The sequence below is a fragment of the Stenella coeruleoalba genome (assembly GCF_951394435.1).
Source record: "Stenella coeruleoalba genome assembly, chromosome: 5".
NCBI lineage: Eukaryota > Metazoa > Chordata > Mammalia > Artiodactyla > Delphinidae > Stenella > Stenella coeruleoalba.
This window is the reverse complement of record NC_137150.1, coordinates 13,477,225-13,591,969: the sequence shown is the minus strand read 5'-3', so window position 1 is coordinate 13,591,969 and position 114,745 is coordinate 13,477,225. Positions and strand designations below refer to the sequence as shown.

General features: G+C 40.0%; 1 long non-coding RNA gene across 6 annotated transcripts; it reads left to right on the top strand.

Moving 5' to 3' along the window:
* The first annotated feature begins 23,885 nt into the window (after positions 1–23,885).
* LOC307186607 lies at positions 23,886–108,618 on the top strand. 6 transcript variants are annotated; one of them, XR_013828425.1, is made up of 8 exons: positions 23,886–24,287; positions 25,431–25,528; positions 54,543–54,647; positions 55,878–55,960; positions 57,206–57,257; positions 69,959–70,036; positions 99,642–99,688; positions 103,678–108,618. It is a non-coding gene; the product is annotated as an uncharacterized lncRNA (long non-coding RNA). The 6 variants fall into 6 exon arrangements; XR_013828427.1 differs by having other exon boundaries at positions 69,959–70,040; XR_013828424.1 differs by lacking the exon at positions 99,642–99,688.
* Positions 108,619–114,745: the final 6,127 nt, after the last annotated feature.

The following is a 114,745-nucleotide window of genomic DNA, read 5'->3' as shown; positions in this document are numbered from 1 at the left end:
CATGTATACCCAAGAGAACTAAAAACAGGTGTTCAAACATACTGTACACAAACGTTTATAGCAGCATTATTTATAATAGTCAAAAAGTAGAAACAACCCAAATGTCCATAAATTGATGAATGAATAAACTAAATGTATAGCCATACAATGTGATGTGTTCAGCCATAAAAAGGAATGAAGTTTTGGAACATGCTAAACATGGCTGAACCTTGAAAATATTATCTTAAATGAAAGAAGCCATATTATATGATTCCATTTTACAAAATGTCCAGAACAGGCAAATCTATAGAGACATAAAGTGGCTCAGTGGTTGCTTGGGGATGAGGGAGATGAGAATGGAGAGTGATTGCTAAGAGCTATGAAGTTTCTTTGGGGAATGATGAAAATATTCTGAAATGAGACAGTGGTGATGGTTGCACAACCTTATGAATATACTACAACCAGTGAATTGCACACTTTGAAAGAATTAATTTTATGGTACTTGAATTATATCTCAATTTTTAAAAGTTCAAATTGGTTCTTGAAACAAAGTTTCAGAGAAGAACCCCCAGACCCTCCAGGTGAAAACGGGGGAGGGAGGCAGAACAGGATTGGGAGAAATGCCAGGCAAAATAGTAACAAAGTTGAAATTTTTGTTTTTAAAAGAAGTGTTTACTGAGCACCTACTATGTACTAGATGCCACTCTAGGCACTTGGGATACATCAATAAAAAAATATCCCTGCCCTCCCAGAGTTACATTCAGAAAGGTGATAAGTGCTTTGAAAAAAGAAAAAGCAGGGCTGACAAAGGTTAATAATTAGGTTGATCTGGGTTTTCCTAGCAGGACTGAAGAACAGCAAGGAGTTAGCATGGCTCCAGCAGGGTGAGGAAGGGGTGAGCTATAAGAGAAGGGGTCAGAGAGGTGAGTAAGGAGGGCTTTATTAGCCATTGTTAGAATGTCGGATTCTTCTCTGAGTGAAACAAGCAGCCAAAGGAAAGTTTTAAAGAGAGAACTAACATAATCTGTTTTAAAGAGAGAACTAACGTTTTTAAAGTATCATTCTGGCTGCTGTGATTGGGAGCAAAGATATAAGCAGGGAGACTTGTTGTAGGCTACTGTACTAATCCAGACAAGGGTGGTATTTGATTACTCATCAGGAAGGGGCACTATTGATGAGGCCAAAGTATGGTGGGCATTTGTGATGGATCTGACTTGACTAATACAGTTTTGATGGGTTGGGTGTGACTTTCCCCTATTATCAACTTTTGTTGACTGAGTTGCTAGGTGGAGAAATTTGTGTTCAAAGTCTAATCAAAGGGTCTGCAAACTGCAGTAGAATGTAATGAGCAAGGTTTATCCAATCTGAGATGTCCAAAATGTGAAATGTATCAAGACTAATGAATAAGAGGCAACAAAGTATTACAGCCTACCTGATCCCCTTCCCTGGGACCCCTTCTTGCATGTCACAGAAAGGGAAGGGTGGCTCAAAGCAGAAGGCAACACTATGATGGTGGAGAAGCAGCCACCTGGGATCATGTCAAGTCGAGGGACCATACCTACGGACACTCAGGCCTCAGCAGAAAAGGGGTTGCTGGAGTCCATTTTTCAGCCTCTACTCATTCCTCCATGTACTTCCGATTTCGCTTCAGCCTGCATTTCACCACTGAAACAACTTATTTTTATGATCACTAAGATCTAAGATCATGTGACTTCTGTGTTGCTAAAGTCATGCAAATTTTCAGTCCTGATCTTACTGATGACCTCTTGGTATCACTTGACACCACTGTTTACTTTATCCTTCTTGAAATCATTTCTCTTGGCTTCTGTGGCATCAGACTCTTCCCACTTTTGACTATGCACTCTTAGTCTTGTGAGTTCATTCTCATCCACCCAAACACTAAATAATGGCTCCTTGATGAAAATATCAGAGCTGAGCTTCCATGATACGGAAAGATGAATTGGAGAGACCTGGTAAGTGAAATCTCTGTCATGTATATTTACAGAGCCCTGAGAGTTCCTCTCATGCGTGCAACCAATACAGTCATTTAGGACTCCATGCTGAGAAGGACCCCATGCTTGTTTTAATGCTCTGCTCTGAGTGTCCTGAAATTCTTAATAACTTTTTTCTTTTGGCCACGTCGCGTGGCATGTGGGACCTTAGCTCCCTGACCAGGGATCAAACCCACACCCCCTGCAGTGGAAGCACGGAGTCTTAACCACTGGACTGCCAGGGAAGTCTGAAATTCTTAATAATCTTTTATCTTTGAACTTGCATTTTGTCAGAGGCTATGGGACAATGGAGCATGCACACGAGCAGAGGTGGTCCAGGGGAGGTGGCGCATTTGAGCTGTAGTGGTCCTCAGGCTCTAGGCACTGCAAACTGCGTCCACAGAGCAGTCAGCCCTGAGTGTATGTCAGGGCCTGGGACAGTCCAGAGCTGCAGGGAGTGAGGGAGTGGAACCAGGCCGGGACCTGGACACAGAATGGCAGTAGGGACAGCAGCAAGCATGCCTGGATGCAACTGCTGGTGGATAAGCAGTGAATTTCAGCAGTAGATTGTCGAATCTTCTATTTTAAAAACTGCGGCAACCTGTACCACAAAATATCCACAGGTTTCAAAATAGAAACTAAATGTAAAGATTGCTACGTTCGATGGCAAATAACACTATTTTCATATGACGCTTTGGATGAACCAGATATTAAGAAGTAGACAATTTTAAAATTATTTTTTCCTTGTAATTGAAGATAAGACGATAGGATGCATAGCAGATGTTTTGAAATACGTACAAATCATAAAGCTACTTTACGTTTCTTGCACAACTTCCATAAGTTACCAAAAATGTCAGAAGAAATGTCAAAATGCCATTGTATAAATTTACATTTAAAATTAAATTCAGACCTACACAAAACTGATTTGTATGGAGAGTTAAATCTTTTTCTAGGAAAATTGTTCCACAAGAATCATCAGCTCTAGAGGTACTAAAATTTATGTTTTGATGGATTTTGATATAAATTTATCAGAAATTTATCCTAATATTGTCACAGCCTGTAAAATACTCTTAACAGCTCTCCAGTAACAGTTACATCAGCAGAAAAATCTTCTTAAAATTAAAACTTATCAAAAATTATTTGCAGTCTTGCATTTGTAAAGAGTGACTAATGTTGCTGTCAATCATATAGAAAATGGAGTTGCTTAAAATGTAAATTCTGAGGACCTAATATATAATTTGCAGAAAAGTGAGCCAGAAAAAAAATCTTATGGTCAATAAGCATATGAAATTATTAAAGTATTATTATATATTGTATTTCATAAAGTTATAACACCCCAAATATTATTTTTTTGCGGTTTGTGTCATTACTCATGTATCACAAATACTCCTTTACATTGAATGTCATCAAATACTTTTAAAGGAAAACACTTTATAGCATATTTAATGCTATATATATATTTTTTTTGAACAGCATTTCTGAATTTTCATCTTGCCTTGGGCCTGCAAACTTTGTCATCAGCCCTGATTCTTTCCCTACGGAAAGGAGGCAATGGGGTAGCAAGAAGGCAGGGCCTTCCACATCTGTTTCTTCCTCACTTCCTTTAACCATAGTGTTTCTCTTTCATCTGCATCGTGTATTAAGGTTGTGGTGCTTAAAAAGTTTAGAAACCTCCCATCTTATGCAACCACACATACAGGAAAAAGCACAAAACTAAAGTACAGAAAAGTGAAGTGACTTTTCTACTTTTCTAACTTTAGGGTCAGCCTCCTGAATCCCAACCTCTAGCCTTTGTGCTGTTTTCCTGGTATTCATGACCCCATCCTGGTGACGTGACATGTCCAGTGATTACATATGAGAGCCCCTTTTCTGGAACCCAGTTTGGAGACCCCTATTACTAGCCTACTTTAAAATGTAAAACAAGTTGAGAAAGAAGGTTGGCAGCGTGATGCCCAAATGTGAGCATCTATTCATCTGTTTCTTACTCCAAGAGATAGTCCCTAAACTTCAAGTCATTGATACCAAGATCCCCTACCTTGCAAAGCAGTTTATAGGATATGCTCCCAGCCTAAACCTTTCTATTTCTCAAATGTTTTAATATAGATACAGACAGAAGTAAAAAAATAAAATGCTGTCAGTATCATTTTTCAATTGAAGTATAGTTGTTACTTAAAATAATAGCTTCAGGTATACAACAGAGTAATTTGATATTTTCATAGATTATACTCCATATAAAGTTATTATAACACATTGACTATATTCCCTGTGCTGTTCATTGCTTCCTTGTAACCAAAATATATAAAGAACTCATACAACTCAATATCAAGAAAAACAAACCACCTGACTAAAAAAATGGGGAAAGGAAGTGAGTAGGCATTTCTCCAGAGAAGATATACAGATGACCAATAGGCACATGAAAAGATGCTCAATGTCATTCTTTTTTTTTTGGTGTGGGGGGGTTCACGGGCCTCTCGCTGTTGTGGCCTCTCCCGCTGCGGAGCACAGGCTCCGGACACGCAGGCTCAGCGGCCACGGCTCATGGACCCAGCCTCTCCGCAGCATGTGGGATACTCCCGGACCGGGGCACGAACCCGCGTCCCCTGCGTCGGCAGGCGGACTCTCAACCACTGCGCCACCAGGGAAGTCCCTCAGTGTCATTCTTAATGTTATGCTCATGTTCCTGGACTCTGTGGCCTCAGCAATCTCCACTAACGCAGAAACAAAAGTGCTATTACTTCAGATTGATGTTTATTGACTGATTTGGATGTTTTTGCCATCCAGATAGCCCTTGTGCTTCAGAGATGCCTTGGCTGTGAGGGAGAATTATCTGCACAGACCTGATAGACTCCAACATTCTTTAAAAAATAAAAAACAAGTTAACGTTGCTAAGTCATAACAAAGGGTTGACTACCAGGGCTGTGCAATCACCGTGACAAGGGTTCAAATCGCTACTCTTCTAATATTTGTGGGACCTGGGGGCAGGCTACTGTCAGAGAAATTCTCCAAACTTAGAAATAAGGCAAAAAAGTGGAGGCAGATTCTTTCAGCATCATAGGGGGACGAAGTCACCCAAGGATTGTCAAAACCTGTACATAGTTCATCTCACTTATACTGTTGATTAACGTTTCCATACTTAAAGAATTTACTTGCTAACTTGTAATTTTTTGTCCAGTAGAGATGCAAATAATTTCCATGCAATGGAACAGATAACCCCAAACATCAAGGACCAGCTGAACATTAAACATTTCTGTGTCTAGCTCAGCAATCTCATCCTAACAAATACACTAGCTTCTTAGAAGCTCTTTGAACTAAACGCATACTTTTCCCTCCTTAATTAATGAATTCAATAAAATATTTGATACATTGTCCTTTTTATATTTGCCCAAGAGTCCTGATTTTATCTTTCTGAAAATTACACTTTAACATGATTAACTATTGGACCCACTTTCTTATCTGTAAAATGGATATAATAAGACCTACATTATAGGGTTGCTGTGAGAACTGAGTGGCAAGGTAAGTAAGGCACTTAGCACAGAACCTGTTGCCAAGCAAATGCACATGAGACCTTGAGCTTTAGAGCTTGGAAGCTGAGTTTCTAAAGAAAGTATTAAAGCAGCTGGAATCAGGGATATGGGCCAGGTTCTCACTGGTTGGCTTCTGCTCCTTTTCTGAAACACTCACATATTACAAACTTGCCTGAAATGACTTTTCTGCTTCTATAATCACATTCTTTAAAACCTTATTTGCTGACCCTCTGCTAATTATATACCTCACACCTCATGGAAATAATGTCCAGTGGGAACTATGTGTAACAGCTGGGTGACCTTCATCACTGAAAGCTTTCCATTCCTTGTTTCCAATAGGGCTCAGGCAGGCGAAAAGTTTGAAAAGCCCATGATATTGTCAATGAAGTACATTTACTTTTTTTTTAATTATTTTTTTTTATTGGAGTACAGTTGCTTTACAATGTTGCTTTACTTTCTGCTATACAGCATAGTGAATCAGCTATACGTATACATACATCCCCTCTTTTTCGGATTTCCTTCCCATTTAGGTCACCGCAGAGCACTGAGTAGAGTTCCTGTGCTATACAGTCGGTTCTTATTCGTCATCTATTTGACATATAGTAGTGTATATATGTGAATCCCAATCTCCCAATCCATCCCACCCCCCTCAATGAAGTACATTTAAACCAAAAGACAAAAAATGTTTTTCTCAGAAACTTTGCATTAGCGTTGCCGTATTCCAAATGGTAATTTTTCAAGACACAAAAGGGGGACATCAAATATGATATTTTCAATGAGGGATATGCTGAGGAAATATATTCAGTTGTAAACATATTCTGTAAACTGATTTCTTTGACACTTTCCCCTCCCTGAGAGCTCTCCACCCCGACCTTTCCCCTTTGGTAAACATAAGTTTGTTCTTGAAGTCTGTGAGTCTGTTTCTGTTCTGTAAATAAGTTCTTTTGAATCATTTTTTTCAGATTCCACATATAAGTGATATCATATGATATTTGTCTTTCTCTGTCCATCTTACTTCACTTAGTATTATAATCTCCAGGTCCATCCACCTTGCTGTGAATAGCATTATTTCATTCTTTTTTATGGCCGAATAATATTCCATTGTATATATGTACCTCATCTTCTCTCTCCATTCCTGTTGATGGACATTTAGGTTGCTTCCATGTCTTGGTTATTGTAAATAGTGTAGCAATGAACACTGGGGTGTGTGCATCTTTTCAAATTATGATTTTCTCCAGATAGATGCCCAGGAGTAAGATTGCTGGGTCATATGGTAGTTCTATTTTTAGTTTTTTAAGGAATCTCCATACTGTTCTCCATAGTGGTTTTACCATTTACATTCCCACCAACAGTGTAGGAGGGTTCCCTTTTCTCCACACCCTCTCCAGCGTTTGTTGTTTGTAGACTTTTTGTTGATGGGCATTCTGACTGGTTTAAAGGGCCTACAAAATCACACAGTACCTCAATTTTTACGTTGAAACACACATCCATTCTGTTCTCCTGGCTGTTACCAGTTTACACCCCCCCAGCAGCTAGAGGGTACACAGGTTCTCTGTATCCCCTTCAGCATTTATTCTTTGTAAACTTTTTGCTGATGATCATTCTGATGGCTGTGAGGTGAACGTTTCTGTAGATTGGATTTGCATGGCTTTATTAAATTCCTGATGTTGAGCATTTTTCCATTCCACTTTTTAAGAAAAAAAGAGAAAAGACAAAATGTGCGTAAAATATGCCTCTTGACACTGTCTTCTTGAAATGTTGGCGTCTTTTGAATTTTCTGGTCGATTTACGACCCAAGGATTTTTTTTGACGGTAGCTGTCATTTACAGGCCTGCAATTATTTTGAATATCTAGTGAACATTAGCGCTGCGTTTAAAGCTGCTGTTGTGGGAAACAGCCAGAAGGCGGCAGCATTTCTCCATTCCCAAATCGGGTTGCTAGGGCAACAGAGCCATAATGGAAGTTGTGTTGTAGGTTGTAAATTAGAATGGAATGTGCCAGGGAAAAGCCCCTTAAGTTTATGTCTCATTACTTCTTGTTAATTTTTTTAATTTTTATTTTTCATCACAGCCAATTTGGTTACAATATTTTGTTTGTTCTACGTGTGCAAGATGTGGTTCTTTTACACGTATACATATATCTATTCTTCTTCAGATCCTTTTCCCATGTAGGTTATGACGCAATGTTGAGTAGTCTCTTGGTATTCCGTAGGTCTTTGGTGATTATATATTTCACGTGTGTTTCTATATCTCTGTTAACCCCAATATCCTAATGTATCCAATCCTCAAACCTTTCCATTTGGTGAACCATAAGTTTGTTTAATGAATCTGTGATTGCCTTTCTCTGTGCAAATATCTTCATTGGTATCAATTTTTAGGTAACACTTATAAGTGATATCATAGGATATGTGTCTTTCGCTTTCTGACTTACTACAAGTTGTGTGATTACTTCTAGACTCATCTATGGTGCTGCAAATGGCATTGTTTCAGTTTTTCCTTGGCTAATATTCCATCTGTAAATGTACCAGTTCTTCTTTGTCCACTCATCTCTTGATGGACTTTTTGGTTGCTTCCATGTCTTGGCTATTGTAATACGGCTGCAGTGCAGATTTGCCTGCCTGTGTCTTTCCAGTTCTGTCTTCTTAGGTAATAGGCCCAGGAGTGGGCCTGCTGGATCACATTGTAGCTCAATGTTTACCTTTTAAAGGCATCTCCATTCTGTTCCCATTAGCGGCTCTTACCAGGTTATGTCCCACTTCAAATTGAAGGTATGCATTTCTCCACAACCCCTTCAGGATTGATCGTTGTGGTTTTTTGCTGATGGATATTCTGAGTGGTGTGAGCTGATACCACTTTGTGGTTGGATTTGCATATGTCTCATAATCCCTTGAAATTGAGCTTTCAGGCATGTCCTTTTATTTTTCAAACTGTGAGTACAGCTTAATTCTTCAAATTGTTTTCTTGAAGTATGTGCCACATTGTGAAATTTTTTGGTCATTACATGTATCAGGACATTTTGAGGGCAGGTTTCATTTAGAGCCCTGCAGTACTTGTGCATATGAAGTGACCATTAGCACAGATTTTAAAGCTGCTGTTGCAGGTAACAGCCAGAGGGTGACAGCATTTCTATCTTCCCTTTTCTGGTACCTAGGGAAATGGACCTTCCTGCCAGTGGTGTTCCACTGTTATAAATTAGACTGCAATGTGCTCTGATAAACCCCCAAAAGCTTATGTCTCCTTACTTATATTTGTTTTTTAAATTTAATTTACATTTTTTAGTGGAGTAATATTCCATTGTGTACATGGACCACTTCTTTGTGCATTCCTCTGTTTATGGACATGTTCGTTGCTTCCAAGTGTTGGCTATGGTACATATTGCTGGAGTGCAGTATTGCCAGCCTGTGACTTTTGATTCTCATTTTCTCAGGTGATAGGCGCAGTAGTGGGTATGCTTCGTTGACTAGTAGCTCAATGTTTACCTTTTCAAAGCACCTCCATTGTGTTTTCATTAGTGGCTCTTACCACGTCCTACTTAGCACCGAGGGTACGCATTTCTCCACAACCCCTTCAACATTTATCGTTTGCAGATTTTTTGCTTATCGCCATTCTGACTGGTGTGAGCTGATAGGTTTTTGTAATTTGGATTTGCATGTCTTTAATAATTCCTAATGTTTAGCATTTTCCCACGCCTTTCTCTTTTCTTTAAAAAAAAAAGGTGAGTACAATATACCTCTTTACATTGTCTTCTTGGAAGGTTGCCCTCTTTTGAATTTTGCGGTCGATTTTCAACCCCAGGATTTTTTTTGAGAGCAGGTGTCATTTACATGCCTGCAATGAGTGTGAATATTTAGTGACCATTACCACTGGGTTTAAAGCTGCTGTTGTGGGAAACGGCCACAAGGTGGCAGCATTTCCCCATTCCCAAAACTGTTTACTAGGGCAGCAGAGCCTTTCTGGAAGTCGTGTCCCTAGGTTGTGAATTAGAATGGAATGTGCCAGGAAAAAGCCCCTGAAGTTTATGTCTCATTACTTCTTGTTCATTATTTTAATTAAATTTTTTAAATTGGGGTAATGATTAGAATATTGTTTTTTCTAGGTGTACACATTCCGTTTCATTTGTACATTATATATATATATATATATTCATGTACAGATCAACTTGATATGTAAATTATTACAGAGTCTTCCATAGACCTCCATTTCTATACGGTTGGTCTTTTTGATATATGATATAAGTTTATGTCTCATTACTCTTGTTCATTGTTTTAATTGTTTTAATCAGGGCGATGATAAGAATATACTTTGTCCTAGGTGTACACAATCTGGTTCATTTTTACATTATATATATCTATTCATGTACAGATCCTTTTCTCATGTAAAGGATTACAGAGTGTTCCGTAGACCTTCCTTGCTATATGCTCAGTCTTTTTGATATATGTACTTAATCTGTATTTGTATATGTATGGTAAACGTAATCTTAATTTATCCATTCCCACCACCTTTCCTTTTAGATACGCATAGTTGGTTTTTTAAGTCTGTGAGTGTCTTTCTCAGTGGAAATATGTTCATTTGTGTCAGTTGTTAGATAACACCAATAAGTGGTATCATGGTATATTTGTCTTTTGCTTTCCGACTTACCTCATGTTCTGTGATTATATCTTGGCTCATCTACGGTGCTGCAAAGAGCAGTGTTTCACTGTTTTCCATGGCCTAGGTTCCATTGTGTACCCCGACCACTTCTTCTTTGTCCGTTCATGTTGATGAACATTTTGGTTGCTTTCTTATCTTGCCTATTGTGAATATGGCTGCAGTGCAGATTTGCCAGCTTGTGTCTTCTCGATTCTGGTCTTCTCAGGTAATAGGCCCAGCTGTGGGCCTGCTGGATCAAATGGTAGCTCAATTTTTACTTTTAAACGCAGCTTCTTTCTTCTCATTATTGGCTGTTACCATTTTACATCTCACCAGCCGCTACAGGGCACACAGTTCTCAAAAAACCCTTCAGCATTTATTGTTTTTAGACATTTTGCTGATGGTCATTCGACTGGTGTGAGTTGAAACCTTTGGTAGATCAGATTTGCATTAGTCTAATAATTCTTAATGTTGAGCTTATATCCATTTTCCTTTTTTTTTTTTTAAAAAGAGTAAAACTTACCCCCTTGTTTTAAAAAAAAAAGTGAGTAAAACTTACCCCTGATCTTCTTGAAAAATTTGCTGTGTGTTGAGTTTTTTGCCCATTCCCTACCTCAGGACATTTTTTGAGGGCAAGTGTCCTTCACAGCCCTGAGTCCTTCTGAATATTATGTGACCATTAGCTGTGGGGTTAAAGCTGCTCTTGCGTTAAACGGCCACAAGGCGGCAGCATTTCTACATTTCCAGCTCTTGGTACTTGGGCAACAGAGCCTTCCTTGAAATCGTGTTAGTAGGCTGAAAATTAGAGTGGAATGTGCCAAGGCAAAACCCAACAGCTTATATCTCCTTACTTCTTGTTTGTTTTCTAAATTTATTTTTTATTAGGGCAAATTTGATAAAAATGTTGTGTTTGTTCTAGGGGTACAAAATCTCGTTCATTATATATATATGTATCTACTGATCTTTGGATCCTTTCCCACTTAGGTTATTACAGAGTATTGAGTAGACCTCTGTTGGTATTCCCTAGGTTTTGGTGATTTATATTATTCATGTGTATTAGTATAGGTCTGTTAACCCACATATCCTAATTTATACATTCCTCACACCTTTCAACTTGGTTAAAAATACTTTTGTTTTCTCCATCCATGAGGGTCCTTCTGTTGGAAATAAGTTCATGTGTACGAATTTTTTTTTTTTTTTTTTCAGTACGTGGGCCTCTCACTGTTGCGGCCTCTCCCGTTGCGGAGCAGGGGCTTCGGACGCGCAGGCTCAGCGGCCATGGCTCAAGGCGCCAGCCGCTCTGCGGCTTGTGGGATCTTCCCGGACGGGGGCACGAACCCATGTCCCCTGCATCGGCAGGCGGACTCTCAACCACTGCGCCACCAGGGAAGCCCCATCTGTATCAATTTTTAGGTAAAACCTATAAGTGATATCATAGGATATCTGTCTTTTGGTTTCGTTGTTACATCAAGTTGTGTGATTATCTCTAGCTCCTTCTATGGTGTTGCAAATGGCACTGTTTCATTCTTTTCCATGGCTAATATTTCATTGTGTACAAGGAACACTTCTTTCTGCATTCATCTGTTGATGGACATTTTGGTTGCTTCCAACTCTTGGCTATGATAAATAATGCTGCAGTGCAGGATTGCCAGCCTCTTTCTTTTTGATTCTGGTCTTCTCAAGTGATAGTCCCAGCAGTGGGCCTTCCAGATCATATGGTAGCTCAATTTTTACCTTTAAACTCAGCTCCATTATGTTCTCACGACTGGCTGTTACCAGTTTACATCCCACCAGCAGGTGGAGGATACACAGTTCTCTAATACCCGTTCAGCATTTATCGTTTGTAGATGTTTTTGTGATGATCATTCTGACTGTTATAAAATGAACGTTTTTGTAGATTGGATTTGCATGTCTTTATTAATTCATGATGTTGAGTATTTTTTATGCCCACTGCTGGGGCTCTCACCTGAGAAGATGAGGATCAAAAAGTCACAGGATGTCAATCCTTCATTCCAGCAATATTTACCATAGTCAACACTTGGAAGCAACGAAAATTCTGTCAACAGAGGAATGCACAAAGAAGAAGTGGTCCATGTACACAATGGAATATTACTGCAATAAAAAATGTAAATTAAATTTAAAAAACAAACATAAGAAAGGAGACATAAGCTTTTGGGGGTTTATCAGGGCACATTCCACTCTGTTTTATAACTGAGGAACACCACTGACAGGAAGGTCTGTTTCCCTAGGTACCAGAGTGGGGAACGCAGAAATGCTGCCACTCTCTGGCCGATACCTGCAACAGCAGCTTTGAAATCTGTGGCAATGGTCACTTCATATGAACAAGTACTGCAGTGCTATAATCACAGTTTGAAAAACAAAAAAAAGGACATGCCTTAAAGCTCAATTTCAACAGATTATTAGATGCATGCAAATCCAACCACAAAGAGGTATCAGCTCACACCAGTCAGAATAACAATCAGCAAGGAAACTACAAACACGGAATGCTGAAGGTGTTGGGGAGAAACGCATACCCCCAACTTTAAGTGGGATGTAACCTGGAAAGAGCCCCTAATGAGAACAGAATGGAGGTGCCTTTAAAAGGTAAACATTGAGCTCCTATATGATCCAGCAGGCCCATTCCTGGACCTATAACCTAAGAAGACAGAATTGGAAAGACACAGGCAGGCAAATCTGCATTGCAGCAGTATTATAATAGCCAAGATAGGGAAACAACCAAAAAGTCCATCAACAGATGGGTGGACAAAGAAGAACTGGTACATGTACACATGGAATATTTGCCAAGGAAAAAAATGACACAATGCCATTTGCAACACCACAGATGACTCTAGAAGTAATCACGCAACTTGTAGTAAGTCGGAAAGTGAAAGACACCTAACCTATGACATCACTTATACGTGTTACCTAAAAATTGATACCAGTGAAGATATTTCCACAGAGAAAGGCCATCACAGATTCATTAAACAAACTTATGGTTCACCAATGGAAAAGTGTGAGGATTGCATACATTAGGATATTGGGCTTAACAGAGATACACAAACACATGTGAAATACGTAATCACCAAAGACCTATGGCACACCAAGAGGAGACTACTCAACATTGGGTCATAACCTACATGGGAAAAGGATCCGAAGAACAATAGGTATATGTATATGTGTAAAAGAACCACATCTTGCACACCTAGGAAAAAAAAGCACTGTAATCAAATTTGCTCTGTTAAAGAATAAAACTTAAATTAAAAAGAACGAACAAGAAGTAATGAGACATAAACTTAAAGGGCTTTTTCCTGACACATTCCATTCTAATTTACAACCTAGGAACACACGACTTCCAGAAACGCTCTGCTGCCCTAGCAACCCGATTTGGGAATGGAGAAATGCTGCCGCCTTGTGGCCGTTTCCCACAACAGCAGCTTTAAACCCAGCGCAAATGCTCACGTACTATTCAAAATAACTGCAGGCCTGTAAATGACACCTGCCGTCCAAAAACACCCTGGCGTCATAAATCGACCAGAAAATTCAAACGACGTCAACATTACAAGAAGACAATTTCAACAGGCATATTTCACGCACACTCTGTCTTTCTTTTCTTTGTTGTTGTTTAAAGAAAGTGAGGCATGGAAAAATGCTCAACATCGGGAATTAATAAAGCCATGCAAATCCAATCTACAGAAACGTTCACCTCACAGCCGTCAGAATGATCATCAGCAAAAAGTTTACAAAGAATAAATGCTGAAGGGGATACAGAGAACCTGTGTACCCTCTAGCCGCTGGACGGGAGGTGTAAACTGGTAACAGCCAGGAGTGAGAACAGAATGGATGTGCGTTTCAACGTAAAAATTGAGGTACTATGTGATCTTATAGGCCCTTTAATGGGCCTATCACCCGAGCGGAGCAGAATCAAAAAGACACAGGATGGCAATCCTGCACTGCAGGAACATTTACCATAGCCAAGGTTTGGGAGAAACCGAAATGTCCATCAACAGAACAACGCACAAAGAAGAAGAGGTCCATGTATACAGTGGACTATTAGCCATGGAAAAGAATGAGACAGTACCGTTTGCACCACCATAGGACCTAAAGATCATCACCCAGCTTGAAGTAAGAAAGAAACCAAAAGACAGATATCCTATGACATCACTTCTAGTTGTTACCTAAAAATTGATACCCAATAACTTATTTCCAAGAGAAGGACACGCATGGATTAACAAAACAAAATTATGTTTAACCAAATGGAAAGGTGTAAGGCATGGAAGAATGAGGATATGGGGGTTAACAGACATGTACCAATACATATGAAATATATAATCACAAAATCCCTATGAAATACCAGGAGAGGCCTACTCAACACTCTGTATTAACCTACATGGGAAAAGATCCAAAGATGAAGAGCTAGATCCATAGACATGATAAACCGGATTCTGTACACCTAGAACACGTACAACATTTTAATCTAATTTGCTCTGATAATAAATAAAAATTAAATTGGAAAAAAAAACAAGAAGTAAGGAGATATAAGCTCTTGGGGATTTGCCCTGGCACATTCTACTCTAATTTGCAGCTCACTAATACGATTTCCAGGAAGGCTCTGTTGCCCCAAAACGCAGAGTTCGAAATGCAGAAATGCTGCCGACTTGTGGCCATTTCCCGCAAGAGGGGCTTTAAGCCCACAGCTAATGGTCACTTAACATTCACAAGGACTCAGGGCGGTAAAGGACACCTGCCCTCAAAAAATGTCCTGAGCTAGGGAATGGCCAAAAAAATGCAAAACAGGCAAAAGTTTCAAGAAGATAGTATGAAGAGGTAAGTTTTACTCACTCTTTTTTTTTAAAAAAGGAAAATGGATAAAAGCTCAACATCAGGAATTATTACACTCATGCAAATCTAATCTACAAAATGGTTTCAACTCACACCAGTCGACTGACCATCAGCAAAAAGTCTAGAAACAATAAATGAATGCTGAAGGGGTTTTTGAGAACTGTGTACCCTCTAGCTGCTGGTGAGATGTAACGTGATAAGAGCCAATAATGAGAACAGAAAGGAGCTGCAGGGAAAAGTAAAATTTGAGATACCAGTCGATCCAGCAGGCCCACCGCTGGGCCTCTCACCTGAGAAGACCAGAATCGAGAAGACACAGCCTGCAACAGCTGCACTGCAGCCATATTCACGATAGAGAAGACATGGAAGCAACCAAAATGTCCATCAACAGATGAATGGATAAAGAAGAAGTGGTCCACGTACACAATGGAATGTTAGCCATGGAGACCAGTGAAACACTGCTCTTTCAGGCACCATAGATGAGCCTAGAGATAACCACGGAACATGAGGTTAGTCGGAAAGCAAAAGACATATATCCTAGGCTATCACTTATAGGTGTTATCTGACAACTGACACAAATGAACATATTTCCACAGAGAAAGACACTCACAGACTTAGAAAACAAACTATGCTGTCTAAAAGGAAAGGTGGTGGGAATGGATAAATTAAGATTAGGGTTACCATACGTATACAAATACATATAACAAAAAACTGACCATATAGTGACGGAGGTCTCCAGAACACTCTGTAATAATTTACATGGGAAGAGGATCTGTACATGAATATATATATATATATATATGTAAAATGTGCAAGTGAACCAGAGCGTGTACACCTTGGACAAACAACATTCTAATCATTACCCCGATTTAAAAAATTAAAACAATGAACAAGGAGTAATGAGACATAAACCTGCAGGGGTTTTTTCCTGACACATTCCATTCTAATTTACAACCTAGGAAAACAACTTCCAGAAAGGCTCTGCTGCCCTAGTAACCAGATTTGGTAATGGAGAAATGCTGCTGCCTTGTGGCTGTTTTCCACAACAGCAGCTTAAACCCAGTGCTAATGGTCATTAATTATTAACAATCATTGCAGGCATGTAAATGACACCGCCCTCCAAAAAAATCCTGGGGTCGAAAATCCACCAGAAATCTCTCAAGGCGGGCAACCTTTCAACAAGACACTTCCAAGAGGTATATTGTACTCACACCGTTTTCTTTCTTTTTTTTCTTTTTTAAACAGAAAAGAAAAAGGCCTGGAAAAATGATAAATTTTAGGAATTTTTAAAGACAGGAAAACCCAAATTACAAAAACCTATCAGCTCACACCAGTCAGAATGGCCATCATCAAAAATGCTGCAAACAATAAATGCTGAAGGGATCGTGGAGAAATCGTACCCTCAGTTCTAAGGGGGACGTGGTAAGAACCACTAATGAAAACACAATGGAGGTGCTTTGAAAAGGTAAACATTGAGCTACCAGTGAATCAAGCTTAGCCACTGCCAGACCTATCACCTGAGAAAATGAGAATTAAAATATCATAGGCTGGCAAACCTGCACTCCAGCAATATTTACCATAGTGAACATTTGGAAGCAACGAAAATGTCCATTCAACAGAGGAATGCACAAAGAAGAATTGGTACATGTACACAATGAAATATTAGCCATGGAAAACAATGAAACACTGGTATTTGAATCACCACAGTTGAGCTTGGAGATAATCACAGAACATGAGGTAAGTCAGAAAGCAAAAGACCTATATCCTATGATATCAGTTATAGGCATTGTCTAATAACTGACACAAATGAACATATTTCCACAGAGAAAGACATTCACAGTCTTAGAAAAAGGTACGCTTATCTAAAAGGAAAGGTGGTGGGAATTGAAAAATTAATAGTAGCGTTATCATAAGTATACAAAACCATATTTTTTATATATATACATATATATATATATATATATATATATAAAGACTGACCATATAGCAAAGGAGGTCTACGGAACACTCTGTAATATTTTACACGGGAAGAGGATCTGTACATGAATAGACATACATAATGTACATATTAACCCGATTGTATACACCTAGGATAAACAATATTCTAATCATTACCCCGATTAAAAATTTTTTTTAAACCAAGCAGAAGTAATGAGACAGAAACTTATGGGCGTTTCTCCTGGCACATTCCATTCTAATTTACAACCTAGGAAAACGACTTTCAAAAAGGCTGTGCTGTCCTAGTGCCCAGATTTGGGAATGGAGAAATGCTGCCCCCTTGTGGCCGTTACCCACAACAGCAGCTTTAAACCCAGTGCTAATGGTCACTATTCACCAAACTTTCAGGCCTGTAAACGACACCTGCCCTCCAAAAAAATCCTGGGGTCGCAAATCGACCAAAAATTCAAAAGTGGGCAACCTTCCAAGAAGCCAATTTCAAGAGGTATATTTTACTCACATTTTTTTCTTTTTTTTTTTTAACAGAAAAGAAAAAGGCATGGAAAATGTTGAATTTTAGGAATTTTTAAAAACATGCAAACCCAAATTACAAAAACCTACCAGCTCACAGCAGTCAGAATGGCCATTAGCAAAAATGTTGCAAACAATAAATGCTGAAGGGATTGTGGAGAAATGTGTAAATTCGGTTCTGAGGGGGACGTGGTAAGAGCCACTAATGAAAACACAATGGAGGTGCTTTGAAAAGGGAAACATTGAGCTAGTAGTCAATCAGTTTCACCCGCTGCTGGGTCTATTACCTGAGAAAATGAGAATCAAAAAGTCACAGGCTGGCAATCTTGCACTCCAGTAATATTTAACATAGCCAACAGTTGGAAGCAACGAAAATGTCCATCAACAGAGGAATGCACAAAGAAGTGGTCCATGTACACAATGGAATATTACTCTAATAAAAATTATAAATTAAATTTAAAACCAAACAAAAGTAAGGAGACATAAGCTTTTGGGGGTTTATCTGGGCACATTCCACTCTAATTTATAGCAGAGGAACACCACTGTGGGTTGGAAGGTCTATTTCCGTAGTACCAGCGTGTGGAATGAAGAAAGGCTGGAGCACTCTGGCCCTTACCTGCAAAAGCAGCTTTAAAGCCTGTGCTAATGGTCACTTCATGTGAACAAGTACTGCAGGGCTGTAAATGAAACCTGCCCCCAAAATGTCTTGTAGTAGCTAACGGCCAAAATTTTCAAAATGTGACACATACTTTAAGAAAACACTTTGAAGAACTAACCTGTAACCACAGTTTGAAAAATAAAAAGGACATGCAATAAAGCTCAATTTCAACGGATTATGAGTCACATGCAAATTCAACCACAAAGAGGTATCAGCTCACACCAGTCAGAATATCCATCAGCAAGAAAACTACAGACCATAAATGCTGAAGGTGTTGTGGAGAAATGCATACCCTCAAGTTTACGTGGGATATAACCTGGAAAGAGCCACTAAGGAGAACAGAATGGAGGTGCCTTTAAAAGGTAAACACTGAGCTACTATATGATACAGGAGGCTCACTCCTGGGCCTATAATATAAGAAGACAGAATTGGAAAGACACAGGCAAGGAAATGTGCATTGCGGCAGTATTACAATACCCAAGACATGGAGGCAACCAAAAAGTCCTTCAAGTGGTGAGTGGACAAAGAAGAACTGGTACATGTACAGATGGACTATTAGCCAAGGAAAAAAAAGAAACAATGCCATTTGCAGCACCATAGATGATTCCAGAGGTAATCAGGCAACTTGTACTAAGTCAGACAGCAAAAGACACATATCCTATAATATCACTTATAGATGTTACCTAAAAATTGATACCAATGAAGATATTTCCACAGAGAAATGCAATCACAGATTCATTAAACAAACTTATGATTCACCAAATGGAAAGCTGTGAGGATCGGATACATTAGGATATTGGAGTTAACATAGATATAGAAACACATGTGAAGTATATAATCACCAAAGGCCTACGGAATACCAAGAGAAGACTACTCAACATTGTGTCATAACCTACATTAGAAAATGATCCGAAGAAATATAGATGCATGTATATGTGTAAAAGAACCACATCTTGCACACCTAGAACAAGCAAAACATTTTAATCAAGTTTGCTCTGATAAAAAATAAAAATTAAATTAACAAAACAAGAAGTAATGAGACATAAAATTAAGGGGCTTTTTGCTAGCACATTGCATTCTAATTTACAACCAGAACACGACTTCCATTAAAGTTCTGTCATCACTAATAAGGCTGCTTTATAAGCAATGTTGAAGGTAGCTTAAAAGAAGTCTCACTAATTACTGATAGTAAGAAAAATACAAACAAAAGTAAAAATCTCACTGCAAAAAGTATACATAGAGTAAGGGTAGTAGACCAAACACTTATCAAACTTTTGTAAAGAATAAAAGACAACAGTACTATGATTTTTTTAAAAAACAGAGGGCTTAGATAAATCAGAAATGAAAGAGATGATGTTACAACAGACACCACAGAAATACAAAATATCCTACGATACACACAGGGTAACTCAGGGCTCAGACGGGACAGAGCCCACTCTCCATTCCCCTGTACATGACTTACAGGAGCCTCAGGAACTGAGGAGGGGGTCCTTGAGGGGAGGCACAAGATAGAAGATGTTAGGCATTAACATGACTGTGTTTATGTTAAACATGCCTGAACTACATTCACATGAGATGGTTTTGTCCTGTATGTACATCAGCACCTTTAGTCTGAACTGCAGATCTTTAGCTTCACCACCTCTGCTGACAGCATTAGCTTCACCTGCTGTGGACCGTCTCCTGTAGGATTTCTAGAACCACAAAGCATTGAAGCTTCACAGGACCCAGAGTCTGTGCCACTCCACTCAGAGTCTCAACTGCTCTCAGAGACTCAGAGTCTCAACAGAGACTCCACTCTTGGAGGGCACACACAAAGTAGTGTGCACATCAGGACCCAGGGGAAGGAGCAGTGATCCCATAGGCCAATGACCAGACTTACCTGCTAGTTTTAGAGGGTGTCCTGCAGAGGCAGAGAGTGGCTGTGGCTCACCACGGGGACAATGACACTGGCAGCAGAAGTTCTGGGAAATACTCCTTGGCGTGAGCCATCCCAGAGTCCGCCATTAGCCCCACCCAAGAGCAAGGTAGGCTCCAGTGCTGGGTCACCTCAGGCCAAACAACCAACAGGGAGGGAACCCAGCCCCATGCATCAGGAGAAAAATGGATTAAACTTTTTATTAAAGTTTTATATTATCCACAGACAAGCAGATTAAAGCTCTGCCCACCAGAGCAACACCCAGCTCTACCCACCACCCGTCCCTCCCATCAGGAAGCTTGCACAAGCCTCTAAGATAGACTCATCCACTGGAGAGAAGAGAGCAGAAGCAAGAAGAACTACAATCTTGCAGGCTGTGAAGGAAAACCACATTCACAGAAAGACAGACAAAATGAAAAGGCAGAGGACTTTATACCAGATCAAGGAAGAAGATAAAACCTCAGAAAAACAACGAAATGAGGTGGGGATAGGCAACCTTCCAGAAAAAGAATTTGGAATAATGATAGTGAAGATTAAATATACTATTAATCATAGTGATATTATAAATCATAGCTGGAGGCTGAGGCAGGCTTATCCATACTCACCTGGAAAAAATTACACCCTCCTCGTCAATTGCCCATATAGGATGAATGACAGCTATTATAAAGTATATTCCAATTATAACAATCCTAAACATATTAATTTATATGATAACAACACTCTCTTCTTATTATTTATGCCCAGATCATGTACTACAAGAGTATCATTATCGCACACATTAGATAAAACACCTCCTATCACAATCCTTTTCCTTACCATTATAGTATCATTAGGACATCGCCCATCACTATCAGGGTTTTTACGCAAATGAATAATTATCCAAGAGATAACAAAAATGACAACATCATTCTACCAACACTAATAGCCATCATAGCATCCTCAGCAAATATTTTTACTTGCAGCTAACATACTCCACATCACTAACTATATTCTCTTCTTTAAAAAACACAAAAACAAAACAATTTGAACATACAAAGAAATAACCTTCCTATCATTACCAATCATAATACCCACACGATTACTACACATAACACCAATTCTGTGGGTGCTGCACTAGGAATTTAGCTTAGTTCAGACCAAGTGCTTTCAAAACCCTAAACAAGTAAAATTTACTTAATTCCTAAAAATAAGGATTGCAAGACTTTATCCTATGTCAACTGAATGTAAAGCAAACATTGTAATTAAAGCCAAATCTTTCCGAGATTGATGAGTTTTAACCCCAGGAAACTTTAGTTAACAGGCAAATCCTCTAGTCAACTGGCTTCAGTCTACTTCTCCTTCATCTGAGCAAGAAAAAATAAACAGGAAAATCACCGGCAGAATTGAAGCTGCTTCTCTGAAGTTACAATTCAATTTGTTGATTCCCCACAGGGTTTCCCAGAAAGGGCTCAATCTCTGTCTTTAGATTTACAGTCGAATGCTAGCTCAGTCTTTTTACCTCTGTCCATACACTGCTGATTACTTTCAACAAACCACAAAGATATCGGCATTTTATATTTACTATTTGGTGCTTGAACGGGAGTAGCAGGCAGCACCTTAAGTATATTAATCCAGGCTGAGCTATGCTAACCTGGAGTGCTACTTGGAGATGTCCAAATCTGTAAGGTAGTCATAACAGTCCCTGCACTTGTAACAATTTTCTTTATAGTTGTACCCATTATGATTGCAGGGTTGGAAAACTGACTTGGACCACTAATAACTCGGACACCTGAGGTAGCATTTCCCCAGATAAATCATGTAAACTTTTGACTACTTCCCCCATCATTCTTACTCCTACTCATATCACCAATAGTAGAAGCTGGTTCTGGTATCAGTGGGACCGTATATTCAGCTCTAGCCTGCAATCTGGCCCACACAGGAGCCTCTGTCGACCTAACCATTTTCTCCTTACATTTAGCAGGTGTCCCTTCAATTCTTGGTGTTATTACTTTTATTACTATAGTCTTTCATACAAAACCAGCAGTCATACCCCAATACCAAACACCATTATTTGTTTAATCTTCCCCAACTATAGCCATATTACTATAATTACCAATGTCAGTCCAAGCAGCCAGAATTGCCATACTGTTAAGAGACAGAAATCTAAACACTACTTTCTTTGACCCTTCAGGAGGAGACCGAATCCTATACCAACACCTGTTTTGATTCTTTGGTCACCCTGAAGACTGTATTCATGGCCTACCAGGGTTTGTTATAAACTCACATATCATTACATACTATTTAGGACAAAAAGTGCCTTTCAGCTATTTGGGAATAGTGAGTCACGTCTACTGGCTTTTTAGGATTTCTCTTGTGGGCCCATCATATGTTTACCATGGGGATAGCTGTCAACTCAGGAGCATACTTTGCATCAGCTACCGTAATTACTTCCATCCCTACAGGAGTCAAAGTATCTAGTTGATTAGCAACTCTTTCTTTAATTTTTCTTTTTCTTTTTTTCTTTTGTCTGTGTTGGGTCTTGGTTGCTGCACGTGGGCTTTCTCTGCTTGCTGTGAGCGGCAGCTACTGTTCGTTGTGGTGCTCGGCCTTTTCATTGCAGTGGCTTCTCTTGTTGCAGAGCGCAGCTTCTAGGCACGTGGGCTTCAGTAGTTGTGGCTTGCGGGCTCTAGAGGGCAGGCTCAGTAGTTGTGGTGCACTGGCTTTTTGCTCCGTGGCATGTGGAATCTTCCCAGATGAGGGCTCGAACCCGTGTCCCCTGCATTTGCAGGCGAATTCTTAACCACTGCTTCATCAGGGAAGTCCCAGAATCGCAGTCTCCCTTTTAATATACCTTAAGCCCAAAGAATCCATTGAAAATTGCTGTAGAAAATAAGACAATAAAATATTGTAAGGACTATAACAGAAGCATATAGTACACAGTTCATGTAGACATATTCCAAGCAGTTACAAAGTATATTAAAAGGGGGGCTGCAATTTCAAAAAATAACATAAATTATACCCACAAACTCCTAATCTTTCCTGAAATGTTGCAATCTGAAACCCTATTGTAGGAAGCAGAAGATTCCAGGAGACATTCTGCAAATGAAGGACTCTAAACCCTGTGGTTGGATAAGGAATTCTGGAAGGAAGGTATCCTCACCCAAGGAGAGAAGGTTCCTATACTTCTCTAACATCACATCCCTGTACAATTCCCACTGATCTTGGTCCAGGCATTCTCACTCCTCTTGAGAGAAATCTATGGCCATATCCTGGAATGTCAGCAGTCCCTGAAATTAAAAGTGCACATGCCATGTGGCCACGGAAAGAGTTCATACTGTGCCCCAAGAAGCAAACAGCAAGAGAACTGGTTTTAATTTAGAAGAGTGTCTTCAATTATCCACTAATATATATGTGTGTGTGTGTGTATATATATATATATATATATATATATATATATATATATATATACTTTACAAAGTAACTTTCTCTACCTTATTTCTAACTCCAGGAAAAGAGTATGGCATGTGATCCACAAAACCGGTATAGAGACTATACTTATCTGGAAAAGAAATGATAAAATGATGGTTTCAACAAAGGCATATGCATTTTTGAGTGTTTTATTTATATCAAACTGGATAAAATGTGTGTATTTCTCAGACAGAAAAGACATGTCGAGGTAGAAATGTACCTTTCAACTATTCATGGGTACACAGGTACACTGGGGAGATTGTAAAAGTGCAGACTGTGATTCAGTAGGTCCGGTGGGCCTGAGTTCTATTTTTTTAACAAGCTTATTTTTAACTAGTGATGCCACAGTCTCTGATTCATTAACGACAATTGTGAATAGCAGAGACATAATTAGAGACGTAAAAATTCATAGTTAACTTTGAACTTAAACTGTTTTATGGATTTTACACCTTTAACAGGATAGTAAGCACAGCAGCAACGATCATTTGTGAATATTTACTATAGACCATGTATCTTCCTAACATTTTTGTGTAGGATTCCAGGAAAAAGGCCTAGGCTGCGGTCACGGTGGGCGGGACCCCCAGGCCGGGCCGCCCCACCAGGAACCCCGACCGGCCCCTGCGGTCCTGGCGGCTCCCTCCCCCGGCACGCCCCTCCCTCCCGGAAGGCCTCGGAGCCACCATTTCCGCAGATCTGGAACTCCCGGCTCGGGGTCTCTTCCCTCCGCCATCACGGAACTGCCCCGGAGCCCGAGGGGAGGGCGGCCTCACTGAGGCTGCCAGCTCTGGAGGGGACCCAGCGGCTCAAGCCGCGACAGTCGGGGGGACGGCGGGCCTGGTAAGTGGGCGCCAATCCTCCGCCTGGTCCGGTGTCCGGGCGGCAGCGCAAGACCAGCTTTTGGGAGGCAGTTGTTTGCTGCCCCCCGCCGCTGCTGTGCAGAATGAGCGGCCCCCAGCGTCTGGTCCGGCGAACTTTGGTCCCTCCTCTCGCCCCTGCCCTCGGCCTGGCTTGCGGGGTCTGGGGAGCGTGGGGGGGGGGGTGTCGGCCTGAGCGTCCTGAGGGGAAACGGAGCAAGGGAGGCGCAGGGTCCGCCAGCAGCGTCAGCGCCCCTCCTCCCGACTGCGGGGAAAGTGGCTGAAAACTCCTTCCTAGGCTCGCAGGCCCCTTATTCAGCCGAGTCCCTCTGCGCTCCTTCCTCCCTGAGCTAAAGTACCGGGGGGAGGGGACAGGGCAGGGGCCTGGCGCAGGTAATGGGGGACACCAGAAGGTGATTGTTAACTAAGGAAAACCAGCTCTCCCAACGTGAGGAATGTAGCGCTTTTCTTTGTATGCGAAGATGCCAGAGTCTGGGCTCATTGAAATCCTCCCTTTCATATGCACCTCAGCTCTCTGGGGCCTGCATTCTGTATTTGCATATCCTGAGTGCCTCAGGGCCCGCGGCTCACACTGGAGGGCTGCAAGTGCTGATGACTGTGACATCCTTTGTTTACTGAGATGGCAAGAAATATTCCATTTCTCACAGGCTTGAGGGGCACAGAGTGAAAAGGTGTCAGAGAATCTCACTCAGCATGTACTTTGGTTTACATATAGATAATATTTATACTTAACTGTGCTGATAGAGGTTCTCAAGTCCAATCAACTTGTACTACTGCCCTCTATGTATTCCTTTCATCAATATCATAAGATACATGCCTATAGAATTGACTTAATCCATTTAAATAGGATAATGATTTTTAAAGGAAACAGAAATATAACTACAAAACCTTTACCACTAAAGGCTGGGTCTGGGACAACCTAAATAAATGTTCCATTCTTAAAATATTGAAAGATGTATTCAATAGAAATAACAACAAAATGACAATAAGGGCAGCAGAATGTTGAAATGTTCTGTCTTTATCATTAAAGTGGCAGAAAATCATTTATTGGTAGGCACTGGGGGCAGAAGATGCCTGATTTTATATCTTTGTCATATTTGTGCAGTTGTTTCAACAAGTAACTTAAAGACAAAATGGAAAAACAAAGAGGTTTGTGCCTGAGATCATGTTGATGTGAAACCAGGGATGGCCACCTTGTGCCAGGTGAGTTAATTTTACCTGGCAGGTGTACTGCAGGGCTCCTGAGAAGCAAGGGTTGGAATTTTTCTGCTGGGTGCCCCTTAGGTTCTGTGACTTGATTGACTGTGAATCATGATTCAGGAAAGACCTGGTCACAGGAAAAGGGTAGGAATAGAGTGATTTGGGGAGCAGCTAACAATATTCATCACAGCTCATGGCCTGAATGAATTTTAAAGAAACAGGAAAACAAATGCTTCTTATGGAATCAGAGAATGTGAGGGCTGGACAATCCCAGAAAATGAGGAACACCCGTCCCATTTTCCAGATGAGAAAACAGAGGCCCAGCAAGGTGAAATCCCTCACCCAAGGTGCACCCGTCTCTCCTCCCCACTACATGGTCCATGAAAGCAGGACTCTTCCTGTTGTGATCACTGCTGAACCCCAAAAAGGGCCAGGCATCTAGCAGCTGCTCCAAAAATTTTGGTTGACTGTAGGAACAAAGTTATTTCTTTCTCACTCTTATTCAGGTTGTGCCAAGAACTCCCCAGGTTGCAATGTAATTCAATAAATGTAAATATTAACTGAGTTTTGTTGTGATGAGGACTTAGGCTTTGAAGGTAACAGACTTGGTTCAGATCTTGGTTCTGCCACTCAATAGCTGTTTGGCTTTGGGAAAATTACTAAACCTCTCTGATATTATTTCCTCCTTTGTAAAGTGGGGATAAATCTATCTGAGCCAGCAGAGCACCTGCATGAGAGATGTGCACTAAATATTGGTCTTTCTCACTCTCCCACGCCATCTCTCTGTTCTTCCCAGAGAAGTTGTACAGAAGGATATAGTACATTTTAAAAAAATTAATTAATTACTTAAGTAATTAATTAATTGTTTGGCTGCATTGGGTCTTCCGTTGCTATGTGCGGGCTTTCTCTAGTTGCAGCGATCGGGAGCTACTCTTTGTTGCGGTGCATGGGCTTCTCATTGCGGTGGCTTCTCTTGCTGCGCTTGTTGTGGAGCACAGGCTCTAGGCGCGCAGCCTTCAGTAGTTGTGGCCTGCAGGCTCAGTAGTTGTGTTGCATGGGCTTAGCTGCTCCACAACGTGTGGGATCTTCCCAGACCAGGGCTCAAACCTGTGTCCCCTGCGTTGGCATGCAGATTTTTAACCACTGCTCCACCAGGGAAGTCAGATATAGTACTTTATAAAGAGGGGTTTTAATTTATTTCAGATAGTGTACATTTTTCTTGTAGAAAAGATTATTCCACTAGAGAAACATTAACAGGCAATACCACTACAAATGCAGTATTCTATGGGTTAGATATTATTAGCAAATTTTTTAAGTAATTGGGCAAATGCCAAAGCACGAGGTACTGGGGAGTAAGAAAATTCAAATCTGGGGTGCCCCCACTTCAATTTCAAGAGCACAGTGTCTTTTTTCAAAACCATGTTTCATCTGTTCTTTTTTTCTCATCCATCCTCTGTGTCTGCCTTTCTCAAGAAGGCTCAGATCCTCCGCTTTCACACCATCCCAGCTGGCTGTGCTCCAGTTCCCACCCTGGACCCTCTGCATGCATGGGTGTGCCTGCTGTCCCTGTGCATCAACAGCTTTGCCAGGGAGCTGCTGTATCGTGCACTGCTCGCTGTACCCCAGAGTGCCTAGACCGTTCTGGTACGTGAAGTACACCCTCATCACCACGTGTGCACGCCCATCCCCTTACCTTATATCCTGCCTCTAAGCCAGGCTTGGGAGTGACTACAGTGTGCATTCAGCTGTTAGGTGCTGGGATCAAAGTGAAGTTCCCAACTTTTGAAGTTGCAGGCTGGAGGGCCACACAGTGATTTAAAGTCGGGTCGCCTGACTTAAAGGGGGGGCTGATTGATTTAAAGCCAAAGCAGCTGACTTAAAGCCTGCGTCCCTCAGCTGCAGGACGAGACCAACTTTGGCGGTGCACAGGTTCGCTCCAAGCCAGCACTGCTGTTCAGGAAGAGCTTCCAGTAGCGCCTTAGTGCAGGGGGACTTGGTGCGTTGTCCTGCCCCTGCCCTCAGAGGGGGGCCACCTGCTCTTCTGGGGGAGAATCAGGGAGGGGGAAGTGCAGAGTCCCACCTGGAGTTGCGGCACCCCTTGTCTGATGGCAGGGAAGGGGGGGCGGGGCTGTGTGGTGTCCTGGGGCTGGACTCACCAGGTCGACTCAGCCTCGTAACTTCCTGCCACACACCCCACAAGAGTTTCCAATAATATGTAATTGCTCCTTAGGTTCTCGGTCTTCAAACTCATACCCGGGCTCCCAGGTCCGTTGATTCAGCCAATTCCTCTGTGCCCTTTCTTCTATTAGATACGGTCCCAGAGGGAGAGGCTGGGGGATGGGACTGGAGGGACCCCAGCAGCAATGGCCTCAGCTGACTAAAGAGAGCCGGGGCCTGCGCTCTCACACATGTGCGAGGACACTTAAGGCGGAATCGAGGGGGCCAGTTAGAGGCAGTCCTTGCTGCCTCAAGTGAGTATGGATCACCGTCCGGTGGGGAGCACGCTGAGCCCTGAGAAGTACTGTTAGGAGGATGTGTTCCTCCCTCGGCTTCAAGGACGTGGGTGGACTTCAGGGCTCCAGTTCCCCTCCAGGCCTCCAGGTCCGACTGCACCCCGGCGGCCTTGCAGACCTGGCTTCCTGTCCCAGAACTTGTCAGGCTCCAGAAAGTATCCAGACTGCAGAGATGGTGCCTGAGCGCTCCAGCTTAAGAAGTGCTGTCCCTGGGGACCCAACAGTGGCGGGAGGAAGGGTGAAGGGAGGAGGGGGATGGGGTAGGGTGGGGTGGCTGCCCCGGGAGCCGTTGAGAGAGAAATATCGCCCCCCCACACCCCCTGCTCCCTGCAACTGACCCATTGATGCCATAGGATCTCAGGGCCGTTTAGTCAGAGATGCCTCTGCTTCTTTACTCCTGTGTTCAAAACTGTGCAAAACCAACTCTTCATCCTCTTACTTCCTTGCCAGGACTTTTAAAGCACTGTTCTTTTGAAGCACTCATTGCCTAAATTGCAGTTTGGAGCTGTCCCAGCTATTTAAAAGCGTTTTCATTAAACTGAGACTAAATCCTACTCTTTTGGAAAAACGACCTTCACTTCAGAGGAGATCGTCTTTTCTGCCCATTCCTTCCTTCTACTGCCCTCTCAAGAACCCCTGTGCTCAAAGAGCTTGGTGGTTTATTTTTTGCTTGATGTCAAAAAGAAACCTTCCCCATGCACCCCAAAAAGCTTTCCTGGAACATAGGTGTTTCACAACCATGACAGCGTTTTTCAGTTCGTATACACTCTTTAGACTGCCTAGCGATCCTTCCAAGAGCCAGAGGTGAGCAACACCTTTACTTATTTGATTGGATGCCCTTCAAGTTTAGGAAGGTCACATTCTTATGTCCCAGCAGATAAGACAGAGCCCTAGATGGCTGTGGCTGTGATTAGATAACTTCTGGTGATTTTATTTCCCTTACTGAGCTGCTGCTTCTAGGTTAAATTCATTTTATAACCTGTCCATTTTCAAAGAAAGACTGACAATGTCACTGTAATAGGTCAGGAGACTGAGCTCAGGGTTGGTCAAAGGTACTCACAGGGAGGAAGGTGGATATAAATAGGTGGGTAAAATAGGAGGATTGGCAAGTACAGCCAGGACAACCGTGTTCACCATGCATACTAATAAAGGCCAGGATCTCCTCATTTATCTCTGGTGTGAAGTTCTGATGGTTTCACAGGATCAAACTCAAATCATACTTAAACTAGGGGATTTCCCTGAGCATAAAAGGAAGTACCATCCCTAGCAGGAGTCGCTGCAGAGGAATAAAGACGCAGATGTAGAGAACAGACTTGAGGACACAGGGAGGGGGAAGGGTAAGCTGGGATGAAGTGAGAGAGTGGCATGGACATATATACACTACCAAAGGTTAAATAGGTAGCTAGTGGGAAGCAGCTGCATATAGTACAGGGAGATCAGCTCAGTGGTTTGGGACCACCTAGAGTGGCGGGATAGGGAATGTTGGAGGGAGATGCAAGAGGGAGGGGATATGGGGTTATATGTATACGAATAGCTGATTCACTGTGTTAAAGAGCAGAAGCTAGCACAACATGGTAAAGCAATTATACTCCAATAAAGATGTTAACAACAACAACAAAACCCCATAAAACTAAATCAATCAAGCCAACGGAGACATTGTATGTGTTTACAGTTCAAGAAATCCACAAGAGAATCCTTTACTCTGTATGCAATGAATGGTCCATTCGAAAAGAAAAAAACTTTCTAAAATGTTGTTTTTCCATTTATTGTTCAGAACATCATTTTTATACCTCTTCATTTCTTACTATTCAAAGCCAAGTCACGTGAGTTAGAGGTAAGCAGCTGATTGATTTAAAGTTGGGTCATGTGATTTAAAAACCAGTGGCAGTTGATTGATTTAAATCTCAGTCTTATGACATGAGGAGGCGGTGCTAAAAATGGCTTTTTCATCTCTGGCTGAGAATATCATATTTACCTTGGTTTTTCTTATGATTTAGAAAACTTGAGCTGTGTCTCCTTGGAATCATCAGGAGAAAAATACAGTATTTCAGGTTCGTTCTTGAAACCAACTTCTCACGGTTAAGGTGTATTGACTAAAAGATCTTCCTTCTTCAAGAGATTCCAAACCCCTGTAGGACACTTCATTGTAATTGGAGAAAAAAGAATGAAATCAGGCCAGCAGCTGCAGGAGGCAAGGCAGCCCCTAGGACTAGGGAAGGAGGAGGAGGCAGGGCTGAGAGTTGCCATTAGAGCAGACAACCTCCAGAGGGCGCTGAAGCACCGGCAGAGCCCACCTGCACTCCCAGTTTGGCACTGCAGGGTCAGATTTGGGTTTGGAGATGGGGTTGCTGTAACTACAAGGAGGTGAGCACAGAGGAGGAGTTGATTACTGGTCTCCTCTGACTCTCTGGCCCAAATTGCCTAGCTTCACAGGGGGGACAGAGTTTTGCTTTCAGCAACTGATGGGGCACTTCCAGGCTGGTGGGGTTGCCCAGTGACCCGACAGCCTGACAGGCTGACTGCGGTGTGACCGCCCTTTGTTTCTCCAGAACCTGTACATCAGGAGGTGCATGGTTGCGGGAGCCCATTCACCGACCCTCCCCCCAAGGGGGATGGCACCTTCCCTGGCTGTACCCTATGATCACCAGGTACTTGAAATGAATGCAAGTTTTTTGACTTCAAGGAAAAGCTCACATAACCGCTTCTGCCTCATAATTTATGGGATTTGCTATAATGGAAGGACATTATAAAGAACAGGTAGAAAACTCACCTGTTGGTCTCCATGTAGGAGTTTATTTTGCATGAATCCCTCCTACATGAGTAGATAGAAGAGGTTTATTTTTGTTCCCGTGTGTGTAGTTGTGGCAGAGGATGTAGGTATGGTGATTCGAAGCCCTCAAAGAAATATTCTCAGAACTCTCAAGACTTCTCTTGATTGGAACCAAAAGAGACCTGGAAAAGAAAAGGAGGAGGGAGAAAGAATGACTGTTTCTCAGTAGATTCACCTTCCTGGTTGATCGTTCTGTCTTCTCCTTCCTTTGAACTTCTATGTATGTCTAATGGAGTAACGTAGAAAGGCTGATTTTCATGCATTAAAAGATTTTACATCACAAAGAAACTAGAAGTGGCTAACAGAACTTATTCAAATCAATTTTACATAGAGACTTTGATATTAAATTTGTATACTGAAATGGGTTAATCTAAATTTTCTCTTTCTTTTTGAGTGAATATTTGTAACATATTTTTGTAGATAATAATTTATACTAGATACACAAAATTGTGAGAATGGGTACCATTTTTCACCACTTAAATGATTTCTTTTAAATGAATAGATCGTACACTTTAAATGCCAATGTTCTGTCTTACATGTTGCTTTTTAATTCCTTGATTTCCAAGAGTTGTGTTTATTTAATTGACTTCTATCTAATAATGTGTCTCCCCTTTATTGTTTCTTACTTTATATTTTATTGATCTATAGTTAATTTACATTATTATATTAGTTTCAGAGGTACTAGTGATTCATAAATGTTTAGGATGTTCTCCATTTATACTTATTATAAAAGAGTGGCTCCATTCCCCATGCTATACAGTACATCACCGTAGATTATTGATTTTATATATAGTGAATTATACCTCAGAATCTCCTACCACTATTTTGCTTCTCCACCCTGTCTCTCCCTGCTGGTAACCACTAGTCTGTTCTTTAATCTGGGGGTCTGTTTTGCTGTTGTTGTTGTTGTATTCAATTTTTTAGATGCCACGTGTAAGTGATAACCTACCAGGCTTGTTTTCTCTGCGGGCTTATTTTACTAAGCATAATACCCTCCAAGTCCATCCATGTTCTTGCAAATGGCAAAATTTCATTTTGCTGAAGTCCTCATAGAAAATCTTTTTTATTCCCTAACCTATTGCTGAACACTTGGTCTGACTCTATATCTTGGCTATGGCAAATAACTCTGTTATGAACATTGGTGTGCACGTTGTTGTTTTGAAATAGTGTTTTTGTTTTCTTCTGATATACCCAAGAGTGAAATTGCTGGATATTATGGTAGTTCTATTTTTAGTTTTCCGTGGAACCTCCATTCTGCTTTCCACAGTAGCTGCACTACACATTCACATCAAGAGTGTACAAGAGTTTCCCTTTCTCCACATCCTCGCTAACCTTTGTTATATGTGACCTTTTTGATGACAGCCATTCTGACAAGACTGAGGTGGTATATCTCATAGTTTTGATTTGCATTTTACTGCCGATCAGCTATGTTTAGCATCTTTGTGACTTCTGGCTGTCTATCTGTATTTTTTTCCTTGGAAAAATGTCTATTTAGGTCTTCTCATTCTTTTTAAAAAGATTTTGGGTGTTTTTTTGATATTGAGTTGTATGTGCTGTTTCTGTAGTTTAGATATGAACCCTTGCTTGATCATCTTTTTGGTGTTAACCTCTTATCATGTGCAAATATTGTGTCTCCTTCAGCAGCTTGTCTTTTCATTTAGTCTTTGGTTTCCTTTGCTGTGCAAAATCTTTTAAGTTTAGTGAAGTCCTATTTGTTTATTTTTGCTTTTGTTTCATTTGCCTTAGTAGACTGAACCTAAAACAGTTGGTATCATTTATGTTGAAGAATGTTCTATATTTTCTTCTAGGGGCTTTATGGTTTCTGGTCCTACATATAGGTCTTTATTCAGTTTTGTGTTTATTTTATATATGGTGCACTAAAATAATCTAATTTTATTTTTTTCTATGTAGCTGACCATTTTCCCAATACCACTTATTGAAGAGACACTTTTTCTCTCCATATTGTCCGCTTTGTCATAAATCAATTAAATATAAGTGTGTGGGCTTATTTCTGGAATCTCTATTCTATTCCAGTGATCATTGTGTCTGTTTTTGCTCCGGTACGATTCTCTTTGATTACTGTCGCTTTTCAGTATAATCTGAAGTCAAGGTGCGTGATGCCTCCAGCTCTGTTCTGTCTCAAGATTGTTTGGCTATTTGGGGTCTTTGTGTTTCTATACAAATTTTAAAATTACTTTTTCAAGTTCTGTGAAAATGCTTTGGTATTCTGAAAGGGATTGCATTGAATCTGTAGATTGTCTTTGGTAGTATGGTTATTTTAACAGTATTAATTCTTCCAGTCCACGCACGTGCTATATTTTCCCATCTTTTTCTGTTGCCTTCAACTTCTTTCACCAAAAGCTGATAGATTTCTGAGTACATGTCTTTTACTTGCGTAGGAGTGTTTGTTCCTAGGTATCTTATTTTTTTGGTGTGATTGCATATAGTATTGTTTTCTTAATTTTTTTCTTTCTCACAGCTTTGAATTTTGTTTTTTCTTCATTTTCTAATTCCTTCAGGTGTAATGTTAGGTTGTTTATTTGATATTTTTCTTGTTTCCTAAGAATAAGCTGTATCACTGTAACTTCCCCCTGTGAACTGTGTTGTTTGTTTCCCATAGATATTGAATCATTGTGTGTTCATTTTCATTTGTCTTGGGTATTTTTAGAATCCCTCTTTAATTTCCTCAGTGTTCCTTTCTTCCCCTTTTACTCCCTTCATCTGTGATGTGAGGACTATCTTTAATATGATGTTTGGATTTCTTTCAGTTTTCTCTGTGTTTGTGTGTGTGTGTGTGTGTGTGTGTGTGTGGTTATTTAAGTTGCTGAGCTCTTAATTTCACATGGACACTAACAACCCTGCATTGTTACTCTGCTCCCCCACAGTTACTGAATTTGACCTTATATTTTACATCTACTTGTTTTGTGTGTCCCTTAACTTCTTATTGTGAATATAGATGATTTTATTACTGTTTCCTTTCATCCTTCCCATTAGCTGTGTACATGGTTGATTTACTGCCTTTGTTGAATATTTGCCTTATCCTTTGAGGTTTTTCCTTTAGTAAGTTTCCTTTCCTAATTTTTATGTTTCAGTCGTGGCCTTTCCTTTTTCACTGAGAAAAGCCCCTTTAAGATTTCTCATAAAGCTGGTTTGGCGATGCTGAGCTCTTTTAGTTTTACTTCTCTGTAAAACTTTAGATCTCACCATCAAATCTGAAGGAGAGCCTTGCTGGGTAGAGTATTTTTGGTTATAGGCTTTTCCCTTTCACGACTTTAAATATACCATGCCACTCCTTTCTGGCATGCAGAGGTTATCCTGGAAAGTCAGCTGATAACTTTATGCAAGTTCCCACGTTTGTAACTTGTTGCTTTTCCTTTGCTCCTTATAATAGTGTCTTTTTATCTTTATTTTTTTGTATTTTAATTACAATGAGTCTTGGTGTGGTCCTCTTTGTGTTGATCCTGTTTTGGCCTTACTGTGTTTACTGGACATGGATGTCTGTGTTCTTTCCCAGGTTATGGAAGTTTTCAGCTCTTATGTCTTCACGTATGATCTACACTGCTTTCTCTTTCCTTTTTGTTTCTGGGACCAGTATAATACAACTATTAGTACACTTGATGTTGTTTCACAAGTCTGTTCAACTTTCCTCATTTCATTTTAATCTATTGTTTTACCATTCATCTTCAGTGATTGCCAATACTCTGTCCTTCAGTTTTCTGATTCATTCCTCTGTATCATTTAGTCTACAGTAGTTTCCTTTTAGTGTATTTTTCATTTCAGTTATTGTATTCCTCATCTCTGTTTTGTTGCTCTTTAATGGTCTAACTCTTTTTTAAAAATTCTAACTTCTTGCTCTGATCACCCATTCTTCTCCTGAGTTCTTTGATCATCTTTATAGTCATTACCTTGAACTGTTTGTTGGGGAGATTGGCTATCTCCACTTCACTTAGATCTTCTTCTGAGTTCTTATCTCGTTCCTTCATTTGGATCGTGTTTCTGTGTCACCTCATTTTTCTTAACTTGCTGTTTTTATTGCTATGTATGTAGTAGGCTCGTTACATTTCCTGACCTTGGAGAAGTGGCCTTTTGTAGGAGAGGTCCTATGTGTCCCAGCAGCCCACTGTCCCCTGGTCACCAGAACTATATGTTCTAGGTGTACCCCCTATGTGGGCTGCTTGGGCTCTTCTGTTGTGGTGGGCTGACCACTGTGGGTGGTCTGGTAGGCTTGGCTGCCCCCAGAGTGCTTGTTTGCTAGACTCTGCCTAGTATGGAGGCTGCCTGTGCTGCTTGGTGAGGCTAAATCTTAAGGCAGCTGGCTGCCCAACTCTGGGGGACACCAAATCTGGTGTTGGTTCACTATGTGTAGAATTGCAGTCCCGGTGATTTCAGGGTTAGTGCCCAGTCACTGGTCCTGGGGCTATGCTGGCTACTGGGAGGAAGACACAGGTCCTGAGCTCTGGATGCAGGACCCAGGAGTCGCAGAGTTGGTGTTGGGTCACCGTTCCTGACACAGCTATCTGCAGGGTCTGCGGTATCCCTAATCTTATGTTGGCATTCTGATGGGCAGGGTCAGGACCCAGCTGAGTCCATGGCTGCCTCTGGCCTGCAAGTGAGTGTTCTGGTCACATAGGCTGCTGGGCTGTGGTATTCCTGGAGTTGGTGTGTGCCTGTTGGTTTATGAAGCTGATCCCACTGCTAGAGCAGGTTTGCTCTGGATAGGTCTAAGCTCCATCCAGTCCCTTTGCAGTAATCACCTGCCGATGGTGAGGCTGATTCCAAGGTCAGAGCAGACTCACTTGCAGAGGAGCCAGGGACTTTGGGGTTGGTGCCTGTCCACTGAGGGGTGGAGGCTGGTCCTGGGGCTTTTGGAGGCTAGGTCCATGTCCAGGGGCAGCTGTGCTTTGAGAGGGTCTGAAGGCAGCCTGTTTGCTGGTGGATGGGGCTATGCCCCTGCTCAGTTAGTTGCTTGGCCTACAGCATCCTAGTATTTGTGTCTATAGTCTGGTGGAAATGGGTAGGGCTAGGTCCTGAGGCTAAAAAATAGAGGGAGGATTCTGAAATTATGCTTGCTGGTACCAGTGGCCATGAGGTAGAAGGAGCTCCCCCAAATGACTGCTGCCAGTGTCTATGTCCCTGAGGCTGTGCTGTAGTTGCCTCTTGTCTCTCTTGGAGTCTCTCAAAGATCAGGAGGTAGGTGTGGCCCAGGATCCTTTCAAATGACTGCTTCTGTTCTGATTCTCGGATCATGTGGGATTTTGTGAGCATCTATTTAGAGTGGGGTCTCTATTTCCCACAACCCTCTGGCTCTCTGGAAAATAAGCACTACTTGTCTTCAAAGCCCAACTTTCTAGGAACTCTTCTTTCCATCACAGGCTCCCTGGGCTTGGGAGCCTGATGTTGGGTTCATACCCCTTGCTACCTGGGAGCACCTCAGAAATTGTAATTATTCTTCCATTTGTGGGCCACCCACCTGGTGGTATGAGTCTTGACTCTATTGAGATTTTGCCCTTCCTTCCTGTCTTGCCGAGGTGCCTTCCTTATATCTTTAGCTGTAAAACATCTTTTATGGTAGGTCCTGGCCTTTTTCATCAATTGCTGTTCAGTAAACAGTTGTGACTTTGGTGTGCCCATGAGAGGCATCAAGCTCTGGGTCTTTGAATGCTGCCATCTTGGACAATCTCTCCACTTCATTCTTAAAAAATATTATTTAATTTTTCTTAGTATCTTATTTGATTAGCGACAGTTTGAAATGTGTTATCACTCATGTTTACTTCGCCTGTTTTTAAAAATTGGATAGTGCATTCATTCATTTTGAAATGAAGGTAGTGACCTGTGAATTTCCATGCCTCAAAAATCAAGTATAGGACAAAAGCCTTTTTTTACCTGTGTTACCCTCAGACTCTGCACCCCACCCCAGCCTGGGGATTAACCTCTTGAACCCATGCTCACCTTCTCTTTTTGGACGGTTAACCATCACTGCATCTATATGTGTGTTGACAAAACAAACTCTAGTCTTTCCAGTTTTTGTGTTTTGTTTTTTGGTTTAGGGAACAGTCTTACTAGGAATGTACATATACTGGTCTGCTGAAGGTCATATATAAGCCTGTCAAGCACATTAGCAGAATTGGAATTGCTTGTATATACACTTTGATAAATTTTAGAGACAGGGCTTCCCTGGTGGCACACTGGTTGAGAGTCCGCCTGCCGATGCAGGGGACACAGATTCATGCCCTGGTCCGAGAAGATCCCACATGTCACGGAGCAGCTGGGCCATCAGCCATGGCTGCTGAGCCTGCACATCCGGAGCCTGTGCTCCTCAACGGGAGTGGCCACAACAGTGAGAGTTTCGCGTACCGCAAAAAAAAAAAAATTTTAGCGACAATGGTAGAACAGAAGTAAATTGTATTTCAAATCCCACAGTTTTCTCACACCATGAAAACCCTTCCCATTTTAATGTATTTGTGTGTAGTTTATCTTTATGCCCATACCATATTTCCCAGAGATGGGTACGTGTTATGTTTCTCGCTAGCACATTTTCCGTATTGTTCAAAGTCAGGCGTTTAGTGGTTTTAGCATGATCATATTTCCATAAGCATGCAAATACAGTATCTTCTCTCACACTGTCTTTTACGCCCTGCTCATATATATTGCCCTCCTAATTCTCACTCCTGGTCTTCCTTTATGTTCTTCATCAACCTGGATAGGTTACACTATTTTCTCCTTTATTCAAGACCAGTATAATAGAATAGAACACCCATAAATAAACCCTGGTATATGGCCAAATGATTTTTGACAAGTTGCCAAGGCTTTTCAAAGTAGCAAGGATAATGTTTTCAACAAATGGTGCTGAGAAGTCTTGTTGTCAACATGCAAAAGAAGGAAGATGGACCCTTACCTAACATCATATGCAAATATTAATGAAAACGTATGAAGAAACTAAATATAAGACCTAATAAAATAAAAAGTCTTAGAAGAAGACACAGGACAAGAGTTTCATGACATTGGATTTGGCAGTTTTTCCTCAATATGAAGCGAAGGAACAACAAAGGTACAGCTAACAAAAAATAAACAATTTGCAGTACATAATTTAAAAAACTGTGTATCAAAGAAAGGTAAACAGAATAAAATGTCAACCCACAAGATGGGAGAAAGTATTTGAAAGCCATCTATCTGACAAGAGATTTCTATTCAGAATATACAGAGAACTCCTACAACTCAACAAAAAGCAAACACCCTGATTCAAAAATGGATCAAAGACTTCAATAGATGTTTATATATTTGTGTGCATGCATACACACACAGGCACACACACATACACAAGCAGAAAACAGGTATTGGTGAGGATGTGAGGGAGCTGGAAGCATTGTGCTATGTCAGTGGGAATGTAGAATGATACAGGTGCTTTGCAAGGGTATGGCAATTTTTCAGATATTGAAAAATAGAATTACTACGTGATCCAGGAATTTTGCTATGAGGTATACCCAAAGGAATTGAAATCAGGGTCCTAAAGAAATATTTGTACTCCAGTGTTCAGAGCAGTAATAATCACAGTAGCTAAAACATGAAAGCAACCTAAGTGTTCATCCACTAGTTCCTGGATAAGCAAAGTGTGGTGTACCTATATAATACAATATTGTTCAGTGTTAAGACAGAAAAGACCTAGGAATATGCTACAAAATGGAGGAATCTTGAGGAAATTTAGCTACCAAAAATGCCTTTTTGTGACTTTTAGTGAGACATAACAATACAACTACTTATTTCAGTTATATGGGGTACTTAGTGTAGTCAAAACCATAGAAATTGGGAGGGTAATGATGCTTTTCAGGTTGTTATCGAACAAAAAGGAAAGTTATGTTTAAAGGATATAGAGTTACAGTTTTAAAACGTAGAAAAGAATTAGAAAGATAAATGGCGATGTTAATCGCCCAATATGAATGTATTTAATATCACTGAACGGTGCACTTTATAATAATTCACATGTTATATTTTATGTTATTTGCTTTTACTAACATACAAAATTGGGAAAGAATGTAATATCAGGAAAGGGAGTGACCCTTGGATAGAGCAGAGAGTAATCAGAAGGGTGAGATATTGTATATGTTGAAGAAGAGCTGGGAGTTTTCGTTGGACAGAAGAGACTTTATTAAAAAAAGAAAAAAATTAATCTTAGGGTGTATTAAATAGATATTTGTGGGTGTACTGCTATCTCCCATGGGTTATCTTAAAGAGTGTTTAATAAAGTCCATAAGGCTTGCTGAGGCTTTTTTAAAAACTGGATTCCCTAGGAGATAATTAGAGGGTGGTACTTAAGTCTATTTCTAGGTTGACAGAGTTTGCAGGGAAGACGAGCCTGAGGACAGTGGAGGTCCTGAGAGTGTAAGTACATGGAAATTAGAAAAGAAATAATAAAGGGAATTAGGAAAACTTTGGACTTCGAAGGTCATGTATTCCTGAGTCAGACTTGAGGTTTCTAAGGAGTTATATACACAGTTGTTCTTTGGATTACTTGTTGATAAAGATAAGTGGAAAAACTAGAGTCATTTCCAAGTGTAGGTAAGATAAAATGAGAGGATGGAGGTGGAAAGTAGGGAGGCCCAGATAAAAGTTGGAAGGTCATATTGGGCCACGATGGTGGTAATATCCCGCAGAACAGATGGTAGGGCAGACTATGGATTCATCTTTCTTATTTCAGTTCCCCACCTCATCCTTAATAATTCTTTGGGAATATTTCATTGCTCTGTGATGCAAGTACAGAATTCGAGTGAGGAGACTACACCCTCAGAGTCCAGCTGTCTGAGTCCCCAGTGTGCTTCAAATGATGGAGAACTATTGCTTCTTTATGAGAAGAGTTAGTACCTCGTAGCTAAGCTTAAGCTGGAGCTTATGCAATATTGATTCCATTTTATATATACTGTTGACATGGAGGTTCCTCCTCCTCTTTTCTTGACCATTATGAAATGAATCTATATTTCTCAATATTTAAGTATATCAGATAAATACATTAAGGAAAGGAATCTTATATATTGCTCCCTGCATAGTTTGCTCTTTCTTGTTTCTCTTTTACCTTTACTAAATTAGCACAGGGAGAGACCTTGAAATGATCTAATCAGGAGAAATTAGAACATCATATTTCTAGAGAGGTTGGTTGGAAAGAGCAGGGGTCCCAGTGAGAATCAAAGCTTCTGTTTCTACTTGGCAGTGTGCCTGTATAAAGTAGAGGGCTCCAGGAATTATCCTAGAATATTGCAATGTCCCTGCAGGAGATCACTAAGAGAGGCAGGATCTGGTACCAGATCAGTGTACTATGAAATGTGTGTCAGTCGTCTGATGTGAGATTCTCAGAGCCAATCCCATATGGTAGGGCTGAGTGCAGATTGATGAAGAACCTGTGAAAGCCGTTGATTGCATGTTAAAGATGAAGCTTGATTTTGGGGAGAATTTTCTTACCTGACTGAATGTCACCCTTCTGTGGGGATGAGATTCTGTGCTTTTCCTCTCTTAATGACCGCTGACTGAAAATCATTAGAGGATCATGTCTAGAAAGCATTCTTTATTTAATTTCTTAAAGAAGAAAACATAGAAAACATTTTTATCCACTTTCAAATTGAGGATCAAGGGGAATGACATCAGTGAAAATGTCAGAGTAGGGAGCTCTGGCTTGTGTCCATCGCCAGAAACACTGACATAGGCGGTAAAACCTGTCAGAATGATCTTATCAACACATGTAAGTTTTCTTTTCTTTTTCACCCTGTACATTTATCTTTCATTGAAACGTAACTTACTACAGGATGTGGAAAATAAACAGGGAAGTAGAAACTGTATTTCCTGATGGGAGAATCATTAAGTCACCTTAGCTGTTCTGAGCTATGTCTTACTCACCATGACTGTAATTAAAACAAACAAAGAAAACACTTTTTTTGGTCAGTTCTCACATTTCCTCGTTAAAGACAAGGTAACAGATACAGACTTAGATCTACCAGAATTGAGCAAAATTTTGATTGTACCTGTGTTGAATAAATGAGCATGACCTGCTACAAATCTTCATTATACTTATTGCCACAACTGATAAATTCCCTTTTTCCACTTCTGATAGGTTGCATGTAAGGAATTCATAGGTCACTAACCCCAGCTAGTCACAGGTAAACTCTGCCACATGGATTACTGCATGTTTTCCTGCTGGAAGACCACACATTCTCGAGTATCATGCCTGCAGAGTATCTGGGCTCTTCTTTTTTCTGGATAAGGGTTAGATAATCACCTAATTTTATGAGAAATATATAAATTGTATTTGCATATTCTTCAGGTTTCTATTTATCCATTCTCTTTCAAGTCCTAAGTGCAAATATTAAAGTGATTTCCAAGAGGGTGGTAAATAAGACAGCTACCTTTATGCTCCAAAATCAGCAATAAAGCATAATACAATTGTAAATGCATTAATGTGTAATTAATATGTGGATACTTATGTAAATGCAATTTTAGTAATGCTTTGTGGAGAGCTTCAGAATCTAGGTATTAAAAAAAGAGAAGAAGGAGTTCTTGAAACTCTCAGGGAATTATAGAGAAGTCTTTGTGTCTATAAATATCAATCTGAAATAATGCATATTCTCTGAAATAAACTAGGCATAAAATTGTAGGAAAAAACTTCATGAGATGAAAGAGCATGTGATGGCCATACGAGAAAAAGAATATTCTCAGAGAATAATGAACAGTGTGGAGTTCAACAGAAGGGTAATACAGATTCAGAGAGTAATACTTTGGAGAGCCTAATTATGAGTTCCTCATATTTCATCTTTGGAGAGACGGTAGTCATTTGAAATATGTTATAAGATGACATTAACATACTTAAATACTTCCATTTAGAAATGACCACTTAGAACCAGAATAAATGAAAGAGAACACAAATTTATGTTTTTGTTGATTTTTAAAGACCTCAGGTGAGTGCTGATAATTTAAAAATACATGATGTCTTTCACTGCAAAGTAAAGGAGCTGTTACAGTGGAGGATTACTGGACTGAATGTCAATATTATGACATAGTATGAGTGTGTTTCGTGTTTGGTAATTGCAATCATTGTTGCTTTTGTTGTGGTCATCCATTTACAATGCTTGGTGTCAGTTGATTTATCTCTTGTAAAATAAAATACAGTCTGTGTGTGTGAAAGAAACATACATGATGTCTTGATAAAGTTGTATGGAATTTGAGATCTGGAAAAAAGCATTTCTTTTCTGTAATGCTAGGATGCTAATTGGACATTTTTCCAAGAAAGAGATTTCAGGATGCAAATCTGGTGTCTCTAAGGTGGGAAGTCAGTTCATGGCGGAACATTCTATTAAACTTGTGTGAGTGCAGAAATATTTCTTTGGAAGGAAGAGGTCACGAATCCTTTTTTTTTTTTTTTTTTTTTTTTGCGGTACGCGGGCCTCACTGTTGTGGCCTCTCCCTTTACGGAGCACAGGCTCCGGACGCGCAGGCTCAGCGGCCATGGCTCACGGGCCCAGCCGCTCCGCGATATGTGGGTTCTTCCCGTACCGGGGCACGAACCCATGTCCCCTGCATCGGCAGGCGGACTCTCCACCACTGCGCCAGCAGGGAAACCCTCATGTATCTTTTTGAATTATAGTTTTGTCTAGATATATGTCCACAAGTGGGAATGCTAGATCATATGGCAACTCTCTTTATAGTTTTTTTAAGGAACCTCCATACTGTTTTCCATAGTGGCTGCACCATCTTACATGGCCACCAACAGTGTAGTAGGGTTCCCTTTTCTCCATACTCCCTCCAGCATTTGTTAATTGTAGATTTTTTAAATGATGGCCATTCTGATCGGTGTGAAGTGTTACCTCATTGTAATTTGGATTTGTATTTCTCTAATAATTAGTGATGAAGAACATCTTTTCATGTGCCTATTGGCTATTTGTATGTCTTCTTTGGAGAAATGTTTATTTAGGTCTTCTACCCATTTTTCCATTGAGTTATTTGTTATTTTGTTATTGAGTTGTATGAGCTGTTTGTATAGTTTGGAAATTAAGCCCTTGTCAGGCTCATCATTTGCTAATATTTTCTCCCAGTCCATAGGTTGTATTTTCATGGGTTTTTTCTTTCTTTCTTTCTTTTTTTTTTTTTTTTTTTTGCGGTACGCAGACCTGTCACTGCTCTGGCCTCTCCCGGTGCGGAGCACAAGCTCCGGACGTGCAGGCTCAGCGGCCATGGCTCACGGGCCCAGCCACCCCGCAGCATGTGGGACCTTCCCGGACCGGAGCGCGAACCCATGTCCCCTGCATCGCCAGGCGGACTCCCAACCACTGCGCCACCAGGGAAGCCCTTTCATTTTGATTATGGTTTCCTTTGCTGTACAACAGCTTATAAGTTTGATTAGTTCCAGTTTCTTTTTTGCTTTTACAATAAGTCCCCTACATATGAAATGTTCTGTTCCAGGAGTGCGTTTGTAAATCCAATTTGTTTGTAAGTCCACAAAGTTAGTCTAGGTACCCAACTTACACATTCAGCTATATGGTATTGTACCATAATAGGTTTATAATACTTTTCACGCAAACAATACAGAAATCACAAACACAAAAGCAAAGAAAACATTTTTAATCTTACAGTACAGTAACTTGAAAAGTACAGTAATACAGTACAACAGCTGGGATACTCGGGCTGGCATCGAGGGAACAGTTGAGAAGAGTTACTGATTGGAGGAGGGAGAGGAGGTGGGAGAAGGTAGAGGTGAAGGATTATCAGCAGTAGGAGACAGAGGGCAAGCTGCCATTTCACTCATACCTGACGTTGATGACACAAGTTCTGGTTCCTTGCTGGATTTAATTCTGTTTACCCTCTTGAAAAAATTATCCATTGATGTCTGGGTCGTAGCTCTTTTTTTCTCATCATAGATGACAAGGTAGCACTGGATTTCGTTCTGAATGGCTGCTGCCACCTTTGGGTACCATTCTAGGTTCGAGTCCTGTGCCTCAAAAACTAACAGTGCTTCCTCAAATAAAGAGGATTCCCTTGCCATTTTCTGTGTCGTGAATCTCTTCATTTCTTCAGTTACTTCTTATTCCTCCTGTCCCTCTTCATCCTTTCTCTGGGCCTCCAATTCCATCAGTAAGCTCCTCATGTTGCACAGCAAGGAGTTCAATGAAACCCTCTTGCAGATCTAGCTCCAGCTTCTCGCTGAGGGTCACTACGTTGCTGAAGACCTCTTTGGACTTCTGATCTATCTTCTCAAGTCCACAAAAATCATGAACAAACTGGGCAAACGTTCTTCCAAACCCCATTCATGGTGACCACCATACCCTCACACTATGCAAAGTCAATGTTTTTATGGTCTTGTAGATGTTATAGTCCTTCCAAAGTTGTCCCTAGGTTGTTCCTGATTTGTCACTTACCTTTACTGCGTGACAAAAAGTGTGACATAAATAATATTTCTTGAAAGTCACTCTAACTCCCTGGTCCATAGGTTGGATGAGCAACGTAGTATTTGGTGACAGGTGCACTACTTTGAAGTTGGGAATGAAAGTCATCCATGAAGGGGGGTGGCCCAGAGAATTGTCAAGCAGCAAAAGAATGTTTTGCTGGAACATCCTTCTCCAAGCAATATTTCTCTATATCTGGGATAAAGTGGTGGCAAAACCTGTCCTGGAACCTGGCCTGTGTAATCCAGGGTTTGGGGTTATGCTTCCATGCAACAGGAAGAGAGCCCTTGGCTATGTTTTTATGGGTTCTTGGGTTCTCTGAATGATAAACTAAGAGAAGCTTCAGCTTCATATCACCAGAAGCATTGCTGCCACACAACAGTTAGCCTATCCTTTGCTGCTTTACAGCCCGGCATCAACTTTTCCTCCTTACTGATGTAACTTCGGTCTGGCATCCTCTTCCAGTACAATTGTGTCTCATCTACATTAAAAACCTGGTTGGGTAAATGCACACCATCATCAATAATTTCTCAAAGTGTTTCCGGAAGTTCCCGGACAGCTACCGTATCTGCACTTGCTGCCTCTCCACTTACTTTTACATTGTGAAGGTTGGCTCTAGCCTTGAAACGATGAAACCAGCCATGGCTGGCATTAAAATATATGCCCTCTGATTCTTTGCCGTGTTTCTTCTTCAAGTCTTCATAAAGCCTTTTAGCTTTATCTTGAATCAGCGTTAAGCTGAGCAGGACTCAGCGCTGATGTTGATCGTGCATCTGCACACTGAGAAGTTTCTCCATCTGCTCCATCACTTTTCCATGCTTCTTCAATATTTTGTCAACATCACCAGCACAGCAGACTTCACATGTTCCATGATCTTGTCCTTGTTCTTTAGATTCGTGCCAATGATTGAATGATTCATGTTATAAGAATGAGCGATATCTAACATCTTTTTGCCTCACTCCACTCTCTCAATTACTTTCACTTTTGTTTCCATCATTATCGCTTGGCGCTTCTTAACAGTACCAGCTACATCACCGCTGCTTTTACGCTTGCTTTCAGACATCTTGGGCTTGAAATAAAGGTACTGTACTACTGTACTCTATACAGTACTGTAAAGTACACAAAAGCACAATCACTTATAGAGGAGGCACGCACGTGACAATGTATGCCAGACACGTGAAATAACTTACATGATTGGACATGCGAATGGACGTTTGCATCTTAGAAAGTTTGCAACGTGAAGGTTCATATGTAGGTGACTTACTGTATTTGTACTGCCTAGGGAGAACTACCTAGGAAAACTGTGTTATGATTTATGTCAGAGAATGTTTTGCTTATGTTCTCTTCTAGGAGTTTTAACGTGTCCTATCTTATAGTTAAGCATATAAGCCGTTTTGAGTTTAGTTTTGTGTATGGTGTGAGGGTATGTTCTGACTTCACTGATCTGCATATGGCTGTACAACTTTCACTTGCTGAAGAGACTATCTTTTCCCCATTGTATATTCTTGCCGCCTTTGTCGAAGGTTAATTGACCATAGGTGTGTGGGTTTATTTCTGGACTATGTATTCCATTCCATTGATCCATGTATCTCTTTGTGTGCCAATACCGTGTGGTTTTGATTGCTGTAACTTTGTAGTATTATCTGAAGTTTAGGGGGGTTATGCCTCCTGCTTTGTTCTTTTTCCTCAGGATTGTGTTGACAGTTCTGACTTTTTATGGTTCCAGATAGATTTTAGGATTATTTGTTCTAATTGTGGGGAAAATGTCATGGGTAATTTGATAGGGATCACATTAAATCTGTAGATTGCTTTGGGTAGTATAGCCATTTTAACGGTATTAACTCTTCCCATCCAAGAGCGTGGGATGTCTTTCCATTTCTTTGAATCATCTTCAGTTTCGTTTACTAATGTTTTGTAGTTCTCAGCATATAAGTCCTTCACCTCCTTGGTGAGGTTTATTCCTAAGTATTTTATTTTTTTGATGCCATTTAAAAAAGGATTGCTTGTTTACATTTCCTTTCTGATATTTCATTGTTAGTGTAAAAAAATGCAACCACGGACTTCCCTGGTGGCCCCGTGGTTGAGAATCCACCTGCCAATACAGGGGACACGGGTTTGAGCCATGGTGCAGGAAGATCTCACATGCCGTGGAGCAGTTAAACCTGTGTGCCACAACTACTTATCCTGCACTCTATAGGCCGTGAGCCACAACTGATGAGCCCGTGCCACAACTACTTAAGCCCACGTGCCTAGAGCCTGTGCTCCACAACAAGAGAAGCCACTGCAATGAGAAGCCTGCACACCACAACGAAGACTAGCCCCCACTGGCCACAACTAGAAAGCCCATGCACAGCAATGAGGACCCAATGCAGCCAAAATAAATTAAAAAAAAAAGAAAAACCAAGAAATGCAACCAATTTATGTATGTTAATCTTGTATCCTGCTACTTTGCTGGGTTTTTTTTTTTTTATCAATTCTAGTAGTTTTTGTGTGCAATTTTTAGGGTTTCCTTTATATATATTATCGTGTCATCTGCATATAATGACAACTTTACCTCTTTCCTTCCAATTTGGTTAGATTTTATTTCTTTTTTTTTTGTCTGATTGTTGTGGCTAGGACTTTCAATACTATGTTGAAGAGAAGAGGTGAGAGTGGGCATGCTTGTCTTGTTCCAGATTTTAGCGGGAAGGCTTTCAGCTTATGAACATTGAGTATTATATTGGCTGTGGGTTTGTTATAAATAGCTTTCATGATGTTGAGATATGTTCCCCTATACCCACTTTGGTAAGTGTTTTTATCATGAATGGATGTTGAAGTTTTTCAAATGCTTTATCAGCATCTATTGAGATGATCATTTGTTTTGTGTTTTCCCTTTGTTGATGTGGTGTATCATGTTGATTGATTTGCATATGTTGAAACAACTTTGTGACACTGGGGTGAATCAAATTTGGTCATGGTGTATGATCCTTTTATGTGTTGTCAGATTCGGTTTTCTAATATTCAGTTGATAATTTTTACATCTATATTTATCAAAGATATTGGCCTGCAGCTTTCTCTTTTGGTAGTGTCTTTCTCTGTGTTCTTTTTAAGTCTTTATTGAATTTGTTCCAATATTGCTTCTGTTTTATGTTTTGGTTTCTTGTTTGTGAGGCATGTGGGATTTTAGCTCCACCACCAGGGATCGAACCCTTGTCACCTGCACTGGCAGGCGAAATCTTAACTGCTGGACCACCAGTAAAGTTCCCATCTGTTTTTGGTTTATTTGTTTGTTTTAGTAAATTTCTTACTTTATTTATTTTTGGATGCATTCAGTATTCATTGCAGTTCACGGGCTCTCTCTAGTTGCAGTGAAAGGGGGCTACTCTTCGTTGTGGTGTGCAGGCTGTTCGTTGTGGTGGCTTCTTTTGTTGCAGAGCATGGGCTCTAGGTGCGTGGGCTTCAGCAGTTCTGGCTATCAGGCTCAGTCGTTGTGGCTCATGGGCCATAGAGCACAGGCTCAGTAGTAGTGGCACAAAGGCTTGGTTGCTCCACAGCATGTGGGATCTTCCAAGACCAGGGCTTGAACCTATGTCCCCTGCATTGGCAGACGGATTCTTAACCACTGTGCCACCAAGGAAGTCCCCCCCGTCTGTTTTTGACATCAGGGTGATGGTGGCTTCATAGAATGTCTTTGGAAGTATTTCTTACTCTTCAATCTTTTCGAAGAGTTTGAGAAGAATCAGTGTAAATTCTGCTTTGTATACTTGGTAGAATTTGCCTGTGAAACCATATGATCCTGGACTTTTGTTGGTAGGGAGTTTTTTTAAATTACAGATTCTATTTTGCTTTTAGTGAACAGTATGTTCAAGTTATCTATTTCTTCTTGATTCAGTTTTGTTCAGCTGTAAAAAAACAACATATATTTTTAGGTTATGTTAGCACCTAAATACTTACCATGTATTAGACCACAAAAGAGTGAAGAAAAGAATTAAAATATTTTTTCAAATAGAAAAAGTATTGAAATATTTTTTAAGAAATTGGGATAATAATACTAATTACAATAATGACAAATTGTTCTGAACTTAAAGACTACTTTATCTAAGATGAATATGCTTATTGTTTTATTGTTTTTAAATATATGGAATGTTTTCTCCTTTCTAATGTAATTCTTTTATTTTACCTGTATATTGTGAAAAAAATTTAGTTGCACATAGTATAAAACATTACACTTTAATAGGAGATATTAATGCATTTACATTTACTATAGTACTGAAAATACTTAGGTTTAGAGTTACCATGTTATTGAGTGCTCTTTTTTATTTATTTATTTTAAAAAAAGATTTAATTTGGGGGGGGCATACATTATTTATTTTTATCACCTTTATTGGACTATAATTGCTTTACAGTTGTGTTTTTCTGTTTTATAACAAAGTGAACAAGCTATACATATACATATATCCCCATATCTCCTCCCTCTTGCGTCTCCTTCCCACCCTCCCTATCCTACCCCTCTAAGTGGTCACAAAGCACTGAGCTGATCTCCCTGTGCTGTGCAGCTGTTTCCTACTAGCTATCTATTTTACATTTGGTAGTATATATAAGTCCATGCAACTCTCTCACTTCGTCCCAGCTTCCCCTTCCCCATCCCCATGTCCTCAAGTCCATTTTCTATGACTGTGTCTTTATTCCTGTCCTGCCCCTAGGTTCTTCCGAACCATTTTTTTCTTTTATTTTAGATTCCATATATATGTGTGAGCATACAATATTTGTTTTCCTCTTTCTGACTTACTTCACTCTGTATGACAGACTCTAGGTCCATCCACTTCACTACAAATAACTCAATTTCATTTCTTTTTATGGCTGAGTAATATTCCATTTTATATTGAAGACATGCAATATCTTCTTTATCCATTCATCAGTTGATGGACACTTAGATTGTTTCCATGTCCTGGCTATTACAGATAGAGCTGCAGTGAACATTGTGGAACATGACTCTTTTTGAATTATGGTTTTCTCCAGGTATATGCCCAGTAGTGGGATTGCTGTGTCATATGGTAGTTCTATTTTTAGGTTTTTAAGGAACATGCATACTGTTCTCAATAATGGCTGTATCAATTTACACTCCCACCAGTGGTGCAAGAGTGTTCCCTTTTCTCCACACCTCCGCAGCATTTATTGTTTGTAGGATTTTTGGATGATGGCCATTCTTAACTGTGTGTGCTGATACCTCATTGTAATTTTGATTTGCATTTCTCGAATGATCAGTGATGTTGAGCATCCTTTCATGTGTTTGTTGGCAATCTGTATATCTTCTTTGGAGAAATGTCTATTTAGGTCTTCTGCCCATTTATGGATTGGGTTGTTTGTTTTTTTGATATTGATCTGCATGGGCTGCTTATAAAGTTTGGAGATGAATCCTTTGTCAGTTGCTTCATTGGCAAATATTTTCTCCCATTCTGAGGCTTGTCTTTTCGTCTTGTTTATGTTTTCCTTTGCTGTGCAAAAACTTTTAAGTCTCATTACATCTCATTTGTTTATTTTTGTTTTTATTTCCATTTCTCTAGCAGGTGGGTCAAAAAGGATCTTGCTGTGATTGATGTCATAGAGTGTTCTGCCTATGTTTTCCTCTAAGAGTTTTATAGTGTCTGGCCTTACATTTAGATCTTTAATCCATTTTGAGTTTATTTTTGTGCATGGTGTTAGGGAGTCTTCTAATTTCATTCTTTTACCTGTAGCTGTCCAGTTCTTCCAGCACCACTTACTGAAGAGGCTGTGATTTCTCCATTGTATATTCTTGTTTACTTTATCAAAAATAAGGTGACCATATGTGTATGCGTTTATCTCTGGATTTTCTCTTCTGTTCCATTGATCTATATTTCTGTTTTTGTGCTAGTGCCATACTGTCTTGACTACTGTAGCTTTGTAGAATTGTCTGAAGTCAGGGAGCCTGATTCCTCCAGCTCTGTTTTTCTTCTGAAGATTGCTTTGGCTGTTCGTGGTCTTTTGTGTTACCAAACAAATTGTGAAATTTTTTGTTCTAGTTCTCTGAAAAATGCCATTGGTAGTTTGATAGCGATTGCATTGAATCTGTAGATTGCTTTGGGTAGTAGAGTCATTTTCGCAATGTTGATTCTTCCAATCCAAGCACATGGTATATCTCTCTATCTGTTTGTGTCATCTTTGATTTCTTTCATCAGTGTCTTATAGTTTGTTGAGTAAACGACTTTTGTCTCCATAGGTAGGTTTATTCCTAGGTATTTTATTCTTTTTGTTGCAGTGGTAAATGGGAGAGTTTCCTTAATTTCTCTTTCAAATATTTCATCTTTAGTGTATAGGAATGAAAGAGATATCTGTACATTAATTTTGTATCCTGCAACCTTACCAAATTTATTGATTAATAGTTTTCTGGTAGCATCTTTAGGATTCTCTATGTATAGTATCATGTCATCGGCAAACAGTGAGAGCTTAACTTCTTCTTTTCCGATTTGGATTCCTTTTATTTCTTTTTCTTCTCTGGTTGCTGTAGCTTAAAATTCTAAAAGTGTGTTGAATAATAGTGGTGAGAGTGGGCAACCTTGTCTTGTTCCTGATCTTGGTGTAAATGGTTTCACTTTTTTACCATTGAGAACAATGTTGGCTGTGGGTTTGTCATATATGGCCTTTATTATGTTGAGGTAAGTTCCCTCTATGCCTACTTTCTGGACGGTTTTTATCATAAATGGATGTTTAATATTGTCAAAAGCATTTTGTGTATCTATTGAGATGACCATATGGTTTTTGTCCTTCAGTTTGTTAATATGGTGTATCACATTGATTTGTATGTATTGAAGAATCCTTACATCCCTGGGATAAACCCCACTTGATCATGGTATATGATCCTTTTAATGCGCTGTTGGATTCTGTTTGTTAGTATTTTGCTGTGGATTTTTGCATCTATGTTCATCAGTGATACTGGTCTGTAGTTTTCTTTCTTTGTGACATCTTTGCCTGGTTTTGGTATCAGGGAGATGGTGTTCTCATAGAATAAGTTTGGGAGAGTTCCTCCCTCTGCTATATTTTGAAAGAGATTGAGAAGAATAGGTGTTAAGTCTTCTCTAAATGTTTGATAGAATTTGCCTGTGATGCCTTCTGGTCCTGGGCTTTTGTTTGTTGGAAGATTTTTAGTCACAGTCTCAATTTCAGTGCTTGGGATTGGTTTGTTTATAGTTTCTATTTCTTCCTGGTTAAGTCTTGGAAGTTTGTGCTTTTCTATGAATTTGTCCATTTCTTCCAGGTTGTCCCTTTCATTGGCATATAGTTGCTTGCAGTAATCTCTCATGATCCTTTGTATTTCTGCAGTGTCATTTGTTACTTCTCCTTTTTCATTTGTAATTCTATTGATGTGAGTCTTCTCCCTTTTTTTCTTAATGAGTCTGGCTAATGGTTTATCAATTTTGTTTATCTTCTCAAAGAACCAGCTTTTAGTTTTCTTGATCTTTGCTGTTGTTTCCTTCATTTCTTTTTCATTTATTTCTGATCTGATCTTTATGATTTCTTTCCTCTGCTGACCTTCGGTTTTTTTCTTTCTTTCTTTCTCTAATTGCTTTAGGTGTAAGGTTAGCTTGTTTATTTGAGATGTTTTTTGTTTCTTGAGGTAGGATGTATTGCTATAAACTTCCCTCTTAGAACTGCTTTTGCTGCATCCCATAGGTTTTGGGTCTTCATAATTTCATTGTCATTTGTTTCCAGGTACTTTTTTATTTCCTCTTTGAATTCTTCAATGGTGTCTTGGTTATTAAGTAGTGTATTGTTTCGCGTCCATGTGTTTGTATTTTTTTACAGATTTTTTCCTGTAATTGATATCTAGTCTGATAGCATTGTGGTGAGAAAAGATACTTGATAAGATTTCAATTTTCTTAAGTTTACCAAGGCCTGATTTGTGACCTAAGATATGATCTATCCTGGAGAACTTTCCACGAGCACTTGAGAAAAAGTGTATTCTGTTGTTTTTGGATGGAATGTCCTATAAATATCAATTAAGTCCATCTTGTTTAATGTATCATTTAAAGCTTGTGTTTCCTTATTTATTTTCATTTTGGATGATCTCTTCATTGGTAAGAGGAGTGCTAAAGTCCCCTACTATGATTGTGTTACTGTCGATTTCCCTTTTTATGGCTGTTAGCATTTGCCTTATGTATTCAGGTGCTCCTATTTTGGGTGCATAAATATGTACTATTGTTATATCTTCTTCTTGGATTGATCCTTTGATCATTATGTAGTGTCCTTTTTGTCTCCTGTAATAGTCTTTATTTTAAAGTCTTTTTTATCTGATATGAGAATTGCTACTGTAGCTTTCTTTTGATTTCCATTTGCATGGAATATCTTATTCCATCCCCTAATTTTCAGTCTGTATGTGTCCCTAGGTCTGAAGTGGGTCTCCTGTATACCACATATATACTGGTCCTGTTTTCATATCCATTCAGCCAGTCTATGTCTTTTGGTTGGACCATTTAATCTATTTAAATTTAAGGTAATTATTGATACGTATGTTCTTATTACCATTTTCTTAATTGTTTTGGATTTGTTATTGTAGGTCTTTTCCTTCTCTTGTGTTTCCTGCTTAGAGAAGTTCCTTTAGCATTCGTTGTAAAGCTGGCTTAGTGGTGCTGAATTCTCTTAGCTTTTGCTTGTCTGTAAAGGTTTTAATTTCTCTGTCAAATCTGAATGAGATCCTTGCTGGTTTGAGTAATCTTGGTTGTAGCTTTTCCCCTTTTATCACTTTAAATATGTCCTGCCAGTCCCTTCTGGCTTGCAGAGTTTCTCCTGAAAGATCAGTTGTTAACCTTAGGGGATTCCCTTGTATGTTATTCTTTGGTTTTCCCTTGCTGCTTTTAATATTTTTTCTTTGTATTTAATTTTTGATAGTTTGATTAATATATGTTTTGGCATGTTTCTCCTTGGGTTTATCTTGTATGGGACCCTCTGCATTTCCTGGACTTGACTAATGATTTCCTTTCCCATATTAGGGAAGTTTTCAACTATTCTCTCTTCAAATATTTTCGCAGTCTCTTTCTTTTTCTCTTCTACTTCTGGGACCCCTATATTCGAATGTTGGTGTGTGTAATGTGGTCCCAGAGGTATCTCAGATTGTCCTCAATTCTTTTCATTCTTTATTCTGCTCTGCAGTAGTTATTTCCACTCTTTTACCTTTCAGGTCATTTATCCATTCTTTTGCCTCAGTTATTCTGCTATTGTTTCCTGCTAGAGAATTTTTAATTCAATTTATTGTGTTGTTCATCAGTGTTTGTTTGCTCTTTATTTCTTCTAGGTCCTTGTTAAACGTTTCTTGTATATTCTCCATTCCAGTTCCAAGATTTGGGATCATCTTTACTATCATTACTCTGAATTCTTTCTCCAGTAGACTGCCTATTTCCTCTACATTTGTTTGGTCTGGTGGGTTTTTACCTTGCTCCTTCATCTGCTGTTTGTTCCTCTGTCTTCTCATTTAGCTTTGGGGACTGTGTTTGTGGTCTCCTTTTCTCAGCCTGCAGATTCGTAGTTCCCATTGTTTTGGTGTCTGCCCCCAGTGGCTAAGGTTTGTTCAGTGGGTTGTGTAGGCTTTCTGGTGGAGGAGACTGGTGCCTGTGTTCTGGTGGGTGTGTCTGGATCTTGTTTTTCTGATGCGGCTCGCATCTGGTGGTGGGTTTTGGGGTATCTGTGGCCTTATTATGATTTTAGGCAGCCTCTCTGTTAATGGGTGGGCCTGCATTCCTGTCTTGTTAGTTGTTTGGCATGGGATGTCCAGCAGTGGATCTTGCTGGTCTCTGAGTGGAGCTGGGTCTTAGCGTTGAGACAGATATCTCTGGGAGGCTTTTGCCGTTTGATATTAGAAGGTGCTGAAGGCCTCTAGTAGACCAATGTCCTGAACTCGGCTCTCCCAACTCAGAGGCACAGGCCTGACACCCGGCTGGAGCACCAAGACCCTGTCAGCCACACAGCTGGGAGTGAGAGCAAGAGGTAGCTGTGGTACATCTCAGAGACCACCAAGTAGATTCACTGACGATTTTCTCTCCAGAAGTGAAGAAAACAAAATTCAGTCTTCGGCTAGTCAGCCACTTTGGTGGCCAGCCTCCGAGATGGCCCTAATTATCCCCTAATTATCTCCCAGTGTTCATGTACCTGTGTGGCTCCTTGCACTTGAAAAGGGCTGACTGTTTAACTAATAAGTAATTGCAGAAATGACAAAGTTCAGCTTCCGGAGTTATAAAAGACATTTCAGCTTCTGCTTTGGTTTCTGCTAGATCACTCATCCTGGGGTAAGCCAGCTGCCATGTCATGAGGACACTCAAGCAGCCCTAAGGAGAGGTCTCTGTGGCAAGGAACTGAGGCTTCTTACCTACAGCCATGTGAGTGAGTCATCTCAGAAGTCAAAAGATTTAATTTTATTTATTTTTGGTTGCATTGGATCTTCATTGCTACACAGGGTTTCTCTAGTATTTTCAAGCAGGGATTACTCATTGTTGTGGTGCACGGGCTTCTCCTTGTGGTGGTTTCTCTTGTGGAGTATGGGCTCTAGGTGCATGGGCTTCAGTACTTGTGTCATGCAGGCTCAATAGTTGTTGCTTGCAGGCTCTAGAGCGCAGGTTCAGTAGTTGTGGCACACGAGCTTAGTTGTTCTGCGGCATGTGGGATCTTCCCAGACCAGGGATTGAACCCTGTCCCCTGCATTGGCAGGCAAATTCTTACCCACTGTGCCACCAGGGAAGTCCAGTGTGCTCTTTCTTAAACCTAGTCTGTTTTCATTATTGCTATCTTAACGATTCTGTATTAAATAAAAAATAATACTCCTTTCTACCCCTCCTCTTTGAGGATTATATATGAAGAAGTATGTCTTATTTATTAATCTCAAATTTTCAGCTTACTTTTAAGAAGTTATCACAATGTCAAATATTTAATACTTTTTACTTCCACCTTGAAAAGCATAGGATATTAAAGTGCTAATATAATTACCTTCCCTAGTCTATCTTTTTTACTTTGTGTTATGTATAAAAAACAACTAAAAACATGCATGGTTTGTAAGGAAATGACAAATTTCAGAAAATTCAGAATCTGAATACACTCTATACATAGCTTTTAGATAAAGACACAGAAAATTGCCAGATACTCAGAGGCCCCCTGGTCCCATTCTAGTGACTCCCCTTAAGGTTTAATATTGTTCTTGTATCTAACAAAAAGTTCATGTTACCTGTATTTTGTATTTTATATAAATGTTATGGCACAGTGAAATCACTTTTGGATTGGGCTTTTTTATTTTATGTTGCTTGTGAATATGCCTGTATGGTTGCCTGTTGTTGTGATCATGCATTGTCACTGTTGCATAGGATTCCATACTGTAAATATTTAACTATTAATTAATTTATTCTAATGTGTATTACAATATGAGTGATTTTCAGTTTGTGTCTATTGAGAATAACACTGGTATATAAATTCTAGAACTTGAGCTTTGGTGGTATGTGTATAAATTATTTTCCAGTATACATGTAGTAGTAAAACTTTCGAATCATAGCTTTCATGTGTTTATCTTTTTAGATATTTATAAATATTTTCAAAACATTTGTATGATTTTTCATCCTCAGCAGCAGTGAATGAGATTCAAGGATTATACACATTCTTGTCAAACTTGATAATACCTGTCATTTTCATTTGAACTTTCTGGTTGGTGAGTGATAATTCCAGGTATCACTTTTTTTATTTAATTGACTCCTAAGAAGCCAAGCATCTTTTGATATGTTTACTTAACATTCTGTATTCTCTTTTTTGAAATATCTTTTGGTATATTTTCCCCATGTTTGCTATTACATTATCTTCTTATTGAAGACTTCATTTTTTTTAACGTCTGAGGACTTCTTATTTAGGTGTTTTTAATATATGATTGATATGAGTTCTTCTCTCTTTCTGTCTCTCCTTCTCTTTCTTTAGATGAGTGTCAGTTTTTAATATTAATGACATGTAATTTGTTATTTTCCTCTTTATTTAGTCTTATTTCTATTTATTTATGTAGTCTTCTTATCTGTAGAAGAACACATTATTTATTCTAAACCACAAATATGTTTTCAGTTCTTCAATAAATCTAATTATTAAGCTTTAAGTTTAAGTTAACTTTCAAAACTAAATATGTTGTATCATAGTGAGTATTAATTGTTCTATGACAGCTGAAAGGTTACATTTATTCAGAAAATGTTGTATTCAGCTGTCTTTTCATTTGCTCCTACTTCTCATTGATTCACAGAGGTAAACATCACTTCATCCATGGATCTGACTTTTCTCTGATTTCTCATGGTCATTCTCACTAATTCGTCTGGCCTCCTGAAATCTTTAGCAATCCCATTATTCCGCAGAAGCAAAAACCTTCCTTGGGCCTTTCCCTCAGAAGATTGATTATTCCCAAATTTAAACGGGAGATTGCAATAAGTTAGGAGAAAATACCACATGGTCTCTCATTTTTTTTCACATCTTGTATCAGCCTCTGCTTGCACTCTGTGTTCAAAGATTTTTGTACAATACATTGATGGAAGATGCCAGTTGTTTCTCTCCTTGGGGCAAAAGACAGATTAATTACCTGACAAATAAAATAAAGACAGTGTCTTGCTCTGTTCAAATGTTGGACAGGATTGATTGCATTCAAATTTAAAAGTTTCAGGTGACTGAAGCTTAAGATTCCTAAGCTTTAATCCATGCTTGCACCATGCACAGCACCCAACAGGACTGCCTTACATGACCCCATGAGACTTTTGTGTGCAAGTGGAACAGATAAAAATATAAAACTATTCCTGTCTTTTTGTGTCATAAAAATGATTTTTTGTCTCATTTAAAATATTTGTTTCTAAAATCCAAAAACGTGTCAGGCTAAAATATTGGAATTTCAAATATGGTAAAATCTAAGCCCCTTCAAATTTCTTTCCAGTTTTGTTGATGATGGGATGCCGTCAGAGATACGACTTCATTAAACACAATAGGTAAGATTCCTTCAAAGGTCTGATTGGGGAATATGAAAATAATTCCCGGAAAATTCTGGACATTTTCTAGTTCTCAAGTATTGGTTAACATGGTAGAAAGTGCCCTTCATTGTCCTATGTGTGAATGCAGATCAGTTGTGAGAGGTGGGGATAAAACAAGCAGCCTAAATATCCATTATGTTTGTTTTACTACTGGTAGAAAGAGGAAGGCTCAACATGTCACCATGGTTGATATAGCAAATAAGCTGCTTGAAACTACACAGAAATGTACCTGCTTGTATTTTCTGTGCAATTATCCTCTCTTTTGGTGTGCCCTGAAACCTCCCACAAATTATGTACCAACTCCAGCAGCAGTAAGCAGAAATCCAAATAAATCTATTCTTTTGAATTATAAGGAAGGGAAGAGTTGAAAATTTTATAGCGTGCTCTATACAAGCATACAAGTCACCATCCTTATCTATGTCATGCCATGCATGGAGGGTCAGTAGGTTCAGGGGATTCTGGAAGCACCAAGGTCTGTGGGGTTAATCACAGCTGCATTCGTGGACAGTAAAAGAGAAGGGCCTTATCTTGCTCACTTTCTCAATGCTAGTATCTACAAAAAGAAGAGGACAGCAGACATCTTAGGGAGAAGAGCCAACATTAAATGAAATGTCCTAATTACTCTAGGCAACCTCTCATGATAGCCTCCCATAGCTCCTCAAATCCCTACATACTTGCACAAGGGATAGTGTAATATTACTGGAGCATGTGACTGCAGATTAACATTATTTTTGTTGAAAAAAATAAAAATAGGTTCCAGTGATACGGTTTGAAAAGGGTTCACAGTGCGAGGGAAACATTTTTTTAATTTTATTTATTTAATGATTGATTTTTGGCTGCACTGGGTCTTTGTTTCTGTGTGTAGGCTTTCTCTAGCTGCAGCCAGTGGGGGCTACACTTTGTTGCGGTGTGTGGGCTTCTCATTGCTGTGGCTTCTCTTGTTGCGGAGCATGGGCTCTAGGTGCAGGGGCTTCGGTAGCTGCAGCACGTGGGCTCAGTATTTGTGGCACACGGGCTTAGTTGCTCCATGGCATGTGGGATCTTCCCAGACCAGGGATCGAACCCGTGACCCCTGCATTGGCAGGCAGATTCTTAACCACTGAGCCACCAGGGAAGTCCCACGAGGGAAACTATTGTAACAATGTGGAAAGAACCCTTTGGAATGATTCATCATGGTTTGTTTGTTTGACTGTTTGCTGCTTCAGAATCTGTAGTAGAGATTGGTGTGTTCCATGATGCATTCCCGCTTCTTATAAGTTTTAGATGGAATACCCCATTAGGAAGAAGTGAACGTAAGGAAGATAGTGAGTCAAACTCTTCTGCCCTCTGTCAGCAGTGGGTGCAAAGGGATTTAGACCAAGTGCTTTCATCCTCTGATGTGCAAAGTTTTCACTATATGAATGATGTTTTGTTTGTTTGCAGGTCAGGAGCCTTGGTCTCAATATCCCTGTTTAAAAAGTGTTATCACATGTCTGCCAGAAAGAATTGCTGATGATACCAGAAAAAATTGAGAGTTATCCTTAACAATTAAGGGTTTTCTAGCAACATGGATGGACCTAGAGATTGTTATACTGAGTGAAGCAAGTCAGACACAGAAAGACAGATGTCATATGATATTGCTTATATGAGGAATCTAAAAAAGAAAAAATGTACAAATGAACTTATTTACACAACAGAAATAGAGTCATGGATATAGAAAACAAACTTATGGTTACCAGGGGATAAGTGAGGAAGGGATAAATTGGGAGATTGGGACTGACATATACACACTACTACATATAAAATAGGTAACTATTGATAAGGACCTGCTTTATAGCACAGGGAACTCTACTCAATGCTCTGTACTGACGTATATGGGAAAAGAATCTTAAAAAAAAACAACAGGGGTTTTGGGATTATATAATAAATATAAATGTGCAAACCTGTAACGTGAAAGGAAAAATCAGTTAACTCTGTGGTCCCTGTTATGGTGTAAACATTTTGTACCTCTAATTTTAAAATTTCGAAACCCAGCTCCCATGTTGATGGTATTAGGAGGTGGGGCTTTTGGGAGGTGATTAGGTCATGAGGCCAGAGACCTCAAACATGGGCTTAGTGACCTATTAAATGTAGCACACAGAAGATCTTATGCCCATTACATGATTTCATTGCCGAGCGAGAAGATCCGCATTATGAACCAGAAATTGGTCCCTCACCAGACACTAAGTCAGCTGGCAACTTGTTCTTTTTCTTTTAAAATTAATTAATTAATTAATTAATGTTTTGGCTGTGTTGGGTCTTGTTGTGGTGTGTAGGCTTCTCATTGGGTGGCTTTTTTTTTCTTTCTTTTAAAATATTTATTTATTATTTATTTTTGGCTGTGTTGGGTCTCCGTTTCTGTGCGAGGGCTTTCTCTAGTTGCGGCAAGCAGGAGCCATTCTTCATCGTGATGCACGGGCCTCTCACTATCGTGGCCTCTCTTGTTGCGGAGCGCAGGCTCCAGATGCACAGGCTCAGTAGTTGTGGCTCACGGGCCTTGTTGCTGTGTGGCATGTGGGATCTGCCCAGACCAGGGCTCAAACTCGTGTCCCCTGCATTGGCAGGCAGATTCTCAACTACTGCTCCACCAGGAAATCACTGGCTGGCTTCTCTTGTTTAAGAGCATGGGCTCTAGGCATGCGGGTTTCAGTAGTTGTGGCACATGGGCTCAGGAGTTGTGGCCTGTGGGCTCTAGAGCACAGGCTTAGTATTTGTGGTGCACGGGCTTAGTTGTTCCATGGCATGTGGGATCTTCCCGGACCAGGGCTCGAACCTGTGTCTCCTTTATTGGTAGGCAGATTCTTAACCACTGCACCACCAGGGAAGCCCCTGGGAACTTGTTCTTGAACTTTTCAGCCTCGGCAATTATGAGAAAACAATAATATTCTGTTGTTTATAAAATACCAAGTCTCTCGTATTTTGTTTTAGCAGTCAAAGAGCTGGCTGAGGAGAAATATCTGTGAGCTTGAAGACATGTCAAGAGAAACCTTTAGCTCTCAAAAGAAAAGAGAAAATGGGCAGGAAAGAAATCAACAGAACAGAGTAATCAATAATTGTGGAACAATGAAAATGCTGTGACCTATACATAATGGGTATAGCAGGAGGAGAATAAAGATAACAAAGAACAGAAAATATTTTTTAAAAATGACTGAGAATCTCCCCAAATGAATGTCTGACACTAAATCCACAATATCCAAACTTAGAGGAACATATGAATAGTAAAGAAAACTGACCAATATCTTTCAGGAACATCAATGCAAAAATCCTCAACAAAATATTAACAAATCGAATCCAACAATATTTTGAGAGAATTTTATATCATGAATGAAAGGGAATAATCCCAGGTATGCAAGGCTGGTTCAACATTCTAAAATCAAATAATTATATCCATCATATCAACACCCTAAAGACAATCATTAGCATATCAGTAGATTCAGAAGACTTTGAAAAAATCTAACACCCATTCTTCATAAAAACTCTCAGTTAAAGAAATGGACTGGAGCTTTCTCAAGTTGATAACAAAGATCTTCAGGAAACTTTTATCTTACATCATGATTAATGGTCAAAAACATGAAGCTTTCCCACTAAGTTCAGGTAAAAGCAAGGATGTCCCCTTTCATGACTCCTTTTCCATATTTTACTCCAAGTCCTTGCTAATGCAACAAGGCACGAAAATAAATAAAACAAATACAGATTGGGTAGAAAAAAAAGAAAGCAGCCTAAATAAAATGTGGACCAATATACTTTATGGACACCTCACCAAAGAAAATAGACACTATGCATATAAGTATACAGAATAATAATCCAGATTACATGTTGCCATGAAAAAGCAAATTAAAAATACAATTACATACCACTACGTAACACTTAGAATGGCTAGAATGTGAACAAGAGCAAATTCTGTAGGGGATGCGGAACAATAAGAAATGTCATTTGTTTTTGGTGGAAATGAAAAATAATACAGATACTTTGGTAGTCTGATTGACACTTGCTATAATATCGAACATTTCCTTACTGTACAATCTGGCAAGCGTTCTCATGGATATTTACTGAAAGTAGTTTAAAACATATTCCAGACGAAAACCTTCATATGGATATTTATAGAACTTAATTCAATATTGCCAAAATGTGAATGAAACTAAAGTGTCCTCCAATAGGTGAATGAAATGATATAGTATTAATATATTCTGGGAATGGGATAATATTGAGCAATAAAAAAGTAAGCTACCAAGCCATAAAAATATATGGGAATTCTTTTTTTGTTTGTTTTGAAATATAGGTGATTTTTTATTTTGTAATTTAAATTTTATTGGAGTATGGTTGATTTACAATGTTGTGTTCATTTCAGCTGCACAGCAAGTGATTCAGTTACACATATGCATATATTCATTCTTTTTCAGATTCTTTTCTGATAAAGGTATTCCCAGAATATTGAGTAGAGTTCCCTGTGCTATACAGTAGGTCCTTGTTGCTTATCTATGTTATATATAGTATTATTCGTATGTTTACCCCAAGTTCCTGATTTATCCCTACCCCCCACCTTTCCCCTTTGGTAACCATAAGTTTGTTTTCCAAGTCTGTGAGTCTGCCTCTGTTTTGTAAGTTAGTTCATTTGTATCAATTTTTAGGTTCCACCTAGAAGTGATATGATACAATATTTGTCTTACTGTGTCTGACTTACTTCACTTAGTACAATCATCTCTAGGTCCATCCATGTTACTGCAATTGGCATTATTTTCTTCTATTTTATGGCTGAGTCATATTCCATCATATATATGCACCACATATTCTTTACCTATATTCATATGTTGATGGTCATTTTGGTTGCTTCCATGCCTTTGCTATTGTAAAGAGTGTTGCAGTGAACGTTGGGGAAGATGTGTCTTTTCGATTTATGCTTTCCTCCAGAAATGTGCACAGGAGTGAACTTTCTTGATCATCTGGTAGCTCTATTTTATTTTATTTCATTTCATTTTCAATTTTTTTGGAGTATAGTTGATTTACAATGTTGTGTAACTTTCTGCTGCACAGCAGAGTGAAGCAATTATACATATATCCAATCCTTTTTGGATTCCTTTCCCATACAGGTCATTACAGAGTATTGAGTAGAGTTCCCTGTGCTATACAATAGGCCCTTATTTTTTATCTCTTTTATATATAGTGGTGTGTATATGTCAATCCCAATTTCCAACTTATCCCTCCCGCCTCCCGTTACTCTGGTAACCACCATTCTGTGCTCCATAGTGGCTGTTACCAATTGGCATTGCCACCAGTAGCGTAGTATTGGTGGCGCAGTGGTTAAGAATCTGCCTGCCAGTGCAGGGGACATAAGTTCGAGCCCTGGCCCAGGAAGATCCCACATGCCGCAGAGCAACTAAGCCCGTGTGCCACAACTACTGAGTCTGCACTCTAGAGCCCACGAACCACAACTACTGAGCTCACGTGCCACAGCTACTGAAGCCTGTGTGCCTAGAGCCTGTGCTCCACGACAAGAGAAGCCACTGCAAAGAGAAGGCTGCGTACCACAACAATGAGTAGCCCCCACTTGCTGCAACTATAGAAAAGCCATGCGCAGCAATGAAGACCCAATACAGATTAAAAAATAATAATAATAAGTGGTACGTTTCTCTTTTTTTCCACACTCACTGAAGCATTTCTTTTTTGTAGACATTGTGATGATGGCTATTCTGAGTTGTTCCAGGTGATATTTCTTTGTACATCTGATTTGCATTTGTCTAACATAAAGCAATGGTGAGCATCTTCATATGTGTTTTTCTTCCTTTTGAACAGTGTGAGTAAAATTTACCCCTTGAAAAAAGGTTATTGAAAGGTTGCCTTGTTTTGAAGTCTATTTCGATTATGTACCCCAAGACATTTTTTTTCTTTTTTTTTTCCTGCGGTACGCGGGCCTCTCACTGTTGTGGCCTCTCCAGTTGCGGAGCACAGGCTCCGGATGCGCAGGCTCAGCGGCCATGGCTCACGGGCCCAGCCGCTCCGCGGCATGTGGGATCTTCCCGGACCGGGGCACGAATCCGTGTCCCCTGCATCGGCAGGCGGACTCTCAACCACTGTGCCACCAGGAAAGCCCCCCCAAGACATTTTTTGAGGGCTGTTGTCATTTACAGCTCCCCAAGCATTGTGAATATGAAGTGCCTATAAGGTCCAGTTTTAGAATTGTTGTTATGGGAAACAGAAGTCGGCAGGATTTCTACTGTCCCTCTCTGGTTACTGACACAAACTTAGATGTAGGGAAAGTCCTGTTCCTGGGTTTTAAATTAGAGTGGGATGTGCCTGACCAAACATGTGAGGGCTTCTGTCCCATTCTTTCTTCCCCCTTACCCTTCATCCCCTGAACAAGTATAAACCCCTGCAAAATCACCTGTTGAGGGTGCTGTCTAGTAGAGTGGGATGACCCTAACGAAGGGGTCGGGAGGTCAGAACCCAAACACCAGGATATATTGAGACCAGGTGATTTTCCAAATGTCATCCAACCCAGAGAGTCCACCATCCTTTGGGTGTCAGAGGGTTGGTTTAGTAGTATGAGGGCACACTTAGATCTGGAGATTGTGATCCCATGCAGAGGGGACCAGGTACTACATGTTCAAGGGGGGTGAATTAGCTGGCATACTTCCAGAGGTCCTCAGGCCCACAACAGTCCAGCCTTGGGACCAAATTGGGTCCGTGTCCAGGGATGTGACACTAGCACCTTCACCGCGACTGAACAAATTTAGCGATCATTTTTCTTTTCTGTAATTTAGTTTTAAATTTATAATGGAGTATAGTTGATTTACCATGTTGTGTTCGTTTTTGATATACACCAACATGATTCATTTATACAGAGATGACTATACATTCTTTCTGGAATTATTTTCCCATTGAGGTTACTAAAGGGTGTTGAGAAGAGTTCCAAGTGCTCTACAGCAGGTCCATGCTGATTACAAGTTTTCTCTCTGTAAATATGTATATACTAACTCCAACCTCATGATTTATGCCTCCGAAACACCTTTCCAGTTTGGTAAGCATAAGTTTGTGTTCTAAGTCTGGGACTCTGTTTCTGTGTTGTAAGATAGTACCTTTGTATCAATTGTTAGATTCCAGTAATATCATATGATATTTATCATTGTCTGATTTATGACACTTAGAATGAATGTCTCTAGGTCCTTCCGAGTGGCTGCAAATGGCCTTATTCCATTCATTTCATGGATGAGTAATATTCCATTGTACATATCTACCATAATTTCTTCATCCAGTCTTCCTTCCAAGGACGTTTAGGTAGCTTCCGAGTAGAGGCTCTTGTAAACAGGGCTGCATAAATTTGGAGTGCCTGGATCTTGTCAATTTACGTTTTTTCCAAGATACAGGCCCAGGAGTGGAAGCGCCATATGCTCTGAAGCTCTGGTTTCTAGATTTTTAAGGAATCACCACCCACTTTTCCACAGTGGCTGTTAGCAATTTACATTCCCACCATCAGCTTGTCAGGGTTCCCTTTTCTCCATGCCCTGTCCTGCATTTCAGGTTTTACACTTTGTGAGCTTGGCCATTCTGACTGGTGCGAAGTGATACCTCTTTGTAGTATTAATTTACATTGCCCGCCTGTTTTGTTGGCCGAAAATGGAGTAAGGGTTTTTCCTGCATATATTAAGGAATAACGCATACAGCCTTTTTGGCAAACTGCATCATTGGCGATGTTCAGCAGCTTTGCATGTGCTTTAACGGCGAGTGCAAACTACCTCTTGAAATCCCTTTCCTGCAATTCTTCCTTGCTTACAAGGCCTTTACGAATACTTGGCTCAAGAAATGACTCCATTAGAGGTGTCGATTACAACCCTGCATGTTTGTGAATTGCAGTGCCCCTGAGCACCAGTTTTCAAGTTGTTGTTTAGGGAAGCAGCCACAAGGGGCAGGATTTCTACAGACCCATTCCGGTTACTGGGGCACCTGAAGGATAGGGAAATTCTTCTTCCAGTTTAGGAAACTAGAGTGGCATATGCCTGTCCAAACGTCTAGGGCTTGTGCCTCATTCCATTCCCCCGTTCCCATTTTCACCCGGAAAATTCCAAGCTTTGCAAAACCGGCTGTTGAGTGTGCTGCCAAAGTGGGGAGACTCTAAGGAAAGGAGCTGGGGAAGCCGAATACCAGAAGTGGAGATGAGGTGACTTTTCCAAACTCTTCCTGAACAGACGGTGTACCATCCTCTGGATGTCCCATTCATAGTTTAGCTATAGGAAAGGTCCCCTGCACCTGGAGATATGGGACCTATGGAATGGGAGCCAGGCAGTATTACTCTAAAAGTGCTGCATTTGCTGTCCCATCCTCACCAAGCCTCTCAGACACACGAGTGTAGAGCTTTAGGTCCCATCCAGCTGTGTGTCTAGATGTGGTCAGTCCTGGTTGCATCACAGCCCTTGAATAAATTTTGTAAGAAATTCTCTCTCTCTCACAGTCCTTTTTTTTTTGTTCTTGTTATTTAAATTTATAATGGGGTATAGCTGATTTTCACTACTGTGTTTCTTCCTGCTCTGCATCTATCCACTTGATTCACTTAAAGAGAGACATCAATAAATTCTTTTACAGATTCTTACCAGTCTAATAAAGCCTTTTATGGTGACAACAGTGTGCTGAGTCCAGCTCTTTGAGCTATACACTAGGTCTTGTCGATTACGTATTTTGTTTATGGAACCGTATCTATGCTAATTCCAACCTCCTGGTTTATGCATCACCCCACCCCACCTTTCTCCTTTAGCAGCCATAAGTGTGTTTCCTAAATGTGTGACTCTATTACTGTTTTGTAACTGAGTTCAGGTGTAGCCATTTTTAGATACCATCTGTAAATGATACCTTATGATAAGTCTCTTTTTATGTCTGACTTATGTCACTTAGATGATCGTACCTCAGTCTCCACGAGTTGCTGCAACGGGCCTTATTTCATTGATTTAATTGCTGAGTAATATTCCATTGTACACAAGTACCACATCTTCTTTAACCATTTTTTCCTTCCACGGACATGTAAGTTGTACCGAAGTGGAGGCATTTCTAAACAGAACAGCACTAAACGTAGGGGTGCCTGTGTCCTGTCAATTTTTGGTTTTCCCAAGATATATGCCGAAGAGTGGAAGTGCTCTATGCTTTGTAGCTCTGTCTTTTAGGTGTTTTAGGAAACACCATACACTTCTCCAGAGTGGCCATTGGCTATTTACATCCCCCCCATCAGCATAACAAGGCTCCATTTTCTCCATGGCCTGTGCTGCATTTCTGGTTTTACACTTTTCCAGGATGGCCCTTTTGACGAAGGCGAAGTGAGACTTCTTTGTAGTGTTGATTTGCATTTCCCGCTTGTTTGGTTGGCCAAAAAGGGTGTATGTGTTTTTCCTGAATATATTTATTTTTATAATGGGGTTTAGCTGATTTTCACTGCTGTTTATGCCGCTTTACACCCACTTGATTCACTTACAGAGAGATACCATAGATACTTCTTAAGATTCTTACTACGCAGATATATTCTTCTGCGGTGAGTAGGGTGTGTTGAGTCCAGTTCATTGAGCAATGAGTAGGTCTTGTCTATTACATATTTGGCTGATGGAACGGTATCTGTGCTTATTTCAAATTCTTGTTTTATGCAACACCCCACCTCACCTTTCCCCTTAAGCAGCCATAAGTGTGTTCTCGAAATGTGTGACTCTGTTCTGTTTTGTAATTCAGTTCATGCGTAGCGATTTTTACATTCCCTCTAAAAGTGATATCTTAAGATAAGTATATTTTTCTCTGTGACTTATTTCACTTAGAATCATTGTACCTAAATCCTCTTATTATGCTGCTACAAGCCTTATGACACTGATTTCATGGCTGAGTGATATTTCATCGTACATAAGTACCACAACTTGTTTATCCATTTTTTTCTTACCTGGGATATATAACATGTACCGATGTTGAGGTTCTTTGAAACAGAGCAGCCCTAAACTTCGGGGTGCCTGTGTCCTGTTGATTTTTGGTTTTCCCAAGATATACGACCATGAGTGGAAGTGCCCTATGCTCTGTAGCTCTGTTCTTTAGAGGTCTTAGGAAACACCATACACTTCTCTAGAGTGGCTGTTGGCAATTTACATCCTACCCGTAAGCGTTAAGTCTCCCATTTCTCCATGGCCTGTCATGCATTTCTGGTTTTTACACTTTTTCGGGATGGGTCTTTTGACCGATGTGAAGTGAGACTTCTTTGTAGTGCTGACTGGAAGTGCCCACTTCTTTGGTTGGCCAAAAAGGGCATACGCATTTTTTCCTGAATATACTAAGGAAAAAACGCATACGCCCTTTTTGGCCAACTGTATCACTGTCGAAGTTCTGCCGCTTTTCATGTGCTTTAAAGGTGAGTCCAATCTCCCTCTTGAAATCTGTTTCCTGCAATTTGCTTTGCATTCAGAGCGTCTTTGTTGCCTTACCTCAATATATTTTTGGACTTTAGTTGTCATTTATAACTCTGCAGGTTTATGAATTGCGGTGTTCCTGAGCTCCATTTTTCAACTCCCTTTTTTGCGAACTGTCCGCAAAACCGCAGGATTGCTTCAGGCCCTATTCTGGTTCCGGGACGGCAGGCTGAGCCTTTGTTTAATTCTTCTTCCTTATGGGAAAGTAGACTGACATGTGCCTGTTGAAACACCTACAGCTAGTCTCTCATTTGTTCCCCCTCTTCCTGTTCATCCTCCACACAAATTGCAAACTGTGCGAAACAGAAGGTTAAAGACGTTGATTCTCCAAATGGGGAGATTGTTAGTAAAGTGGCTGGAATGGTGAACCCGAGTACCAGGAGAGGAAAAATTAGGTGCATTTTAGACACCTTTCCTATTCACACAGTGTACAGTCCTCTGGGTTTCCCATGCATGTTTTAGCTGTAGGAAGACTCCCTTGAACCTGAAGATTTGTGACCCATGGAATGGGTACCAGGCAGTATTACTGTAAAAAGTCTGCATTTCCTTACCCAACGTCACTAATTCTCTTAGTGCGAACAGTTTCCAGCCTTATGTCTCATCCTGCTGTGGGTCTAGATGTGTTCAATCCATGTTGATTAACAGCCCCTGAGCAAAAGTTGTAAGAATTTTTCTGTCTCACTGTCTTTTATTTTTTAAATTTATTATTATATTGGTTACACCTGATTTTCAATGGTCTGTTTCTTGCTGCTGTACATCCACTTGATTCACGTACAGAGAGACATCAATAAATTCTTTTTCAGATTCTTACCAGTCGTATATATTCTTTTCTGATGACTTGAGTGTGCTGAGTGCAGTTCTTTGAGGTACCGTGTAGGCCTTGTCGATTATCAATTTGGTATTTGGAATGGTATCTTTGCTAGTTTCAACCTCCTGGATAATGCCTCACCCCTCCCCATCTTTCCCCTTTAGCAGTCTTATGTGTGTTTTCTACATATTTGACTATGTTTCTCTTTTGTAATTTATTTCATGTGTAGCCATTTTTTATTTACAACTGGAGCAAGTGCCCTGATACGGTTTTCCTCTGTGTAACTGGTAGGTTCTGTGTTTTCTTTCTCTTTTTCGTTTTTGGTTCAAGGTAGATTTTATTCCTCTTTTTTGTATTTACAGATATAAGCATGGAAATAATTTATTCATATAAATACATGTATGTGAAGGGAATAATTGTTTTTTCTGTTTTATTTTTTAAATTTTATTTCTTTTTAATTTTGAATTTTATTTTATATTTTTATACAGCAGGTTCTTATTGGTTATCTATTTTATACATATAAATGTATACATGCCAATCCCAGTCTCTCAACTCCTCCCACCACCACCCCTTCAACAGCTTTCCCCCCTTGTTGTCCATACGTTTGTTGTCTACATCTGTTGCTTTATTTATGCCTTGCAAAACGGTTAATCTGTACAGTTTTTCTAGGTTCCACATATATGTATGAATATACAAGATTTGTTTTTCTCTTTCTGACTTACTTCACTCTGTATGACAGTCTCTAGATCCATTGAGGTCTCTACAAATGACCCAATTTCATTCCTTTTCATGGCGTAGTAATATTCCATTTTATATATGTACCACATCTTTATGCATTCGTCTGTCTGTGGGCATTTAGGTTGCTTCCATTACCTCTATATTGTAAATAGTGATGCAGTGAACATTGCGGTGAATGTCTCTTTTTGATTTATGGTTTTGTCTGGGTATATGTCCAGTACTGGGATTGCTGTATCATATGGTAATTCTATTGTTAGTTTCTTAAGAAACTCCATATTGTTCTCCATAGTGACTGTATCAATTTATATTCCCAACAATAGTGGAAGAGGGTTCCTTCTCTCCACACCCTTTCCAGCATTTGTTGTTTGTAGATTTTCTGATGATGCCCATTCTAACAGGTGTGAGGTGATACCTCATTGTTGAGTCCATTTCCTTGAGCAATGAGTAGGTCTTGTCTATTACATATTTGGCTTATGGAATGGTATCTGTGCTTATTTCAAACTCTGGTTTTATGCAGCACCCCAACTCACCTTTCCCCTTAAGCAAGCATAAGTTGGTTTTCTAAATTGGAGACCCTGTTCTGTTTTGTAATTCAGTTCCTGTGTAGCCAAGATTACATTCCGTGTATTAGTGATACCTTATGATGTTTCTTTTTCTGTGTGACTTCTTTCACTTAGAATCACCGTGCCTCAATCCACTCAATATGCTGCTAAGGGCCTGATGACATAGATTTCATTGCTGAGTGATATTGCATTGTACGTAAGTACCACAACTTCTTTATCCAGTTTTCGCTTTCTGCGATATTGAACTTGTACCGTAAACGAGGTTCTAGTAAACAGAGCCGTCCCAAACTTTGGGGTGGCTGTGTCTTTTTGATTTTAATTTCCCTAAGCTATAGGACCATAAGTGGAAGTGCCCTAGGCTCTGTTGCTTTGTTTTTTCGATGTTTCAGGAAACACCATACACTTCTCCAGAGTGGCGGGTGGCAATTTACATCCCGCCCATCAGCATAACAAGGCCCCCAGTTCTCCATGGACTGTCCTGCCTTTCTGGATTTTACACTTTTTTCAGATGGCCCTTTTGACCGGGGGGAAGTGAGACTTCATTGTAGTGCAGATTTCCTTTGCAAGCTTGCTTGGTTGGCCAAAAAGGGCGTATGCGTTTTTTCCTGAATATATTCAGGAAAAAACGCATACGCCCTTTTTGGCCAAGTGCATCATTGTGGACGTTCTGCCTCTTTTCCTATGCTTTAAATGCAATTCCAGTCTACCTCCTGAAATCGGTTTCCTGCAATTCTGCCCCGCTTTCAAGTCCTCTTGGCAGCCTTACTTCAATATATTTTTGGACGATAGCTGTCATTTATAACTCTGCAGGTTTGTGAATTACAGTGCCCCTGAGCTCCTTTCTTCAACTCGCTTTCTTGTGAGCTGGCCGCAACATCGCAGGATTGCTTCAGGGCCTAATCTGGTTCCGGCACAGCACGCTGAGCCTTTGGTTAATTCCTCTTCCTGGTGGGAAATGAGAGTTAAATTTGCCCGTCCAGACACCTCCAGCTAGTCTCTCATTGGTTCTGCCTATTCCTGTTCATCTTCCGCAGAAATTGCAAACTGGGCCAAACAGGAGGTTCAAGGCACTGACTCTCCAAGTGGGGAGAGTGTTAGTAAAGCGTCTGGAATGTTGCACCCGAGTACCAGGGGTTGAAAACTGAGACACATTTGAACACGTTTCCCGATCACACTGTGGATCATACTCTGGGTTCCACCATCATTGGCATAACACCGAAGACCTGCTAGGCCTGTGTTCGGGAGGACTTTTGACAGCTCGGCAGTCTAGACGGGCAGCGAAGGGAGCAGAGTGTCGCCTTTCATTCTTCTTGCAGAGAAACGATCCGAAGGGCCCAGGTACCTGTATTTGGTTGGGTCCCCTAAGAATTGGGTACACATTGGGTACACAGTGTTTTTCCATGCGAGGTGGTGAGGACCCAGGAGTCCTAGGAGTCCTGAACCAGCACCCTAGCGTCAAGCCACTGCTTTGACTAAGGCTTCTGGGCAAATGCTGCATGCCTGCAGGCACTGTGGATGCCGTTCCCGGACCTTGTTTGGATCTTCGTGACCAGTGTGGTCTGCCCTTTACGCGAAGGGGGCTCTGGCACGCCTCAGGCAAGGAAGTGGAAAGACCTTTCTTCTTTCTTGCATAGCACCCTTTCCTTTGAGACACGTTCCAGCATGCAAGGGAAGACTAGCGGAACGCTGTGTTTAGGCACCTTTGAGGCTACGAGGATTCTTCGTTCAACTAGGGACAATCCAACGTTTCTCCTAAGGTCCCGGCATCAAAGTTGAACGCAGCCCCACGTACGTGTAGTTTCTCAAGCACCAGAAGAGACACAAGAAGCACTGTGGTACCTTCTCAGAATAATATCTTGCGCAGGGAGATGAGCACTGTCCGAGTGACATAGGCGTTTTAAGGCGCTAGCTAGATCTGGGTGTCCTTGAACCTGCCAAAAGACTAGCAGGCTTCAGGAGGAAACCGTTCGTTTTCCGGACGGCATGTAAAGTCGAGTTTCTGCTGGGCAGGGAGAGACGGCAGGTATGTAAGCGGAGAATGAACAGTCAGCACAGAGCTTGTTACATTGCAGCTCAGGGTCAGCCCTGAGAGCCACTGGCATCACACCGAAGACTTTCCAGAACTCGGGTCGGGGCACAGTTGAAAGACTTGTCAATCTCTCTATCCAACGAAGGCAACAGTTTGCTGCCTTTCACACTGCGTTCCAAGAGATGATCCGGAGGTACCTGGGTCGCCGAATGGTGCTCAATCGGTCAACGGGAGTCATTGAGTGCGCAGTGTTCCTCCAAAGGGACATGGTGGGGCAGAGGGAGTCCTGGGAGAAGCATTCCAGCGTTAATGCGCTGCTTTCCCTAAGGGTTCATGGAAATCGTTTGTACACGTCAAGTCGTGCGTGGAAACCCTGCCATTACGTTGAGCCTGGGGGACAGGTCTGGCTTTCCCGTTATGTGAACAAGGGCTGCTGGAGGCCTCCTGTAACGAGTAGGAAACTGTCTGTTAGCCTAGGAAACCTGCCGTTCAATCACTCGGCATTACCACTGTGAAGAGGGCACGGGCAACAACGCTGTTTTTCACTTAAATCTGAGGCCGCAAGTGTCCTGCTTTCCCGTTGGGAAAATAATGCTTTTCTCATTAGGCCCCTCGGTCAGACTTGACACCGCACACATACGTGGAGATAGGCAACCTTTCAGAAAAAGAGTTCAGAATCATGTTAGTGAAGGTGATCCAGCGCTTCGGAGAAAGAATGGAGGCAAAGATTGAGAAGATGCAAAAAATGTTTAACAATGACCTAGGAGAATTAAAGAACAAAGAAACAGAGATGGACAATACAATACCTGAAATGAAAACTACACTACAAGGAATCAATAGCAGATAACTGAGGCAGAAGAATGGATAAGTTACCTGGAAGACAGTATGGTGGAATTCATTGTTGTGGAACAGAATAAAGGAAAAAGAATGGAAAGAAATTAAAACAGCCTAAGAGACCACTAGGAGAACCTTAAATGTAAGAACAATCACATTATAGGGATCCCAGATGGAGAGGAGAGAGAGGAAAGACCTGAGAAAATATTTGAAGAGTTTACAGTCAAAAACTTCCCTAACATGGGAACGGAAATAGCCACCTAAGTCGAGGAAGTGCAGAGAGTCCCATACAGGATAAACCCATGGAGAAAGACGCTGAAACACAACTGCCAAAAAGAAAGACAAAGAAAAATTATTGAAAGCAGCAAGGGAAAAAAGACAAATAACATACAAGGGAACTCCCATAAGGTCAACAGCTGACTTCTCCGCAGAAACTCTAAAGGCCAGAAGGGAGTGTCATGACATATTTATAGTGATGAAAGAACCTACAACCAAGATTACTCTACACAGCAAAGATCTCATTCAGATTTGATGGAGAAATCAAAAGCTTTACAGACAAACAAAACCTAATAGAATTCAGCACCACCAAACCAGCTCTAAAACAAATGCTAAAAGAACTTCTCTAACTGGGAAACACAAGAGAAGAAAACGACTTACAAAAAACAAACCCAAAACAATTAAGAAGATGGTAATAAGAACATACATATTGATAATTACCTTAAACGTGAATGGATTAAATGTTCCAACCAAAAGGCACAGTCTCGCTGAATGGAAACAGAAAGAAGACCCATATATAGGCTGTGTACAGGAGACCCACTTCAGACCTGGGGGACACATACAGACTGAGAGTGAGGGGATGGAAAAAGATATTCCATGAAATGGAAATCAAAAGAAAGCTGGAGTAACAATAGTCATATCAGATAAAATAGACTTTAAAATAAAGAATGTTACAAGACACAAAGAAGGACACTACATAATGATCATGGGACCAATCCAAGAAGAAGATATAACAATTATAAATATATATGCACCCAACATAGGAGCACCTCAATACATAAGGCAACTGCTAACAGCTATAAAAGAGGAAATTGATAGTAACGCAATAATAGTGCGGGAATTTTAACACCTCACACCAAGGAACAGATCATCCAAACAGAAAATTAATAAGGAAACACAAGCTTTAAATGACACAATAGACAAGATCGATTTAACTTTTATTTATAGAACATTCCAACCAAAAACAGCAGATTACACTTTCTTCTCAAGTGTGCAAGGAACATTCTCCAGGATCCATCACACCTTGGGTCACAAATGAAGCCTAAGTGAATTTAAGAAAATTGAAATCAAATCAAGCATCTTTTCTTACCACATGCTATGAGATTAGAAATGAATTACAGGGGGAAAAACGTTAAAAACACAAACACATGGAGGCTAAACAATATGTTATTAAATAACCAAGAGATCACTGAAGATATTCAAAGAGGAAATCAAAAAATACCTAGAGAAAAATGACAATGAAACCACGACAATCCAAAGCCTATGGGCTGCAGCAAAAGCAGTTCTAAGAGGGAAGTTTATAGCTATACAAGCCTACATCAAGAAACATGCAAAATCTCAAATAAACAATCTAAGCTTACACCTAAAGGACATAGAGAAAGAAGAACAGAACCCAAAGTTAGCAGAAGGAGAGAAATCATAACAATCAGAGCAGAAATAAATGAAATAGAAACAAAGAAAACAATAGCAAAGATCAATAAAACTAAAAGCTGGTTCTTTGAGAAGATAAACAAAATTGATAAACCATTAGCCAGACTCATCAAGAAAAAGAGGGAGGGGACTCATATCAATAAAATTAGAAATGAAAAACGAGAAGTTACAACAGAAAACGCAGAAATACAAATCATCCTAAGAGACTACTACAGGCAACTCTTGCCAACTCTTGCCAATAAATCATCCTAAGAGACTACTACAAGCAACTCTTGCCATTTCTGGAAGAAATGGACAAATTCTCAGAAAGGTATAATCTTCCACGACTGAACCAGGAAGAAATACAAAATATGAACAGACCAATCACAATTAATGAAATTGAAACTGTGATTAAAAATCTTCCAACAAACAAAAGTCCAGGACCAGATGGCTTCACAGTTGAATTCTATCAAACATTTAGAGAAGAACTAACACACACCTTTCTCAAACTCTTCCAAAAAATTGCAGAGGGATTAACAACCCCAAACTGATTCTATGAGGCCACCATCACCCTGATACCAAAACCCCACAAAGATACTACAAAAAAAGAAAATTAAAGACCAATATCCCTCGTGAATATAGATGCAAAAATCCTCAACAAACAGAATCCAACAACATATTAAAAGGATCATACACCATGATAAAGAGGGGTTTATCCCACGGATGTAAGGATTCTTCAATATATGCAAATCAATCAATGTGATACACCACATTAGCAAATTGAAGAGGAAAAACAATATGATTATCTCAATAGATGCAGAAAAAACTTTTTTTTTTTTTTTTGCGGTACGCGGGTCTCTCACTGTTGTGGCCACTGCGGAGCACAGGCTCCGGACGAGCAGGCTCAGCAGCCATGGCTCAGGGGCCCAGCCGCTCCGCAACATGTGGGATCTTCCTGGACTGGGGCAGGAACCTGTGTCCCCTGCATCGGCAGGCAGACTCTCAACCACTGAGCCACCAGGGAAGTCCAGAAAGAACTTTTGACAAAATTCAACAAAATTCAACACCCATTTATGATAAAAACTCTCCAGAAATTGGGCATAAAGTGAACCTACCTCAACATAATAAAGGCCGTATATGACAAACCCACAGCAAACATCATTCTCAATGGTAAACAACTGAATGCATTTCCTCTAAGATCAGGAACAAGATAAGGATGTCCACTCTCACCACTATTATTCAACATAGTTTTGGAAGTCTTAGCCACGGCAATCAGAAGACAAAAAGAAATAAAAGGAATACAAATTGGAAAGGAAGAAAGAAAACTATCACTGTTTGCAGATGACATGATACTATACATAGAGTACCCTAAAGATGCCTCCAGAAAACTACTAGAGCTAATCACTGAATTTGGTAAAGTTGCAGGATACAAAGTTAATGCACAGAAATCTCTTGCATTCCTGTATACTAATGATGTAAAATATGAAAGAGAAATTAAGGAAACACTCCCATTTACCATAGCAACAAAAAGAATAAAATACCTAGGAATAAACCTACCTAGGGAGACAAAAGACCTGTATGCAGAAAAGTATACGACATTGATGAAAGAAATTAAAGATGATACCGACAGATGGAGAGATATACCATGTTCTTGGATTGGAAGAATCAATATTGTGAAAATGAATATACTACCCAGAGCAATCTACAGATTCAATTCAGTCCCAATCAAATTACCAATGGCATTTTTTACAGAACTAGAAGAAAAAATTTTAAAATTTTTATGGAGACACAAAGACCCCAAATAGCCAAAGTGGTCTTCAGGGAAAAAATCGGAGCTGTAAGAATCAGACTCCCTGAGTTTAGACTATACTACAAAGCTACAGTAATCAATACAATATGGTACAGGAACAAAAACAGAAATATAGATCAATGGAATACAATAGAAAGGCCAGAGATAAACCCACTCATCTATGGTCAACTAATCTATGACAAAGGAGGCAAGGATATACAATGGAGAAAGACAGTCTCTTTGATATGTGGTGCTGGAAAAACTGGACAGCTACACGTAAAAGAATAAAATTAGAACACTCCCTAACACCATACACAAAAATAAACTCAAAATGTATTAAAAACCTAAATGTAAGACCGGACAGTATAAAACTCTCAGAGGAAAACATAGGCAGAACACTCTTTGACCTAAATCACACAAGATCGTTCTTTTGATCCACTTCCTAGAGTAATGGAAATAAAACCAAAAATAAACAAATGGGACCTAATGAAACTTAAAAGCTTTTGCACAGCAAAGGAAACAAGATGAAAAGACAACAGTCAAAATGGGAGAAAATATTTGCAGATGAATCAACGGACAAAGGATTAATCTCCAAAATATATAAACAGCTCATGCAGCTCAATATTAAAAAAACAAACAACGCAATCCAAAAATGGGCAGAAGACCTAAATAGATTTTTCTCCAAAGAAGATATACAGATTGCCAGCAAACACATGAAAGAATGCTCAACCTCATTAATCATTAGAGAAATACAAATTAAAACTACAGTGAGATATCATCTCACACCAGTTAGATTGGGCATCATCAGAAAATCTATGAACAACAAATGTTTGAGAGAGTGTGGAGAAAAGCGAACCCTCTTGCACTGTTGGTGAGAATGTAAATTGATACAGCCACTATGGAGAAGAGTATGGAGGTTCCTTAAAAAACTAAAAATAGAGGCTTCCCTGGTGGTGCAGTGGTTGAGAGTCCGCCTGCCGATGCAGGGGACACGGGTTTGTGCCCTGGTCCGGGAGGATCCCACATGCCTCTGAGTGGCTGGGCCTATGAGCCATGGCCACTGGGCCTGTGCCTCCAGAGCCTGTGCTCTGCAATGGGAGAGGCCACAACAGTGAGAGTCCACGTACCACACAAACAAAAAAAACAACCTAAAAATAGAATTACCATATGACCCAGCAATCCCACTACTAAGCCTATACCCAGAGAAAACCATAATTCAAAAAGACACAAGCACCCCAATGTTCATTGCAGCACTATTTACAATAGCCAGATCATAGAAGCAACCTAAATGCCTATCAACAGATGAATGGATAAAGAAGAAGTGTTACATATATACAATGGAATATTGCTCAGCCATAAAAAGGAACAAAATTGGGTCTTTTGTAGAGACGTGGATGGATCTAGAGACTGCCATACTGAATGAAGTAAGTCAGAAAGAGAAAAACCAATATCATATATTAATGCATATATGTGGAACCTAGAAAAATGGTACAGATGAACTGGTTTGCAGCGCAGAAATTGAGACACAGATGTAGAGAACAAACATATGGACACCAAGGGGGGCAAGTGGTGGTGGATGGTGGTGGTGGTGTGATGAATTGGGAGATTGACCTATATATACTAATATATATAAAATGGATAACTAATGAGAACCTGCTATATAAAAGAATAAATAAATTAAATTAAAAAGACACATATAGATATATCTTTAGAGTCATCAATATTAAGTATAATACCTTTAATGTACCTAGGTTTAATAGAAGTCAAATAAAATCTTTATTAGCTTTGTCATCTGTTCTGTGTTTGCCTTTGAAATCTTTTACTGTATAGTTACCTTCACTAAGTGAATAACTGTTGTTTCACAGTGACTTATGATCCTCTTATAACTGTTGCATATTTGTCAGCAAATAAATGAATAAATAAATACCATGGTATGATGAAAGTTTTTATAAGTAAATTAAATTAAATGTAAATGAGATGAGAGCTTTGGGTGAACACTTTAGGAATAATTCTTTTAGGAATATCTACTTAAAAATAATCTGTCTATATATTTGGCAACTTGAAATTTTAGAGTTTTGTTAAATGAAGTTACATGATGAAAGTGTATTGAATATCTAGGTCATTTCCAAATAAAATAAGATACTGAGACATTAATTACTGACATTGGCTTCCTTTTACAGAGAAAGTAAAGATTTAGAACTATTAGTAAATATGTTTGGTGCCACACTGAGATATTTTCTATAAAAATGCCCATTTTTAAAGAAATTATTACCGGTATTTATGTTCACCAATCTACAGAATGCTAATGTAAAAGACAGTTCATAATTGCTTACTTCTTAGTTTTCACTAGAAATTAAGGTTTTTAAGAAATGAGGATTCTAATTTAAATATGTAATTAAAGCTACTTGAAATAATAAGGGAAATATTTCAGTATACAGTAGGAATGTAAGATGCATGTTTTCAGTAAAGAATGTATGAGGAATGGAATTGCATCTTATTAAGGGAAAAGAAAGTAAGTTGTCTTAGAGCTGGTTGTTTCTGGATGGAAAAAAAATAAGGGAGAAACTCACATGGATACAGAAAGTGACGGAAGCCTTGCGGGAAGTGGACCCTGAGAAAAGAGATTGTGCATGGTCAGGACTGACTAAGTTTAGAATAAATTTAATTGAGCAAATAACATTTAAAAGCTGGCTGGTGCAAAAATTGAATTGGACTTTTCTCTCTGTTAAAGAGGACAAGTTTTCTTAAAATGTTGAACTGCCTTTGTTAACAGATTTTACGTTTATTTACATTTTAAGTTATCTGTTCTGTATTTGTCTTTGAAATTTTTATTGTCACTTTGGCTAAGTGAATAACTACTGTTTCACAGTGACCTGTGATCCTATCTGACTGTTCTAAATTCTTTTTGATATTTTGTTGACAAAACATCCCAAATCAAATTAAATTGTAATGATATTTCTTTGATCTCTAGCTAATTTTGGGATGCTTCAAAGGGCCCCTGAAACACCCCAAAGAGAGATATTAGACTAACTAGGTTCATTTGGTATGTTTAATTACATGGGAAGTATTGTCAAATGAGTAATAAATCTTCTTAGTTTATATTGTATGGTAAATGTTATTAATTACATATTCTAGAAATTATACGGAATTCCTAAAATTCTGATATGTCCTGGGAAAATGTTATCAATCATAATTCTGGTTATTATCTTGAAGTGTTATATTTCACAGCAGTAATGAAGTTTCTTTGTCAATTGTGTTGTAATCAGGTTTTTTAAACCATGCCTTCTTTTTTTTTTTTAACATCTTTATTGGGGTATAATTGCTTTACAATGGTGTGGTAGTTTCTGCTTTATAACAAAGTGAATCAGTCATACATAAACATATGTTCCCATATGTCTTCCCTCTTGCGTCTCCCTCCCTCCCACCCTCCCTATCCCACCCCTCCAGGCTGTCACAAAGCACCGAGCCAATATCCCTGTGCCATGCGGCTGCTTCCCACTAGCTATCTACCTTACTACTAAACCATGCCTTCTTAAGTTTTTTTGTCATAATAGACAGCTATGGTTGTACTCTGATGCCTTTGCAAAGATCCTTCCTCTTCCAGAAGATTTATAGAAAGAACTTTTGGATAAATATGTTTCTGACTTTCAGATCATAATGCTGAAACTGGGTAAGAAATTAAAGAATTCTAACGGGAAATTTGATGGCTTCATAAACTGTTACCAAAATGGATTAGTTACATAGGACTGAGTGAACTGGTGAATATAATTATAATTTTCTGGTTTCTATCTGAAATATTACTGTCTTAAAAAACTGTGTTTTCCAGGTATAAAGAAACCCTTCTTCTCAAGCTAATTATGACTTACAGTAATTTGGTAAATTATACATTTGTAAAGAGAATTGAAACATTTATCTTTTTTCTTTATCTGATCCCTCCAGAGATTGGAAACTCTTAGGTTCCCAGAAAGTTTATCAGATAAATTAAGAAGGCCAACTCTTAATAGGTAGAAGAATCTCAAGGTACTTGGTGGACCTTGAAAAGGGAGGAATTCACCTAAATCTGTTAGGCAAAATCTGTGACAAGCCATTGGTGTGACTTTCATAGCCCTGAGCGGTCTTTTAAAAGTTCAGCCTGAGACTCATAAAAGTTTTAGCAAAACCAAAAAGAAAATCGTATATTATCAATTACACTTGTATGAATCATCAGGTCAAGTTTATTGAGACCAGACTTATTTTGCAAACAAATTAGTCTTAATTTGGCTATATTTGGTAGACATGAGGGTAAATTTAGAGAGAAAATGATTATGTTTAAATGAATATTAAATTTCAGTTTTGTTAGCTGAGTTCTGTATTTACTAAGACTCACTTCCCAGATAGTTCCTTGTTGTTATGTTATATTAATGTAAAGTTTAATTGAATTATTAAAAGAACACTTTAAGTTTGTTTCTTAAGCTTATCTCAGTAAGCTGTCTTTGGATGGAGATCAGCTGCCCCATGACCTGCAACCAGGGGATTATGCATACTGGAAAATATGTAATTTAAAGGACTATCTCCAACCTAGGTGAAAGGACTCTTGTCATGTACTCTTAACTAGCTCGTGCACAGTGAAACTGAAGGGAATTGACTCTTGGATTAATCTTCACTTAAAAAAGGCCCCTTCACCAGACTTGTTTATAGGGAGTACTGCTAACCTCAAACTCACCTTAAAACAACACTCAAACAAAGGAGAAACTACACTCATACCGGTGTCTCTTTGAATCCTGACACTAATCCCAAGAGATAGGATTTATATCCTCATTTTACAAATGAGGAAAGAAGGCTCAGAGAGGTTAAGTAGTTTGTCCAAGATCACAAGGATAGTAAGCAGCAGAACCAGAACTTGAAACCCAGGTCATTGTTATTCCAAAGCCTATGAATTTCCACTCACAAATTGGCAGGGAGTTTCAGTCATATTAGCCAGGAGGACATTTTCCTCTGAAATTTAAATAAAGTTCTCCCAGAAGAGGTTCCTCAAATCTTCATATTGTGTTGTGGATTGAAGCAGAGGGAATTAAGAATGATAGGCATTGTAACACACCAACTTTTAAAATTTATTATCATTATTATTATTGAAAAATCATTTGTATATTTATTGCCAGAAGAACTTTATTCAGAATAAAGACTCAACTAAAAAGAAACATAAAATTCTGCCTTTAGAAAGGTATTCAGTTAAGTCATTTGGAAGGCACATCAACAGCAAATTACACTTTGAACTAAGGGCATAGGTTTCTCCTTCTCCCCCCTCCCCTCCCCTTCCCTCCTCTCCCCCCTCCCCTTCCCTCTGCTCCCCCCCTCCCCTCCCTCCCTTCCTTCCTCAAATATTTATGGAACATTTACATTTTGACAGGTCCTGTTTTAGGCATAGGGGATACAAAGCCACAGCCCCTACCCCCAGTGCTTTTCTTTCTAGAAGAAATTTGTAAAAATCATAATGTGTAATTTGTAAAATTCAATTGAGGGGAAGAGTTGGCAGCTGGTGATTAGTTTTGTGCCTGTTGAAAGGAAAGCATTTAGAATGGTGAAAGTTCCCCTCAGGTAGTAAAATTCATTATTTAATTGCCATAAATCCAGATTGTATTAATTCATCCTTACTATATTCATATTGTATCAAATGAATATACAGTATTGAGATAGGCTGGGACCTGGGACCCTTTACTGTGGTGCTTGCACCTGGACAAATGTCTCCTTGAACAACAGATACAAATAAGCTATAAGGGATTAAAAATAACTGTGTGCATGCACAGGTGGGGGCAAAGTATGAACAGTAAGATACAAAAAGGCAAAAACCCAACTGCTACTTCTCAGGTGCCAGAGAAAATAAAACAGGATACCACGTATGATCCCTGCACACAGCACCACCAAGAGTTGGGCAGATCACCTAAGCCACCTCAGACCCAACCCACTGACTTGCCCACATTCACCCCATTTAAGGAACCAGCTTGCTCTCCACACTTGGGGAGCAAGCAAGGGCACCTGTTACTTGTTCTTGCTCGTTCATGCTGCAGCACAAGTCTTAATAAAGCTTTGCCTGAATTTCTGTTTGCCTCTTATCAACTTCTAATGATTAAAGAGTCCAAGAACCCAGATAGGTCAAAATTTCATGTGTGTTTCTTATTGCAGACACCTTATTTAATACACATTGTTGATTAACATTGAATTCGTGGACAATAACATTATAATTGTTTCCTGAAGGAAACTTATCTAACACAGCATTTTCTCTTTAAGGCACATCACTGCCTCTGCATTTAGGAGCCCTAGATAGCACTTCAGCACTTGGGGCCATTTTAAAGAGTGGAGACACCAACAAAAAGCATTTAAAAATGCAAAAGATGTGCCACTAAATAAACTGTAAAAAGGACAGTTTATAGTATGAGAGCTGAAACAAGAAAAGGTAGAGCATGGTTTTGGTCAACATCAGCAGGTAATCCACATGCCCAGAAGGTTGTATTTCCACCACTCTGCACACATCCACAAATAACTGCTAAAGCACCATGAGTATTGATGTGGGATTAAAAATATATTTTAGCAAGTAAACATATTAACAAATGTAGACTCTTTGAACAGTGAGGTTTTAGTGTATCTAACAATTGGTAAAGTAGGAGCACTAAAAAATCAGAAGAGATTCAGATCACATCATTTAAGGCCCTGGGAGCTCTGGATGTGCCAGGAAGGAATACTTGCATTGTTGGGTGCTGGATCATGGAGTGTAGGGAGAGCCCAAAGGAAAGGCTAGGAGGCCAGGGATGACATGGGGACAACAGCCACTTACTAACCTTTTACAGAAGAATTCCAGTATCTTACTAATGTTTGGCTGTTCTGGCTCTTCCTGATACCAGGGTAATACCAAGCTGAGAAATCCCAGATTTTCCCTATTACTCACTATTTTGTAAGTCAGTTTGACCCACCTACACTGGAAATTTTATTACCCTTGCTTCAGACAAAAGAACTTAATTGTATTGATATTTAAAGAAGGGGGAAATCTCCTGCCAAACAATTTTAATAACAATCTGTTGGCTACTGGAAAAATAATTGTTTAAATTGGCACCACCCTCAATCTTTGTGGCCAGGAGCTGAGCCTGCTTTGTAAGAAATCTTAGTACTGTTCAAGTTTGCGAAATACCAGTTCGTAATAGTATCACACAAGTGCATAGGGCAGTGGAAAGGAGCAGCCCCTCAGGGTGCTTCAGAGATTTGATGTCAGAGGTGAAAGGAGTCATAACCTGGCCCTGGCTCCAAGCCCTCCAAGGTACAATCTGTCTTGACAGTGCTTCACAAATGTTATTTGCATGCAGATCACCTGGGAATCTTGCTAAATTGCCAATCCAGATTCAGTAGGTCTTAAATGGATCCCAACACTCTACATGTTGAATAAGTTCCCAAGGGACGCTGATGCTGCTGGTCCATGAAGCACACTGAATATCAAGGGTCTGTGCTGGAGCAGTGATTCTCAATCACACCTGAGCATGCATCAGAATCACATAAAGAGTCTGTTAAAACTTGTATTGCTGCCCCACCCTCACCCTCAGAGTTTCAGACTCAGCAGCCTGGGGTGAGGACCTAAAATTTTGCCTTTTTAACAAGCTCCTAAATGACAATAATGCTGCTAATCTGGAGATCACACTTCGAGAATTACTGGTCTAGACTAAGCAAGTCAGACTCTTGAATTTTTTTTCCTCCAGCTTTTTTATAGACATAATATTACTAGCCTTTCATCATGCTGGCAAAGAGCTTAAGATTCCCATGAAAGATATCACTCTAATGATAAAGTTACTGGGGTCAGGGCCCATATTTTTACCAATCTGGGTTCTTGGACTCTTTAATCAATAGAAATTGATGAGGCCAAATTCAGGCAAGGCTTTATTGGGGCTAATGCTGCAGCATGAAGGAGCAAGAACGAGTAACAGGTACCCTGGCTTGCTCCCCAAGGGTGGGGAGAAAGCTGGTTCCTTAAATGGGGTGAAGGTGGGCAGATCAGTGGGTTGGGCCTAAGGTGGCTTAGGTGATCTGCCCAACTCTTGCTGGTGATGTGCAGGGATCATGCATGGTATCCTGCTTTTGCTCTGGCACCTGAGAAGTAGCAGTTAGGTTTTTGCCCTTTTTGTATCATACTTTGCCTTAACTGTGCATGCACACAGTTATTTTTCGTCCCTTATAGCTTCTTTGTATCTGTTGCTCAAGAAGACATTTGTCCAGCTGCAAGTACTGCAGCAAAGGGTCCCAGGTCCTAGGTCTCAGCCTGTCTCAAAACAAGGGTATGTATTGACCAGGTGATGAAAAAGTGTTGCGATCATAGGCTCCCAGGAACCTAACCCTATGTTTCTCCTAGAAGCAGTGGTTCAGGTTTCAGTAATTCAGTGTTTGTGGTAAATGTATACAACATAACGGCTGCGAGCATGGGAATCAACTGGATTTAGAATATCACCTCAGGAGTGTGGCTCATGTTTAATCTAACTCTTGACTCTTGCTAGCTTTTCTGAACATGTAAAGAGTGCCATAACTTTACCTTCTCTCTGGATTGTGAGTTTCAAAGTATTATACTAGCTGGGTAGGCATGGAGGATGGAATAGTAAGTGCTGCAGAGGGAAATTTTCTAAAAGGCTGTGTGTACGTCTGCAACTTTGTATATGATCCCTGCACACAGCACCACCAAGTGGTGGGCAGACAACCTAAGCCCTCCTTCTGGCCTGATCTAAGGCAGCATTTACTGTTTCCTTCCTATGGTTAATTGATTGTGAGTCTTAAGGGGAAACCCCATGAGCCAGTGATGGAACTGTCAGGAGGGATAGAGAGACAGTTAGACTTTGGGCCAATGGTCCTTGCAAAACTCATAGTTCCTTTAGCAAAAGCATGGATGTGAGAAGCCCTTGAGAGCACTAACCCATGAGCAAGACAGGTAAACAATTCCCACCCTGTAATCATGGCAGACAAGGGGGGATAGAATGTTGGGAATGGGGAGGACTGGTGAGCGGACCCCATGATCAGGGGTTTGGACCTTGCACTGTAGGCCATAGTGTAACAGGGAAGAGCCAATTTTGACTCCATGTTGGAGCTGTTTCTTTGACTTTAACACATTTAGGTTTTGTATGAATGGCAAACGCCCTGGCTGTGGTTCATAATTTCGGCTGCTGTCATGAGAGATGGTGTTTGTATTTATTGGTATAAGTTTGTTTACAAGGAACATTACAGGAAATTTGTAAAGAAAGCCTCCTTCACTCCACTTTTCTTAGAAACTGTGAGCCCAACACACAAGATCTTTTCTGGGTCTTTATTTGTCACAGTGATGATGGGCATGGTAGTCATGCATCTGTTGCAGGCTTTTCTTTGTTAAGATCCCAATTTGAAGAGCATCAACAGTATAAAATTTTACTCCTGAGTGGGTGGTTGATTCTAAAATGACAGATGAGAGAATAAAATTTGATTGCTATTAATTCCCTTAAGGCTAATGTCACAGGTTTTGTGAGAAACGAGAGCACACATTCTATAGCATCTGCTCCTTCCTACATTCCTGCCACTTAAGTGTAACGAGATGAATTGCTTGGGGAAACCCCCAGTCAGGCAGCTATAGTCTTCTTGGAGATGGAAGATCAACATTTTGGTGAGTACATTTAGGGAGCAAGGGAATCATTGCATACTGACATCAACTCATCACCACCTGTGACACACGAGAAATACTCACTCCCCTTAAGCAATACCTGGACATGACTGCTTGAGATGATCCATGGGATAAAAAGAAGGCTGAGGAAAAAATGTGAATTCCTGGGCCTTCAGCCTGGGAGCTCAGTTTTCCTTTGTTTTAGGTCCAGAATTACGGTTCTGACCATATATCCCTCTGAGGAGATGAGGCATGGTCTAAAGGACCCTGGGAAAGCCAGGATTCAAGGGGCCAGCTGAGAGGTTTAGGGAATCTCTGGGGTGAATTTGGTCCAGGAAAGAGATGTGAGCTTGTGTGGACACCCCTAAACGCTTCTCTTAGGAAGGATTCTCTGGAGACCACTTGGTTTCTGCAATTCTAGGGTCCTTCAGCTTAGAAATGAAGTGATAAGTGTAGGAAAACTTTCATAGATTGACTGCCTACTATGTGTCAAGCACCCAGCTAAGTGCTTTACACTCACTGCCTTTTAAGCTGTTAAATCACCTTATGATGTGGGTTCTGTAATTATCTTTACTTTGTAGATGTTGAAACTGAGGATCAGAAAGGTAAAGCCGCCTGCTTAGTCACACATAACTCGGACTCACACCCAGATCTGTCTGACACCAGAACCCCTGCTCTGAACCACTATGCATGTTGCCTAACTGTGTGTGCATACAGTGTTTTGTGAGTGGAAATAATTTTTCCCTTTCATTCCCTAATTGCTGCTTTGATGATGTGGGACAGGGTATAAGGTCCTATGACTCTCCTGCTGCAGAGGAGGAAACTGAGGCACAGAGAGGCTGAATGACTTGCTCAAGGTCCCAAGGGCAAGTGACAAGATCAAGGCTGGGACCCAATTGTCTCCAAGTCTGGATTCTCTCCACCACTTCTTCTCAGAAATCTGCTGTTTTCCAGCCTCTGCTCCTTCTCTAGGCTGAAGGATTGGTCAGGGGGAGCATGAAATTGAGTCACAACCCAATTAATTAGGAAGAGTACATAGTAAGTCCCTTAGAATGGAAAACTTCCCATAAAAATAACCTAGAGTTTTAGTCTGAAATACAACTGCTCCTTAGTGCTCCTCCTTGTGTTAACAAAGGATGCGATAAAACCGAAAGTTGCCTAACAGAATCAGTCAGTTTTTACTTTATGGTCAGAGAGTGAACACATATGTAGAAGTGAGAGAAACAAAGGAGATGGGGGGCAGGGGGCAGCGTTCAGTGAGGAAGAGAAAGCAAAGAGCTGCGAGCCTCTGAAATGAAGCAGTAGTCTGAATGACTGCATTAAAAAATAACTCTTTGTGAATTAAACTTTAGAGGTTTAAAAAACAAAAATAAAATCCTGATAGATTGCAGTCAAGGTGCTCATCTCGCCTTTACCTTTTATTGATACATACTAAAACATTTATAGATGAAATTATATGTCTGAGATTTCATTCTGCATCATCCAGAGGGTGGGGTAAATAGATGAGGTAGGTAAACAAGATTGGCCACTTGTTGATAATTGTTGACATTGGGTGATGGGTACATGCGAGTTCATTATATCATCTCTACTTTTGTGTGTGTTTAACAAATTCCATGGTAAAAAGTTTTATATTTTTAAGAAACTGTTTCATCATAGTGAGCTAGTGCCATCTGTGGGTGATCCATGGAAACTGTCTTATGGGGAGGAAAATCGGAAAGGCTAAAATCGACAGAGTGACTTAAGAAATGAAACACTTGTCCACTCAGTTACTTCAAAGAACTAAGCACTGAGCAGCTGATGGGCCTGCTTCTAATTTTGGAATCACAAGGTTGGGAAGAGAATGAAATATAGACTTTCCATGCCTAAATCACAGGTACAGAACTTAACACAAGAACTGGTCAGCTGTTAGTACTCACTGAATGTTCATGGATAAATGAATGTGTGATTCATTTATTGACAACAAAGCAATTTTTGCAGAAATGGAATGGGTCATATTGAAAAATTCATGGGTTTGGGGGTCCAGAGTGTTGATTCAGACACACCAGTTAATTTGAAAGTTATGATTGCTTCATCTGCAGGAAAAAAATAGCATACTTGCATATTTTCTTATCTTTCTTTCTTCCCTCCCTTCCTCCTTCCCTCCTTCTTTCTTTTCTTTTTTGACAGACCCTAGCAAATCAACAGATTGGACGTTCACACAAATTCTATTATAAATAATTTTGACATTAGAAAATAATTTTTCTGAAATCATCTCCACACTACTTTTTCTTAATCTTTCTTAGGTTATTCAAGACCTGTAACAGCAATATTTTTCCAGAGTTCAGTGGCTCAGGGTCAGTGTGTATACTTTCTTCTCATTGAACTTATTCTCTTCTGCCCAAATAGCCTACTTGCAGGTTATGCATCATTTCTAATCAGGAAAGGAATGGGAAGACAGCCATTTAGATATCTATTTTCTCTTGTCTCTTTACTTTTCTCACTCAGTCCTCACAAACACACTGTCATGTTGGTATTTGTATTAGTTTGCCAGACCAATACCACAGACTGGGTGGCTTAACCAACAGACATTTATTTCCTCACAGGCCTGGAGGCTGTAAGTCCAAGATCAACTTGTCTGCAGAGTTAGTTTCTTCTGCGGCCTCTCTCATTGGGGTGCAGATGGCTGCCTCCTTGCTGTGTCTCACAAAAGTAGTCAGATCAACTATAACTACAATAAGTAGTTAAGAGATACACAAAATTAAAAGTTTTAAAATATGATGTCAAAAAAGTGAAACAGGGAGTGAGGTGGTGTAGCAAAAATGTAGTGTTTTTAGAATGCATTCAAATTTAACTGACCATAAACAAAATAGAATGCTATATGAATAGGTTGTTATAAATGAACCTCATGGTAACCACAAATCAAAAACATATAATAGATACAAAAAAATAAAGAGAAAAGAACCTAAAAATAGCACTAAAGAAAATCATCAAACCACATGGGGAGAAACCAAGAGATGAAGAAAGGAACAGGAACAAAAGCATCCAGAAAATAATTAACAAGATGGCAATAAGTACATACTTATCTTGTAGTTCATACCCTACAAGATGTACCCAATACTTGAAGGCTAGGAACATGCTGACATTTAAAAACAATGATTTTTCTTATTTAGTGTGTGCTTTTTGTGGAAAATTTATTTGCTTTAAGTTCTTATAGAATTGGTGAATAACACTACCTGTGATTTTACATATGGACATAATCACTGCTACTTTTTTTTTTTTTGCAGTATGCAAGCCTCTCACTGTTGTGGCCTCTCCCATTGTGGAGCACAGGCTCTGGACGCACAGGCTCAGCGGCCATGGCTCACAGGCCCAGCCGCTCTGCGGCATATGGGATCTTCCCAGACCGGGGCATGAACCCTTGTCCCCTGAATCGGCAGGTGGACTCTCAACCACTGCGCCACCAGGGAAGCCCACTGCTACTTTTTAATCACTTTCTATACCATTCTTTTTCTCTTTTTTCAATGTGTATAGACATACACACACATGCATGTAAACACACTGTAGCTAGTGGCTGTGTCATTGAACTCAAGTTCATGTGCCCAAAGCACAGTGAAGTCAAAGAAACCAAAACATTGGAGTTTGGATCAGAGAAAAGTCTATTGAAGGACAAAGCAAAGCAAACAGGAGGCTCATGTTCAAAATACATGATGTCCCTGATGATTTTCAGGGAAGAATTTTTTTCTGAAATTTAGAATTTTATTTTATTTTATTTTATTTATACAGCAGGTTCTTATTAGCAAAAGCAATCTTGAGAAAGAAAAATGGAGCTGGAGGAATCGGATTCCCTGACTTCAGACTATACTACAAAGCTACAGTAATGAAGACAGTATAGTACTTGTGCAAAAACAGAAATATAGATCAATGGAACAGGATAGAAAGCCCAGAGGTAAACACACGCACATATGGTCACCTTAATTTTGATAAAGGAGGCAAGAATATACAATGGAAAAAAGACAGTTTCTTCAATAAGTGGTGTTGGGAAAACTGGACAGCTACATGTAAAAGAATGAAATTAGAACACTCCCTAACACCATACACAAAAATAAACTCAAAATGGATTAGAGACCCAAATGTAAGCCTGGACATTATAAAACAGGGGAAAACATAGGAAGAACACTCGACATAAATCACAGCAAAATCTTTTTTGATCCACCTTCTAGAGTAATGGAAATAAAAACAAAAATAAACTAATGGGACCTAATGAAACAAAAGCTTTTGCACATCAAAGGAAACCATAAACAAGACGAAAAGACAATCATCAGAATGGGAGAAAATATTTGCAAACGAATCAATGGACAAAGGATTAATCTCCAAAATATATAAACAGCTCATGCAGCTCAATATTAAAAAAACAAACAACCCAATCCAAAAATGGACAGAAGACCTAAATAGACATTTCTCCAAAGAAGACATACAGATGGCCAAGAAGCACATGAAAAGCTGCTCAACATCACTAATTATTAGAGAAATGCAAGTCAAAACTACAATGAGGTATCACCTCACACCAGTTAGAATGGGCATCATCAGAAAATCTACAAATAACAAATGCAGGAGAGGGTGTGGAGAAAAGGGAACCCTCTTGCACTGTTGGTGAGAATGTAAATTGATACAGCCACTATGGAGAACTGTATGGAGGTTCCTTAAAAAACTAAAAATAGAACTACCATATGACCCAGCAATCCCACTACTGGGCACATACCCAGAGAAAACCATAATTCAAAAAGACACATGCATCCCAATGTTCATTGCAGCACTATTTACAATAGACAGGTCATGGAGGCAACCTACATGCTCATCGACAGATGACTGGATGAAGAAGGTGTGGTACAAATATACAATGGATTATTACTCAGCCATAAAAAGGAATGAAACTGGGTTATTTGTAGAGATGTGGATGGATCTAGAGACTGTCATATAGAGTGAAGTAAGTCAGAAAGAGAAAAGCAAATATTGTATATTAACGCATATGTGTGGAACCTAGAAAAATGGTACAGATGAACAGGTTTGCAGGGCAGAAATTGAGACACAGATGTAGAGAACAAACGTATGGACACCAATGGGGGAAGGTGATGGGGGGTGGGGGTGGGGTGTGGTGAATTGGGAGATTGGGACTCACATGTGTACACTAATCAGGGAAGAACTTTTAAAGGCAACTTTTACAGTGAGGGCTACAGGGTGTGTGACTTTCTTCTGATTGGTTGATAGTGAGGTAACAGGGTGGTGTTCTAGGAATCTGGAATCCAGGACAATATAGACATAGAATATTTCCATCATTATAGAAACTCCTGTTAGACAGTGTTGCTCTAGACTCCAGCAGCTGTCTGACCAAATGCAAACAGAAACTAACTGCATACTATTCATACATATTATATATATATAATAATATTTCTGAAATGAACTGTGGCGTAACGAATCAGCATTTTATGGGGAAGCATTAAATGAGATACGTCTCTACCTATAAAAGTTTGAGACTAGTTGAGTTCCATGTAAACATTACCGAGTGCCCACTATGTGTCAGAAAGGTGTTAAGCACTAGAGATAGCAAAGTCATGGATCAGATTCCTGCCTAAGAGGAGTTCATCTTCTAAAAGGGGAAACATACAGGTAAACAAATATTATATTGCAGTATGATATGTGTTACCATTGAAGCGTGTTTGACGTATAGAGTCAGCACAAAGAAGGTTTAATAAACTATCTTTACCTTGAAGGTGGGAGAAAATTGGTATTTGAAGTACATGAGGGAACAGGCATTATGTTAGTCTAATTGGAGAAATAAAGATCTAGGATGATTTTCAGTTCATCCCAGGCCATTGTAAAAAGGAATAAACAAACTGGTTTCTGGTCTAAAGTGTAAATGGTGAGCTGTGTCCCTAAATATCAATAATTTAAGCTTTGCTATTGCTAAATTGGAAGATGGGTTAGGTTGGTGGGATTAGGAACACCAGCTGAGTTATTGTCACAGACTCTGTGTATTAACTGGGAAGCAGTCGTTTGGAGATGTAAGTTTGGTAACAAGAAAATAGTAACATGACTACTGAATCAAAACATGAAAGAGAATAAGATGTTGAATGAATTGGGGATAATGGCACACTAAACTAGGGAAGTGGGGAAGAGGCAAGACAGGGTAAACTGTATTGGGAAAATACAAAAGGGTCTTCTTTGACCCTTCTTGAATCCAATCTAGATAAAGTTGTGCTTTTCACCATAATTACACCAGCAGAGGAAGTGGAGCCCCAGAGGTCAGGTAGTTTTGTCACACACCCCCTGCCCCCTAACTGCCTTCCAGGTAAATTGGTGCCTATTAAATACCTGCAGGATAAATATAATCTGTACCTATTGTGGTGGATCTCAAAATTCAGCAAGCAGAAGAATCTTCTAAGAAGCTTATTAGAAATAAAGATTCCCTGGGCAAGTCCCTTCCCCACCCCTGTAAGTTTGGCATGAGGTAAAGAGTTTGCATTTTTACTGAAAGTCCCAGTTATTATTTTTTTCATCCCAGTTATTTCTGATGCAGGTGATCCCATTGACCACAGTTTGAGAAATATGTACTAGTTTATCAGAACAGTGAAATAGAGGAAGAAGAGGTCAGCTCACAAAGTATTTCCCTTTCAAAAGAAGAAAAAGGATATGCAAAGATAATATTAGTTTTGATTTTCTATATCCAGAGAAAATTACATCTAAAGCAAATGGCAAAAGGATTCCAGAAATTAGTCACTACGTGTGGAAATGGGCTGACCTCATGAAGAATACTGGCTGAGAGGAAAATAACTGCTTGCATTTTAAGATTCTTTTTTATTGCAACACATTTATTAGCAATAATTTTTTTAGTTCTATAATTGGGCACAAGTATAGGGTTTGTCTAGCCACAGCTTTGGGCAAAACACCAAGCAGAGACTGAGTGGAAACCAAAGCCTCTGTGGCAGCCAGTAAGCTCTTCTCCATGGCTCTCAAAGACCCCTTTAGGTTCCCCTGAAGAATGTTCCCACTTGAGATAAGGAAGCAGCTCACTGTCAACTGTAGTTCACCATTATTGGTCTGCCCTAGACTTCCTTTCTGATCAAAATGAAGGGCTCTGCATCAAGTGATTTTCATGGAAGACTGGCTCCTGTAGACAAGGGAAGGGCATGACATGGCTGGTGTGGTTTGATGTTCTGTATCCCTGGGGATTAAAAGATCAGAGAGAGTATCTTTGTTCCTTGGAACAGAATAGAAACAAAGGCTGGGAGAGTGTGGTCAGGTGTTTTGAACCTCTGTGGCTTCTTTTTGTTTGATCCTGGAAATTCCTTATAACTCCATTTAATTTAGTTATTAAGTTCTTAAATGAAAAGTGTTTGTTCCTTTTGGGAGGAAGGGCAAGGGGGACCTGGGTAGACAGGACATCTTGGAGAGAGTTCTAAAGGGATGAAGTTGCTGGAGAAGAATGCAGAATAGGCTGGCCTCCCAGAAGCCTGCTGGATGGATGTGGGTAAGCTGATGGAGAAAAAGGTATAGCCTCAGGAGAGGTTAGAAAATGGAAATGCCTTTTTTCAGTGCTGAAAAATCTCACCGAGTCTTACTGTTATTGCCCTTATGCAGAGTTCCATCTTCCTCATTTTTCTGGGGCGGATATGAGTGATGCTCTCTCCTTCTGGACAGGAATGTAACTACTAAGCCCAGGGAACAGAAGATATCACTACCAAGTGGGTCTCCCCACCACCATGCTCAGGAAAAAAGCATGAAAGGCTTCCTACATCTGAATGTGAATTTTTGGATGCCAAAAATTCCTAGAGGAAGGCTTCCTAGAGGAAGGCTAGGGAAAATACCCCTTCTGTGACACAGACTAGGATTGAGTGTAAGCTGAGGCAGAGGGACAGACTAGGGAATTTAAGGGCTCATTAGAAGGAAGCACAATGGATGATGGAGAGTGGAAGGGGCAGTATTGAAACAAGAAGTAACAAATGTCTAGCTTGGGATATCTGTTCGCAAAGAATGACCTTTGAGACACTTCCTCCTCCAACCTCCAGAGCGCCAAATAAACTGACTCATGATGTGAAAACCCACATCATCCAACTGTACCATTAACAGAGGCCACTGGCTCTGCGGGACCACTGCTGATGCAGTCTATATTCTCTGGGTTTCCAATTTGAGGAAACTGTAACTATAGAACAGAATAAAAAGTCTCAACAGGTGCTGTTTAAATCTCCATGGGAACTCTCTCATTGTCTAAGGCAGTTGTTCTCAAAGTGTGGTCTCTGGACCAGCAGTGTTAGCATCACCTGGGAAATGGTTAAAAATGCAGATTCTCAAGTCCTACCCTGACCTACTGTATCAGACACTCTGGATCTTACCTTTGAGGCTTACAGGTCTTCAACACCTAGCCAACTGAAAACACATCTCCCCAAAAGTTCTGTAATCCCCATGTCCCTTAGCTTTAACCAGGTTACTGCTTTGGAATTGTTAGGAATTTTAAAAACTGGGGGGCATGTTTCATCCTTCTCACTTTGAGCACACAAAGGAATATCTAATGAATTGAAAAAACTCAATGCTTCTCCCTCCTCACCGATTGCGAGTACTCTTAGCACATAAAATAAAAAGATAACTTTATTAGTAAAGGAAATCCATAGCGAATTGGAAAGCTGCAGATGCCACATTAAGATCAAGATCTTGCAAAATGCTTATTCTTATGGGATATACAGAAAGTTTGTAAAATTCATGGAAAGGGAAGAAGAGAAAACAGGGTGGAGAGGAGTGGGCTGCAGAGGCATCAGTGACCCCTGCTGCTCAGCCTGTGCACCTTCCTGCAGGTGCCCTCATTACTCATCCTTGAAAAGGGTGTTTCTCACCCTGAAAGCAATGCTTCCCAGCAGGCCTGCTCTGACTACCTGGGGCATCTTCACCTTCTGCTGCCCCAAGTACCAGCCATATTTTCTCCCTGTGCCTCCATTTCCTCCTTCTTTCTTTTGTGAGATTGCCAGTACCTTCCTGTCTATGCTGGGCCAAGGTAGAACACATCTTGGCCCTTCATACTTCTACTGGCCACCTGATGATATGTCCCCCTCCCATTACCTTAATTGTGGCCTTGGTGGGAGAGAGTTATGTTTATTCAACATGTACATACTCCCTTTTAGCTAAAGAAGGACTCAATTCTAATAATGCTTTACAGGTTGCTAGATTTACCAAATTGAAATGCAGATAAGTATGTCCTATGCCCTGCTGTATAGCATGGGGAACTCTACTCTGTGGTACTCTGTGGTGACCTGGAATGGGAGGTCAATGCAAATGGGAGGGGATATGTGTATACATATGGCTGGTTCACTTCACTGTGAAGCAGGAGCTAGTACAACATTGTAAAGCAACTATACCACAATTTAGAAAAACAAGTATGTCGTATGCAATATTTGGGATGCAGTTATACTAAAAAATTAGCTGTTGTTTATCTGAAATTCAAATTTAACTAGGTGTCTTGTATTTTACATGGCAAGCTCACTTCCAGGGAACTTCCACTTTCAGTTCCCGTTTCAGCAGCCTAACCCAGGACAGGCAATTTCTCTTAGAAAGAAACATATTTAGTCATAAAAATAAGGACAAGCTTATCAGCATACCAGCCACGTGTTGCTACATACTGATTACATATTGAAATGATATTTTCATATATCAAATTAAAATGTATTATGAAAATTAATGTCACCTCTTTTTACTTTTTAAATGTGGTTACAAGAAATTAAAAATTTTGCTTGCATTTGTGGCCTGCGTTACATTTCCAATGGACAACTCTGGCCTAGAGTGGAAGCCAAGTCAGGGAGACCTGATGACCATCAGGCCAGCAGCCAGGTACCAGCTTGCACAGAAGGAGTTATATTCTCCTCATTAGAAGCTTGTGTGGCTGAAATGGTTGGGGGTGTACAGAATCCTTGAGTGTAGTGTGTGTTCACATAGTTTTCATTGTTTTTCTTTTCTATTCTGACCAAACCTCGGTGGTTTTTGAGTGATTACCAAACAAATAGGACTGGGACTGATGTTTCCTATTAAGTATATTTGCAGTTGAATTATGACATTAGATTGAGACACAGTGGGAGGAGGCAGGATGGGGCTGATGCAAGACTGTTAGTTGGGAAAGGTTCTGGTTCCTGGAAGTTGTGCTGAGTTGTTCTTGTTTACTCCTTCTTTTTCTTTCTTTGGTTTTATGAGTGCACATTGTTGGTGGTAGGACAGCTCTGACTATATTTGCTAGAAGCAGATGTCCACATTAATTTAGAATTTTAGAGATTGAAAACCATAGAGGGTGGCACTATGAAATATGGAAGAGGCAAGTGAAACTTTGTCAGCCAAGTTCAGTCTCGGTGAGTCTCCTGACTTCTGAAAACTATTTACAGAACTGGGTTCTTGGAAGTGGGACATCTTTTTATAACGGACAATATTTTAGGGTTTCAAAGTTTAGATCTAGGACTTAAATTCTCCTTGATCTCCCACTCTCTTCCTCCCCCAACTGCCTAAGCTTCTTTTGAAGTTCTTGGGAAGTAAGGGAACATCAGTGAGGGCAAAGAAACAAAAACCCAAGACCTTGTGGATGCCAAGGGCTCAGACTATGGTCAACTAACCTGGCCTTTACCAAGTTTCATTTAAAATCTCTATGCCAACAATGTCAACCTGAAGAATCAGCTCTCGGATGCAGGATCCACTGTCTCGCCATTTCCACTTTTCCTCCCTGGTCTCATGACTCTCTGCTGGGTTGCCACATTGCCCCCCACAGATGCCTTCTAGATTACGATGTCCAAGATGTCAGGACAGTGGGAAGGAGTTGCTGCCACATGCCTTATCAGCTGGCAATCTAGTGAATCTAGTGGTTATTTCATTAATCCACAGCCTTCCCCCAACCCTAGGTCTTCTTTTTGGCATTGTTATTAATTTGAGGACTACTGTAGTACATGTGTGACACGTGGCTTTTCAGTAAAAAGAGCTGATTCAGTAATAGACTGGCATAATGAGACACAGGGCTGTGTGCCAGATCCCATTTTGGGAGGAGAACATCTCACTTTCCTTGAAGCCTTGATATCTCAGACCCAAAGGAGACTGAGACTGAATGTGTAGAAGGGGTGGTGGGTGCTGACCAGGAAATTTGAAAGTGTGAGAAAGTATTGCTCCTAGCTGCACTCTTTCCCTCATGGGAAATCCTGGCTTGTCTAGAGGAGTCTGAGGCAATGGTATCTGGCTTGGAGTTCTGCCAAGTGGAGCTGGAGATTTGCCAGAAGCTCACCATCTACTGGCCACTGGTCCTTGTCCTGGATGAAATGGAAACTGGAGATGTAGTGTAACTTTCTAGATATAGGTACCAGGGTAAGTAAAAACAAAACAAAAAATTCAGAGGTCTCAGGCTCAGCTCATAATACCATATTGCCAAGTGTCAACTATTAGACTCTGTCTCCCTTTGCCTTATTTACTGCCTACTCATAATCATGTTACTCACCACTGTGTTTGTGCTATCTTGGGTTTCATCCATAAGGCAGTGCAGTTTAACATGTCAAATCAGAGCCAGTAAGGGGAGGAACAGGGTCTGGATCTTAGCTTCATATGTTGTGATGGTGGTTGGAGATAGTCAGCAAGACAGGAAAGGAACAGGACCCAAGGGCACTGCAAATTCCAATCCTGCTTGAAGCACGAAGTGGTGGAATGCCCCAGCAGCTACAATAGTAATGGCAAATATAGATAGGTGGTTCCAGTTATGTACTGCAGAAAAATAAACCATCCCAAAGTTAATGGTATAAAACAAAATTTATTATGCTCATGAATTCTGTGTGAGATGGCTTGTCTCTTGTCCACATTGTCTGGGGCCTCAGCTGAGAGGATTTGAAGGCTGAAGATGACTTGACAGCTAGGGCTAGAATGACCTAAATATTTGTTCACTCACCTGTCTTGTTGGACTTTAGCTCGGGCTGCTGGCCTGAATACCTACACATGACCTTTCAATATGGCAGCTTGGGCTTCCTCCTTGCATGGTGGCTGGGATTCAAGAGCAAGAATGCCAAGAGAAGCAGGTGGAAGCTACATATCTCTTTCTGACCTAACCTTGGGTGTAACACAGCATTACTTCCGCCATACTCTCCTAGTTGTAGAAGTCCAAGCCCCTTATTAGAATCCAGTGAAGGGGACATAGACACCACTTTTCAATGGGAGAAGTGATAAAGAAATTTGAGGTCATGTTTTGAAACAAAATCTATCCTCTGACCACAATTGTTTGCCTTCTTCCCATATGCAAAAAACATTTAATCCTTGCCAGCCCCTACAAAAGTCTCACTCCATTATGAAATCAGGTTCAGCCTCAATGTCTAGGTGCAAATGAGGCTCCCTGGTTTCCTCAAATCCAGGTCCTTGGGTACCATTTTTCTCAATCTGAAGACCTGTGAACAGAAGAGATTATCTGTCCCACTGTGGTGGGACAGGCATGGGGTAACTGCAACAGACAGTCCCATTAAAAAAGATGGAAAACAGGATGCACACAGCAGCCACTGAGCCTTTGCAATTCTGAAATCCATCAAGGCACATGTGACTAGTTTCTTATTAGAGCTCAGTGCTACTATCTGGGAATATTAATTCCGAGGCTCTTGACTCTGCTCTCCAGGATCTTAGGTTTTTGTTTATTTGTTTTTCAGGATCTTAGTTTTATCCTCAGAGTTACTCTTCTGTGTCCACAAGAAATAGACTCACAGGTAATGCAAGGAGTTTGGGGAAGGGAGGCAGCCAACACCTAGGCTACCTGTCCATAGGGAGCAGAGCTTTGACCCCTGGGTTTGGTTTTGGAGCAGGGATCTGGCCGTTCCTGGGCATAGAGACTGGTGATAAAGTGAGACATACGGCCGTGATCCTTGTTGAGGGGACCAGACAGAAATTAGTGTCCAATATCCCTCACACAAAGTGAGGTAGAGTGGAGGATCCAGATAGATGAGGGAATTTTATTATATACAAAGAGTGAAGCTATTTCACTCCCTGTGAAGTTGGTCAAATCAGCAAAAACTTCATGCTTGTTTTTTTCCCCAAGCTTAATTCACTTCCTAGAAATCAATCAGAGCCATTTGAGAGCTGTATTCTTCACAGCAATATTAAAATAATGTACTAACATTCTGTTTCCAGGTGGCACAGTAAAGTAATTTAACCTGAATTAGTTTTTATTCAGAGCTACTAGGACATTTTAATTATCTCCTTACAGTTTATATATCACGTACTTCCAAATGGGATTGAGGCAGTATATGTGAAGAAAAAAACAAGACTATCAACATAAAAATAAATGATCAAAAACTGTGTAAATAGTGTGCTAACAATGAGAGTTACTTTAGTAACAGTAATTGGTATTCAATTTGCTCTGAGCTTCATTCTACAAAAAGCTTTCATGCAGCTTTATGTGTTCGGTATATCTTTGACAGTGTACAAAAGTCTAAGTATTTGCTTCTGGAAATATTTACTTCCAGCTTCTTTAAAGATGAAGCTTCTCTTAGTGTATTTGGAGCATTGTTTAGAAGTTTATTTTGAATGGAATGTTTGAAGTTGGAGGGGTCTTGAGAGGTCATAATTCTAGTTCTTTTTTTCTGCAGATGAAGGTTGGAGGATTTAAAGAGATTCAGGGGTTTGCTCAAAGGTCAGATGGAATAAGCAGAGCTCTGGCTGACTGCTAGCCCCATATTCTGCTTATACCATAGAGGAGAGATTCTCAGGTCTTAAGTTTTCAGAGTTATTGCTAAATAAAGCTTAGTGAGAAATAAAAGACTATAAATATTTGAAGTAAGGAATTATGATTTGATATACATTGGTCTTATTTCAGATACAAAGGGACTCTAAAGAGACATGAACAAGCATGGCTGGACAGTGGTGAGTACCAGGGGACTGAGGAAGCAGAATAGAGAGAGAGAGATAAGGGTGAGATTGTAGACAGAGATGCCAATGAAGCCAGAAGTCATTCTTCTGGTCGCTGCCTTACAGGGAGGCTCCAGAGAAAATGAGAGATTGAGTCTGGATGCCACTACCCTCCATTGAGGTGAAGGGCTTTACAAAGCAGGATTTGAGCAGATCAGAGAATTTCAGCCTCCACATGTTGTTTGCTGGCTTACCTCCTCCAGTAACTAGTTAAGATTCAAGCAGAAAAGTAGGACCATGTAAGCGTTATAAAGGATTTATTACAGGGATGAGACGTCATGCATTTGTGGGAGCTGGTTGAGTAGTGTATGTGAGTTTGCTACCCTGTGTCTGTGCTGGGCCTGAGGACACTTAGGTCAGCAGTCCAGAAGGGAAGATGAATGTGAAGCAGGGGCAAGACAGGACAAAGTAGAACCACAAAGACAAACTGGAACCCACAACAGTCTCTCAATGCCTCCAAACTTCCAACCTCAACGATGTGTGTGACCTGCTGGCACACTTCACTCCAACGCTGCTCATGAACCTGGCCCAGGATTCAGAGAGCTAAGGAGGAGATCCAGTGGGAAGTGGACAGAGCTGTGAGCCTGAGGCTGCCCAAAGCCAAGGTGGGCCATGAGACATGAGTGTGAATGGACTGCAGCTGCACCTTCCCTGAAACACATCACTTCCACACTCATATCTCCTGCACACTTTCCTGTGGGTGCAGCCTTAACCCAGAACCATGCAGGGAAGGGAATTGTGGGAAATGTTGTTCCATTTTAGCTAAAGACACTTCATACCCACCACCACATCTATGAATTAAATTATCCTCCTTATCCTCCCAATAACCATATATTCAGTGTGCTAGCCAAGGGGTTGGCGGGTTAGCTGTTTTTTTGGAGATTTTTAGGAAAACTTAGAAAGGAGTTGTGTATGTCAGGAGGGACAATATTTCATGAAGCAAATTAGCAGAGGCATTCATGGAAGGGCACACTGATGAGGGCGTTACACAGTAACTTTTAAGGAACAAACTTTTCTATAAATGAGGCACATCTTTACCTGAAATTATAACTTCTAAACTAGAACAATGCAGTCAGATTAGCTTGAATGTACTTTGTAAAAGAGCTTTTGTTTCATTTAGAGAATAAATTGAACCCTGGGAGAACTTTGATTAATTTGAGAGACAGAGGAAAGAGAAGAGAGACAAAGAGAAAGAGAGAGTGAGTTTGAGAGTAAAAAACAGCAGTCATCATGACCTCGGGGCAACATAAAGCAGATGGTTTTCCCTTGAAATTTCTTTGTTTTGGAATGCAAGTTCATGTGCCCAATGCACAATGAGGCCAAACAGACCAAAACATTGGCGTTTGGATCAGAGAAATGTTTATTGCAGGGCCATGCAAGGAGAACAGGTGGCTTGTGCCCCCCAAACCCCAAACTCCCTGAAGGGCTTCAGCAAAACATTTTTTTTATTGATGTATAATTTGTTTACAATGTTGTGTTAATTACTGCTGTAAAGCAGAGTCATTCAGTTATACATTTTGAAAAATATTCTCTCCCATTTTGGTTTATCATAAGATATTGAATATAGTTCCCTGTGCTATAACACAGGACCTTGTTGTGTATCGATTCTATATATAAAAGCTTACATCTGCTAACACCAACCTCCCACTCCATGCCTTCCGCAATGCCCTCCCTCTTGGCAACCACCATCTATGTCCGTGATTCTTTTTCTGTTTCATAGATATGTTCATTTGTGTCCTAATTCAGATTCAACATATAAGTGATATCATACGGTATTTGTCTTTCTCTTTCTGACTTCACTTAGTGTGATAATCTCTAGTTGCATTCATGTTGCTGCAAATGGCATTATTTCATTCCTTTTTATGGCTGAGTAGTATCCCATTGTATATTTGTACCACATCTTCTTTATCCATTCATCTGTCAATGGATATTTAGGTTTTTTCCATGTCTTGGCTATTGTGAATACTATTACTGTGAACATAGGGGTACATGTATCTTTTTTTAATTGGAGTATAATTGCTTTACAATGTTGTGTTAGTTTCTGCTGTACAATGAAGCAAATCAGCTATATGTATACATATATCCTGTCCCTCTTGGACCTCCCTCCCTCCCCATCCCACCCATCTAGGTCATCACAGAGCACCGAGCTGAGCTTCCTGTGTTTTATAGCATGTTCCCGCTAGCCATCTATTTTATGCAAGTAGTATATATATGTCAATCCTAATCTCCCAATTTGTCCCACCCTCTCCTTCCCCCTCTGTGTCCACATGTTCATTTTCTATAGCTACCTCTCTATTCCTGTCCTGTTAATAGGTTTGTCTGTACCATTTTTCTAGATTCCACATATATGTGTTAATATATGATGTTCTTCTGGCTTACTTCACTGTGTATGACAGACACTAGGTCCATCCACATCTCTACAAATGACCAAATTTCGTTCCTTTTTATGGCTGAGTTACATTCCATTGTATATATGTACCTCATCTTGTTTGTCCATTCATCTGTCATTGGACATTTAGGTTGTTTCCATGTCCTGGCTATTGTAAATAGTGCTGCAATGAACATAGGGGTACATGTGTCCTTTTGAATTATGGTTTTCTCTGGTATATGCCCAGTAGTGAGATTGCTGGGTCATATGGTAGTTCTATTTTTAGTTTTTAAGGAACCTCCATACTGTTCTCCACAGTGGCTGTATCAATTTACATTCCCACCAACAGTGTAAGAGGGTTCCCTTTTCTCCACATCCACTCCAGCATTTATTGTTTGTAAATTTTTTGATGATGGCTATTCTTACTGGTGTGAGGTGATACCTCATTGTAGTTTTGATTTGCATTTCTCTAATAATTAGTGATGTTGAGCATCCTTTCATGTGCCCCTTGGCCATTTGTATGTCCTCTTTGGAGAAATGTCTATTTAGGTCTTCTGCCCATTTTTGATTGGCTTGTTTGCTTTTTTGTTTTTGAGCTCCATGAGCTGTTCGTATATTTTGCAGATTAACTCTTTGTTGCTTCATTTGCAAATATTTTCTCCCATTCTGAGGGTTGTCTTTTACATTTGTTTATGGTTTCCTTTGCTGTGCAAAAGCTTGTAAGTTTAATTAGGTCCCATTTGTTTATTTTTATTTTCATTACTCTAGGAGGTGGGTCAAAAAAGATCTTGCTGTGGTTTATGCCAAAGAGCGTTTTTCCTATGTTTTCCTCTAAGAGTTTTATAGTGTCCAGTCTTACATTTAGGTATTTAATCCATTTTGAATTTATTTTGTGTATGGTGTTAGGTAGTGTTATAATTTCATTGCATCTGGATATATGCCCAGGAGTGGGATTGCTGGATCATATGGTAATTCTATTTTTATTTTTTTGAGGAACCTCCATCCTGTTTTCCATAGTGGCTGCACCAACTTACATTCTCACCAACAGAGTAGGAGGATTCCCTTTTCTCCACACGCTCTCCAGCATTTGTTAGTTGTAGACAGCAAAACATTTTTAAAGGCAAGGTGAGGGAGGGATGTGGTTGGTTGTTGCAAACTTTTTCGTGTAGGAATCCTTTGTTTTTGCAACTGTCCACGTAGGTCAGATCACCATGTTCCTGTAAATCTCCCATAAGACAAATTTTATTCTCTATTCTGCAACTTTTTACCTCTATATGAGTAGAAAAGTGTTATACCCTGAAATGTCAGCCTTGAGAATGGGCTATCCTGTATATTTCAGGCTATAGGCAACATTCTTAACTTGAAGCAAAAGTAATACCAAGGTTAAAGTAAAAGAAACACATCTAATATCAAGTCAGATTTGTTCTTCCTTATTACATCTTGAGATATAAACGTACCTTTTGGCCCATCTTCCCCTTGACAATTCATTTGGCTGCCCTTTGATTGAGACATTCTTTCTCCCTCCCCTTTAATAGAACTAACATGCACACTCCCCAACTTTCTTATCTGTCTGCAGGCTTAACAGAACTTGCAAGTCGTTCCTGGACCACATGCCAACAGAAGAGAAAACCTGGACACAGGACAGATGTATTTGCAGGTTTGCACACGGGACTCAATCCAGAGGCTGCATCTCCAAGAGCAAAAAAATAGAGGATAATATTAGCTTTACTTTGCTTTGTTGTTAAGTGAGTACAACAAAAAGGGGCTAAAATCAATGACACAGTGACCATCTAGAGAATGAAGAACGTCACGTTGTACTGTGCCCTGTTGGGAACAGTGAGAGGCATTGGATTTGCTATAAATTTTGAGGAAGAGTTTGTCTTGGTCTGTGAATCGGTCAAAGTCTGTTCACAAACAGACTTTAGGAGCCATCCAGTGAGACAAGTGCTTACGTGTTCCTGCCATTTCTGCAGTGTGCATATGTTTGTTTTTTTGAGGTGGGGTGCTTTATTACTCAAGTTCTTTCTAATATTAGAGCATAGATTTTTTTTTGGTAAAAAATACATAACATTATATTTATCATGGTAATCATTTTTAAGTGTACAGTTCATTAGTGTTAAGTATAATCATATTGTTGTGCAACGGATGTCTAGAACTTTTTTTCTTGCAACATAAATCTTTGGAACTCAAGCCAGATTATTTGGCTCCTGTAACTTATAGCTTAAAAACATATGAACTTTTACTTTTGTTTATGTTTTGACAATGAGAGCAAATTCACATGTGTGTGAAGGGAGCAGGGAGTTAGGAATACAACAACAGGTCAGCTTAACCATTGTTACTGGACCCCCATCTTGTGGCAGGTGCTGTTCTGGGCCTCATGAAGTATGTGAAATCTCAACAATATGAACAGGAGCCCCAAGGCCAGTACAGGCCCAACAATTCTTCCCAGAGCATGTCCTATGTATTAGGGGTCTCCTGAGAAAAAGAAGCAATAAAATGTATATATGTATATAAAAATACCTGTGATAAGTAATTGACTCACATGATTATGGAGGCTGAAAAGTCCCAAGGTCTGTAGTCAGCAAGCTGGAGATCCAGATGAGCTGATGTTTCAGTTTGATTCTAAAGGCAGGAAAAGACTGATGTCTCAGCTCAAAGTAGTCAGGCAGGAGGAAGTCCCTCTTGTTCTTTTTTATTTATTATTATTGAAGTATAGTTGATTTACAATGTTACATTTTTTTCTGGTGTACAACATAGTGATTCAAAATTTTTATAGATTATATTCCATTTAAAGTTATTATAAAATATTAGCTATATTGTGCTGTACATTATACCTCTGTAGCTGTACATTATGCTGTACATTATACCTTTGTAGCTTATTTAGTAGTAGTAGTTTGTGCCTCTTTAACCTCTTCCCCTCTCTTGCCCCTCCCCCTTACCTCTCTCCACTGGTAACCACTAGTTTGTTCTCTGCATCTGAGTCTGTTTCTGTTTTGTTATATTCCTTCATTTGTTTTCCTTTTTAGATTCCACTTATAAGTGATAACATATAGCTTGTGTCTTTATATGACTTATTTTACCTAGCATAATACCTTCCAGGTCTATCCATGCTATTACAAATGGCATAATTTCATTCTTTTTTGTGGCTGAGTAGTATTCCATTGTGCACACGCACGTGTGTGTGTGTGTATATCACATCTTCTTTATCCATTCATCTGTTGATTGACACTTAGGTTGGTTCCATGTCTTGGCTATTGTGAATAGTGCTGCTATGAACATAGGGGTTCATGTATCTTTTTGAATTATAGTTTTGTCCAGATATATGCCCAGGAGTGGGATTGCAGGATCATATGGTAGTTCTATTTTTAGTTTTTTGAGGAACCTCCATACTCTTCCACAAATTTACATCACCACCAACAGTGCATAATGGTTCCCTTTTCTCCACATCATTTCTAACACTTGTTATTTGCAGTCTTTTTCATTTACTTGATCTTTCTATTTAGTTCTTCAGTGGATTGGAAGAGGCCCACTTAAAAAGAGAGGATCCATCTGCTTTACTCCTTTACCAATTCACATGTTGATCTCATCCAGAAACACCCACATAGACACATCCTGAATAATTACGCCAAATGTCTTGGCACCTTGTGGCTCATTCAGATGGACACATAAAATTAACTATCACACTGTGGTTATCACTGTTTCCAAGATGACTTTGGGGACCGTGGGCAAATTTAACAGCTGTGTGACCTTAGACAAGTTATTTAACCTCTCTGTGCCTCAGTTTCCTCATCATAAAGTAAAGATGATAATTGTTCCTCTCTCATTGAGTTGTCTTAAGGATTAAATGAATCAGTATTTGTAAAACACTTAGAAGGGTGCATGGCAAGTTTTAAGTGTAACATGTGCTAAATGCAATTTTAACAAATACCCAAAGCTCTGTATTTGTTTTGATGTGCAGTACAAAGAAATATAATTGGCATGATTTCAGGGATATTTTTGCTTAGGATGAGGGTAAATAAAAAACATTAAGTTGATTTAAAGACAAATATTAAGTAAATACTAGTATAGGATGTACGCAAAATGGTTAAAAAAAATGAGAAAGTGGAAAGTGAATGATTAGGTTTTGGAAATACAGCGAATGAGAAAAAATAAGGTCATATCTACGGTGACCAAACAACGACAGCCTGCTTTTCTGAGAGATTTCCTGAGACGCAGGGCATGCAGTGCTAAAACCAGAAGAATTCCCAGCAAACCAGGACATTTGGTCTATCTATATAACTACAGTTTGGTATTTATCCCACAAACATTTATTGAGCACCTGCATCATTCCAGGCACTGGGGGCTTCCAAAGAGCCTCTAAGGAGTTGGCAGTGGAATGGACCCTTGGTTCTGCTCTTGCTACTGTTATGTCTGACTTTAAGCAGAGCTCTTCATTTTCACTCCATCTGTTTCTTAGTCTGCAAAGGAAGTGGTTGGAATAAATGATCTCTAAATCCCTTCCAACACTGGGGTTCTTCAATATGAAGCACACAGGACATCTGTTACTGCTAAAATCTCTACTCCCACTAATGTCCAGGGTGAGAAAAGAACAATGAGCAAAGAATGCATGTGATTCTTTTCTTAGCTCTCAATTCCAGCCTGAGGTAGGGGAGAAAATGAATGTAATTGAGACTCTCCCCTCTCCTGGGGTCCCAACCAACCACCACCATGACACACTAGGATCCTTTGAAAAGATCTCAATAATGCTTGTTGTCAGGAAATTGGTAGAAGAGAGCCTTCCTTACAGGTTTAAGCAAGTAAGTTTCCATGAGAAGCACCTGAAGAGTTCATCAGAGGGAGAAGAGATGTTTATGATGCTCAGAGATACAGGGTGCTCCAACAGTGGTTGTGTTTGGAAATGAAAAGGAATCTTTGGTGGTAGGAATAGGATAGGTGATTTAATCAGTTAAGAGGCTCTTGTTTGGAGCCTTATTTGTCTTCATCAAATGACCTTTTGGAGTTGGCAGTTTCAGGCAAGTTATGTTTCATAAGAGTGTATCTCCTTGACCATCTGACTTTGTGTAAAATCATCTTACAGTTATGTCTTGGAAAAGCTATCTCACACAAATCATTATTTATACAAAATTTTTCCAGAATCAGTTTAATGTAACAAATGTCTATTGACTGCCAGTTATGAGCTCAGTTCTGTGAAGTCAGAAGAGCAATGAGGATCTCAGTTGCTGGGAGCCGTAGCTAAGGAAACATGACAGGAATCCAATCATCCCATTATACTGATGATGTTATTTGTGGAAAACCTGAGGATTTTTATCTGGAACAAAGGTTCACTTTGTATGAGATATGGCAGACAGCAGAGGCTTTGGGTATGGAAAGTCTAAGTTTCTAGGCTCAGAGAACTTAATTCTCAGGAGTCAGGTCTTTTTTCATAATGAAATTCTAAGACTTGATATGCCCAGACTTCTTCCAGGCAGCATTCTCTCTGATTATAGTTCCCCTGAGTTACTGGTGTTTAGAATCATAACGTTGAGAGAGAGAGAGATTATGAAAACAAGTCCATGTCAGTGGGGGTATAGCTCAGGGGTAGAGCATTTGACTGCAGATCAAGAGGTCCCTGGTTCAAATCCAGGTGCCCCGTGCATATTCTTCATGCCTTAGAAAAATACGTATTGATTTTGACTTTTATCTTCTGTGGCTCATGGCTCTTTGAATAATCACTAATTTCCCTTTTGTATATGCCAGGTGGCAGACTATATTCTTTATGTTAATTACCTCCTTCATTTCTCACCAAAATTTTACAAGACACATTATCTCCATTTTGCATGAGGAGTCTGAGACTTGGAGATGCTACAAAGCTCAGGTCCAGGATTTGAACTCAGAGCATGGTTCTCAATGACTTCATTATACTACTCATTCTGTTTTCCTTCTGTTAAAATCTTTGTCACAAAATTCCACTTAGCAATGCTCCCAAGGTGCTAGAACTGTCCATAGAGTTTTAGAACATTTGGCTGCAGGGCAAACCCAGTAACTTAGTGATGGTGCCCACACTTTACAGTGTCCTGGGGGCAGTCAGGGAATAGAGACCTTGTTCACAGAGCACTGGATAAACATGAACTGGCCTAAAGTTTAGGGAACTGCACTCCTTTCCTGATCTAAAGCTTGAGGACTTTCTATTACCTTTCCATCCCCAGTTCATTGCCTGCAGCGAGCACTCCACCTAGGGTGCCTGCATTCCGGAACCAGGCTGGGGCCAGAGGTCAGGGCTTAGTCTAGGTTTAACTCCTGCCTGCAGCTCAGGCACTGCTGCATTTTAAAATCAGCTTGAATGACATACACTGAGCCCCTACTACATGCCAGAATTGTGCAAAGTGTGAACCCAGAAGTGAATAAGACACAGCCCCTGGACTCAGTGTGCTCTCAGCCAAGGAAGCAGGCCTGTAAAATAAGATATCAGACAGCTGTGAGCTGGACCGAGCTGGGCCAGCTTCAGGAATGCAGAGGAGGCAGCTATTACCTCTGTCCAGAGGAGGGAGGTTACAGGAGGCTTCCAAGAGGAGCTGATGGCAAGTCAGGGTCTCATAGAAGAACAGTATCGCACCAGAGGGAGGGTGGAGGAGAGGCAGGGGTGCGGTGAGTGAGGGTTGGGTCCCAGGCAGAGAAAACTGCATGGGCAGAGGCTGGAGCCAGATGGATGCAGTTGGAGGCAGCTGGAGCACAAAATGTGCTATGGGGAGTGTCAGCAGAGGAGGCTGAAGCTGAGGAGGCAGACAGGGATCAAAATGTAAGAACTCTTGTGCTGAGAGTCTTGCAGTTTATCATGAAGGCCTTTAAGAGGAGTAGTCTAGATGCACCTGACTTTAAAATGACTGCTGTGGGAGCAGTAGGAGATGGATGTCAGGGGTGGAGGCTGGGAGGCCATTTAGGAGGTGGTGGCACTGTGGTGCCAGGGTGGGAGTGGGATTAAGTGATGTCAAAGCTAAAATCAGCAGTACCCAGTGATTAACTTGCACTGGGAGGAGAGGTTGGAAGAAGTTGAGTTATGTTACATGCTTTGGCCAAATGACAGTACACAGTGGTGTCACCAACCAAGACAGGGAGGAGGTTGATCAGATGGTTACATAGGCAGGCCTGGCACCCAGCTCTGAGCCCACAATGAAATCTTGGCCCCACCACCTCCCAGCTGCATGGCCACTCTGTGCCTCAGTTTCCTTACTTGCAAAATCAGTATGCTAACAATAATACCTGTCCTGTGGGAGTTTTTGGTGAAGATTCAGCAGGAAGTTATGGCTAGAACTTTTAGTACTGAGCCTGGCACATAGCAAATGTTTAGTAAATATAGACTATTATTATCACCACAAAGCAAAATAAGAGTAGATGCAGGTTTGAGCAGGAAGACAGCAAGTGTAGTTTGGGGCACACTGGGTTTGCAACTGAAGTTTCTGTAGAACCTCAGAGTGGAGCAGCTGGGAAGGGTCGTCTACAGCACTCAGAGAGCTGTGAGCTGGAGCTCTGGGGACTGTGGGCTCCTTAGCTTCACAGCAGCTGCCAGGCTTCATCAGGGAGAACTTACTGCAGTGACAGAGATTTCCTTGACCTTTCTTCTCAATCTTGGAGATACACAGATTGAAAGTTCTCAGACTGGAACTCAAGGAACTAGGAGTCAGTGGTGTTCAAAGGTGAATTTTGGACTTAACTGTTTTTTTTTCCAGCTGTAAATGAGACTGTTCACCTGGATGAGATCCCCTTGAAAATCTGATGAAATCATGTACCATATCCAATCCATGCACACATACAATATTTGCCTGTAATTCAGAGTTGTACATAAACCTCTGTAGTCCAGTTGTGAATTCCCAGTTAAGACCCCCTCCATGTCCAATACTTAATGGCAGCCCATGATATTTAGAACATTCACTGATGTGCCTGGAGATTTATGGGCAGTTGGTGGTGTATTTTAATCGCTGGAGGGTTAGACTGAGAATAGAGCACTGAGCTTTAAGTTCTGAGAAGAGAATGAACATACATGCTCTGGGAAAAGTATGAGGTGACATGGCTAGAAGGGAATCAGGCATGAAATTAAATCTAGCAGGAATCTCAGCCACACAGATACTTATGAAGTATGATGAAACTCATACAAGTGGAATAAGGGCTTATAGGGGGCATTAATAGCATCAGGGGGTATAGCTCCGTGGTAGAGCATTTGACTGCAGATCAAGAAGTCCCTGGTTCAAATCCAGGTGCCCCCTGTTTTTTTTCTTTTGTTCTTCCTGGCAGCTTCTTTAAAAGACTGGATCTAGGGTGAGTTAAGCAAGGTGCCTAGGGCTCAAAATTTAAGGAGGCACTCACTCTCAGGTTCATGGAGGCGCCTTGGCTTATTAATTCCCTCACAGTAGAACTATGTGTTCATGTAAACACACCCTGCCTGCACTAGACACACACAAACACAGCCACACACCCAAAGACACCCCCACACCAGATGTCCCCCAATCACAAACACACACAGTCACACACAGACACACCAATAGACAAAAGTACACACACACATGCACTTTCTCATATGTACCTTTATTTCTCCGGTCCTGTATATTCAGGTCTTATCAAGCAGAAATTTCCAGCTTCCTTTGTACAAACTTTTTATCTTTTAGTAATTTTAGAGTTACAGAAGAGTTTTAATGATAGTACAGAGAGGTTCCCCTATAACTTTCACTCAGCTTCCCCTAATGTTGACAAGCTTACATAACTGTGGCATATTTCTCAAAACTATGAAACATCAGTGCAGCACTATTAACCAAACCAAAGACTTCATTCAGATTTCACCAGTTTTTCCACCAGTGTCTTTTTTCTGTTCCGGGATTCAATACAGGGCACCATGTTGCATTCAGTCGTAATGTCTTCTTAGCGTCCATCAACTTCTAACAGTTGCTCAGCCTTTCCTTGTGGGTTTTTAAAACTTGAAATGCAGTTGATTTACAATGTTGTGTTAATTTTTGATGTATATCAAAGTGATTCAGTTATACATATATGTATAATTCTTTTTCATATTCTTTTCTCTTATGGTTTATCTCAGGATATTGAATATAGTTCCCTGTGCTATACAGTAGGACCTTGTTGTTTATCCATTCTCTCTCTCTCTCTCTATATATATATCTATTCTATATATCTATTTTATGTAATAGTTTGCATTTGCTAACCCCAAACTCCCAATACATCATTCTCCTAACCCTTTCCCCCTTTGGCAACCACAAGTCTGTTTTCTATGTCTGTAAATCTGTTTCTGTTTTGTAGATAAGTTCATTTGTGTCATATTTTAGATTCCACATATAAGTGATATCATATGATGTTTGTCTTTGGCTTACTTCACTTATGTCTAGTTCCAGCCATGTTGCTGCATTATTTTGTTCTTTCTATTCCCTTATATATATGTACTACATCTTCTTTATCCATTCATCTGTCGATGGATATTTAGGTTGTTTCCATGTCTTGGCTATTGTGAATAGTGCTGCTGTGAACAGAGGGGTGCATGTACCTTTTTGAATTAGAGTTTTGTCTGGATATACGCCCAGGAGTGAGATTGCTGGATCATAGGTAACTCTTTTTTTTTTTTTTTTTACTGCACATATGTTTTAATGCTCAATTTAAAAATTAAAAACATAAGAGATAAACTTTTGAAAACCTGTTTTTGGTAACTTTTAACAGATTGTACAATCAATTAAATTCCCATAAAATTACATCTGAATTACAAATTTGTTCATAATTTGGTTTTTGATCACTTCAGACACATTAAAGAATAGCCAAAACATCCAAATACAAATTTTTTTTACAAAATTCACGGTAATCTGCCTACTTAACGTACTCCAAAACTCATCATCATGAATTTAATTCCCTTTCTTGTTCTCTTGATATCTACTTACATTTAGAGTTACCCCTGCTTTTTATATTCCCTAATGGTTTCCTAATGTTATTTTGATAACTTCCCAGGGTTTCAGTAGACTTACAAGAATGTAGGGCTCTAATTAATGGGTCTGGATTTCTACCTGACTAATTTTTAAAAATTTTTGAAGTATATATAATATGCATACATAGGCACAAACAAAACCTACCCATCTAATCAGTCCCCAGAGCAAGAATGATAACATTACTAATGAGCAGAGGGAGTTGATGAAGCAAATATGTTTTACTCAGTTCTTGTTTAAATCTATAGCCATCGTAATGACCCTTGGTCAACTCTGAGAACTAAACTACTGGAATGTTTACATAGTGGCTGGGTAAAGATATTAGTCTATATGCCCAAAGTAGTGAGTCAAGATGAGCAAGCATGTTAAAGTAAACATCAAGTTTCATGATGTGTACCCAGGGCCTGGTTTGGGGTTCACACCCATGGCTAGGAAGTGACCAATTCCAGTTAGGAACTTTGGACCCCAAGATTCAAGCCAGCTTTCCTGAGCATGCTCATCTCACACATATTCTTGCACTTCCCAGCTGGAGAAGAGGATGCATTCCCTGCATAGGGAGGACAAGAAAGCCTGCTTTTGACCTCTCTAACCTTTGCCTGTATATATCTTTTTTCTGTTATTTCTGTCCTGTATCCTTTGCAGTAATAAATCTTAGCCATGACTAAAACTACATTGGGTCATGTTAGACCTTCCAGTGAATCCCCAATCTAGCAGGTGATCATGGGATGGCTGAGACAACTAGCACCTCAGAAGATCCCTTCTTCCTCCTTTAAAATCAGTATATCTCCCAAGAATAATTACCGTCTTGACTTCTAACAGCATAGAGTAGTTCTCGTTTTTGAACGATATATATTTGGAATCATACAGTCTGTGCTCTTTTGTACCTAGCTTTTTTCACTCAAAATTTTTTGTGTGAGTCATATATATTATGTGTGTAGTTGTAGTTTATTCATTTTCATAGCTGAATTGAGTATTTTCATTGACTATATTACAATTTATGTTTCCATGCGTCTGTAGATGAACATCAGGGTTGTTTCTAAGTTTTGGATGATTATCAGTGTTGTTGCTGTGTATATTTTGATTCATGTCTTTTGGTGAACATGTGTATACTATTCACAATAATTGTATTTTTAGCTTTTTGAGGAACTTCTGTACTGTTTTCCATAGTGGCTGCACCAGCTTACATTCTCACCAACAATGTAAGAGTGTTCCCTTTTCTCTCTTTGTGGGTTTTTTTTTTTTTTGTATACTTAACACTTTTTAAAACTCTGGGTCAGATATTTTGTAGAACACTCCTCACTTTGGGTTTGTCTGGTGTTCTTTCATGATTAGCCTGGGGTTATGTACTTTGTGGAAGAAGATCACAAATGTGTTGTGTCCTTTTTAGTCACATCTTATTAGGGGCAGAAGAAAAACACAGTAGCAATTTACTGCTACATTGGTAAAATGTTTAGGTGCCCAGTGTCTGAGGCACATCAGGATATGCCTTCTATAGTGAGAGACACAACACAGAACAAGGCGCATCACTCAGTGAGCCTCTTTGGGTTTTGGTGGCAGTGTGTTTCCCTGGTATGTTTACTAGATAACAATAACCCACAAAATTGTCAGTTTTTTTGTGTGTGGATCCCAAGGCAAGAAAAGGGTCTGCACACGGGCTGTGGTGAACAGTAAAGATTGGTATCCTTTTCCTGCAAGGTCTGATGCAGGTATGGTGGCCTTGTCCCTGTTGTAGCTATACCATCTAGCAAAATGTGGCCCTAAGGTCACGGTTCCAGTTCATAGCTGCCTTAGCCCAGGAGTGACATACATCACTTCTGCTTACAGTTTGCAGTACAGAACTAGTCATGTGGCCCCAACTTCATGCACTGGAGGTTAAGAAAGGTAAGAAAGCATTTGGGTACTTGGTGAGTATGAATTTTCTTTGCCATAACCCATATTATCCATTCCAATATGGACATTTAGTTGGTGACAGTACTTTCTGATTCTTCTTGTCAAGTGACTGGCAAGGTCCTTGCACACAGTAGGGGCTCAGAAAGTATTTGGTGAATAACAGCTACTTGCTAATTCAGTGAATGAATAAATAAATGAAGCAAGATATACAAAGAAAGTATATTTCTAAATTATTTGGAAACTAATTTTATTATAAGGCAAGTTTATTATAAGGCAATACCTCTCACATTAGAAAACTACTTATTGCTGATTTTCTAAACAATTTCTTAAAAGAGTCAACTTTTTATTGAAGAAGACAATGCTGTCTGTGCCCATCATGTAAAATACAGAATAATAATTGTTTTTACCAGTTTGTTTTACTCTGAGAAATGTTTCCTACTCTGCCTCCTTTTCCAAAAGTGTCCACATGACCTTCAGCCATTGTAAAATCAAAGCACCTTTATTATATAAAATTTTAAACATATATCAAAGAATATAGGAGGGAATAAAAATTGGTTGGCTCTTCACCACTGTCTTTAAAACTGTTGTCTTTTTTATATGTGATGGTGTTTGTACATGTGTGTGTTTTTTTGTGTGAACGTATATAAATATTTATTAAGCAAAAATGCATCAGGCATATCTTAGGCAGCATCTCAGATCCTCTTGGCCTTGACCATTTCTGAGGCCCTTAACCACCTTTTCTGCCCTGGCTGCCACGTGGATAACTGACTATGTAAAGACCTGTCAGCTCCACCCAGGCATGCCCTGCAG